General features: G+C 40.7%; 4 protein-coding genes across 8 annotated transcripts in view; 3 read left to right on the top strand and 1 right to left on the bottom strand.

Annotated features, from left to right (window-relative positions):
• Nucleotides 1-856: 856 nt before the first annotated feature.
• On the bottom strand, nt 857-86,465 carry LOC311439871 (uncharacterized protein). 5 transcript variants are annotated; one of them, XM_084526103.1, is made up of 5 exons: nt 32,804-32,933; nt 24,260-24,388; nt 1,803-1,875; nt 987-1,016; nt 857-888 (listed from the first exon to the last, which is right to left on the bottom strand). In XM_084526103.1, exons 1-4 carry the CDS (start codon nt 32,833-32,835, stop codon nt 999-1,001), a joined length of 252 nt encoding a protein of 83 aa, XP_084382229.1. In that variant the 5' UTR covers nt 32,836-32,933; the 3' UTR covers nt 857-888; nt 987-998. The 5 variants fall into 5 exon arrangements, 1 of the variants encoding a protein (XP_084382229.1); XR_014695049.1 differs by lacking the exons at nt 857-888; nt 987-1,016; nt 1,803-1,875; nt 32,804-32,933 and adding exons at nt 10,448-11,064; nt 51,371-51,489; nt 70,702-70,746; nt 86,332-86,465; XR_014695050.1 differs by lacking the exons at nt 857-888; nt 987-1,016; nt 1,803-1,875; nt 32,804-32,933 and adding exons at nt 10,448-11,064; nt 86,332-86,441.
• A 2,867-nt stretch (nt 86,466-89,332) lies between these two features.
• Nucleotides 89,333-103,144, top strand: GDF10 (growth differentiation factor 10). Its single transcript, XM_084526513.1, has 3 exons — nt 89,333-90,183; nt 94,188-95,095; nt 98,671-103,144. Exons 1-3 carry the CDS (start codon nt 89,916-89,918, stop codon nt 98,860-98,862), a joined length of 1,368 nt encoding a protein of 455 aa, XP_084382639.1. The 5' UTR covers nt 89,333-89,915; the 3' UTR covers nt 98,863-103,144.
• Nucleotides 103,145-103,651: 507 nt separating this feature from the next.
• On the top strand, nt 103,652-108,029 carry GDF2 (growth differentiation factor 2). The gene is made up of 2 exons (XM_084526102.1): nt 103,652-105,036; nt 106,773-108,029. Exons 1-2 carry the CDS (start codon nt 104,691-104,693, stop codon nt 107,711-107,713), a joined length of 1,287 nt encoding a protein of 428 aa, XP_084382228.1. The 5' UTR covers nt 103,652-104,690; the 3' UTR covers nt 107,714-108,029.
• Nucleotides 108,030-118,958: 10,929 nt separating this feature from the next.
• Nucleotides 118,959-121,896, top strand: part of RBP3 (retinol binding protein 3) — a gene marked incomplete at its 5' end in the record, with an annotated part of 16,400 nt that continues 13,462 nt past the window's right edge. Inside the window, one exon of the mRNA XM_084526844.1 lies at nt 118,959-121,896. This exon is cut by the window's right edge and continues 110 nt beyond it. Coding sequence (XP_084382970.1) covers nt 118,959-121,896 — 2,938 coding nt within the window.

The following is a 121,896-nucleotide window of genomic DNA, read 5'->3' as shown; positions in this document are numbered from 1 at the left end:
TTTTTCCAGCAAGAAGATTGACATTTTTCTTCTCCTCCCATTCAAAACTTGTTTGCAGGTAGAAGCAGCTCTTTGTTTGAAAGCTAATCTATGTCATAAAATTCAATTTTAAAACATCTTAGAAGATTCTAAAAATAAGTAAATACATAAATACACAAATAAATAAATAAATAATACAGATCTCTCCTCTTACCAGTAATGTCAGGGGGGCAAAATATGTTTTGGTTTATGGAAAAAGAACCCTAAATAAATAATGCACAGACACAAGCAAGTTATTTGATTTGAACAGCTCTCATTTCTTATTGCAAAGTGTCCTACAGTCCGGGTTTCATCCAGGCAAATGGGTTTCTCTAGTATGTGCTGCACAGTGCTAGCTGCTACCATGCATTAATGCTGGCATACCTGAACCTTAACAACTGTATTTTATAAGTGGATCTTTATATTAGATCTTTGTGAAACCACAGAATCTCTTTCCCTTCCAAAGCTCAATAAACAGCTTAGTCAAGGTTTTGACTATCTGTTTCATTTAATTACATATCCCTTGATTTATGGTTCAGGAAAGGCTGTAAATGAGGACATCACATTTGCAATCCAACCTCAAAATGTTTTCAAAATCAGCAACAAAAATCCTCACAAGAAGTCTTATGAAAACAATCCCCCGGGGAGCCAGATGCAGCACAGCCCAGTTGGTTTCTGTGTTTACCGACCAGGAGAGATGAATGGCTGACTTTGATTTTTTCATAGGTGTGCAAATAAGGAGCATTAGACTTGCTTACCCTGAAGTGTTTACCTTCATCTGTCAGTGCTGGGAGCTGAACAGCAGGCACTGTGCCCCAGGGGAGGCATATGCCAGGAGATGTAAGGCTGAGTTAATGTGGCTTGGCAGCACTACATGGCATCAGAAAGGCAGAAGGCAGACTGTCAATTAACAGGGGTGGTAGGCAGCAGAAGTCAAAAAACAGTTTCTAGATGCTCAGTCAACCCACCTTGCTCAGGTGTCAAGAGTGGACAATAAACTGAAAAAAAAAAAAAAAAAAAAGAGAGAAAGGAAGAAAAACAAAAGAAAAAAAGAAATCCACAAATCCACACCAAAATCATGCTCCCAACACAACTGAATGTGGAATCCCGTCTACCCAGATCTGCAGCAAGCTATGCTCTGTCATACCCCCCGGTATACAGCTGACCAAGAAAAACCCCAGATAGGAATACTCTTAAATAATTAAACTCATGAATAGTAATTTCAAAGGAAGCTCTAGGATATGGGATAAACACAGGATATGCCATCGTGCATTATCCAAGATGTATTTTGGTTCACAGATGAACAAACTGCAAAACTGTAGAGAACCATTACAATTATCTATACAAATCCACCCAAAAATTTCTACATCAACATTGTAGCACAAGGCTAAGCTGTCATCTATCTTCTAAAGTTAGCTTAGGTATCCTTCCAAATATCTGCTGGTGGCAAAGAATCCACCACATTTCTGGCAAGTTATTCCACTGATAAATTATGTTATTATATAAACTGTTAAAATATTTTTTTACTAACAGATTAAAACAGAAATCTCTCGTTCTTGTGGATGTTTTCTTTTAACTTAGGTAAGATTAATATTTTGAGCTACATAAGCCTTTTGATTTAAGGCAGGTGTTCAAGACTTCCAGTCATTCTTTTCAAAGTGTAAAGGACTGGGAGACTCAATATCCTTGAAGGAACCAGCATAAGCACTGGTCATACTTTGAGTTGGCCAATACATTTCTATTTTTTTCAGCTAGAAAGGTTCTGTGAGGAGCTACTGATTCACCTTCATGCCATGGAGTGGTTGAGGTGTAGCTTTAAGCAGGGAATTCAGGTCCAGGATGCAATCTCTGACCAACCTGGAAAAGCAGCCATGAACACAGGGTTTCAGCGTAAGGCTTTTTTCTTTTTTCTTTTCTTTTCTTTTCTTTTCTTTTCTTTTCTTTTCTTTTCTTTTCTTTTCTTTTCTTTTCTTTTCTTTTCTTTTCTTTTCTTTTCTTTTCTTTTCTTTTCTTTTCTTTTCTTTTCTTTTCTTTTCTTTTTTCTTTTCTTTTCTTCTTTTCTTTTCTTTTGGATAGGCTATTTTAGAGCATTTCATTTGCATAGCAACACATGACAAAAATAGAATTTGACATATCCTACCTATTTTTAACAAACTGGAATTCTTGTTTGCTGATCAGCCCTGGATATTTCAGTGAAGGTTTCATTAGGGTTATAAACAAAGGCAACAAACTTCCCTTCTCCTTCTAGCCATTTCTGAGACTATATTCTGGCAGCAAGCAGAGCTTTAAAGAAGAAAGTTTTTTTTTAAAAAAAAACACCTCCCTCAACTGCAAAGGTTTTATCATCTCCACACAGGCTCACTCACCCTGTGGTTGGGAGGAAAACTTACACCCTTTCCACGGGGCTGATGAAATGGCTGAAGAGAGGCCAGGGAGCACGATGGCCGGCGCAGACCCGTGTGAAGTGCCAAGCAGCTCCCTGCATTGAGCTGTCGGCAGAGGCACGCTTTGTACGCAGTAGCCTGGAGATGGAGGCACCCTGCTTCTCTTCTCACACGCTCTTTATTAAACAGGCTTTTGTTAGGCTTATAGTTAAGATTAATGCAGCTCAATGAGGTACCAGCTCACTGACTCTTCATTTGATGGGTACATTGCAAAACTGGACAAGTAATTAGAATATCTCCCCCCCACGACTTAATGTATTCCTGAAGTTCAAAGAACGGTTCAATTAAAAGCAGCTGTTGCTGATATTATAGTTATTTCCCACATTGAAATGCTTTTGATGCAGATATACAGGGAAAATTAGGATTTAAGCCACTGGTTATCCTGAGGTAGGAAAAGCTGTGTTTTACCATTCCTTTAGTGCCAGTCCCTGTGGGGCACAGCAGCCTCTTTATGGGACTTGGATTCAGACTGCCTCTCAGCATAGAAAAGTCTGTGTCTGAAATCCAGTCCTCGTCTCTTTTTCCTTCTTCACAAAAGAAACAAGAACCTTCACCGGATCGAGGCTGGCACGCTGTGCTGAGGCTCACCTACCTCACCTCTTCCGCTTGTCACAACAGAGACAGCCAGGAGATGGCATCTGGCTGGCATACCCGTCTAACATTAGGGGCAATTTGGCCTCCAAAAGCCCTCTTTAATTTCAAAATAGCAGTGGCAATAACATGACGGGCCTTTAAAAGAGCACTGCAGTTTCAGGTGAATGCCTCTGATTATAGACGTAAGTCTGAGTGTTAGTTTCTAACTAACTTGCAGGAGGAAAAAAAAACATTGCTTTCAAGAGTGCAAGATGTGAAGAAAGTAAGCTCCAAACCTCTTGCTCTTAAAAGCCCTCAAGTTCTTTTGGTTGTCATGAAAAGACAATTTTTCAAGTTTTTTCAGGGTTTCATTTCTTAGTTTTGAATTTGATAACACTATTTGTATTTTCCTAGCAAGGAATGAAGAACGCGCTCAAGTACCTATCCCTCCTGCCTGCTGAACGTCTGCGTCCTTTAGCCAGGCCATCCTCATTGTCCCCATCATTGCAGGCTCCCTCCTGCACCCGACTGTGCTGCTTGTAACTCTTTGCCTGAACCAGCTGCTAACGAACTTGCAAGGAAACACCAGAATAGGTTGGCCCCCTAGAAATATGCTGGATTCCAGCACACTATTCCAAAATTCCTAACTCAGTCCCTTTCCAAATATGCTTTTCAGCAGCCTGAGGACTCTATTTGGTTCAACAGCCTGCTAGGGTACATGTAGCACAGCCCACCAGATTTTACATACAACTGTAGCATCTCAAACTCAGTCTGTTTTACTGGTAGGTCAGGGCAAAGGGGAAAAAAAGAAAACACTTTAGAAATTTGATAGAATACTTTTCCCCTCACCAAGTTCTGAAACTTTGAAACAGCTTGTTCAAATAACTTTAAACTTGATCAAATTATTAGCTGCCTTCAGCCCACTCATGCCAAATTTGAAACTCAGCAAAGTAAGAATGAAAGTACTTTAGCAGAGATGCCAGTAAAAAATGGATTTATAGAGGAAAGCAAATTTTATCCTCAGCTGAAGTGTCCCTCGTTGGTCTGTAATGGATATCTAATGGTGTGAGTGTAAGATTGTGTGTTAGACTTACAGAATTGTGTTCAATTAATTCTGACTGATCACTATTCTGTACCACATAACAAATAAAAAATCAGATAATGCACCAATTCCCACTGTTACCCTCTGAAGACACGTGAGATTTTCTCTGCTTCCAAGAGCTTGCAGTAGAAATACACAAGATCCATTGAGGGGAGCAGTATTGACTTCATTTTACATCTAGGCACAGAAAGTGAATTATTCATTCTCACTGATGGAATGGAATTAAACTGGGATCTACTGAATCCTATGACTGAGCTTTATCTGCTTTCTAGTCCACTTGCATCCTTTCTCTTACATTTTTCAGTATTTCTAAAGCAATTTTAAATGCCTTGTTGAAAAAATTAGCAAAATAGAATGCATTCTTATTTATGCTACAGGAGCATTTATGACATGAGTAAAAAAGGCTACACACAGACATGCAGATAATTAAGAAATTATAAGTATTTCTCACATTGCTCACTGATTTACTTTTTTTTAGAAGTCACTGAGCCTACTTTTTGTGGGTATTGCAGGCCTTTCATGAGCTGAAACTTTATTAAAGTTTCCAGAGGGATGAATCCACTCCCTTTTTGACCCTAGACATATCTGTATCCTAACAACTACACAAAACAATAGTGAAGTGTGACTAAACGTGAATGGCAATGTGCTGCTGACAAGCTCTGACCATTAACATTTTTCTTTCTGTTTAACTCAGCAGGCGAAAGGCAGCTAACAGAAGCCGTCTGCTGTTAGGAGCACTCACAAGCGTTTCATTGTGAGCATGCAAAAGAAAATGAGAGCAATTCTCTCTGAGAAAGCTACTTTCTAGGTTTTATTATTTCTTTACAGATTAATTGTGGATAAATGCAAACAGCGTATTTAGAAACAGGACACTTTCTTCTGTTGGGATCTTTGAAGCCTGCAACCCAAGCAGGTGAAATAATTGAGACGTACAAGGCCAACATCTGCTGTGCAATTGTACTAATATGATTAGTTTTGCCATGGTGTTACTAAAAGAAGAATATAGTCCTTTTATAGCTTAATTGATCACATTTAGATGTTAGGTGAAGCCTGAATGCAATGGGAAACCTTCTGCCAGGGGTCAAGAGGGACTCCCCCTCACACTAGTCTACAGCCTCGTTATTAACCACCAACCTGAAGCCCCTTCAACTGCAGCAGGGCATGGGCAGGCACAGCACTCAGCTCTCCTCCTTTCTGGGCAAAAGTACTAGCAATGTTAACTGGTGTTACAGAAAAGGTATGTCCAACCTTGCCTGCAGTCATGTTTTGAAGGAAAGCAATGATCCTGGCTCAGTTCTTGGGAAAAATCATTGTAGGTTCCCATGTTCAGGAGGTGATTCATAGCACTGAACCCTGAACGGATGGAAGAACCTGAGTGTTGTTCAGGATATGAACCCCTATTTCAGGTGGGGCTCTGTGCTTAGCATTTCCAACTGGTTTCTCTGCAAGTCTTCCTGCTCACAGCACTGGGTGCTTTGATTCCCGTTCTGTGACACCTGCCTTAGCTCCCCTGTGCCTGGAGCCTTGGAAATTAGCCGTGAATTCTGGATACCACAGAGGAGACCTGGCACTTAGAATCTGGGGATTACAGCACCGCATGCAGAACTGGGGATTCTTTTTGCACCTTGATCCCCCATGATCGATGCAACCAGTGGCTGTTTGGTACTCCCCTCTGCAGTGTTACAGAATCAGTCCACAAAAACTGTTCCAGACAAGTTAATCATCTAACAAAGAGGCATTCCTAAAAACACCATTACACATTTCTCTGTCTACAGATATGACAGGAATCAGATCAGACAAAACCTTTGGCTGCTGTGAATCAATATTACCATTGCAATCAATACATATGTGCTGATTTACAACTGATTAAGATCTAGAGAGTAAGATCAATTAAAAAAATATTTTAGGAGAGAAACAAAGGCTGTACAGCAATGTTCACCTATAAGAGAGCCTCTCCTCATAAATATCATGCTGTAGTCCTTTGGATTGTTACTGGAGGGTTCCATGGCACTTAAATATAAAGGGCCAATTTTGAAGTACAAAAATTTAAGTAAAGAAAAGCAAAGCCCATGCTCAGTGAATTATGGAGAGTCCGTGAAGGCAGTAAGTGTGAGAATCCAATCCCCGCTCACAGAAAGAGCCCTACTGTATGTTCCTACAAATATTGATGTTTGAAATCCAAAGCACATGTGATGCATTAGTGTGAAACAGGGATTACATACATGCTGCTCTCTGCCCTGCAGTTCAGGAAAAGTCCTTATGTAATGAAGAACTGAAAGACTTATGAGGGAATCCAATGGACTGTTATCGTGTAAAAATACCAGTGCTCTCCAAAGTCAACTCACAGTTGCTCAAATGTATGCTGGTATGTGTTTTGTTTTCCAATAGGCCTGAGAGAGAAGGAGCCCCATTCATGTCAGACCCTGTTAATCTCATACCTACAGCTCGGCCTGTGTGAATGAAACAGTGACTTGGGAAAGCCACTGCTTTTCTTTCCAGTCAATTCTCAAACATATAAAACCTACCGCAGGAGATCCAAACACACTCAAACAATAACAGGCAATTTTGCCAATTACAGAAACTACTTGTAGGCAATAAGAATGGAACTTTTCATCTAACTATGGGCTCTGATTTGGGGTGTTTGAAAATAAAGAATGATTTCTTGAAGCTTCCTCTAAGCATCCTCTAAGTTTTAACTGTACATGACACAAATGCCTAGAGCAATTCTTGATATAAGAAGCTAAGAACAAAAAGCCAACCAAAGTTAAGAACAAAAAAGTAAGCAAAAGGTAGCAACAGAACATCAAGGTTGTGGTGTCCCAACATGTTACCTATGAAAATACTATTTAGTGGGCATAGAAATAATAGGATGAAACTCAGAGTTTTTCATAGGCCAAATTCAGTGCTCTTTTGAAACAATTAAGCAAAGCTCCCATTAACTTCAACAGCATAACTCAACAGTGTGTGTAATTGTTCAAGAAATGTTCAATAGTAGCTAAAAAGAAACCTTCATATTCCCTTCAGATATAGTAAATGCTCACATCTGACACTCTGGGATGTTTTGATTTATCAATCACATCTTATCCCACGTACAAAATTTCAATGCTAAATAAAACTATTGCTACAGAAATAAGACCTTTGCTTTCAAGAATTTATCAGAAGCTGCTTGCAAATCCTTGGCTCTATTTGAGATCTCTGTTAAGACATGAATGGAATTGTCATATGTGAAGTTTATCACATTGCGTAACTCTGCGTTGGTATGGCAGGATGTTTTAATCCATTCTTGTTTCTGTAGCCAAGCGAGCAGGACCATCTATGTTTCCAGATCACCTAAGCCTCAGTGATACTGTATTGGTATGGAAAAGTACCATTGGGATAACAGGCCCTCTGAAAAAGTGAAGGAATTATACCTTGAAGGAATGAAGGAATTATATCAGGTTTATATCTTCCTTCATTTATTAGCGTCTAAGTCCTCATAAGACATAGTCCCATAATATGTGCAAATACGGCTAAGTCATTAAAGTCTAGGCCAGGCATCTACATTTCCTCTTGGGCTACGTTTTCTGGCCTCTGAGAAGGCTCTTCTCTTCCTTTCATCACTGCTGACTGTACAACCTAGGCTGTAATCAGCCCACACATTCTCAGACTGATACGTTCTGCCACTAGACAGCCTGAGACGCATAAAATGATCACTCACCATGCTTCTCCCCTTGATTAACAAAGTTGAATCTTATAATTCTAGCAATAAAGATGTACATACAAATATCCATGAGCTTCCTGATCATGCTGAGAAATCACCTAGTAGGGTGCCAGATTCCAGAAACCCCAGGCCTGTATCTTTCCCTGCAAAGGTATGAATGAAGGTTAAGATTTATCCAGACCTTCATTTATACTTTATGAATGATCCCTAGAGCTAGAAATTTGGAGAGTCTGAGCAAGAGTTCTTTATGTTCCATTAAAATATGTAGGGTTTGGTGTGCTGTCGCTGAAGACTCGGAGTAGAAACTATTTTGAGTCTGTCTGCATTTCTAAATGGCTTTTGTGAAGGTCAGTATGTTATTGGTAACTTACCAGGTGTGTTCATGCTCTACTAGGTCACAGTGGCCCTGTAACAACTTGCTGGCACTACAACAGAGGTCTGCTCCCTTAGACAGGGAAGTTTCAAAGGAAATGGGGAGCTGGGGTGCAATTAAATTTGCCACCCAGCTCCAACTAAGTTTTTAATGGAATTTGAATAACTAAATCTCCTAGCAAATTGTGGAAATATCCATCCAACAAAGTAGGCTTAGAGAGATGATTTGGGTTCTGCCCAAATATTTCATGTTTGGGGACTGAAAGCCAATGTTCGCATGGACTGGGAGGAGTACCTCAGTGTTACACTGACTACCAAACTTTTGAGCTGCCTGAGCCTGCTCATATGCTTGTAAGAGGTCCAAGAAAATTGTGGCTAAACCTCAGCTAAAAGATAAGCAGCACAACAGCAAGATGGAAAGAACGAATACACGTTTCTGTAAAGGGTTTTTCTCACTACCAACCCATTGTATGAGTGCAACCCATTGCACCTTTGCAAGTGCAATGACAGGAAGGCATCCTGCAAGTGCAGCAGGTGTTTAATCACATCTTTTTAGGAAAAGAATCTATGTTACTGTTGTTACCAAGAAGTAAACTAAGTGTACCATGTCTGAAGACATCAACACCCACAGATGTAAAAACTTTAAACTTTGTTTGGTCTGAATTGTCCATCAGAACAATAATTAATCTCTCATGTCAGTCTGTGTCCAATGCCTGGATTCACTTGCTGTTAGTGGGTTCACTCCAGACCAGAGCTAGAATGAGAACTAAAACATAGGTCATGTGGGCAACTGGGACAAAGTCTTGCCACAAGCCAACGTGGCATTATAGACAGCCTCAGTCTTTTCAAGCACAGAAGAGACTCCTGCTGTATGAGAATAAATATTTTCAAACAGAAATAACTGACATCTTTAAATAGAGTATGATCCACTGTGGACAAGAGATGAGCAAAAAAGCAAGACATGCTTTCTGAATAGTCTTTTTGCACATCCTTTACTACTCTAGTAGAAGATAAAAGTCCAAAGAACACCTCAGAGGTTGGGAAAGGATAAAGGAGGGCAAGCTCTGGACAAATAATTAAAGACAGAGAAATTTCTAGGACTACCAGGAAAAAAAAAAAAAAACAGTGCCAAGGGGACGTACTTAGAAAGTGCAATAAGCAAGGTAAGGAACAAGAGGGAAGCAACACATAGACCAGACACCAAGGTGAGACACAATATGCTTGGTGAGCCAGAGCACGCAGGCGCAGTGGGACAGTTCTGTTGGACTCCGGACATTTCTCAGGTGTGGAAATGTTACTTGTCCATTCAAAGAATGGGTGCTTCTGACTTGGAATTGGGAAATACTTAGCTTATGAGATACGCCATGTTCTGTCGTCTTTCAAACCCTCTGCAAAGTTCTAGCCGTTCCCTTCTTCCTCTCAGCACCACGATGCCCTCTGCATCACTTGTGGCATCCTCTGCGGACGGGCATGGCTTCAGTGTCCAAACTGACTGACCTGCAATCTTCAGTGCTAGGTGGCTGTTCTCCAACCTACAACAAGGGGATATTCAGCAACTGCCCAATTACCAATTTATTAATAGAAGGCAGGGGTGTTTACTATGGCAGCTGCAATATGGACAGGCTCACTGCCTCTCTCCCATGCTCACCCTAATGTAACAGGAATTGCTCCAGCCTTATTGCTGCCACTGCCACCAGTTACTCTAGCTGGGTGGCCCTAGAACTTCCAGGAACTTGGTGCCTGTAGCTAGCAAAAGCCCAGGTTTCCTAGCTACAGTACTAAAGGCTTTTTCTTCCAGTCTAGCTGGCAGGAGTACTTCCTACTCTGGCTGCTGCAAGATGGGCTGAACATCTTTCTGCCCCTTACATGATGTGGAGACAATTGCAGTGCACTGGGCAGCTCACCAGTCCAAGTGTTTTAAAGCCAGGGCCTGAATGGGAGCTGACAGCAGTAGAAGGAAGTAGAGGTTCGTGTGATTATTAGAGCCCACCTTTTCTGAATCTACAGACGTAGAAGAAAACTGTCATCTGTACTTTAAGCTTGCAGGAGATAAGCAGAGGAAGGAGTGGTTTGTACCACATGTGCTGCAAAGCCTTAGTAAAGAATGAAAACAAATTGCAGTGCTGACTTTGTCTATGAAAACCAGCAAAGCCTCAACCACGCCGACATTTTGTTGAAAAATATTGAATCAATTAGTGACCATAGCTTTTTCACATAGCTTCCAAGCAGCAAAACATATTTTGGCATAAATAAAAATCCGCTCTTTATTGAATCCTTATAGGGCAAGTTTCAGAGCAGAAGGAATTCTCAGCAGCAGAGTCACCGGGCCGGACCTCTGCAGCAGAGGCTCACTCGCACAAGCAAGGGAAGCTTTGATATTAGATGGGAGGCAGAATACAGAACTGTGGCCTCACAGTTTAGGCCTCATTTTAAGGCCAGCTCAAGTTGCTAAATGGGTTGCAGTAGGACTTCATGTGTGTAACAAGGGTGAGTGCCTCCCTTTTGCACAGCAGCTGTATCACTGAGGATTTTGTCCCCCAGCCCTCCCCAAGGTAACTTGGTGGGAAATTGCTGTCATCTGGCTTCAGTCTTCCTTTGTCGGTCAAAAACCAGAAGTGATTTACATGGTACCCTGATCTTCCCGGCTGATCTCCAGCAGGCGTTCTTCCCTCTCAGGATAGCACTCAACGGCCTCTGCAGCATTTATCTGCTCTCTGAGGACTTCTAGGTTTGTCAGTTTTGGGGATTCCTATCAGGGTATTAGATATAAAACAGCAAAAGTCAGTAATTTCTTTCACCCTATTATCCCTCCAGAAGCCAGCTTCCTTTCTGATTCCATTCCTCAGCTGTATCCTCTAAAAAAAAAAAACAACAGCCATTGATCTTCCAGAAGTCCCACTCAGTATATCTTCACTCACTCAAAGCTGTGTTCTCACTTTGATTAGGGGATTTCTATCTCCAACTTTTGCTTTGCAAGGCCTGCAAAAATCCCAGCTAAGGAAATGATTTCTCTCTAAATTAACCCCATAATTCTGGATATAAAAAGTGTAGATACACACAGGAAAAAAAACAACAAAACACCTACACTGAGCACAGCTGGAGCACAAGAGAACTAATTTGCACTTCTAAAGTATTTTGAAGCATCCAAAACAAAGACCATGTTTTTAAATGGTTTTTCACCCTCAGCTGTACAAGGTGACCAAAATCATCTTATACACATTAGGCATAGCAATTGCTTAATTTTTTTTTTAGGATACTTACCAGGCTTTGCCATAATTAGCTGTTAGAAGTGAAATTTCACATGCTAAATGTCTGCCAGAGAATCGTTGTTATTTAATTTTCCATGCTGTGGTAAAAAAGGTTAGCTCTTTCCAACAATTAAATTAGGTGGGCAATCTTATTTTGTGCACATTAAATATATTCTCATATATTCTCTCTCTTTTTTTTTTTTTTTTTTCTTTTCAGAGAGTTCTGTTGAAAAAGAGAGTTGCAATTTAAATGAGTTATTCTCTTGGCAAAAATGAGCTTCTGTCTTCCCCACTAAAAACAATTCAAAGTTGGCCAAACAGTAAGTCATTGGGGAAAAAGAAGTACATTTGCTTATATTCATTAGTATCATAGAACTTGGCAATTAAACTCTACAGTGAGTATATTTCAAATTTTAAGGGGTTATCAGGACTTTTCCCACGATTGATTTTTCAGTCATGGGATGATTTGATGCTGGCTACAGCATCAAATCTGAGATAATAGGAAATGTTCCTCTTTCATCTGCATGTGTCACAGAACAGAAAGCAGCCTGGCACAAATGTAAGGAGAAGACCCTGCATGGAACTAGAAAAGCCCCAGAAGAAAAGGACAAATTGACAAGGTGATCGGGCGCAAGGAGAAGACTGGGCAAAAAGCAGTGGAGGCAACGATGATGCAGAGATCAAAGGGCAAGAGCTGAAGAGGAAGTCAGAGAAAATCTCACAACTTGGAAGGATAAGCAAAAAACAAGTACCTGTAACTAAAGATTTCCACAATTTGTTATTCCTTTGATGTCAGCAAGCATTCTTAAACTGTGCTGGCTGGCTGACATCTTGAAGCTTTGGAGACTACTGGTTTCTTCATTTTGTCATTGTAACTGTTGTTAAATAAAATGCCAGACATTCAGAGAAAGGCTGCATGTAGTACCTATGGCCTGCACAGCCAAGTCTCAGGAGAAAGCCGAGGCTCTGCTTAGACGTCCACATGCCAACCTCTCTGGTACTTTGCTGTATGTGCCTGTGCCTGCTTTCATGAAGAGTATCATCATTTCCCTGAAGAAACTGGAATAATGCACACAAAAATGTAAGTTCTGGTAGACAGTATCCATCTGGCTTCCACTGTGCTGGCATCTAAATTTTGAATATGAGCAATGGTAATTTAGGTCAGTAAAAATATTTTGCTAGTTCCTCTTTGTCCAGCTAAGTGCAAGAGGGATGCAACACACATAAGAGGCTCACAGAATCCAAGAGATTTAAAGAGATCATTCCTAATTGTTCCACTGATGTCTAAAGTAAGAAGCAGTTGCACACTTTGGTGTGACGTCTCTGGGCAGCAGTACACATCCAAGCATTACTACAGAGCAGGCTGTATCATAGCTGGTATTGACTCGCTCCCCTAGGAAACCCTTAACAGTGCAATGCCAATCAAAAATGAAAGGTGTAGAAAAGTGAATGGGCTGAACCACTTTGTGCAGACCTCTCTGTTCCCTACTAACAGCTATACCAGCAATGACAGTTTGGATGCTGTTAATCATTTACAACAGAATAGAAGAATAGAAATAATAGAATAGAAATAATAGAGTAAAAATAATAAATAAATAAATAAAAATAAAAAAGGAAAAGAAAAAAATAAAAAAGAAAGAATTCACTTTCATAGTTCTATGCGGTATATCTTCTCATGGAAGGTGTCCCTGCCCATGGCAGGTGAGTTGGAATTAAGTTGGGCTTTAAGGTCCCTTTCAACCCAAGCCACTCTGTGATTCTATGATAATTCCTTAACTTCTGATTCCTCACTCAATCTGCCTGACATTGCCCTTCACCTACCTGAAACTTTCAGATTATTTCTCAAACTAAACTTTCATTTTCTTTGACATTTTCAAAATTATGGAGTTCTACAAAGGTGGCAGCAGCTGAAAAGGTTTCATCACAGCTAGCAAAATCTCACTGTAGAATCCCACTAAATGTGGGATTCAAAAGCTAGACACATGTATAATGACCCCATGGGATAGTCAGGATATCAGGATGAAGAAAATCTTGATCTCAAAATTATCTGCATGAGCTGATACTGCACCGGAGTCAAAATTGTCTTCACCTATCTTTATTTTGTGACATCTACACTTCTAATTTTTATAGAAGTGTTTATGCATGCCTCTAACTAAAGATCATCTTTTCAGTTGCAGGAAACACCAGTTTAAATACAGGAAAACATTTGGTAAAAAAATTGTGACTGTCAGTGTTAGATCAATATGCAAACCCTCTTGCCTGCTGTTCAGACATAGTCCCTTAACGTTTTCCTTAACTCTATGCTCATCCTTCACCTTCTGTTCCACAAAGCTCAGCTCTAGGCTTCTTGGTCTATTAATTTTACGACACCTTTATGTTCAAATCTTGACTTAACCACTCGCTGTGTCAGTCTCTCAGCACACATACTGCCCTGTGCTCTCATGCAGTAGGCTCAAACCCTGGCTCTGTAGATACCCGATTTGTTTTCTAGAAGCTTGTTACTTGGACAAGATTCTGACAAACCAGAATGTCAGCCCAGGTTTTTTGGCAGTGCGCCTCCACTTTCTGTTTCCGTAAGAGGCCTTTACTTTCCCAAGCTTCTTGTCCCACTGGTAGTTTTATAAAAAAGCTCAGCAGGTCCCTGGAAGTTCACAAAGCCTTCTTCATTCACAAACAAGCTGCTTGCGAGCCCCTGAACAGAATGGCTCTATCCGTGACGTCTGATTGACCTTCAAGAACTGCACACATGACAGAAAAAATAATAATAATAAAAAAGGGGGCAGAAAGTTTAAGGAAATAGACAAATGAAGAACAAGGGGCCCATCAGTGTGTTAGTAATGTGGTGAATGTGAGAATTAAAGATATAAATATCATGATGGGTTATATTTGCATTGCCTCAGTCTGGTTAAAAGAAAGAACCCCAGAGCTAGGAACCGACGCCTCTTGCATCCCTAATGGCTTCTATATAAAAATTGTCATTTTCTTTGTATGATTAAAATAAAGAGCATCGGCAAAATAAACTCTCCCTTCCTACATGTTTCTTTTAGTGAATCCACTGCTGATAGAAGATGCCAATTTAACAAGACTGCAGACAGAGCCCTTCTGTCTGAAGAATAGATACAAGACAAGCAGTGGCAGGGAGAGGGTCTCTGCCACACACACAGCTCCGAGACCAAGGAGACCACCCCAAGAAGGAAAGGAGCATTCGGGCCTTGGCCTCCTTACCAACAGCAGCAGCCGGGGAGCCAGTCGGTGCCATTTCTCAGAGCGACTTGCAGACAGTCTGGAGTCGAATCCCCTGGAAGTAGGCTGAAGCTGACAGGTCATTTAGCACCATTTTCCCCTGGGTACTGCTGACTATTGCTCTTGAGAGTACAAGGCACATCATTAGCCATCTCTGCTGCATGGGTCATTCAAGCTACTGCCACCTCCAGTTAGTCTAGTGGGCACCATCCATGACCTCTCTTTGTTCACCTACCCCACTAATCACCTCTCCATCCTACTTCGAATCACGGTGATCTTTCAAAACAGCCCCAACCCTATTTTATCTTCCCCAGCAAGCTCACTTGCTGTCTCCTTCCTACTGGTACCTTGGAACCTGCTGTTCCTTCCCAGTGGGCATTTTTCTTATCTTCCATTCACTCCAGAGCAATTACAACATGGCAGCAAGGACTTCTTGGGTTTGAGCTGTCAGCAGCTGACCAACACACTCTCACTTTTCAGTGAATCCCATGCCCACACATTTCAAACTCTGCATTTTGAATTTCAGAACTTTTAACTCCTTCCCCACTGCCCCCCACTGACTCCTGCCCCTCTCTGGCAGCACTTCCCACTGGCTCCCTCCCAAGCACCTGCTTTGTGATATCAGGGACAGGAGATGGTAGTGTGTTACCGCTTTTCTCCCACTTGATCTAATTATTCATGACAGTGACAGAAAGGATGCCATGGACTTGTGTTTTATGTCAAATGTCAACACGTTGAGAGCCATAATGGCTTACAAGACTGGCAGTGGAACAGAGCTCAGTCCTGACTAAGGGTGACCACAAGCTAGGAACAGGTCCTGCCTGCAGATGGCCTTATCTTGGATGAACTTCTGCACCAGATACTGTGTTTCCAACTGTCTGAAAAAGCATGATCATTTTAGGTAACATATCTGATAGCTCTCCATTAAGCTGACTGTCAGTGTATTAGTCATGGAAATTGAATTAGTTTGTGTTACTCTAGAAGCAGTCACTCCAGTTTAACACTAAGTCATGCTGGAAAGGCTCTGTTGAGAAAATGATGACATTTCCTATACTGCAAGTGCTTTTTGGGTAAACAAGGATTTTCATCTTTAGGAATGTAAATCCAGAATGCTTCAGCTGTGTCCTAATAACTCAAAAACTATCTTAGAGCCACTGAAGGATATATGCAAAGTCAGGTAGCATGTCCAATGAAAGCAGGCAGTGGCAATCCTGCAATGACTTGGATCACGGACCTCTTTTTTAATGCCTCTTTTCCAGCCTGGTCTCTATCACTGTAAGCACAATATATTTCCCCAGAAGCCATTCATGTAAACAAGCTATCATTTGTTACTATTGAGACTGATTTTTAAGCCAGTATGTGGCTTGTCCAAGATGGTTAACATGTGCCCTGGCATGTTCATCAGTACAAGAAATGTACCCAAGTGTGTCATTTGGCACTAACGCCAACTAGCATGGAACAGTCCTCATCGCTGCTATTAGCTTCACTTACCCTGCAGCAGGGTGGCCATATCCTAACTGCTTACTGCAAACTGCTAACTCCTGAACCATGCCCGGGAATCATGTAAGAGATTTCCAGGTAATGGAAGAGGAACCGTGCCAGGAACTTTTGGAGCAATCTAACAATACAGAGAATGAGTTCCAGTACTGAGGAACACTTCCCGACCCAGTTTACCTTTCTAGTAGACGAAGCCTGTGAGAAACCTTTTTATTGCTAGCTTTGCTGGGCTGAGTCACAGTTAGCAAAAATGGTAATGTATGAAAGTTTTCCCACTGTAGACATAGATCCTAGGTATTTGAACATGTTTTCTCTACTGTTACAGAAAGCTCTGGAAAGTATTGCTTCCTCCTCTGATTCTCAAGAATGTAATAATTTTCAGGCTTAGTCATATGAAACAACCAGCTTTTTATCCCCAACCTTGTTGTGTCTTCAGTTCAGGACTTACCAGTCTCATGCAGATTCTTATAGGTTGTCCTGGTTAAATCAAAGCATAGGGTTATATAAATTCTGTTTACAGATCCTTTATCATTAAAAATGAAACAAGCACCTCTCAAATGATAATTACAGCATGTAATTTTTAAGTGGTCATGTTCTTCCCTGAATCTATACGAACACTGATGAAATTTCTGAATGAAAGTTGAAGGCAGCAGTTTAGAAAAGGAAGCATGAAAACAAACTATTTATGAGGCAAGAAAAATCCCATTTTGAGATCACTTTTGACATTTCACAAACTTTGTGAAATATTTGCACTGGAACAGTGCAATATTCAAAGGTGTACAGCATATGGAAACTCTAAGCCAGCTGCATAAACAAAGAACATTTCTGGAAGCTAGAAAATGGGGAAAGAATAAACTTGCAAAAGACAGCAACAATGGACCAGCAACAATGGAGCATCAATATCTGAATGTATCAAGAAAGGCCCTTGTAGAATAAGACCGTTCTTTCTGCAACTGTTTTAAGCTTGGCCCCTTCTCTAAGAGAGTACTTAATACCACAGTATGCTGCAATGACCAGTTCACTCCCCTCTGTTCTTGCAAATCACATTTTTATCTTCGGAGCTGGTAAAGCCCAGAATTCATGAAGACCTCTGCCAGGGGGGAGCGCTCGATATTTATTCTGTAAACCCAGCTGCAGCAAGTGTTGCTTTGATAACCAAGGGGGGAGCTCACAGAAATCCCTCTGCTAAGCTGCTGGCCTCTCCAATGTCAACAAAAAACTACCTGAACATCACCTCCATGGTTTACAGAAGGTGTCCTGATACCAGCTCTCCCCAGAAAGCTCAGCACCAAGTGATACCCCAAGCAAAATCCCTGCCATCATGAATACTTACAAAAACTAAAACTTTTTTCCATTATATTTTTCCTTTTCTTAGCATCCAATCATACCAAACTTCAATTAGTCTGGTAAACATTCACAGTAGGCATATTTGGTGTGATTCTCATGTCTTCTAATAACCCAGTAGAATTAATATCTTATTATTGATGTACACAAAACTGAAGTGATTTTCACTAATATGCCTACCATGTCACCCAGCAGAAAGGAAAATGAAGCCTGCCCTAATTGCCTGACTCCCCAGAGGCGGTGACATGGTCCCATCCAGATATAAACTGGAATCCCCAAGAATTCAGTTTCCTTTCTCCATCAATACGTGACTACATTGAGCTCCTTGACACACAGTCATCAGCTTGGATATCAGAAGGTACAAAGTCTTGGAAACAGACCTCTAAGCTCTTGTGTGTGTGTGTGTGAAATGCCTGAGGATATCACACATGGAGCCTGAGAAGCCCTTTAAATTGTGGAGCATCTTGACTGCACATAGAACAAGCTGTTAGGTGAACAGCTACTCACAGCAGAACATCAGCATCTTAACAAGTCTTTCCACTTATCACTTCACATGCTCATTTTCTGCTAATTGCAGTTGTCCCTAGAGATTTTTTATTGTCCCTACAATTCAGTTCCTACAATTTCCAGAGCTGGCTATAAAACCAAGTATAAACTTGGCTGAGGACTGCTTTGTAGCTTCTTAGGATATTTTACCAAAACAGGAAGGATATGGTAGTGGCTCAGAGCATAATGCAGGTGACAATATAATGAGCAGTGTTACAGGGATCACCCTTGCAGGCAGTGTAACAACTTTCTGTAACTACTGCCCCACTCCAAGACTTGTCATTCCTTCCATCCTCCTAGGAAACCATCAGAGGTTTTACAGAGTCATCATTCCGTCAAGCATCTTTCAGTTGCAGTGATCCATCACCTGCAGCCTCAGTGCTGCTGAGTTTTACAGTTTTATTTCAAGACTGGAATATTAAGAAACGCTATGTAGTTCCACATGTAATGAAATAGGGCAAAGATTGAGCTTGAATTTTGTAACAGGCATTTTTACCCTCTCAGCTCGTGGTAACACACTAAAACTGTTCCCCAAGGCACTGGAAAAAAAGATTCTATCTTCTTCAGGAATGTGAGCAAACTGAAATGTTTGAGACCTCAGCAAGCCTGGACAAAATTAACCAGCACTCTGACCTGGTCACAGCTTTCCATTTGCATATGTGTGGACAAAGACATGTTCTTAATGGCTCAAGACAAAATACAGAGAGAAGTGGTGAAGAATGCAACTACCTTGATGAGAATTTGAAGACCCTCACTAAGGCTAGTACCTGCCAGCTTTTATAAACATTCAAAATGACTGTATTTGGTAAGAACTTCTGTTTTACTGATTTCTAAGTCTATTGTTTTGTTTTTAAATATTTTCTGTTTTGTTTTCTAATAACCAGATACGTTTCATGTCTTTTCTGAGGTTCAGATCTCCTTTAAAGCCCAGGCTTTGGCCTTTACCTGTTGGAATTACTGCAGCTGCCTAGGAACAGACCAGACACACCTCTGATTTCCCCAGACGTTCAGCACTAAAAACCTTACAATTTTCAGCAGCTTCAACGTAGCTTGCATAGCACTCTGATGTTTTCTAGCAGGGGTTATGCACACATCTGCTCTAATGTTAACTTCCTATCTGCCTTCTCTACCCCCTTCCTCCCTCTCCTGGACAATTAGAAAAAATACAAAGGTCACGAACCTAACTGCAAGCATCTCTTCCTGCTTCTTGTGTGGTTTTCACCCTGACCTTGATACTCTTTTCTGCCTCCCTAGTGGTACCTCACGCTCAGGCCACCCCCTCGTGCTTTCTTAAGAAAAGGAACAGCAGAAAGAGGGAAAGAAGTTAGGACAATTAGAAACATTCCTTGAGATTTCCTGCCTCTAATGCCTAATGCAAAGGGGCTGCTGTTTCTCAGTTAACAGAGAGTAAAACAAGAGCAAATTAATGAGCTTAGCAAATTGAGGACAAATTGAATAAAATGGGACCAAATTCATCCCTGATGTCTTGTCTTTGAAGGCAACAGAGGGATAAATTTATCTTGATATTTTTAACTGCTTCTTAAGGACACGTGTGAGGACTGGGGAGAGGGGGTGGCTTTTTGGCTGCTCAATATTGTTTTGTCATTTGGTACTTGCCACCTACTTCATTAATGCTCTATAACTAGTAATTGCTCTCAGATTCCTGTAGCCAATATAACAGAACAACGTGATTACAGGTTGGAGTTACCCTCACTAGGGACTGAGCCAGAAAATATCACTTTAGCTCCCTGTGCCTTTGAGCTCTATGGTTGCTGGCCTAGATCACCCACTTTCATCAAGCTCTTGAAGACAGATGCTCTCTCTTCACTATACTTCAGTACTTACAAGACTTACATGTATCTACTTACTGACTAGGTCCAAGTGAATGGCCGTTACAACAAAATATTCTTATGGCTGGTTTACCACAGAACTACAAGAAGGACACTTCTAAAGTATTCAGATGCAATGAAGCGCTGTGCGATACATTCAGTGCTAAGAGGCAACAGTGTCACCTAACAGACTTACTTGGCCTTAGGAAAGAAACACTTTTGCCTTGGAATTTTTTTTTGCCTTGGAATTGTTACAGAGCTTAAACATGCAAATAATTAGCAAGTCCAACAAGACTTTCCAGTGAACAAAATGCTAATTTTAATTAACCACATCTGAAAAGTAAATTCACTATTACGCAAGTCACATGTAAATGAAAAGCCTTAAATCAGGTGGGGAGCATACTTGCAGACAAACACTTCTTAGCAAGAAATTCAAATGAAGCAGCGATTACCCTGTTGTGGCCTAGGTGGAGCATTTGCAAGTGGTGCACAAAGAACTGGCTATTCACATGGTTCTGGCACTCCTTCCTAGCTTCCTGCTGCTAAATTACATTAAGAGACTCTAAACATACTTTCTTAATATCCCTGCCCCCTGCAGGGAATTATTGTGGTTGCCACAAGAACATTACTGGATCATGATGGGGCAGGAAAAGGGCTTGGTACAATCCTGAACAAGCTATCCGTGTAAGCATCTCTGGGGTCCTAATTCAGCCTGCTGTCTCTACTCAGCAAAATATGTAACCCCTCTGTTTAACTTACATACAGGGTTAGGTAAGATGGACTGCAATGAGAATGAACACATTTTTAATTTTCCCAGTGATGTCAGAGTAGCGTTGAAGGTTACCACAGGTTGCACAACTGGGATTATAGACAGCAAGCTCTGCAAAGCATGGACTGAATTTTTATTTTTCTTTTCCTAAAATAACTCCAAGAATTAGGGTCAGAGTTTTATCTGTGGCTGACAGCACTACCGTTAAATAGCATTGCATCTGCATACAAATAATGGCATCCTAAGAGACACAAACAGAAAGCCACACTACTGGAACAGTTTGATCACTATACTACTCTGATGCCAGGCAGTGAACTGCCATCAAGTTCAAATTAAATCATTTTCCTGTTCCTGGGTCCCAATTTGCCCTCAGCGTGTTTTTTAGAGTCACCATTCTTAAAATTTGTTTACTAATTCAGGGCAGTACATGCAGCAGAATTAACTCACACAGTGCTTACATCAGAGAAAAATGTGGCTATATCCCTGTTTCTGAGTTTGCTTATGATATGTTTACCTGTAACATGCACATTGTTCAAAGAATACCCTTTAATAATTGAGTAAAAAATACCCTCACCTCTATTCATGTTAGGTTTTCCAACTAAGTGTGCTTGCCAAATTGTTATACTTAAAATACAAACAATCAACCTTCAATTCCAAAATCCATATCACATGCAAGACATTCAACTTAGTGATGTTTGCAGTAATTCCCAAATCTGTGATTCAGCTACACCAGTTGTGAGCCATGGCCCATCTTCATGCAACTACCCTGGGGTGGGATCAGGTTCCTCTTTATATCCTTTTTGAATCCAGCTTAATTCAGAGCCTTACTTGCTATAAATTGATCAATGGAACTAGATCAATTTGCATTTAATGAGGACTTTATCCAGAAAAATGTCATCTTCAGGAACTGCAGGAGTGTACATGTATGTGTTGGTATAAAAATACACATACATGTATCTTGCAATAAAAATGGGAAATCCCAGCACAAGGCAATGATATTTCTAAGGACTCTCTTCAGAAAACATGGAGCACCCTCAATCTGCGCAGTTTCCATCTATCAGCTTGTAATTATAGCAACTAGAGAAAAGGATAGTGCTCTGTAAGTAACAACAGTGCAGGATTACAAACAGCAAAAATATGGGTTTTCAGCCTTTGGCCTGTGCTCTCTCAGATCATCTTTGCCCTGGCTTTTTACTTTGATCTCAGTTGGTAAAAGTTTCTGAGAGATTTTTTTGTACATCTGCAAACAGAACTGTGCACAGATCCTCCTTCGCACTGAATCCCAAATCAGACATGAACAAGGCAAAGCAATTACATTTGTTTTGCTTATGGTCAGAACTGCTCCTTGCAGCTTTCTTTCCCTTTCAGGGCTCTTCCAGTTACCAACTTGGGTAAAACTGACCAAGCTTTGCACATAGTTATCTGTATTCTGGGACTCACGCTGTCAGACTTGAGCATGCTTTTCCTGTTCAGGGTGTCTTATTGATTTTTCCTATGTCCCTTACCAGGTACTAACTTGTCTGACAGAGCTGAGTAACAGGAAGGAGGACAAAAAGTCCATTTTAATTTCCTCTTAGAGGGATGAGGACTGACACTTCCATTGGGGGCTTATTGCTCAGGGAACAGTGTTGCTCCAGGGAGCATCTGGAGTGAACTGAACAACGCCTGGAAAATACTTGCACAGTTCAGGTGCTGCGTGTGAACTGGGCAGTTCTAGGGGTGTACAATTTAAGATTTGTTATTTTAAAGGGGGCCTAAGAAGTTTGAACAGCCAGTTATTATTCAAATTAACAGGAACAGTGTGTCTAAATCTTCCAGGTGACTTTAGAAATTTCAGCTTAAGATCTGTTCTTTAGCTCAGTAGATTCTCCTGAAATAGAGAGACTGCACCTTGAAGCCATCACTACTTGAGCTAAGGATGAGGGGGACCTAGAAAAGCACAGCTAGCAAGAAAATGTGACAGCTTCTGTAAAGTACTAGTAGGAAGACCTGACTACCCGATTCCTTCTCCCACTGTTCCAGTACCCTGAAAGGAGCACTTTCAAGCCACGTGAGGCTGCATGGTTTTGCTCCACAGGGCTATCTAGCTTTAGTGACTCCACCAGTTTCTTATACCAGCCATTTCTTCACCCCTTCTAGGCAAGACAGGCAAGCACAGCAGCTTTGTCAGATCTCAGAAAAGACAAGCGAGGTTCTAAAGCTTGTTTGTTCAAAAAAAAAAAAAAAAAAAAAAAAGAGTAAATTATCAGAGTTAATACTTCAGTTTCCTCAAGACTGCAGACAGTAAACCTGGCGTATGACTGGCTCTCATCATCACCATGAATGGTTCAGATTAGACAGTGAACTACAGATTCACAAACTGAAGGAACTGAGATATGTTTATGCAATGTTCTGTCATCCTTCATGTTTATTTTTTAAATGTTCAAAGATGTTCACGACAGAACTCTGTGTCTGGTGTGTTAGTTGTGTATATTCAGGTATTTCATTCACTTGCTTAATAACCTGTAAAGCCCAGTTTTGAAAAAGTATTCTGACATCCCAGTAGTAGCTAGATACCTGATATCTTTAAACATGTAAGTCCACATTTTTGTTTTATAAGTCTGCCTTGTAGGCAAGCCTCTCTTCCCCAGTGCCTGGACTACTATTGTGGGTTGCTAGTCAACATGGACCTCACTAAAGCAGTCAAGGTCAACAGTACCATCTAGAAACAGATCAGAACTTCTTGACTACACTGAAGAGATTGGAGCTCCCCTTCCTCATAATTCCTTACAATTTGGAACTCTCTGAGCAGTCATGAGAATCTCCTGGCACTCTAATCCCATGACCATGGAATTTTTATTTTTATCTGATGCAGACAACAGACACTTTTCTTTCACAGATGCATCATGACAAAAATTAAAAAGTTACTTCAGGCTGGCTCAGAGATCAAGGGAAAACCTCTCATATTGCTACTGTTGGATTCTGTAAAGGCTTCAAAACAGCCAGTGCCTCCAGCACTTTGTCACAGTTCCTCAGGTCCCTTCTCAGCTCTGATGATGCCTGGTTCTAGGCTTGCAAAGTAGTTTAAGGGAACTCAAATCTGTCTTTTTGTAAGATACATCTACTAATATTTACTTACATCACAGATAAGCATGGCATATGGAATAAAGCTTAACTTACTAATATTTGGAGAATTATTTGAGGTCCTTGATTTCTATGTAGATCTGTTTATTCATACACTACACGGAGTACAGACTTGATCTAATGCTCACTCAAGTTAGTTACTGTGACCGACATCAGATGGGTAGATGAAAATGGCTCAGGCCAGGAATGCCATGCACTATTGGTTTCCCATAGGATCTACGCTAAATGATGTTTAATCTTTGTAGTGTTGTTCTGCAAATGGTTGAATTTCACTCTGAATCTTGCTTTAGAATTAATAATGTCACTTATCTCTTGCAAGTGCAATATGAGGAAAGAACTGGGGAAGTGAGGACGAGGTCCCTGGTAGTGACTGACACAGACAAAAAAAAAAAAAACAACAAAACAAACAAGCACAGTACCCTTGCCCAGCCAGAAACATCATTTTGCTTACCATACACACCCACAGAGCTGAAAAACAATCTGAGTCTCCACAGCACATTCCAGCTTTGCTGCTTTTGCAGTAGGAACTTTCTTTTTCCACTCCAGTTTCTGCTTCCCTATATAACATAGGCATTGTGCCCTGCAAACAGAGAACAAAACAAACTTTGAGGTTCCTTTAAACTAACACAACCATTTCATCCCTCTAGCACATGCCTGTGCATAGATTCCCATTCTGCAACTGATATTTATTGATCTAGATTCATATGATCCAAGAAAAGCTTGACTGCATTGCCTTGTGGTAAAATTATAAGGGGAAAAATTGGAATGTGAGGGAGAAGGGAGGAGGAAAGCCAAGCTTTTATAACTCTTTGTAAACCTGGTTTATGTGAGCTTGGCCAACCCAGGGTCTAAATGATCTGTTACGCTTAAGAAGTGGATGTGAAAGGCAGCACTGTTGCTGAGCTGCTGGTGCCCCACAGAATCAAAACATTTCTGCTGAGCTACAATTTAAACAGTCATACTCCAACTAATTATGGGAAGCAGCCCCTGTGAGGAAGTATGCTTTCCTTCTCAAAGCACTTTACCTTCAGCAAGTAAACAGTCCTAAGTGTAATATTAAAAGCACTAAAGTTTATATGCGTTTTTTATTTTGTGCTAATAGAGCAATTAAAAATGCACACCATCTCAAATTTGCATTTTCATTCTACAGAGGTTTCAATGCTTTCCTGCAGATTCAGGGCCGATCTGCAAATCACTACCTGTCAGGAGAATACAGACTTCTCCTGCCCCTTTGTGCTTCCATTAACATAAAAAAAATCAACTATTATGGGTTCTCTGTTGTGCCCAGTTTCTGCTTAAATTACCAGGTTGCACATTCCCTGATGATGTGCCTTGCTCTGCCACAGGACTCCAAGGCACCACCTACCAGCTGCATGCATCCAGGTCTCCTCCTCCCTGTCACCTGTTCCTCTGCTGGCCATTAACAAATCTGCTGTATTTTACTCATCCTTACAGACTACAGAAACAACCTACGTAAAATGAGATTCCCTAAAAACATGAAACCATATCTAGATTCAGATCTGCTTTTAAAATCTCCATCTCCTTCCTCCTCCATTCCCACAGAATGCACATCCCTGTACACCTGGCAGATAAAACCATGTTGTTAGAAATGTGTAGACTTTCTGACAGTGCTGAAGTGACTGTGGGAGATTAAAGGGACTTGTGCTGGCAATCAGGTAAAGAGTCCAAAGAAATGTTGGTGATCGTAAGAAACCTGTATGGTGGTGGACAGAAAGGGGGAACACTTATTCCTTTCTAGTGAGTCCATACAAAGAATTGCCAAGCTAATTCATGTGTCTATTAGCCCCATTTTCCAAAAGATACATCCACATAAAGCAAGAAGATTTAGCAAGAAGATTTTTCAAGGTGTTCAGCTCCTATTCAGCATCCTTTACATTTATTCATATTCTTGGTAAAACTCAACAGGATCTTTTATCTTACGCATATACCTACAAAGGTGCCTGACCCCTGAAAATGTGCAATCATTTCTGGATGTATAAGCTCTACTGATCTGAGATGAATTCTTTCAATAATGTGCTCAAAAGCTGAAAACAAATTTTAAATTACATAGGGCTTTCACACAGCTTTTCTGCAGAGAATTTATCCATCATAGAAAATAACATCTAAAGGTCTGCTGAAAAAAAAAAAAAAGTTAACAGGAATTAATTCATGATTTTATTTTTTTTTTTCTCTAAACTTTATGTAGGTTAGAATCTGAAAAGAAATGGTCTGAGGCTCAAAACTAAGGTGATGCTCTCCTCACAGGACCATCTCCTGTGTCCAAAGAAGTAATACAGGATACCGTAGAAGATGACATGCTGTGAGGATGGTTAACAACTAGAGCAAACTTCTGAGGCCACAAGTGTATTTTTCATGTCTCAAGGTCTTCACCTGAGCACTTGCAAATATGCAGACTGGAAGACAGGCTTTAGTAAAGCAAAAAGGTTCTTGGGATTAATGCTTAAATAACCAGATGAGATTCTCTAGCCTGCTGCACCGACAGTCAGGCTTGATCTAAGGGTCCCTCCTGGCCTTAAAATCTGTAGATCTAGAATTACACACCACTATAAAACTTATGTAAGGGAGGAGAGAATAGAGGCCAAAGAATTACAAAGAGTATTTATAAGCCTGCTACAGTCATCACTAATGTACATATAATTGGCAAAGTATTTACATCAGAGGCCAGTTGTAACACATACGTTTATTGAAGGCTTGCACGTTTCATTATAAGTGAATTACTGAACATATCTAAGCCATTTATAGTGAACTGTGGCAAACCCTAAAATAAAGTAAACACATGTGCACAAGTTATTGATGTGGTATGGCTGTTCTGATATTTAAAGGCATTATAAATGATTTGCAAGGCATTTAATAAAAATGACCTACATGTATATAACACCTTTTATCCTGAGGTATCCCAAAAATTCTGTGCAAACCATACAGCCTGTCACTGCACTCCTCCAGCCTGACACCAGCATGACTCTTGCGAAGCCAGCCGGGTTACAGCGCCTTCCTGCTCGGGTGAAGTGGGACCCGTCCTGTCCTGCACAAGGGGGATGGCGAGCTGAAGGGCAAGCAGCAGCTGTTCCCTAAGGCTCACAGGATCTCAGTACTTAAGCAGCCATTGGATCATCTGACCTTTTGTATTACTCAGGACATCAAATTTCACCTGCATATGTCTGAAATGAACTGAAATGGCTTTATTTACTTTGACTAAAAGTATCCTTGTTGAGCAGTGTTGCAGTGGTCAGTAAGCCTGCATCAATTCAACTGTATCAATTCAACCACGTTCTGTTGTATACTTCATCAGGTATCACTCAACTTTTACCTAGTTTTGCTGGGTGTAATACCAAGGCACCGTGCTTATAGAAACAAGACTCCTGAAGAGTCAAACACTGTTCATAATTCCATTAGTGTCACTCATTTGCCCACCTTTTGTGAGCGGGTCCTTTGGCACCAAGTAAAGGGAAAACAGTGCATGTAGGAAGTGATCCCATGCATGCCACTCACACGTCTGCAGCTACAGCTTCCTGACAAAAGCTGGTTTGCAGCTAAACAGCCTGTAAAAGAGGCAGAGAATCTGGCATCTTTCTTTACATGTCTAAGCATAAATACCCTCAGCTGCAACTCTCAAAACTCACTTCATAAGCTTCCCATTGGTAATCCCTCTCATGCATTTTTCCTGGTAATAGGAATATCCAAACAAATCTCATCAATTCCATGTACATATGCAAGACGAATTCTCTATGACTGGTTGATATTTCCATTTTGGTCCCTTTTTACCTTCTAAAAAGATCGCATTGGCCCTCTTTCTTTCAGCATTGCACTGACAGCTCTTGCTGGGTTATGGTTGTTTAGAACAACATCTAACTCCTCTGAATTTCCACAACAGTGTCTCATGGCATACAGAAATACCTGACCTTCATAGCTTGCAGTCTTAAAACTCAGTTTGCTGGAAGAGCACTTGCCTAGACGATTTTATCTCTTTGTGACAGAAACTTGCCTTCTTCTTCATTTACCATTACATTATTCTTTATTAAAAAAAACACCTGTTATTTGAGACTATTTTATTAAGAAGTTTGTTGAAGGAAATATGAAATGTTATTGGATCAAAAAATAGTCTGTGGGGACCCCTCCTAGTACGTCTTTAAAAAATAGATGAGATTTGGTTTTGATGCACCTTTTAATTCACTAACAACCAGTGCAATAGGACCCTTCAGCCCTGGTCTCCAGCTGCGGCTTGCAAAAGACAGGCAAGCAGGGAGGGAACTCCCACAGCTCCATTAGGTGCTCCCATTTGCTGCTTGGAGGACTAGGGCTGGATGGGGGCAGGTGGAGGGACACTGTAACAAAACCTACCCCAGAATGCAGGCAAAGCTATTAGTAGTAAATCGAAAACTTTGGAGGAAGCCAAGTATGCTGTCTTAGAACACTCCTCATATCAAACATCAACAACCTTATTAGCTAGGGATAATGGGTTGACTTAACAAGGCATGCTTTCCAGGAAGCCATACTACTGGCAAGGATTCCATTTCTCAGTTCTTTGCTGGTGCAGTTCCAAATTAACCATGCCATTATGTTAAGTACAACTGACATTAGGCTACACGCTTTTGTAATTTTCTAGCTTTCCTCTTAATCACTTTTAAACAGTGGAACTACACTGGCAATCCTCCAGTCCTGTGGAATTCCTCAGTTTTCCAAGATTTATTAAATACCCGTCCAACACCACTGTATAGCCTGGATACATTCTTATTCAGCACCAGCAAAGATACAGCACTTTCAGAGAGGCAAAAAAAGGAATAATTCTTTTGCACAAAGCTACGACACCTTAAGTCACGGTGGAACTGAACCAAAAAAAAAATGCTCTAACACTCCTGAGAAGGGCATCATGGCGTCTTCAATTGACACTAAAAGGAGGTAGTTTTCAAGCTTTTCTGAAACCATTACCTGGAGCAGCCCAAAGCCCATAAAGCTCTGGCCTCCGAAACATCAATATTTTTTTCCTAGCATGAGAGAGACTTTTCTAATAAGACTTCCAACCAAGTACTAGCACTCCTTTGAGAGACTGTCTTGTGATAACAAAACATGACTGCTGGTGTACAGAGAGCTCAAAATGAAAACAGAAAACCAAACCTCTCCATGTTTTTCAGATCTCTTATGCTACTCCCATCTCGTTCACATCAAAGCAAATCCTAGCAGAGCCAACATACCTGGAGTGATAGGAGGTGCTGTTACCGAATTTTAAGGGGAACAGATTAGAGATGTCTGTGTCGTGCGTTTTTCAAACACAAAATGCAGGTCATTTCTTAGAGCTTTTTGGATCACAGCTACATAAACAACTTTGCTGCTATGCCCAGAAGGGCTCAGATGTCTAGCAGGTAGTAAGAACAAGCAGCTGACAGATGCAGGCAGGCTTAGAAGGGACAGGAACAGGAACTCCTTATGCTCAGCTGTAAAAGGAATTGCAAAACGGAACTGCAACCTCAGAAACCTGCTAAATGCTAACAGCAAATCATTGAGGGACTCAGAATGTTCCCAGATAAACATTTTCTCCAGTGCCAATGACGACTAAGAAGTTCTTGCCCTTCTCTGCCCCCAGCTCTTCTCAATTGGATCACTGAAATGGATTGAAAGGTTTTATTTTAATACAACACTACTTTGATTCTGATTTATAGAGTAGCTCAGCAAACCACTGTGATGTAACTGAAGGTTTGGAGCATGACAGCAGGCGAAGAGAAAGATGGGCTAGAATGAAGGTGGGGTACCAAACCTATATAATTACACCCATGGCACATATGCATCTCCTGAGCTTTGGCACACTGCTTAATACCATATTTCAGTGGTGTCTTCTGGACCTATGTTTGCTGGGCACTCATAGGAGAACTCCCCCTGCATTCAGTGGCCTTTAAGTCAAGCCCCAGCAGCAGGTATTGCATGACAAAGATTGTACACCTTTCTCACTAAATGATGTTTTTTATAGAAACAAAACACCATTTGGAAAACAAACATTTAAACTCTCCAGAATGTAGATCTGCCTAATCATTGCTATTGTCGCATATTGTGACATTTCTACCTTTATATTTCAATTTTTACCTTTATCTCTCAATTTTACACTATCCATAGATATATTATGCAGCTTCATATGGTTTTACAGCTGCCTCAGACAGACTATGAAATCTCAAACACTTGTTTAGACTACGAGCTTGTTTATTCTGGACTATGATGACCAAACACACTCTCTGAAGCTAATGTGATTAGCTTGGCCAAGCAGATTAGGAAAGAAGAATGTCAAGAATTCCTCTTCCAGATGTAGCCTGCACCGCTCACAACTTTCTCCAGTGGGAGCACGGTTCCCAAGCTCCACCTAACTTCATGTAGGTGGAGAAACTTCCAAGATATAAAATCAAGGAAGCAGAAGGAGAGGTGGGAGAAGGCACAGATTGCCGTAGACTTGTTCACACTTAACAGAATTAATGTTTACTGATACAATGGAACCTAAAGAGGCAGCCACATCATTTAATGTGTTAGACTTGCAGACCTTTGACTCTTTTATGGTTAATTAGCCTTTAGCTTAAGAAAGCCCCCAGGTCATAGAACTTCCATCAGCTCTGAATTCAAAGCTTTGCCCTCTCTCACCCTGGCAGTTTACAATGTAATGATGATTGATAGCCAGATGAAAGCATTAGCTGGGGCCTGTCTTTTTGCATTGTGCTGGGAGAGAAGTGTAATGATCTATAGCTGCAATGGTTTCAGAAGCCATTTTGGTTGATTGTGACCTTAATTACCCACTTAAGCAGGCTTTGGCCAAATTGATTTTATACTGCTTTATACTGCAGCAGGTTAAAAATTAACCCTGCAGTCTTAGATGCATTTTACAAGGTCTCTACCCCCTTGGTACCTAAGAAGCCCCTAGTCAATATGATCTCAAGCTGACATCCACGAACATAAGTAAAAAGGAATGATACCTTTCAACAGAGACAGATTTCTACTCTAAGACAACACTGAGTCAAATACTTATCAGTTATACTCAAATGACCAAAGACCTTCTTATATTTGGCTAGTGAACAGGATGTGAGCTGGACTCCCAAACAAACTTTTTTTGCTTAGTCCTAGGAATCAGAGGCATCTCTGAAGTGCCCCCAGACAAGCAGCAGTAGATACTGTTGACATGGGCAAGTGGTGGCTTTGTTGGCCAAAGTGGCATAGAGACCGACTGGCAAAGTATTTGGAGCAGGCAGCACCACAGTTCTGCTTAAGAAGTCTAGCCTTCCCCATATCATTTAAAGAACATCTTGTATGAAATCTTTCTAGAAAGAAAAAAGGAAGAAAGGATCATAAAGACACACTATCCAACCAGACAAATAGAGCCCTCCGAAACATGCCAGGGCACAGGGGTGAGAAACATGGGAATTTCTCACTCTGCACTCTTTGTTTTCAGTGTAACACTCAGAATTTGCTAAGACTGCTATAGCAGGACTGAAACTATGGTCAAGCCCATACTTGTCGTACATCCCATGTGAGGACAAACTTTTTCTGACAGAGAGAACTCTGGTATATACTGCCTCGTCACGCAACCTTCCCTTTGCATCTGGACAAGGCATGGTGACCCATTCCAGATTTGTTCTTAAAGTTCAGCCCATGGGAGCAGACAAGATTTTGTAGAACTCTCCCTACAGTGCCTTAAAACCCTCTTTCATAGGAGGAGATCAGCATCTGCACACAGTCTGTGCTCCCATGGGAATGCTGAGGAAATCCACAGAGCCACAGGCACTCACAGAAGGGTTTGGGTTGGAAGGGACCTTAAAGCCCATCCAGTTCCAACCCCCTGCCGTGGGCCAGGACACCTCCCACCAGGCCAGGTTGCTCAAACCCCATTCAACCTGGCCTTGAACACTTGGGGCATCCACAGCTTTTCTAGGTAACCTGTTCCATTGCCTCACCACCCTCATAAGTAAAGAATTTCTTCCTAAAATTGAATCTAAACCTACCCTCTTTTAGTTTAAAGCCATTTCTCCTTGTCCTATCGCTATATGTCCTGTATTGCTATCAGGTGTCTATTGAGCTCTGGTCCTAGTCCAGCTGACTACGATGTACTGCAGATGTAGCCTAGCTCCCAGGCAGGAGGTACATATCTTATGTACCATGTAAGTCCACAGTAGTTGCCATTCCTTAGCTTTAGCGTAATCTATTACTCAAATTTTTGCTGTAAAACACCCTAAACTGTTCTTACAATTCTGACATTTTCCAACTGGGATAGCTGGCTCCCCCCAGGTTAGAGGCTAGGGATCAGACATCATGCTCACTCTCAACTGTAACCCTTCACAGAAAGTTATCTGAAGGTCTCATACTTGCCCATGTAAGGCCAAAAGGAGAAATACATCAGGCAGAAAGAATCACACAATGCTCAGCTTACTGACATACCAAAAACAGCAAGACACGTTCCCAGACAACTTACTGGAGCAACAGGGAGTACAGAAGCAAGAGAACACGTGCAGAAGGAAGGACCAGTTTTGTAGGTATGGCTTTGTGAAGTGGCTGTTGCTCACTGCTAGGGACATGATGAGGTGCTGGTCATCCAAACTCACTCCGTAGCAATGACACTCCAGTCAGGGCAAGTGTCTGCACATGCATTTTCATTAAGGCCTTGATCAGAGTTAATATCTGCTCCACAGAACAAAGTATGCTTTTGGCTTGCACTCAGCAAGCTCTGGATGATGCTTTTGCCACCTGTGCTTTAAGGAAAGCACTTTCTGCTCTGCTTTATTCCACCAGCTCCCTGAGACAGAACAGCCGCCCGATGTCAGGAGGAGGCCTTCCCCAGCCGTTACTGCACTGCAGCTGCATGCCAGCCCCTGCAGCTGATGCTACTTCCAACTCCCACCTTAACTTTCAATCAATTCATTTTATTCCCACCATCTTCTACTGTATTTTTTTTTTTAACTTAACAAGGAATATCTCTAAAGCTAAGGACCTGAAGCAAAATTTGTGAACTTACCTTAGAACTGAAAATGATTCTAAATCTATCATTTGAAATACTGGTGATGAGGTTTGCACAGACAGCTATGAGATTAAGAATTGTGAGCGCTCTTAGCTGTGGACTCTTGATTTTGCATGGTGCAGTGTCTTTGAAGCCTAATGTCTTTGTTCATCTAGCTTGCAATAGTTAAATTTGCTATAATTTAGCTCAGCTGTATATCTAGTTTCTTTTGGCCCTCTATAGCAACCACCTGAATTTGATGGCACTTCCCTCTAGCTCTTAGTCAGAGATGTTTAAACCTTAGACAATTGTCTCTGTCATGGCTGCCTTGAAGTAATGAAAGATACTTGTGAAGCTGATCTAAACAATCTACCCAGACTAAGAAAGCTTTTGTTAACATTATCGCGGGCAGAGACACAAAAGGTATTTTGATGGCGTTCTCTTGGGCTTTTTTAGGCAACTCAATACAGGACCACCTGACCTCCACTGGAAAATGACTCCACTCAATTAAAAGACAAGTCCCTTTGCATCTTGCTGGTGGAACCCCATTAATGTAATGTGCATCTCTAGCCCTCTCTAGTGATCAGGCCACACGGAACAGCTCTTGAATGCCATTTCTTCAAAACAAATTAAAGTAGTCCTCACCTAAAGGAAGAGATATATACGTAACACACATATAGGTCCTCATTTTAATTCCTTGAAATAGCCATTCGTTTCTTTTTAGATCTGCCAGAGGACACTGACATCATCTTGCTCTTCTGTTTCTAAGTTAAAAGTGATCCACTTAGCACGCTTATTTCCTGGAGTCAGTATGGGACCCTGCAGCAGACACATGCAGATTAATCTGCCTTTATATTGGAAATGTTTTTATTTAAAATGCAGTTTTTAGTTAGAGTGTTCTCACATGTGCTATTGCTTCCTCCACATAAAAGAGGGCGCTTTGATATTCCCATTCTTGAAACACATCACCATGCATTTTAATAATCCCAGCACAAAACTGCTAAAGTTAAACCAGCCCCCTGGCCTCTATATTGTTTGATTATTGACACATGCAGTGATTCTGAAATCTGCTTGTGACTTTAGCTGGATGCGATGAAGAACAGATTTGCTTAAATTCTTGGTGACAGAAGTATAAGAAGGATAAAGGAGAGGTTATTTTCCATCACAACTGTTACTTGCTTAAAAGAAAATCTCCCCCAAAGCAAAGTTATAATATGATATCTTGGAAGAACACTACTCCATTCTTCATTCAAACACCCTTTAACTCCACACCAGCAAGATAGAATCATATTAGCTAGCTAAGGACTCTGAAGATACCGATCTGATCGTTTTAAGTTTCACTGAGGCTAGAGCTGGGAAAGGTTAAGATGCACTTCCCCGCAAGAGAAGTAGAACAAGTTAGCTGCCAGGGCAGCCAAAAAAGCTATCCATAGCGTTGATAACGCCTTATTGATTCAAACTCCTACTTTGATGAAGCCACTTTTTTTTTTTTTTTTTTTTTCCTGCAATCCTTCTGCTGCGGGCTGGAAAGGTAATGCCAAAGGAACACATTTGGCAGTTGGAAAAATATTCCATGAACATAGGAACATTCAGCAGAGAGAGAGAAACGGCTGATTGAAACCAGATGAAGCCAGCTCATGATCACAGCTTCCACTGCTGAATAACTAAGTCCATGTAAAACTGCCAGGCATTCCCTCTGCCATGTGAGAAACCCCAGGGAAGAGCAGGCCTTTGTCTTCTTCCGACACATGCAGCAGTGAGGATATTATCAACTGACAGAAGGTCCATAATATCCATCACTCCCTTTGGCTCTGGCGAATATTAGTATGCCCTGCCACTTCCAGTCATGGGCCAATTATCAGGAAATCATTATGCTAGAAGCCAGCCCTGTTGATTGCAGATCAACACCCCCCGAGGCACCCCCCAGTGCTAATGGTGTCTACATACTGGGATCTTCTGTTCTTTGGATGCCACACAGGGGAAATACCCTTGTCAAAAGCTGTAGTGAAAATCAAATGCAGCTGGGTTTAAGTTTTTATCACTGAAGAATCTGATCCTAGTAGAATTAGCAGACAGTATGTATGTAGCTTGGTAGGCAGAGCACTAGAGAGAAGCTCAGCAGTTTGGTTACACCCCCCACCCTAGATTATGGGTCTTTAAATGATCTCGCAGATGTCACCTCCTCTCTCTATGCTTCAGCTGCTGCATGAAGAGCTATGCTGGTACCAAACTACCTAGCTTTCAGCTCAGGTACTGATGTTCACACAAATTGCAGCCACACCTTTGACTATAGGCAGGCACACTCTAAGATTTGGGAGCTGAAATCTTGTTCTGTAGAGTACTGTGTAATGGTTCATGAGGAACAGTTCTAAATGCTACTGCAGCACAAATGATAATGACAACAGCAAACACCTGCTGGCAGTTATACAGAGAAAACCAAGCAGCTAGTGCTTCCAAACACCTGTGAGGGTCAGAGTCAGGCAGTGAGACTTTGAAACTTTCTCCTACAATTAATCGGATAGCCTGGTCAAAGCTAGAAAATCAGGCATCTAGCTGATTCAGAAGATTACAGGATCATACCCTTTAAAAATCACTGTTCTAAACATCTTTCACTAACAGCATGAATATTTGGGACAGAAGAAATATGTCTCCCAAATCTGGCCCCTTAAAATGGTGTTAGCAATAACATGAAAAGGAGAGCGAGAATGTGATACTTGTCAGAGATGTCCAAGGGCCATACTCACGACATTTCCATCAGTCATACATATGACATTTCCATCAGGGAACAGCACTCCACAAAGATTTAGTACCAAACACAAAGCACTTTGAAAAAGAAAATCGTAACGGCTGGAACATTCCTCTGTGTCTTCCCCTGTAAGTGTCAGCCAAGAACATTCCCAAACCTTGTTGATGTACTTCCCACTGCAGTTTTAAAGAAGCAGAGAGGGTATCCTCACAGATGTCATACCGATAATTTGGTAAACAAAATATGAACACAGGAATTCAGAGTTTTACGTAGAACTGGCACCAACCTCTAATACAGAGATATGTTCAAGTGAAAGAGTTACATGAATTATGTCACTGCTAAGCCACATTGATTAGGAAGAACCACATAAGTTGATCCGTGGGTGACACATGGTCAAGACAGCAACTCCATGGACAGGGAAACAAGGCGGCAACCCTTCCTATTCCTGCTGTTTCTACCCAGCAAGTTCTCAGCTAAAGACAACTCCAACATTCACAATTTCACAGTAAAACTTTGCTGTTTTAGGCAGTATTGAGGTGCTTCAAAATACCAGCTAAATTATATCCAGACAAACCAAACAGCCCTGTTGAGTAAATGTAATTCATAACATAGGCCACTCGAGGGAGTGTATGAGTGGCAGATGAAAAGGTCAAGATGATAACTTACTTGTGAACTATAAACAACAATTTCCTTATTGAAAAATAATAAAACACTAGTACAATTACCAGAGTACTATGTTCTGTGAAGGTCAGACAACATCAGGCTTCATCAAATGATCCCATAAGAGATGCCTCTAATAATTAGAAATCATTTGAAAAATGGTTACGCAGCCTGAGCCACTGGGCTGAAGCCCACCTTCCCCTTGGCCTGCAATCACATCGCCTCTGTTGGATGACTGCTGAAAAGGAGAATGTGCTGAAAAGGCTGTTTGACACTTTTGGCTTCAAAGTTTTACTGATGGAAAATGACTTTTCAATTGAATACATTTTCTCTGTGGAACTTCAGCTGCAGCCAACAATTTTTATTTATTACTTTCTGCTTTTCCTTCATTTGTTTATGCATTTCCCACATTGAAAGAAAGGAAGTTAATGTAAAAAGACAAATCAATTCTGTCTAACCTGTTCTTTTTCAGATTAAAAAACAAAACAAAACAAAGCAAAAAAAAAAAAAAACAAAAAAAAAACAAGCTATTTGGAAGTGAAACAAGCATTTTTCACACATTCAGACTCTCACACAAAATACATGTACACTTGCCTGTTTCATCTGACTCTGCTAGAAACAGAAGTTACTGTGGGAACATGTCTTGGAAGGTAAAGAGGCTTACACTGCAGGTGCACCTGGAAACACCGGCACGTGGGAAGGGCCCAGAAGATGATGAAGGTACAAGCAAGGGGACAGCAAGAGAGGTAAGGGGATACATTAGGGACAGTCCCTAATCCTGCCTTATGAACCCCTTAACCCAGCCTTCTGGCTACAAGAGGGGAACAAGCTGTGCTATGCAAGGAAGCAATAGCTCACGTTCTTATTTGGTCAACTGCCACCACCAGTTGCATGTACAAGTGATCGCATGCTGTTGCAGAAGAAGGGACAACTAGCAAGACAGCAGATGAAGCAAAGGAACAAACTCAGGAGGTGTTCAAGAGAAAGCTGCTGAAAGTTACAGGGCTAAAAATGCCCAGTCTTTTGCACTCTGGTGATGTTTATTTGTCCTTACTCACCACAGTGGGGGAAGGACAGGAGTCACATGCTCAAACTCCACTACAGATCTCCTCTCCAGTCTCAGAAACATCTGGTTTGTATGTTGCAAAACTTATTTTAAAATAGACAGGATATTGAACCAGCATGAGTGGGGAAAAGAGATGCAACCAAGCACTTCAAGCTAAATCTCATGAGAGGAACATATTGAACTGTTGCAAACTGGACAAAGCCCAGTTTTTATCATTCACCTCTTCAGTTTCCAACAGGAAAGACAGGATGGTAAACCAATGGTGCGAGGCAGAAGAGAGAAAATCATACTTTGTGAACAGATGTTGCATCTTCTGTATAAACTGCAATTTACTGTCTTTTAATTAGTCTCAGGTATGTCACACAAAAAAACAGAGAAACACAAAGATGGTATCTTCTTCGTATTCCTTCCTGAAACCCAAGAACAGAGTACAGAATGGGCTCAAATAAGAGGGACATCTTCCAGCACTTTTACAGAATTTCTGGGAACAAAAAATATAAATCGAAGATGGGAAAAGTTACTGAGTTATCTAGCTCATCTCCATATTAATACAGAAATACACAGAAGTCTAATATAGTCTCCAAGGTGAACTTCCTTGATTGGGATGTGTATGGCATTTTTCTATACTTGTATTACCGCTGTACAAGAATTTACTACAAAGTGAACAAAAGGGAATAAAATCCATTATCTACGTTCTTAGAGTTTATTCCATTTGGGTTAGACAGAACCCTCAATCTCCTCAGCTCCACTGAAAATAAGACACGGTTTGCATACATACAAAAAGATGTCCCAAAGACCTCTTCTGAAAGCCACCCTCTTCGTTTCTCTGAGGGAACCAGTGCAGATTGATCATTACGTTCACAAAGTTTCAGTTGTAGGGAGTATTCAATAGACAGGCTCCATTTCTGGGACACAGGGTGCTGCCACCAGGTCAGGTCACACATGGCACATACTCACACTCCTCCTGTGACAACAAATACTAGCACCTGAGGTGCAGTGATGATGGAGTCTGCTTTGTTCTATGTCATTGCTAAAACAGGAAAGAGGAAATCCCTGCCCCATTCCCTTTTTCCACTTCCCTTATTTTCCTCTCTCTGTTTGGAAAACAGTCTAACTTGCAGAAAATCTGTAAAAACTAATTTCTTCCTGCTGGTGACATACACTAGAATAATTTCTGTTAGCATAACAAATGGATAAAGCAGATAGTGAGGAGAATGCACTTACTTGTTTACAATCAGGTGCCACTGACGTTAGTAGCAACATTCCCCTCACATTTCAGTGGCAGCAACGCACATCTCAGCTGCTGAGACAAACATCTGCTTTCTGCTCTCTACAGACAGTAAGCTCCAGAGGAAGAGCAACATCGTTCAAAAGTGGGAAGGCTAATGAAAATGTATTTTTCCAAATGTGACCGATGTTTCAGAAAGACAGTGATGGATTTCAAGTCAAAAGTAGTACTACTAAGTAGACCAAACCAGAAGTACTCCAACAAAGTGGTCTTTCTCATAACTTGCTGATTTAGTCAAATTCAAATATTCTGTATAAACAGCTTTATTTCCAATCTCTGAAGGTTTCCCTGGAACAACATTTTCTGAAGACTCAATTATTTCACAGAATTAAAACGCATTTTCAAAGGCTGCTCTATGGCTGGCAAATCAAGCCTGCTAAAATCATGAGTCAGGAACTTGTAAACCTAACACTGAACTTTGAGAGTCCTAAAAATTAGATTAAATGCAAAATAAATAAATAAATAAATAAATAAAAATAAAAATGTTCTTTAGCTTTGAGCTACTTGGGTTCAGTGGTGTCAAACTGTTATATACTTCTCTGCTTCCAGAAAAGCAGGATATTTTAAATAGCTTGAAATGAAATTTCATATAACTGAGATTGAAAGAGACACCTTGACATACATGAAAAAGATGAGGCTATTCAATTCCACAGAAATACGATGCATCCAGAGAGCTGTGCAAGATCACTCAGTATAACCTGTATTTTATATTAATTTAACAAAAAAACCTATAAAGAACAAAAATAATGCCTCCTAGAAATAAGCTGGGCAACCTTTCCTCTTAGTAGAAAGCACTTTCATTGATTTCACCAAGTGATTAAAGAAAATATGATCCATCTGGATGCCCATCTCTTACGAATTATGGCAACTAAACATGCAGCCATATCAGCACATGGAAAGAGAATTTCATTCGTGCAAGATCTGGCCTTGTCCTGGCTCACTAATGCTTTCATGGAAGGACCATTTCATCAAGATTATGAGGTAACATTTTGAGGTAACATTTAAAGTAAGCCTTGCTATTGATCCGTGTCATGCTTTGACACAGAATTTAATCTAGGTTACCTCAGTTAAAGTGGAGTTTCAACCAGCAGGTAAGCCAGCAAACACATATGGAGATCTGCTGGCAAAACCCAAGGCTGATTTTAGAGGACATTGGTGCTAGGCTGTGAAATGGGCGCATGGGACCTGGGCCGGCCCTGCCCCATGCTGCACCAGCAGGCCACAGGCAAGGGCGCCAGAGCTTAGGCCTCAGGGCTAGGCCAGCCACAGCTCATCTGCCACAGCCCCTCCCCAGAAGGGCCAGAACTGGCATTATTTTGGAGACAGAGTTATCCTGAAAAGAACAGACTGAGTCTTAGGCATTTCAGAATTTCTTCTTGAACTTATCCATCAAAATCTAGTTGTTTTTTGTTTGTTTGTTTGTTTGTTTTAGTTTTAATTTTCAGCTGAAACCAGCTGAACCTCCTCAGCATGAGGAGGTAAGAGGGAAGGAAAAACCCTCATTACCTTGAATCTCAGCTCAAGCACAAACCACGAAAAATAATCAGCCATTGGGTTTAAAGGCAACATATCCTGATGTAAATATTGATATTTAGCAGTACAAGCAGCTACTGAGAGACGAATAGCAAAGGGAATAAATTCAGAGGCCAAGCAAGTTAGCAGATATCGAAGGAGCCCAATTTAACCCTCCCTTATATTATTACAAGCTCCCTTAATTTTGTGGGACTAATTCCTAATTCATACCAGATACAGCAGAATCAGAACAGTGTTCTGTGCCTGAACTAATACCCGAGATGTGTCCCAGGCTGTCTCTCAGCAGGTGTATGACACTACAACCCCACCGAGGCAACAGGTAGCTACACCAGCTGGTGTAAATCAGCACAGCAGCGCTGACATCACTGCTGATTTACACTGAAACAGAGGACCTGTGTGCACATATTTCAAATTCCTGATGCTTTCCTTTTGCTACAATGGAACCTGTTTGGTCGAAGGACCTTGGAAGACAGAGCTGGACGAAAGCATTTTAAGCTCTCCCTTTTGTTCTGATGCATTGCACAGAAGTGTCTTTACTCGTTTCATTGGTCTCTAAGGACTTTTTTTCTTTTTCCTTTTTTTCTTTTCCTTCTCAGAACAGCAGGCAAGTGTTGGGAGAAGGGATATGTAATTAAACTAAAACATTTAAACGTCACGTAGTAATTAAAAAATAAAGAGCCGCTGTGCTGTTTGACGGTGTTTTTCCACATATGCAAGCCAGACAATCATTGGCATATCCAAGTCCAACCTTTGGAAAAACAGAATCCCCTTCGTCTCCTGTGCTGCCTGCAGCGCTGCTAAAAAAAACTACAAAAAAAATGAAAACAAAATAAAACAAAGAACATGCGACCACCTGCATATGTAAGTAGAGATATTGATCATTTTGAATGCAAAGGCATGCATCTTTTTGTTGTGACAAATTTTGAGGGAAGGAAGAAAAATATTTGATTAACTTAGTAATGAGGAGTTTCCACTGCTAAGGTAGTACATGATAATATGGCATGAACAGCAGCCCATTGTTTGGGAGCAGAATGGAGCCCTGTATGGGGTCACTGCTGGATTCTGCACACCACAGAGGGAAGGGAGGAATTACACCCCGGACTTGCCGGGGGGAAGCGAGGGCGCATTTCTTTTACGGTTTTATTGGCCTGGTGTACAGGTCAGTAAGTCACACACTCAAACACACACTAACACATGCTCACGCATATAAACGCCGCAGCGCAGAATCTGTCAGAGCTGGGAGGCACCTTGTGTAAGCTGGAAGTTTAATGAGTGCCCAACACTAAGCTAACAAGGTTTTCAAACAGTGGCTAACAAAAAACAGGGATCAGGGAGACTGTGTTTGGTGCCAAGATATTTGTTTTAATATTAACAAGGGCTGAATTCAGGCAATAAAAGACAAGGAGAAAAATAATATCTTCTAAAAGTGCTGAAAGCCAAGCAGTTCAATATTTTAAAGACATTTGTGTTTAAATGAGAGATTTTTTTGAGAATAAGACAGAAAATCTTTGGATGTGAAGCAGAAGCAGGTGGTTAGTAACACAATTTCTGCAAATACGCATTAGCTAAAACCATTTTCTATCTTACATATTTTTAAAACCTGACATAAAATCACCCCACAGCTAATATTAAGTAGAACAACCCAGATCCCCCCGGGAGAGTCATGCCGCATTCCCACAAAGGTCAGAGTAAGATAGTTTAATAAAATTCCCCATTTTACTATTGCTGAGGATCTAGATGTGTGACACTAATCCACTGTCTAGTTAGGTAAGAAACATCATTAAGTACTTAACAACATATCCTAGGATGTTTGTTTGTTTGTTTGTGTTTGTTTGTTTGTTTTTTTCTTCTGAGGATTTTAAGATCCAGGTTTAGAGCTTGAAGCCAAGCCAGTGGTAGCTTTCCTATGAAGGGATATAGTGTACTCTATGTATCCTATGATCCAGTACCAGAGTATCCTATGAAAGATTCAAGTACATCCCAAAACAGGTACCAACAGCCTTACAAGGATGGTGAGAGCTATTGTGCAACTTCCACTACAGAAGATAAGAGAATAAACAGACCAGGACTTTTCAGGATGGAAAAAATATGACTGAGGAGACACATGCTAGAAGTCTATAAAATCACAAATAATGTGGAGGAGGCAAACATGGAATTAGCATTGTATTTTAGAGCACAAAAAAAAAAAAAAAAAAAAAAAAAAAAAAAAAAAAAGAGCCCTTCCCCCTAAATTTTAAGTCTGTAGAGGACTAAACCAATGTCTACCAAGGACATAGTTCTATATAGTACATAATTCAGTAGTGAAACAAACTGCTGCAGGATCTGTAGAGGCCAGAAGCACTACTGAGTCTAAAAAAAAAAATAATACACATTCAATACACATTCAAAATAGATCCTACCAATAGGATTTGTGAAATGACTTACATTTAAGTTCAGCTAATAAACACAATGGCCTAGATGCAATCTGTCACTCAAAGTCATTAAAATCCTGAATTTAGGCATTTGGAATGATCTAAGATAATAATGTTTACCTCATTCTTTCTCTATGCTTTCTTGTATTCCAGAAAGCAAAGGTATTGCTCCTGCACCCATTAATGCAGGAAGAGTAGAAGCAGCTATTCTTCCCATTACACTCCCAACCCCAACACATGATTAACAGCAGAATGCGAAAAGCAACTTCATGTTTGTCATTTTGTTTTCTCATGCTGTAAGGCAAGTTCTCCTAAGCATATTTTTCACAGATGAAGCCTTCAGAAATGCACCAAATGAACTAGGATCTCTCGTTTGAAGACTTACCAAGCAAAGCACAAAGAATGGTTCTCATCTTGCCCACAAATGGTTATATATGAACTTTGAAAAGCCCCATTACCAGAACCTAGATGAAAATCCAAGAAATTTTCAGGCAGGCAAAGGCGGAAGCACACAGCCTTCTCATTCCAAGACTGCTCTGTTGCTTTTGTGCATACTGCAATACCACAAATTATGGAAACCGCAGGAAAACTTGGAAGTCACAAATTTAATGCATTATTCCATATTTTGCTTTAATTTAGCCAGATTTTTCAGCAAGCTGAAAAGCAGCTCAAACTGAAATTTGAACCAGTGTGACCTGTAGCCCTAAACTCATCTGAAGTTCAGTGTTGTACTCTGCATACACTCAAAATGTACCCATTTTACTTTGCCATCTGATCTGCAATACACAGTTTCATATTCTCAAATGATTCAAATGTTCATAGTCACACAACTTATAGTAGTTAAGGATCTTCCTTCCTTTCCTGCTCCTCCTTTCAAAGATGGATAAGCAGTTAAGAAGATGGATACTTGGAAAGGCACCACCAGTCTTCTTACTGGTTTAATGCTTTGCAAAATAGCGCATCATCCCGTAAGATTTTTTTTCAGATTGCCTAGGCTTACTCATTTAAAGGCACAGCTAGTAAGTACCAGCCCCACAAAAACTATAAGAAATTGCAATTCAGCACAAGCTGTAGAACACTAACATATGTTGGCTGAAAAAGTATTCTTTCACGTAACTTACATGTTTACTCAGATATATAGAGCATGTTCAACATGAAATATTGTTTTTATTGTTTTCCTACAGTCTTCTGAGAAGTTTTCAATTTACTTCTGTGGAGTAAAAGATGAATGTATATGCTCCGGTATCTTTTGCTCTGAAGGTGTTCAAAGGTAACAACAGACCTAGCAACAGTTACCTGCTGCTGTCATCATAATGAATGGCAGGTTTGGCATTGAAAAACATTTGCAAAAAAACTGTACCAGTGAAAAGGCAGGTATCTACGTACTGATCCTCTACTAGGACTTGCAATACTATCACAGTTTCATCTATCCAAATCTCTTGACTAGTTGATCTTTGAAGGTCCCTTCCGGCTGAACTATTCTACTCTACGTTGAAAATGAGACCATGCTTAATTTCAGAAACTACATGGGACTGCAATGCTTTATGAAAGAAAACGAGACCTCCAGGTATATCTGGGATTCAAACCATGACTCTTTCCCTTCTCATCCTACTTAGTACTATCATCCTACTGCTAGGGATGCTGCGCATCAGAAGAAATGGCAAACTGTGGCCAAAAGCCACTGACCCAGTTCTTAGAATGGTCAAATTATTAATGCAGATATTCAATTTAAATATTTTCACATACCCGACATAATCAGGAAAACTAAGCTTATTCCAAATCTAGAAAATTTAATCGGCTAATGCGATTAATATATGTTTCCACACCCAACGGTGCACAAAGAAGTGATGGAGTTCATCTTCGAAACATTAGCCTGCATGTCCTGCTTACAGTTGGGTCATCTGGAGATGCACGTAAGAATCTCTGTGAAAGCTAGCCCATTGGTATACCAAGCATGTTGTCTAAATTATCGACCAATATTGTCTCATTGATTCCCTATGATTCAGCACTTCAGCACAAAGCAGCCAAACCTCATATTTTTTTTTTGGTAATTGTCTTCAACTAAGTTCTTCAGCTTACCTAAAACCAAATAATGGCAGGAATACATGCTAGCTCTTGTGACTGTGCAGAGAATCAGAAATCTTTGGGGAATTTTGACAAGCACTTTTTTTTAGAATACTTATGGAGTTTTCTGTGGGTACAGCCATTTCAAATAATTTTTAGAGACAGGCTCCCTGGGTTCTTTAGTGAAGAAAAGCGGTAACAAAGAAGAAAAAAAGAAGACTCGGTTAACATGCATTGACAGTAGCACTCAAGTCAAGAAATGCCTCTAAAAGACTAAAGTCAAAGCTGACAAGGCAGCAACTTTATCCATAGTTTAAACAAAATTTGGTAATCCCAAATCTATAATTAAATTACAAAACCATGCAATTTCTATCTTCTTATATGGATGTGACAGCTGGAAACTAGCAAAAATACTGGCAGATATCTAAATGCCTTTGAAAATAAATGCCCTAGGAAAGTACCAGGGATTAAATGGAATGAATTTAAATCAAATTCTTAGATCAGTTTGAGTTCAGCAACCTTTTATTTCTAAAGTTCTTCTGGAAAAAAAAAAAAAAAAAAAAGAAAAAGAAATATCTAGGACATGTTATAAGTGAAGCCAAAGCATTTGCAACAGCTGACATGCCATTAGGACGCTGAAAAAAAATATATATATGTAAAAGGAGATGACTGAGAATCACTCCAAACAAGTGAAGAGAAAACTCTGGGGATCCACAAACATGTGAGCAGCGACCTAGAGAAAAGAAAAATCACAGGGACTTTTTCCTGCCCTTCTGATTACACAGCAAGAATAAAATTTACATAAACTCTCAGAAAAATATATGGATTCAGAAAAAGGAATTCCCCGTGGATTTTTTTCTGCAATACCTACTGAACTTTACATTTACAATTTATTCAGAAATGATTCCATGTAGACAAATTTTAAACAGTAATTTTTAAGAAAAAGACCCTGTCCTTTTTCATGGCCCTACTCCTCTTGGCACAAGGTAGTCCCTGTCTATGATGAAAATAAATACCAATGGAATGATTAATCATTAATTCAGTGCATTTCCTTTTTTTAATGAAAAAAAAACTTTGTTCATTTTCTGGTTTAAGCTGTTGTACAGGGTCATTTTGTTGCTGCACTCATGATAAGTCAGAAGTGGCTTCCAATTTTAGAAAGTTTTGAAGACTACCAGTGTAAGCTTTTCCTTTTATCTGCCATGCTTAAACAGGATCTAGCAGTAAAATACAGATACAGTAAAATAAGCAGTCTAATTTTATTTTTATAGGGCCTACAAACTTCAAATGCTTGGGAACTTGGTGGCAAATGGCAACAAGGGAGTAACTTACAGCAGACAATAGACCACAGGGATAAATTCTCCTGCAGGGACTTTCCAAGAGACATCCATGAGCACGGATTTCCCTCCTTCCTTCCCATGCACAAACCTATGCAAAGCTCTAGGGGAATAATACCCACGCCAATTTTTCTGTGCTGGTTTCCAGTGTAGACAAGGCCAGCTAAGGTGTGGAAAGTTACGCTATCCAACAGGATGCTTTTCATGTTTGACGGAAAACATGGCTGCAGTGGTGTATGTGCTCTGTCCCCTCAGTGCCTATTAGACCACCCATACAAGCTGATGAAGATTCAAAAAAATAAAATAAAATAAAATAAAATAAAATAAAAAATCAAAGGCTTTCAGCTCAGCAAAGCTGAATGGAATTTTCTAGTACTAAAATTTTGACAGCAATCAGCTAGCACCAGAGTTGTAGCATTACATGCTCTCAGGCAAGGTAAAGCCATTTTGCCTGAGCTTACAGACTATGCAGTTTGGACAGTCTTGCCACAGTAACAGCCTTCTTACTCACCCCTTCTCTTTCTAGGAAGAGGTGCAGTGAACACATTAGGTAACTCATTTGTATCTCTGAAAATAGCTACTATCTCCATTCCCCTCCTGGTATTAATGAACATGTTGACTAAGTTGCAGGAGAATGTCCTTAAGATATGTTTTTATCTTTTTCCCCTCCGAATACAAGAAAGAAATACGTATTTTTTCTGTGAAATTTTCCTTCAGATTAAACCACTACGGAAAGATACAGTCTTTCAGAATACAGCACATTACCCTCAAAACATGCCCTTTGAATAAAGTGGCAGTCCTATAAACTTAAACGTGCAACACCTAGAAAGCAGGTAGCAAAATAGGTCCATAGCTCTATGGACAGTTTTGTTAGAGCCAAGCAGCATCTTGCTTTATTATCAAATAATGCAGTCATGCTCCGTACCTTCAGCAACACTGAGAAGTGGCAGTTGCACTCCTCTAAACATCAGTGGTTCACATTTTGAAACCCATTTCTTCCCAGTACACTGATCGCTCCATCCTCCCTGTTGATCCCAAACATGGAAACAGTTGCTGACACTAAAGGGCAGGAAATTTTAGAAGCCAGAAATGGAAAAGTTTCTGAACAGCATGAAGCTGACCTGTTAAAACTCACCACCCCAAAAGGTCACAGAGTGAGATTAACTGTGGCTGAGTGCTAATGAAAGGCTTGGATCATTTTATGACCGTTCACATCTTTAGCCATGCTAGGCAGAGATAATGACTGCAGTAATCAGACCAAGCTTCAGGGCATAAACTGTCTGTGGGATGTATCTGCCACAGAATTACTTGCCAAAATAGGATTCTCTTTTTCCCCTCTTCAACCTCAAAGTTTTGAGTAATTAGCCCTCTACATTAAGTGTCATCCAGTTCTTTCTCCAATGGTGGGCAATCAGTGCCAGAAATGCAGAACCCCATTTCTTCAGAACGTGTGGTTCCTGCAGCTGAGGCTTCCCAGCGTGACCCCAACAAGGGCAATGCACCAGCCAGACCTGCAGAGGTTGGAGGACAACTCAGCCCAGAACACACTTGAATCCTAAACACGGCTTTGCAATGCACAAAACCTTCAAAACAAACTATACACCAGTCTTGTAAAAGGTCACGTATTTTCTAGTACAGTGGTCTCCTGAAGTTTTTGTCACCATCAACCCTAAGAATTTCTCTCAACCTCACCCTTCCCATTTAAATTTTTGCTGGAAACACAACAAAGGTGATGTAGTTTCAGAAACCAGCTACACAGCCATTTCTCATTGTCTTATGGACCACCAGTGAGTGGTCCAGAACCACATTTAGGAACTGCTGGCATAAAGCATCACAGAAAAGCTAGGAAATAGCAACTAAACTATCTGCGGATTTAAACTATGAGAGTAATAGTTTTGGCAAATGCGTCTCTTCTTTTTTGTCCATAAATTACCTACTAAATTGTTATTTAGTTTATTATTCACAATTGCTGGACAAATAGAATCCACATGTCTTTAGTCTCTGCTAGTGTAAAACATCTTGATGCCAATTTCCCTGCTAACACGAATTGGAACAGTCACGGTGTCCTTGCAAGCAGGTAAAGACTGTGTTTAAATCAGGGCTCTGTGCTGCTGGTCAGTCTGACAGTTTTACAAGAAAATCCTTGTCAGTGATTATTTTCTGTCTTTTGTTGGAGGGAAATGGGCAAAATGATTTGATGACTGCCTACTGAACTGACGAATTTGTTCACTAGATAACTTGCCTACTGGGAATCAATGTCAGACAAGAAGTTACTGTACATAAGATCTTCTTGGTTTTCAATTCCATACTTGCACGCCTAGTTACCTTGCACAGTTTCAGTACCTTGCAATTGTTTATTTTTAAAATTGAATTTATGGTCCCAGTTCCATGTTCCACAGGCAGCTAAGAAACGTCACACCAGCTCAAAAAAAGCTTTTCTGCTTAAGATAACTGCTATAATGCTGAAACGTTCTGTGATTATTTAGATGGTGCCAAACAACATGCTGTCATAATTTTGCCTGGTTTTGCTTTGATAGTCATAATACATTTCACCTAATGCCCACTGTCACTGCAGCTTCTCAGCATATTCTGGGAGAGACTGAATGCTTACCTATATCTTCGTTGTAATGGAAACCTGACTGCCAGCCACTTGTGTGTTCTCATGTGCCAGACTTCTGCTATTCTGCATAGGAGCATTATGGTGAAATCACTGCCTGCCTGCACCTGTGACATAACTCAGTGCCTTCCGCAGGGCTAGCGTATGTCCTTAGCAAGGAACAGGAAGCAAGGGTCAGAAAGCAGAGGAAAGATTTTGGAAAATGGAAGAACTATTTGGTAAGATAGATCCTGTTCCTGTTCTTTCTGTGTCTATGATAAGATGCTGCAGTTTGGGTTCGTATTGCTTTACATTACAATACTCCCGTCCTATCCTAGTTCGGTACCAGCAAACAGCACAGCAAATGGAAAATAACAGACTCCTTAATCATAAAAGATATTCCTAACATCCCATAATATTTGACCACAAAAAATTGTTGACCATAGCAGTAAATGGTCCTGTAAATTTTCCACACATTTGCTATGGCACCAGATGAAAAACACATTTTGATATTGCTGTAGTTTTTTTGTTTTGTTTTGTTTTGAATACAATTCTGTAGTTTCCTTTCTGGCAGAGAACTGAAATGTCAGCCCAGAAGTTTTTTGGTATTTTTTTTAAGTGACTAAATTATTGTTATAATAAACTGTGGTGATATAGGATAGCAACAATACTGTTATGTTACTTGAATTTTGATTAAAGGATAAACATTTTCATGAGATCTTGGAAGTTGTTCTTGGAGCTACATCATCCCTTTTTGGTTTAAGTTTTATTCTCTAATTTTCTGGCTGAACAACTACAACAAAAAGAGTTGGGAATTGGCCTGAGAAGAGCCAGGTTGAAATCAAAATGTATTATTTCACGGTATTGTCAAGTGATATGGAAGCCCTGTAATGCTAAGAGTTGTACGCACATAAGAATCCTCGTAACAAAGAAGTTTGTTCGAGGTCAGGAGAAGGTGAAGAGCAGAGCTGGGAATAGAAGCACTATCTCCTGACATCCGGCCCAGTGTCCTTCCGCCGGACTATCTCAAAAGATCCCTTTCTCCCACGATCACATTTCCTTCTCTGTTTTTTCCCCAAGAGCACTGGCACTGACACAGTGGAGCAGCCTGGGGTCAAACTAGTCCAGTAGGCTCTCTCCAACAGCAGTCAATGCCATCTGTTTCCAAAAGACGCTTTGATCCCAAATCTGTTCTTAAAAAAATAATCAAGTATGAGGAATGGACTGCCTTCTGCCAGGCATTCCATGTGCCTTTTTACTGCCTCTGTTGTTTTCTTCCTTCTCATTTCAGTCCCTAAGCAAGCTGCGAGAATGTGAGCCGGTCTGTGATGACTGACACGGAGAGGCACTGCAATACCAGAGGACAGCACCCTCTAAGCATTTCCTAACGTGTCTGTCTCTTTCTACCTGTACACATGGAGTTGCTGCTGCAGACAGTGCTCGGCACAGAACCTGAACACTCCTGTTTGCGTGCCTGCTGCCATCCCCACACAAAGGGACAGTTTAGATGAAAGACTTAGGACAAACCCAAGTTTCTGCTTTCTGAGCTATTTTCCAGCTCATCTCCATACACAAGCTGTTTAGAAGAAATGAGATTTCAGCAGGATTGAAGAGCAAAAAGTTACTGTGAGATTTATGACAATCAAAAGACATTGAGATTTGTCTGGTTTGTCAAGCTGCATTGAACCCCATTTGAAAAAGAAAAGAAAAATAGACAAAGACAAACCATCTACAGATGGTATCAGCTTTCAGATAATTCTAGCTTTGGACTAGTATCAGTAACTCAGCTTAAAGACATTCACTGCAAAATGGCAAAACTAGGCTATGAGAGTTGATTTCTGCAGTCTGAGCCCTTCTGAACCAGACGGCTGCTTGGTCACACAGCTCTTATCAGCTGTGGCCACACAGCACATCGCTCCACTTCACACTTCAAAATAACCCCTACTCTGTGCATGAACTCCAGGATCAGGACATATGCATTTAAAAGAAATTCAGCATTAATTCAGCTAGAAACAACATGCAATCAAGTGCTAGGAAATGTTTCTGCAATTCTTTGCTTTGCTGCACGCAAAGACATGCACACATTTCCTTTACATGCGCTTGTTTCCCCAGTAATGAAATTGAGATAACAGTACTGTTCTGCCCTCCAGGGCTGCTGGGGATGAAAACAGTACAGTCTCAACAATACTGGTCAGAAAGCACAGCTACTAGGATCAGCTAATTCAAAAGAATTTCTTTTCGCAAAAGGGTAACTGAGGTAAAACCATACAATCCAGGATTTGGGATTGGCCGGGGATCTGAGCCTCATCCCAGTTCCAGGGTTAGGGCTGCGCCTGCAGCAGCAGCAGTTGGGCCAAGACACTGTGCTCCAAGCTCACTGCTGAGGTTGTGCCTCATTGGTTTGGGTTTGGGTTCTTCTCTACTGGACCTGGACCAATATAAGGAAGTGATGAGAGAAACACAGATGGCCATAAAAGCAGACAGCGTGGTTGCAAGAGGAGAAGATAAAACCCGATTGCTCCAGCTCAAACCTCACAAAATCTCCTTTAGTTTATACAGCCTAAAGAGCCTGAATGTGGCAGATGGCTCATCTGTACAAGGAGTGCAGTGGAATACACCTGCAAACACCAGTTTCCTGATGTTCTCTATCAGCAAACTCCCAGTCTGGGCAGGCGTGTTTTTTTCCCTCTTATCCTGCCACTCCACTTTGAATGCTGCTGCTCTTCTCTGTCAGTACTGTGCAATCAATACACAGCTCAGGGTACAGAGCACAGACCTCTGTGTGGCCTTCTCCTCCCTCTAGGAATTGTGCAAACCCATCCCAGGCTTGTTCAGATGCAGCTAAAGCTCTCCTCAGTATAAACAACTAACAACAACAAAAAACCTGCACTCCCAGAACTTTGCCGATTCTTTATGCTGCGTTAGGGTGCGCGTGGCTCCAGCATCCTTTGAAAGCCTGATGCATGGATTAGCTACATCAGCACACAGTGCCCTTTATACACACTGAAAAAAAAAAAAAAAAAGGGAATGAGGTTGTTATTTTGTAAAAGACCTGCACTGTCACTGTCTAGACTTAGCAGGCACCCATTCCATTTGAGTGCATCACAACAAGTTTAACTTAATGCACCTTAACAAACGAAAGCTCCCTAAACAATATACCATCACCAGGGCACCAGAAGTTCAGGCACAATGCTTCTGAGAGAATTTGATGTTCCTGTTAAGCTCATATCCCTAGACATAGTGCTGTGAAGGACCGCTTGCTGCAGCCAAAACGAAGGTAGATGGACCATGGCGTTATTTTTTTTTTATTTTTTGTTTGTTTTATGTTCAGTGCCTTCTGGGAGGTTCTGGCAGGGAAGAGAATGACATGGAGAGAAATAAAATGTGGAAGGACCCTCCCTTGAAATGTTTATTAAAACAAAACAATAACAAAACACTACAGATTTTAAATGAAGTACAAACAAACAGCAAATTCTTTCCAGTTTGGGGGAAAATATGCATAATTGTTTACAGTTAAGATTTCCCAGATGGCATTTCAAGGCTTGCTATTCTTTTAGCACTTGCTGTCACAGGGCAGGAAAAAGAAAACTGATTGTTATAGGTCCTCGAAAACTAAGTGGCATGACACAGATAACGTCCATGCACACCTGCATTTCATCACTTAATTCCCTGAAACACAGCAAAGTAAGGCCCAATCATTTCAGTAAAAGAGACTCTGAAACCAGGATTTCTATCACTTAACCAGACTGTCACTGGCTGGAATCACTCCATAAATGTTATCAGGTGGACTAGGACCTCTTTTCCCCAGCGTAAACATATCACTGAATACTTCAAGCAAGCTCTGAAATATTTTTCAAAAGGTAAGGTACTCATTTCTTGAGAAGCCAACTCTCAGTGCAGTTACACTTTATCATGGAAGTATACTTTTAGACACAGATCTGCTCAGAGACTTGAGAAGGTGTGACAGGAAAGACAGGGGCTGTAGCGAGAGTCAATATCCAAAGCAACATTTTGTTACTCCCTAATTCATAATACTTTGGAAATAGGGAAGAGGAAAACACAAATAAAGGACTGTTTTCTACAGCTCAGGCTCAATGATGAACTTCTACCATGCTCAAATGACGTGCTGCCTGACTAGCATTTCCCAGCAACTCAGCACAACTTCCACAGTGTAAGTTGTCCATTGCTATAAAAGTTCATGAAACCAGCTAAAAAATTTACATGTTTTTTCCAAGACTGAAATCTATAGGCTAGTGCTCCTGCTCCAGGAACCTGTAAGAAGTACTTTTTCCACTGTTGATACTAACACCCTGGTTTTGCAAGCTTTTTTGCTGGAATTTTAAGTCACCCATAATAATAAATCTACACCTAAGCTCAGAGTCAGACTTCTTCTGTTGCTTCTGAGCGCACACACTTGAAAATGAATGGTTTTAGGGCCTTCTGATCTGGGTGTATATCCATGCTGTTAGATTTCCGAGACTCCACGTTGGCAGGATTTATCAACATTTACAAAATGGCAAAGTGGGCGAGTTTGATCTGAGGGGGGTCTTCAAAGCAAACCTGTTTACTGCTGCTGGTGCCAACTGAGTGACCTTGTGAACTCAGATAGACCTACATTTTCAGAAGTACTGATCCTTCAGTTCTGTGGAAAGGTAGCTACCACTGAAGCTTAGGAAATCAGTCCCTTAACAGACACCTCTAACCAGAACTACCCAGGAAGGCAGTTTAAATCCCAGTTACTTTCAAAAAAGTTATTCCTCTGTGTTCCTGCTTCCCAACATCTGTAAAATTAAGAAAGATCTAAATCATAGGCATCTTGAAAACCACGTAAATCAGTTACAGGCAACTGGAGTCACGTAAGCACTTGCAAAGACAATTAAGCCACAAGGACACTCAGTTCTACACCCAAGTTATGCTAAGTGGAGCAGAAATGCAAACTGTCTATCTACAGTTTGCTCGGCTTCTAATTCTGTTTTCCTTGTTGAATTATGGTCTTTCCGCCACCGTAGGGTAAAAAGAAATGTGTTCTGGCCTTTCCCTTCAGCTGTAGGGAGTGCTGAATAAAGATGACAGCGGTTCTGGCTTCACTTAATTGAATTTGGTGTTCAGCTATCTGCTCTAAAAGCACCATGGAAAAAAAAAAAAAAAAAAAAACACACACAAAAGAACATTAGCTCCTTCAAAGTCAAGTCTAACTTTTAGGAATTTACTCAAACTAGAAGCATCTTGTCTGCACTGTTTTCAACGTTGAAGATGTACTGAGATGCAAAAAGCACACTTTTTAAAAGCATTTATTGTCTCTAAAGTGTGAAACAGTGAAACCCCCTCTAGTTTGGGTTGATCTGGCAAAACATTTTCCAAAACAAATAAGGCAAATATGAAATTAATTTGTGTTTCTTTGTGTTGTGCCATTTTAATTTGGCAATTCTATTTTTATTGCTCTTCCAAGGAACAAAATAATCAGTTACAGCATCAAGCACACTGGGGCTATTAGTACCACAATCTATAGAGTCAGCCACTGTAAAGAACCCAGTCCTGAGGCTAACGTCCAGACCAAAACCTGACCAGGGAACTCCTTGGGTTAAAAACCAAGAGTCCCTTGGCTGCAATGGGAGTTGAGGCCCCTGGAATTCAGTGGCCATTCCCCACACAGCAAGTATATTTTTTATAGTCAGGCAGTCATTTCTGTGTTTTTGTGGGAGTCACTTTGATTGGGCTGCACCAAACCAGCCTGAATTACTCTCTCCTGATAGTCCTGAGACTGGGACCTTACTAGACACTCAAGTTGCTTATACCATTGAAGTCTGCAAGGGCAGAATACTTTAACATCACGGTCCTTCATGAATAGAGCACAGGTTCTCAGGTAGCTGTACACTTTTCTGCTATCAACTGACAAGACTAAGACCAGACTGAGGCAACACATTACACATGATAAATATTCACTTGGCGAATGATATTTCCCTTTGCTATCATTTAAAAAAGATTTTCTTTCACAGCTGCATAGCTACTCTAACAGGATTCCCTGAAAAGAGGTATCTACCTTAAATTTCACAAAAAGCTCGGAGATGTGTGAAATGTTCCCTTATTCACAGTGGAAAATTCCAGTACATTTTGCAGATGCTTTCCTGTTCAGATTGCAGCTAAAGTCACGATGCAGTGAATTCACAGAATCTCTCCCATGGACTTTAACGGAAACAATATTGTCCTTAATGATTGGAATAGAATTGCAGATGGACATATTCTAAACCATGTAAAGTGAGAGGTCAACAATGAAGCACCTCTGTACTTACTACATTTAGGGAACTTCACAGATTTAAAGCAACAGCACTTATACCACATAAACTTAGTATTCGCATAAAAATGATACCTATAAGTGATTTTAGGACTAGAATCGAAATCACCCAAATTTGGTAAAGCAAGCCATTAGACCTGAACATCTTATACCACAAAATAATTGAAAAATAATAGTACTGCTATAGAACATTTGGACACTTCCTTTCGCCACTGCAGTATCTCATTTCTCTCTTTGAATACTGGCAATTCTGTCTTGTGGTTACTTTAATTTCTGCTTTGAATGCTTCCCTCCAAGCTAAACTGGCTGGCTTTTGATTTTGCTGTTTTGCTCTTGTTTAAATGGTGGGTTGGAAACCTCCAGATGTCAATATTCTAGTAAAATTTAACCTTAGAACAGCCCTTCCTAACAGTCATTTCAAAACCTCACACACCCTGACCTGGTTTCTTCCAGCACCGATTACCTTGCAGCCCCCTGCCTGGGGAGATGGCCCAATCAGAAGGGCCACGTACTGGCTGATAGCCTGCTCCTTGCCATCACTGCCATATCTTTTGTAAGCAGCAGTTAGCTGCAGTGAAAGAGGTCACTGGTCCATTGGGCACAGAATTCCACATTCAGCTGTGACCTATATCAAATGCTTCAGAGGATGGCAAAAAGTCTTGATCATAGCCACCTGTACAAGACTGTGTAAGACTGGAGATGGGGGAAGGGAAAATTGAACTCCACCTGTCTTGTAGAGGACCTGACCCCACCCCTAAGAGATGATATTCCCCAAAGCTTCAATTTAACCTAGCTAACAGAACTCAAAATGTTAATGTCCAACTGAATTGCCAACTCTATTCCCAAATCTTGCTCAGCTCTATGTTTAGATCCATAGGGTAATTAGACCATGCTGCCAAAATGCTGTTAAAGCCTAAGCTGCAGCTACGCATCCTGAGTGCTGATGGTCTGAGTTTGTGCCTCAGCACAGGAATTAAATTGTCCTATTTCCAATGCCCTGCTTTCCTCAGCTTTGTGCCCCAGCACCTATGGTCTTCATAGACAAGCAATGATGAATCGCTTACGTGGATGCTAAATTTAACAAGAACAGAGGTTAAAACTGTTAACTGTGAGCTAAGTGTGTGAATGGGGAGCCAAAACAGTGATTCTGGGATTGGTAGAAGTGAAGGTGGACAGAAAAAGCAGACTACATGTGTTGAAAAAAAGCTCATCTTCTCAATGCCTGGCTGCACAGAGCCCCCCTACAGTATCACATACTTTACCACCAATTCCACATTGGAAGATCTGGCTCTGTTTTTAAATGTTTTTATGTGCAAGATTAGGATCACAGAGCAGCTTTACATTGGTAAAAAGAACATTTTTTAAATCAGATCAGCTGGTAAAAATCAATGTAATGCCATTGTCATTGAAAAAAGACAAATGTATACAAATCAAGGATATATTCCACTGACTTCATTGGAAAGATCATGAAGGTAATGAAGTCAGTGCATCCAGTTAACAATCACATCAGACTGGAATGAGACCATGCTACAAACCTCTTAGCTGGGATGAGATGCCATAGGTATTCTGGAAGAGTAGGGGGGGAAAGTTCCATAGCATAGGAGGTGCATGTCATCAAAAATGAGTTTCCAAATTTAAGAGGATGTTGAAGAGTTTGCAACAGAATTTCAATAAAACTTCAAGGTCAAAGATGATGCTAAAATGATTTTTTTTAAGGCAATAGTTTATATTATTTGCAGCCTTCTTTTGCCTAACATAAAAATAACCAATTGAAAATTCTAAAATGGTTTAAATGAATTCTGATCAAAAGACTGAAAGAATAAAAATGGAACTGACCAGAGGGAAGTTGACTGCCAGTTAGGCTGAGCCACAACATAAATCAGTTTATAATCATATTTCTCATTATATTTCAAAATAAGTCATGCAGAAATCACAAATTTGTAAGGAGTAAATTATAGCTATGAGAAAATAATTAATGCAATGAACTCCATAAAGGCCATTTCCATGCAAAAGATGACATGTAATATTTAGGTGGTTAGCTACATAAGCAGTATGAAATTCCTTATGTACTACAAGCAATATATTTGTCCATTCTCCCAGATTTAAAAAATAAAAATAAAAAAAAAAAAAAGAAAAGGAAAAAATAAGTAGGCTCTGAATTTTAAAAAATGGGGAAAAGAGACGAATGTGGCTCATGCTAGTTTTGTAGTTGTAGCTTTGAGTCTGCTCCCAGCTTTGTCATTTTTAGGAGTCATCTTTGACTTACATGTAAGCTGTATCAACGCAGCCAGTGTAACCTGTACCTGTTGTGACAGTGAGCCAGGCCCAGGGAAAGAATACTAATGGGGCAGCCCAAAACAGATGGTTTGTGGCAAATAAGCCATGACAACTTCTGCTCAGGAATCAGTTATTCCCAGCTCACACTTTGCTCAAGTCTGTACCCGCTAACAAGGTCACTAGGAATCAGAACCCTGTAAAAATAGTGTTTCTTGTGTGGAACGCCTTAAAGGAAAAAACAAACAGACAAACAACAACAAAAACAACACAACACAGTTCTTTGGGTGCTCCATTACCCATATGGGTTTCATAGCAGCATAACATTACCTACAGTAAAGGAATGGGGCTTCTGGTGCTTGTATGAACCCAGTACCTACACGTTCAGAGACCAGAGCTCCAGCAGTCAAAGCATGGTCCACATACTAAGCAGATCTTCTGTACCCATGGTGCTACTGTCTAACACGTGGCAGATAAGAAACTTCATCAGATAGAAATAAGCTCAAATTAAAACAGGAAGAGGTAATCTGATTACAGTCACATACAAGGCTTTACCACAAACCCAGGAATATAAACCCAGCCATCAGCCAGGCCCCACCCATCCACAGGTCAGCACTTTTAAGGGACACTGATGCTGACCTGTGGGGTTTTCTATGTAAGGTCAGGCTGACCGGCAGTATCCTAATTTTAGCTGTTTAAAACCTATATTTTCAAAGAAAGCTGAAGCTTTCGATGAAGTATTACACTGTATGCACCTGCTGTATACAAGTGCAAAAGGATTAAGCAGTCAGTGGCATCAAGTTACGTGCAGTACAGCAACCAAGCCTCATTTCTGATGGATACTGGGAGTGGAGAGCACACATATAGTGGTGTGTTTTCTGGGCTTGTATTCCCTCCAAACATCTGAAATGCCAGCTATTCCAAAGGAGCTTATTCAGACAGGCTCTTCTTCCCTTGCATCAAAAACTGACTGGTTTTCATCAAAAAACAACTGGTTTTGTGCCTAAAGAATATGGATCTGAAAATATAATTAACCTCTGGTTTCTCTGCGGCCTAGCAGGTAGGGCTGATTGTGAATGTAATACTTCCTTCTCAAAAATGATGTAGCAGGAGGTTTTACGGAGTCCCAGCCTTGAGAATCAGGCTGCTAGGAAGAGATTTTTGTCTGCAAAATTAACACACATGCCTTTTTTCATTGCCTGCTTACTCAGTACGTATTATGTCCCTGGGTATATTTTTTATTGCAGTCTATTATTCAGTTTTTCTATGATTTAGAAGACTTGATGGAAGAAATAAATCATTGCCATGCAAATGTCTGAGATGAAAGCCTCATCATTGTGCTATGCTGACACAACTTAGCCTTCAAAAGTAGTCAGTTCCCATTGCAATCAAAGGGAGTTATGTGGTGAAAAGCCCACTGCAATCCATTGAAATTGTGTCCCTTAACACTTTACAAATGCCTGCAGCCGCAAATGACTCTCAGCACAGTTCATATCTTCATCCAGCAGGCAGCTGTTTCTTTTGCAACTCCAATCAGTGATCACAGAGGCAAAGTACACTGCAGGCATTTGCAGCAGCTAACACTAGTTAGCACTTTACAAGCCTCTCAGTGGCAAAATTTAAAATGGTTTGCCAATCTCATCAGCCCTGCTTTACCAACTGAGAGGTCCACGGTTAGCTTGTGAGCTGGGTACGGAAACTCAGAATCCTGTTGGACTGGGAGCTTACCCAGCCGTTAGAATATACTGATACCTTTGAGTTATTACATTACAAATTCAAGTTAATATCTCAACACTGGCAATGCAGCACACTTTCCTTGGGCCTTCTGCTGTGCTTCTAATACAGCTTCCAAATATTTATTCCACTGCCTTCACAATCTTACCAAAGCAATTTGCTTCTGCCTTATAGCCAGATGAACATATAGCTTTAGAGACGAGTAAAAATGAAGAGAGTTATTTTTGACACCCTCACCATATTGTTAGAACATATTTACCTGGTTAACTCATGGGCATAATGAAACCACCTCTGTGCTAGCAAACCAAGCATGGCTAGGGCACAAGCTGAAGCACTGGCATGCAACCATTCCTCCTATTGGAATATCAGGGTGCTCCCTGGCACGATTTTGGCTCATGCTAACTGGTCACTGTCTCCAGCAATGCCTGGACGCGGTATGGGAATTCTACAGCCAGGGGCTGCTTCCTGCTCACACTTCAAGGCAGGATGTACGGCTGTGGGAGGAAGAGAGCAAAGGGGTGCAGGCATGAGCTGTACCATTCCTTCTGCCACAGCACCCAGAGGATGGCCCTTTGCCACTTTGTTTGCATGAAACATTCTGAAAGCTCAGTATTAGAAACAACAGGTTTTGGCAGAGGGTGATTCCAGTGCTTCCCACACCATAAACATCAGCCTAACTACATGGTTTTCTATTGAACCTCACTCCTGCTACTAGCTGCCAACATCTTGGTGACTATGCATGAGTGGTTTTCGTTCTGGAGGCGTACAACCCAATCCTCCTTACCCACTTTATTTTCACAGGTGATGACTGTTTTGAGCTTTCAATGACTGCAGTGGGACTGATGTTGTTCTATATCTGTAAAGGTCTGCTACAATATACAGTTGGCTTGATTTTTTGGTGTCTGGCTTCAAAACCCACTGTAATGCAGAGATGCTTCATATAGATTTTAAACTAGCTTGAACTCCTGTGCAGCACAGTTTACTAAATCTCCCCTGATGCTTCCTTGTACTAAGACATATAATTTGCAGTTTTTTCCTCGCTCACAGTTTGACAGGCACCATTTTAGCTAAAGCCACAAAACCATTATCACTTTACCCAAGTATGGAGTCTCAGGCTAGCAGATCACAAAAGGGCCCAACATAATACTTTCCTCACCTAGAACAACTATGCTCTTACAAAGCAGTGAAAGATCATTAGTCACTTGATAACCACCTGGTGAACATAAAACAGGGGCTGATAATTATCTCAGAGCAATCAGACTGCATTATTGAGAATGAACAGAACGCACTATGGGAAGCTACCTCTTCTACAGAAGATCTATGGCCAGGTCATATTTTAATGATAATTCATTTACATGGTAATACAGATTTATCTGATTTACGTATTGGGTGATTAGAGTTTCTAGATACAGATGTGGTGCTTGTTGGCCAGATGCAGAGAAACAGCTCGTAATCTGTCCTGGGTACTCACTACATGCAGATCACTTCTCTTTTCACCATCCTCCAATGTGGCTGAGTACACAGAATCCTTGAGTAATGCAGTTTTCCATCTCACTTACTGAGGTACACGTGTTAAGCTGCATATATATCCATAAGCTACCTACCATATAACTTAGCCTAGATTTTCCATGATGGCTGGTTCCTGGTTCCCGTGGCCCCAAGTCTCTGTACCAGCTGACAGCTTACCAACTGAAACGCATGGGCTTTTAACAACTACCTCAACTGTGTATTCTGTTAAGTCTTCTGGAGGAAAACTTCTTTTTTTTTTTTTTGTATTTGTTTGACTCAAAGTGATTATTGGCATCACCTATACTCCTTTTGAAGAATCTGTTTTGTTTAAGCAGTGCCCCTGCAAGGCATTTATGATGGTTTCCATTTCCTAAGTAAAAATTTGTCCACCAAGATAAATCTGTCAACTGTTAACTGCAGGTTTGGGAGCCAACCTCATTTGTTTAAATCATGGAAAATAAATCCTCTGCTATTATCACTAGGTACCAAGTTTCACATCAAGAAAAGCACAGTTTTCTGTTTTGATCACTTAACTGTAATGGCTGAGGAAGAGGAAATTGGTGTTTTTGTCAGACAGTTCTGATTACACAATTTGGCAGCTACATACAGTACTCCTGTATTTTGTACACAAAAGTATCAATTGCTGTGCTTCTATGCTTTAACCACTTTATTTGTAATGGAAGTCTCCTAACTAAAAATGTTTTTGTTTTTCCTTTTTCTTTTTAGAAAAGCTTTTAACATAAGGTGGTACAATTCAAAAAGCTGCTGTTTTCTGTAGAAAAATACTAGCACTTTCATGGGATAAAAATAATTAGGTCAAAATGGCAGTTACTTGTTTTGGACACAGTACTGTGCAGAAATGCAGCTGCTCTAGTGCAATTGCCTCATTTTGGACAGGGCCCTGTTTCCTTCTCTGGATCAAGTCCCTAAGTGTTCCTCTTCACAATTACTTCCTCGCATCCTGAGGAATCTTCCTGTCCCACCTTGGTACACTCAGGAAGATCTGATACAACCTCTGAGAAGTGATCCATAGTGCTATGGGAGAAGGATTTGGAGTCAGAGCATTTGGTGGACTCTGGAAAAATGATGCCAGGCAGCCTGCTACTTACAAAGGTTTTGAACTAATTGTAATACTTTGTCACCCTAGCTGAATCTGTTGTGTTTGTTCTGCAATACTGTGTAACCTACACATCAAATTATATGCTGCAAGCATCCATGGAAGGATTTCTCCACATGCTTTCTTCAGAGTCAGTGAGCGTGGGTATGCTTTGAGGGGAGTTATTTGGAAGCACGTCCCATAAGAAACATCTCCATTCCCTCTATAAAGTTACTAGAGCTGCTGCTGAGATGAAACATTTCTTATGCAAATATAATTAAGTTGGAAAGTTTCTTAAGTTCCTTTCTAGCCCACAGAGTTTCAGTTTGCATCCTATAAATCAAGTTATTGTAACATCCCCAAAAAGTAGCTAGTATTTGATAATACTGTAAAATAAACATTCAAAGATTCACTCTCTACTTGTTTACTTTTGAATGTCTGGGTTAAACTACGTTTTTTGGAAGAGAGACTGTTCTGTACATCTGTAGAGCACCAATCACTACAAACAGGCGCTGGGTTCTCAGAAGCGCCAAGAACCGCATTAACTCTACTGACCCCCTGCTAACTCAACTGTCCATGCAGTTACACCACTGACTGCCACTGCTGGCCAGCATTTCAGGACAAACGAGACTGTCCCTTTCAGAACAGCATCCAGTGTTTACTCACGTTCCTTTCCCTAGAATCCCATTTAAATATTTCCCTTCAGGAACTATTTCCACTTTTAAGAAGCGTGCACCTTAGTTCTGTGTGCTCTGGTTCAGCTGCCTTTGACTGCTAACATAAGAAGCCCTTTACTAACATAAAATATCCTCTCCTGCCTACAATCCCAGCATCTAGATCTTATCCTTGCTAGCTACTTATTTTGTGTATTTTAACATCTCATAAGAAATAAAAGGCAACTATACTTCTTCCTAAAATATGGTGATAAGTAAGAAGCTCAACTACAGGCTACTTTTATCGACAAGGATACAGGAAGAGAACAACATCACAGGAATTTGTTTATTCAAAAAAGCTGAAGTGAAATTTGTTGATTTCAAGTACACGACAACAAAGGCAAGATGTATGACGGATGCTCTGCAGGCAAAGTGCTGTCCAGAGAGCACAGAAAGTGATATGCCTAGTACTATAAAGTCCATGGGCAGGAGTGCCAGGAATGCACTCCTTTTTTTTCTAATATAGTAAATGTAATTTCAAAACACTTTTTGAAATGACTTTGAGGGTACAAAGCATGCAGAAAACTACTAAATGACAAGGTGAGCCACAGCATGGTTGGGAATTGTCCAAATTCTGTCACTAGCCTTAACTCTTAATTTCTCAGACCCCATCCTTAGCACTGCAGCACTTTGGTTCATGAGCTGCTCCAGCAGGTAAGATCTTTGATTGACTGCATCTAAACACACTATCGAGTAAGGGCTAAGGTTGTTTCAGACACCTTCATGTTTACACATTATTAATAATAAGCAAAAGAACTATTTTGAGACCCCACACTTCTGACCATTAGGCACAGGCAGTGAATTTTACTCAGTTTGTGTTTACACCTATTCAGCCCAGTAACCTATCCAGATAAAAGGAAAATAAAAATTTAAATAAGCAACAAAATCCATCTCAGGACAGAATCTGAATCTCAGCCTAGTAATCATTAGTTAGACTTCATTCCTTTGAGTAGTTGCAGTTGGATCCTTTGCTCACCAGTCTTTCATTATTTCCCCTCACAAGCATTCATTCCAGAGAAAGGAAGAAATAATAGCTTGAAATTGAAGTGATATTTATTTGTGACAAATACATTGTGACATTTGATCCTCCTTGTCTTTTTGATGCCACTTCTAAATAAATATTGATGGCCTGTCATTACTTGGCTACAGCCAGGAATGCTTCCATCCAAAAATTCTGTTTTTTAAACAAAACATAATGGGCAATAGAAAGATTTTCCCCATGGCTTTTAGTTTTCCACAGATGCTTATATCTTTTGATTCTAGAATTGTTAAGGATGGGACAAACTGGAGCTAAGGACAGAAAGTGGGCACGCTTTTATTTTCTATTAAGAACATTAATAGAAATAATAATGGAAAACACAGAAGTTGACTGTTTCTTTGCACATCAGTGGAAACAAGATCAGATCTTACTGACTGAACACATGCTCAAATTTTGGGGAAGCTCCAATCCTTCGACCAAGTCTGAACTCTGTGGCTTTCTGTTAAAGCTTGGATTTTTATAGTAGCCTGAGGTTGAATCGCACTGATTCAGTCCAAAACCAACTGAAATAAATTCATTGGACTTTGTTGGAATGAAAGTCAAATTAGATGGTTCCTCCAGGCCTTGAAATGTGTCAGGCTGTAACTTTGTGGATCTTTTGAAATCTGCCTTGATTTTCTCCATACCAATTCCAGACAATGATATTTTTTAAAAAAATATATTTTAAAGAGATTTAAATTTAATCCTGCATTTTGTATCCACCTCTGCAGCCTGAAGATAACACTTATGTTCATCTTTTAAAAACATCGAATTTATACAGGAAAGAATAGTAATTATGGGAGATAACTATATATGGAGAAAAGTGAGAAACGTTCAGAAGAGGAAATATTGCTTTGCACGTAAGAATATTGTGTTGTGGAGGCTCTTGCTCCCATGCTATATCCTCAGTGCAGAACTTACACAAGCTATCCCAGAGAAAACATGCAATGCAGAACCAATCTAATTAACCGATGTTGGAGAGAGCATCATCATTCAGACAGTCTGGGAGTATCTGCATAGCACTTTATTAAGCCATGAAAACAGACTCTCTTGTCCAGCTCCAGCATCTAAGACAATGAGGCCTGGATTGCAACTGAAACCTATAGGACATACCACACAGACAGTAATTTGTCAAATCCTGCTTGCCAGGCAGTATCGGTACTTTTTGCCTTTTCACTGAGCATGTCTTCACCATCCTGTTTAATTGGCAAAATCTCAAACCAGAATGACCAAACGAGTACTGTTTCACAGCTCCAAGTGACACCATTTTTAGTTTGTGATATATCTGGGTGAGATCTGCCCAAGCAGTCACCCATGGCTGCAGGACGGAGGCCATGGAAGCTATCCCAGCTGAGTAGCTGTGAAGTGACAACTGCAAAGAATGGCGTACATTCATTCACAAGTGAAATTCCAGGCTTGACAGTGTGTGGTCATTGACCATTTATGTTGTAACAGACAAAAGGATATCGGGGCTGAGTTGAGTTCTACAGGATAATGGAACTCCAGCAGGGTACGAACAGATGTCAAGAGGATTCTTATTCTTTACAGCAAAGGAGAGAAAGTACTGAAATAACTATTTTTGTATTTGTGGGTTAGTGTGTTTTTTTTTTGTTGTTTTGTTTTTTGTCAGTGTGGCCCTGTCTCGAACAATGGACTGGGGCCACAGTGATGTCCTCTGAGAAGCCAGCTGCCTGTACGCTGACCATAGACAATTTTTGTCAATGTTTTCTGCCTTAGCTTCCCCTTCAATAATTTAGGGATAAAATGACTCTCATCCCTTGAAAAACACTTCAAGAGTAATGGATACACATTTTGGTATAAAAGCTATGTGTTACATTTGTCTACTATGGTGTACAGTCAGTGTGGAAAGGATTGAGATCTGTTACTCTAAGGGAAGTCAAGTTATTTTATCTAACTTTTTTCCCCATCTTTAATTCTTTTCCTTCTTTCTCATACAGCACGAATCCTATGGGTTTGTTGGTAAAACAACCAATAGCCTGCCCAGCCTGCATTTACAAAATAGTCCTTGCCTAATCCCATGCTCCACATTTAGCTATTGAAATTTAATGGCAGCCTTCATAACTTCCCATACAATAGGTTTTAATGAACTTTTTAAAATATGCAACTTTTAAACCCATGCCAAGTAATTTCACAATGTAATCCATTTATGAGACCCCTGATAAGTGTCCAGACAATTTAGTTCTTACAGCACCAAATGTGCACATGCATTCCTGCTATCTCGAGCCTCTGTTTTCCCACATAGCTCGCAATCTGTTTTCTTCTTGCCTGAAGCCACCTCTCTACCAGCCTTTACCACAACATATTCATAAGAAAATTAGCCCAGTAGTATTAGGAAAAGTTTTCTTCTCTATAGCGATTTCAGTTGTATTTTTTCCTGTATTAATTTACACCCTGAGTGTATGTTACTGTAAGTCTAATAGACCAAACCATTAACTCAGCCATTGTATAAAAATACATTCTTAATTCCATGTAGATGGCATGCTCCCCTTTGCCCAAATCAGAATTTTTCTTGTAACATTGAAAAACAGCACAACACTTGATATCTATGAAGCACATTGTCAAAAAAAGAACCCAACTGCACACCAGTAGGATTTTGCTGTGTGACTGCTATCTGGGAAGAAACGCTCGTAATACATGCCAACACCAAAGCAATACGTACAATGCACTCATAGCTGCTTAGCAGGCAAGTGTAACGCGGCCTAATCAAACTTTGTACTGGTAAACTGGTGTTAATGAAACAGCCTTTCTTGAAGCTAGAGTTCTTCACTAGTTTTTTTGTTTGTTTGTTTTTGTTTTTTTTTTTTTAATATGTAAACAAAAAATATGAAGTTTATTGCACTAGTGAAATTTTATTAAAGTTAATAGGTATCTTTTTCAGAAACATGGGCCCTTGCATTTTCTTACTGCAATGCAAACAATTCACAATTCAATCCTTATAAGTAAGAGTGGTCTCAGTGATTTTCATTTACAAGTCCAAGCACTCTTTAGTTAGGAGTAGCTTGAGTTGAAGTATTCTCTAACAGTGCTTAAGTGAAGATATACCCCTGTTCTACTCTGGAAAGAGCCTGCTGTATAGGTGTTTAAATGCACACTACAGTATCTGTATCGAGACAGTCCCATATTCTGTCTGAAACTACATCCTTTCTGGAGTTCAGTCTTCATTACTCAAACAAATTTCAAGCTAACAAAGTGACGAGTCTCTGCAGAAATGTATTCAGATCACCTCTGAAAAAAAAAAAGGAGTTTCCTCCCTTTACATACTGGATTGGCAGTGTCACTTAAGTTCACCAGCATGAGTAACAGCCTTTAGTTGTTCATAATTTACTTATCCAAGTCCTGAATTGATCTCAATAATTTACACTTGAAAAACTATTTAAAGTATGTCATCACCTGTCCAGTACATACAATCCAAGTGCCTAGGCTTGATTTCCAGAGCAGAAGGCGGAGCAAAGACAGGGAAGTAACCACTGGCATACGGTGAGTAGATGCAAGCTTAATACAGAACAAGAAATAAGTCCTCCAGAAACACAGATCTTTGGAAAAACTATTCTGCAAAATGACTATTTCCACCATTCACCAACCACTTAAGCTGAGGTAATACAAGCAAATGAAGTTGATCTAAGTGTGGGCTGCCACTAAGAGGGATGCTTGTGTGGTTGCACGGTAATTTGGGTCAGGGAACTAATCCAGCTGGAAAACCAACCCCCTCCTTCTGCAAAAGGAAATTTTCATCCAGTTCCCTGATTCAGCTCCCTGTGCAGCCACATAAGCACAAGTGTCAGCACAAAGGCAAGTACAGCAATTCAGGTGCCAACTGCTTTATGTTTGAGAGTTCTTTCCCTCTAGTGCATTGTTCTATTACTAAACAAGCTGTTTTGCACAGGCTTGCTTTGCCCACTGATTCAGATCCTACAGGAAAGAAGGACAGGTAATGAACTACACAGATCAAACCCTAATTGGTGTTCTGGCTGATACTGAGGGCAAAAGTAGCTTATGTGCAAGAAGGAAAACTACAAGTTGCATCTACAAAAGGTATGAATTTGTGAATTAATAGTTGAAAGATGCACACAGAAACATAGGAATGGAGGGAACAGGGGCAGCCAACTATGTAATTCTTAGGAGGCCTTTTAACATTAACCATACAGCATTGATGATATTAAGACCTTAGGAATTTAATGGTTCTATATACCATCAACAAGGCCACTAACCAGGCATTAAGTGGCCAGCCTAATTACTTGGAAACTGGACAGCAGGGCACAAGACTAGTGACATTTCAAAATACCATACTTTCTTTGTCAAAATATTTGCAGTTTTTTTTTTTTTTTTTTTATCAAACTGTGAAACTCTTCAAAAATTATTTCTGAAAAGTGTTTCTTTTTAGCAGACAATACCAGTTTTCTCAAGTATCTGTGATACTGAATGAGCCAGGAACAAGCTCGCTGGAAGAGCAGTCCAGCAGTGGAAGGGTTTGTGACATTAACACACTAGGTGTCCTCTCTCCTCAAAGGAAGATTTATTAATTGTCACTTATGGAAATTCACCAGTGGCAGGAATTTATCAGTAAAACATGTGACCAAGTTTGGTATTGTGCAGGGAAGCAGAGGACAGATGAATCCTACCACTTCACCATCAGATGACAAAGCTATATTGACTTCAGGGAGGTCAGCACTCTCCTTTGGATTATGACTTCTCAGTTCTGCAACTGCCTCCCTTATGACAGGGTTTTTATGCTCATCACCCTCCTAGTTTACTTGTCTAGCCTGCTTGTATTTCAGCTTGAGGGCTGAGGTTGTTTCTTGTAATGAACTGAAGTTACTGCAATATGGGGTAGTGAGTTCAGACGAGTGCTCTAAACACTTGAGCAACATAAACAGAAGTGACCATATATCACTCCTTGATAACAAGTTTTTTCTAAGCTTGAGTAGTTTCTTGTATAACTGGGCTTGCTTGCGTGCCCTTCGTGCTTTCACCACACACCATGCTCCTCACAAGTTTGTCATGCTTTTTCTGGAAAAAAGTTTTATTGCTGTCATGGACACTAGGCCACTAGGTGAATGTTTGCATTGGCAGCAATGGACATCACTTCCTAAGAGGGTTTTCTTTAGAGCAAAATAGTTTTTCAAAAGCTTAATCCTTTTAGTGTGCCATCAGTTTGCTGCTGCATAGTCTCCAGTATGGCAGTAGGAAAATTTCCAGGATCTGAGCAAAAAGAAAAGTTCTCAAAAGACATAATTCAGAATCAAATTCTTAATCAGCAGCCTTGAAATCCGACATTTCTAAGCACCTTTCACATTCCATGCTACATGTTCTCTTTATGCTCCCGGAAAAGATGTTTTTTTAATTGAGGACTATTGTGAAACCTGATGAACAGCAGAGAGCTTTCCATTTGAAATACAAGAGGAAAAGCATGAGTTAAGTGTGTACAGGAGAAGACAAGAGGTCAGAACTAAGGTTGCATCAATTTTTTTGTTGATGACATTTCTAAGACATCAAGAAAAATTAGTCTCAGTCACAAGCCAACATTTCTGGCCATTGAAAAACTGAAAGGAAGCACCACTTGCAGCCAAAGAGCATTATCTTTAACATTTTGCTTTGGATTAAATTTGAGAAATAATTGTTTTCCCCATTAAAAATAAAAATTAAGGGGCAACTCAAAGTTTAAAGAACTATATTCTGGAAAATGGAAACTTGTTTTAGGGGGAATAAAAAAACGAACGTGCTTTTTGAAAGATGGACTGCAGCTTCCCAAGTGAGTACAGAGACGAATTTAAGGCACATATTTTTCCAAACACAAATGTGCTTGATATTCAGCTGGAAAAGTTCAGAAAATTAAGAAAAACCCAAGCTTGTGTGACCAGTGAAAGAGCTGATAGTTATGTGCCCTGGTTCTATGTCCAACTTGCAGGATACCATTAGGGAGAGTCAGTCTTGAGCTTTCACTCTTTTGGGTTTCCTTCATGCATTTTGTGCCTGTAGGAACTCTCAACTGATAGATGCTCTGGTCTCTATACATTCCTTAGAATTGGTCTCAGAAAATCCGTTGGCAAAAAGCTTTCATCATGGGAATGAAATGCATACATAAAGTGGTCAGCCATAGTAATTAGAAAACACTTGATTTGGAATCATTTAAGATGACATAACCCCCTTAGTTTGCTGACATTAACAGCCATTTGCAGCTAGCTTTGTTCTATGCATGTTCCATGTCTCTACATGATATGCTTGAAACAGGGACCTACTTGTCACTAGGGACAGAAGGACCCACCTTTGTTCAACCCTTAGTTCACCTCAGCTTGCACGAACTTCTCATGATAGGTGGATGGGTCATAGTGCTACTGCTTTGCTGTCAAGACATGTTCCTTTAACTCCTGTGTTGTCCAGCATCACAGATATCCTAAACATGTTAGGGACCCTGTCTTTATTCATGGTTTGACATGCTATCCTGTGCTAAGATTCAACATCTAGAAGATAAGTGACAGTTCTTCCACACACTAGTTGCAAAACAAAGACCAGCACCAATGCCATGCTCCCAAATCCCTGTACCAACGCACAGAGCACAGACAGCACTGCTTCCAAGCTTGTTAAGAACATAACTGTGCTGAAGGTTGAGTATGTGGAAGGGGCTTTTGGGCTTTTATTTTTATGATCTTGGAGCCAGCTACAATAGAGGGTTGGATTCACAGTGTTACAACAGCTGTAGGGTTTGCAGTCTGTTTCCAAGATAGTTATAGCATCCCACTTTTTGAGTACTGGCATGTGACAAGCAAGACAGTAAATTAAAAGACATGTCATTTCTGGTGGCTTCCACTGCACTTCTTGGATTTGAGATCCATGGATCCTCCTTAGAAAAGGACATTTCTCTGCTTTGTGCCTTTTAGATGCTTCTAGGACTGAAATAAAGACACCAACACAAATCTGAGCAGCCACAAGAACCAAAACTACATGAGTTAGAGATTTTTCTTAGCTGAAGCAAACTGGAGGGGTATTGTAGCCTACTACCTGGATACCTGGTATTCTTTTGCTAGAAATGTGTGGTTTTGGCAGCTGCAGAAGTTAAAAAGGCTATCATCACTAATTACCAGGTATTAAACAAGATTATGCTTGTAAAATAATACCAGCAAAGTTTAGGGTGAAAAAATGATGTTTTGTCTGTTTGTTTTAAAGAACCCATGGTAAGTGTGTGGTGCAGTATTAGAAAGACTACAGCAAGCTTAAATTCAACCACTCACCTTGAAAATTCAAATAGAGGCAGGTGCTCATTCATCACATGAAATAAGCTTAGCACCTTCCTTATGCTCATTTTTGCAAATCTTTGCAAAACCAAGTAGAAGATTTTGTAGAGCAGGCTTTTCAGAATTCAAGCTATGGGAGTTATGAACAAAGCCAAACTTCAGAGTAAGTTAGTCAACTCATTCTCCAAAGGGAGTCTAAGATCTGCTCCTTTAAGTGTGATTTATGGCAGAGCTTTATTCACAAGAAAAGTGTTTTGATGTCAAGCAGACAAACCATGATTCTAGGCTCAGTACAAAAGTGTAAAAGATCTCTTAACAGATCGTCTTACCTGGCTTTCTTGAAAAACTGATGAAGGTACTGAGAGGCTCATAACCTAAAACAGAAGCAAATCATTCATAAATCATACCAAGACCAGAAATTTAACCAGCATGCTTTCTCCCAGCCTTCTTAAAATTCATACAGAAGCTTTAGGACTTAAGTAATTTAAAACATTTAACCTCAATCCAATTTTACGAACTCTCTGCATTGGGATACCCATATCATAAACAGATTGAGACAAAAGTTGTAAATTCACAGTAAACTACAACTCATCCAAGCATTTTCTAGTAATTTAGTGACCAAGTTTTGACTAGCAATGATTTAAAGGATCTTTTCTTTAGACTATTGTCTTTACTGAAAACACAAGTAGGAAGCTTTTTGAAAAGTTATACTTCTTTTGAAATAAAGGAAACTGGAGATCCAAACTTCTCTAGAAAGGCATGGCTCCTCAATTCTTTTCCAAACCAACATTATTTCATGACTATTCCCAAGTAGATGTAAAGCCAGTTTTTATTCTGAGAATGTAGTAATCTTGAGCAGCTATAGTTATTTATTTGTACAGTGCTTTAGGTATATTAATGACAGGCATAAGACGAATGCTAGAAAAATGAAGATACTATGTAAACACAGGATGTAACCTGCTAATATACAAGTCAGAAAAGAAACTAAAAATGGTGAAGCAAGTTTACTAAGCAGTGAATTACAACTTGTTACTTCAACCACATGTTGGGTATGTCCAGATGAATAGGTGTAGACAGTTGGGATTTTACTCTACCACACTTCACACAAGCCAGATGTCAGCCAGCTCTATCCAAAAGCCATGTAACCATATGAACATGGCACTGAGCCTGCGCTAATATATCTTGCTTTTCAGCACATGGCTTCTGAATTGGACTTCTCATATCTGCCAGGCTCAAAACACGGGCAAAGCAGATGCACAACTGCCTCTACTCACCCAGTAAAGCATGGGATGTACTATGGTGAAAAAAGTAAAGTAAATGAAATATTATTTGAAGACAAAAAAAATCAAGACCAAATGCATTTTCATACAAATCTAGTTACACCAGCCATCCCCACTAAAATGCCTCGTCTTCTATTTTCTTGATGCATAAAATCAACAGCCTGCATATAGTTACAGTTTTTGAATGACACTCATTGACAAGAAAACAACCCAATGAGAAATTCTAATTAGTTATATATTTAGTCCATGATGAGAATTTCAGTGGTAAGAAAGTTTAGTATATTGCTGGCCTGGAACTTTATGGAGTGCATGTTTCATTAAAAATACCTGAATATCTTGGTAAAAAATTACTGTACTTACCATTTTAACAGAAATTTATCTGCATTCTTATATCTTGGATTGAATTTCTGGCCAAAACCACACTCAGCTGGGTGGGTGTCTGGATTGATGTGATCTTATTTCAAATCCTGCCTATGCTTGGTCTGAATCCCTGACAAAGCACCAAGTCTTATGACAGATGAGAAGCCAACACATGTAACCTGGCATAGCTAAAAGAATTCCCAGCACGGTGGTTGGTAACAGTTCTTTACAAACCTAAGAGTTGTGAGTGAAGGCAACACAGCATTAAATCAAGTTAATTCAAAAACTCCTACTACCTTATGTAAGAATAGATGAGCTCCTCATTTACAGGGTACCTCCTATAGGGGGACACATAAGCAGTTAACTTACTGATCATTTTTCATCAGGATTCAGGCTGAAAGAAAGCTGTTCAGAAAGCAACAGGTAAGAACAATAGGGCAAAAATAGTTATTGGCCATACAGAGTGAAATATGAAAATGCTGAAATTATAGGGGTCAAGTTTGCTTTTTTTCCAATTACTTGGTTTTAGAAGTTTAGGTATGGAGATGCCATACAGTAATCGTTAAGACACAAGAACAAAGTACTGTATCATACCAAAAGCTATTAACACAGGAGATACTGATGTGAAATCACCATGGAAATGAAATTTGACTGCCATGAAATGCTTTTGTCACCCAAATCTACATTATGTCACTGACTGACAGACTTCAGGAATTTCATTTACAAGTCAGCTTTCTTCTGCTTGGCATCTTTCACAAGTCTTGAGTTTTATATCCATTCTTTTGATCTTCCTGTACCTTCGAGAGGCCGAAATGCATCATTGTCCTTATTTTACACATGGCAGGCAAAGAACACAAACAAGTCACCTAAGACCACAGAGCACTTCAGAGAGCCTAGTATACCAGTGGGAAGACTGAACATCCTATTCTCAGCACTGGACTAGATTTTTTCATATTATATGAATTGAAAGGATGGAAGCCAATTAGCCACCTGTTGCATTGTTCAGCCTTTTCAAGACCTCTGATGTGTGCTAAGTGGAGAAATGTGCTGCACACATACAGGACCTCCTGCAACTCAAGAAGGCTGAAGTTTCACACATGACCAGGATCTTTCACTGTAAAACAAACTGTACACTTTCCAGACTTCTGTTTGTATTAAGCAAATGTTTTGACTAGGAGCACTGATTCCATTTCACCTCTGTTGTTTCTGATTTCCTATTGCTGTTTCCTTTCTTTCCACTCCTCTTCCAACACTGGCACCAACACACTGGCCACACACACACACAGGTCATGGTTGCTAGTAGCCAGTTGGCAGGTGGTGGATATTTTTCTTGCAGCATATGGATGTGTGGATGACTGCTCTTGCTGTGTGACTGACTGAGTTGCTGGCAGTGCTTTTGGCTGGGGTATACTCTGGCATTATTTTAGTTCCAGCCATTTGATGGGTTGACTCTCCTGTTTTGTTCTCCCAGACAGTATTTTGCAGTATTCATTGTTTTCTTCCCCAGCTTGAGATGGCCACAGCTGTGTGGGTGCCTTTTAATGATGTTTGCACAGCTCCAGGCCTTTCTGTCACCTTATATAGCCAAGAAGGAGATTGTAGCGCACAAGTACCTATGTACTCATGCAATGCTGTTTCCCAGTTATGCACCTTCCACTTGTACATGTATGTGAATTCATACCTGTATGTGCATATGTGCACACATGGTCCTATGCCCTCCTGATTCTGTGTGTATTCCTCCATTGCTGTGTCCATTTCTATAGTCTGCATATACCTGAACAAGCATCTTAGGATATACATCCTTTTGTACAAAAGTTTTTGGTATATACAGAAAAATTAATACTTTTGAACTAAAATCAAACAGCAGATATTTGAAAGTACTGTAGTTCAGTTTGCATGCCCATCCTAGACTTTGACTCTGTTCATGTACATCTGAGAATCTAAAGCCACATCTGAAACACTGTTTATCTATAAATTCTTGGTTAATTCAGGGCTCTAGACAAACTTGCTCCAGGAAAGTTGCACGGCAAAGGATCTTCCTGCCTCATTTACTGCAAAAGCTGGTAGATTTGAAGAGAGTGAGGCAGATGATTACAAGAATCACCTCTGGATCCTTGATCTAGTGCATCTATTTCCTTTTACAATCTTCCCTTTGCAATCTATATATCCTGGACCCAGTCTGCTTACCTAGTTTTTTTCCCAGCTAGCTGCAGACTCAGCACCAGACCTCCTAAAACAACTTTCCGTCTACCCTTGGTGTTCTTCGATCACAGACTCACACCGTCTATTTCCTTCTTTTTTGCAGAATACTTAAATGTCCAATTCATGTCCTGCCTGCCTTGATTGTTAATGCTTGAAGCATGGATGCATACTTTCAACACACAGTGTGTGATAACTTTAACAATACAACATTCTCACGAACAGAAGAATGAAAGATCTGTTATTATAAGGAGTTCAAAATTCCTATAACACTCAAACCATGGACATAACTTTTGTTTTAGAAGCTCAGAATTAAAAATTACTCCATATGTGAAAAGCAATGGCCTAACTACTTAATTCAAACAGTAATGGATGTTTATGTAGTAGAATAGGACACACAACAGCAAGGAATGTTCCTGAAATAGTATTACAAAAATAAGTATCGTTTTTCTTTCACTTAACTCTCAAATTATTTCTGGCAACATTTCTGGTGAATGATGGGAACTATATACACACATAGGTATGTATACACACACCCTGCTGGTAAAATACTGGTATCAGTCAGCAAGTGACATGCACGGACACCCACTGTGTACTATCTGATGAGAGGAAGATGGAAAAGTAATTCTTGCTTCTCTAACCACAGCCAGAGGGGTCAGGAAAACATCCCAGCAAGATCACCACATCTTCACCTCACACAGCAAACACACAGAAACCAGGCTAGGTAAGAGCAAAGTATCCCATGAATCTTATCTGCAGAAAGAAAATCAAATGCTCAAGTGAGATCTCAGAAATACAGTCCCACAGCACACCACAGACACACGGGCAATTACCTGCAAGTGCTGTCAGGGACCACAAGCACATTGTCCAGCCCACCACCTTTTAAGAAATAAATGGACAGACTCCCAGAGTCTTGATGGCATTGGATAAGCACCGTAACACTTCTTTACAGAGTATACTTCAATGCTCTAGTCTGATAGTTCAGTCCTATTTGAGTAACCAGGAATATCTCACAGGCCATGTCAGTTTAACCACGCCAGCCCCAGGCTCTCATGCTCCAAGTACCCATGTGTAGTCACCCACTACCAGCACGCCGCCTTCTCCACAAGTCTTCCACTCGGCCTCGCTGAAAGAACAGGGCCGTATGCAATCCATTAGGGCTCAAAACAATTATAGCCAGCCTGGACAGTTACACTGGCAAGAGACTTTCAGTGCTAAGTATGTGGTTCAATGGAGAAAGTGTTACCAGCTATGCTGCACCACTGACATTTAAAGAAACATTCAGGCTATTCTACTAAGGGTGTTTCAAAAAGGAAATTACTTACGTTTACTCTGGAACAGTTTATAGAAATTTTTCCTGCTCACACACTACTATTAAACTGTACAAGTTTTCCTACTACTACACAGCCATTTTTCTTCATCCATGAAAGTATACTGGAAATAGAATTGTTCAGAGTGGAATAGAAATGTGTTTGCATTACTAACAATGGATTTCACTCTCTACTGAAGATGTGTTATTGCAATCCATGCTGCACTAATTGTATCCCACTTGCCTAAACATACATATTTTGGGAATCAGAAACATGACTGAACTTCCCCAATGAGAACACTGCCCATTCACAGTTAATTTCTTATTTTTTCTATCCAGATTAGACGGCTAGAGCTAGAATTTTCAGTCCACAAAATACACTCAACTACATCAGTTTCTTTAGCTCGAATTCTCCCAGCGTATCACCTGCTGTTTCCCACCCATACCCCTAATGCCAGGAGGCAAGCATTCAGCCTCCTTCAACCACTTTGTTTTTTCTAATGCCTGTGTTAATTTTTTATCATTATTTGTACTGAAGTAGTACCTTAGAGGACGCCCTGTACATACAGTCCCTGCCCAAAGGGCTTTGCACTTGAATTCTGAAATAACTGCACTGTTCCATTATGGCTTTGTTTGAAATCTATCGCTCCTCAGGCATTCCAGCTTAGCTTCACTCAGCAAGGCAATACTTGTTTCAGCAGCTTACTAAAAGATATACACATCTAACCATCCCGAGCTATTTGTTCGCTTACTCTGGGTTATCAATTCATCTTGAAGTCTGACACAGCCTGCCTCTAAGTAGCTACCTAGGAATGATTTCCAATGCTTCCTTTTTTCATTGGGAATTACTTTCAAAATAAAATTTAATTTATAAAACATGCACAATTTTAGAAGACCAACACAAACATGGCAATTATTTCAAGGTAATATTATAAAGCTGCTTTCATTTACAACACCTTGAAATTAAAACTCAGCTCTGCATCGCTCTTTGAGTAACTCTAAAAACTACAGGAGATTTGGTGCAAAAATTAAACACTTGATTGAGGAACCTTGTAATCTAAAGCTAGCCAAAGTCATCCATAGGCTTCATCTAAATGATACTGAAATACATCTTGCAAAGCCAAGTGCAGGCAGAGAACAGAAGGATGTATATAGTACTTACTGCAGGATATGTACAGATGCTGAAGATAGAAAATAAAAAGTGAACTATAAAGCTTATTGCACACCCTACAATATTTCATATAGAATATTTTTTAAAGAATGGTGAAAAGTCAAAATGACACGCTGGATAAAAAGATACTTTGTCCCAAGGGCAAGTACTGTAGCAATCAATTCCATCTTAAATTGCAGGAACAAAATTAACTACCTTGATGGAAAGCACCACATTGCAGTAAAAGATATCATATACAGATGAACAGGAATTGAGAATGCTATTTATTTGACACAGCAGGTATAATATACTGTACCTCTATACCTCCTGATGGAATATTTCGAAATGGGCTACCCATATTTTGCAGCATGACTGCAGTTTGATTTATGGAGCCAAAGTAAATGATATGCTTCGCCAATAAAAATTCCTTGCAAAGGCAGCTTTTTCCATTTCATTTTAAAGTGAATATGAAAAGAAACACAGACTTTTTAACAAACATTGCTACATGAAATGTATGATACAGGTATGAAAGTATGTTTGTATATGTATACAGAGGCATTTTCTGTACTGAGACTATTTTTGATACAGGAAAGATGGCAAATCATTTTGTCTCTATCCAGACAGCACCAACAGAACTTCCTGTCTGAGGGGTGGAAACAGTCAACGAATAATTCACTGGATTGTCTCACAAGTAAATGAAGTCTCCTTAGTAATTGTGTTATGCTTTGTGTTAGCAGAGGGCGCAGTTAGATGGAGGTACCGATGTGCTAGCTGCTTGGCAAATGATAGGAGAGCGTAGGCAGCTGATGGATGTAATACACAACAAACCACACATTACATATTATGGGAAGACTACAGTACCCAACGCATTGGTGGTACTGGCTTTGTTAGTATACAAATTTCATCATGTTTAGCCTCTGTTTCACTTTCAGTGCTGCCATTCATCTGATGAAGACAGAAGTGGAACAGTCACTAACCCATTAAGTGCAGGCAGCTAAACTCCCCCACCCCACAGGGTGATTCACAGGATCCAGTTTTATTCACCTCTCCCTGTACTGCACTTATCTTATTGCATCATTCTATTGTCTTTCAGTCCCGTAGCACTCTGTCCACTTGTTCCTACCTCTCTTATTGTTCATGGAACATACCTGCACTGACAAATCCACTTCTGGTGACATTAGAAAGGCCAAAATCACATTTTTCCTATTCACACCTCACCTACTGCCACATAAAGGCTCCCCATATAAAGAAACAGTCAAATTGGAATTACTTTCTACATTTCTTAATAAAACAGTTGATATTGACAGCAGCCAACAACACTTTCTATCTACAAAGGGGAGAAAAGACTGTACTATTCAGGTACAATGAATGAGCTAAGCGAACAGACAATGTTTACATAAGATTTTCCTTTATCTTGTGTTACGTATTCAGTTTCGCCACTTGACCTACAGGCAGAATTAAGCATACCATAACTCCTACAATGGATAATAAAGTATTACAGTTGCTCTGGCGTGAGATCTCAGAATCAATCTTTAATTTGCTGTCAAAAGAATGAGCAACTTTCTACTCCTTCCCATCAAACAGGGACACCTTTCTTTAAGAAAACCATTTTCTAGCAAACTGTTTCACAATAGGTCCCTCTTCTGCTTTCCCATGCTAGAAGCTTCTTAAAATCTGTCAGCTGGGATCCCTGTCACCTGTGCTTATTTGTCTTCCCCAAGAAGTCTAGCTACCATTCCAGAACCCTAAAAAGGCATATGCCCTGCTATTAGGAGGATTTTCTTCCCTGTTCATCATTCTACTGTTGAATCACTTCACTGTAATAAAGCAGGGATTATTTTACAGTGATCTGTAATATGTTTTCAGTGACATTTGTTATAACTACCTTCTGCTATAAAAGATCCTGTAACATGTGGGTCATGATGCAGAATCCCTAAGTTTAGCAGTTCCCTTTCAAGTAGCTTGCTAGAATCCTGATTTCTTGGAAATAAGAAATCAGAAAAAAAAGACTGAGTGAAGTCTTTTTGGCAATAGCAAATAACCCCATGATGAACTTGTGTTCTGAGTCATGAGCGGGACTGGTATTAAATGCAGACTGCTAGCAGGAAGATGAATGTAGTAACAAACCATCTTTGGGGATCAAGCACTACTGACAAGCACTGGAATGCACTGTGGTAAATACATCCCTTCTGAATGCATCATCCATGGGTTTATTCCATGTCTGGATCATGTTGCCATAACTCCGCAATGGCTTTCAAGAGCTTATAAAACATATGAGCAAATTAAGTAAAGGCAGTAAATAATAATAAAATACTTTACATTTCCAAAGGACTTTGATCCCAAAGCTCACAGGGAACCCAATTATAATCATATTTAGGCATGAAACAATGTCAATTAGCACCTAGTAACATTTTCTAAAATTCCCAATATAAATACCAGCTTTCTTCTGAAAATGTCATTAGGTGCATGTACATCTGCATCTTTAGACACCTAGATAACTTCTTAAAAAAATGAATACAAGTACATAAGTGCTCCACTACATTTAAGTTGCCTTATAGGCTTCAGTTTAACAGTAACTTTAAGATTTTATTTTGCAAAGATCCTATTGAAATAGCAAACCAAAAAATCAAACAAAGCTTTAAGTACTCTGTTCATTCATTTCATGAAACTGCTGGTTGGAATTAAGACTTAAAGTTCTCCCTTGTACAAGATTTTTCAGTGATTTATCATACTTTCTACACTGCAAATGCAGAAAAAGACAAAGAAATCTAACCCCAAGGCACTTGTTACATTCACAAGCATCAGAAGGTTAATGCTCTCTCACCCACTCTAAAGAACTGCTCCTCATTCTGCATCATTCCCCATCCTTGTTTCCCTGTGGAGCTCCAGTAACGGAGTACCTGGCAGTCAGAGTACCTCAGTGCCTGCCCACGTTCTCTGCAACACTGACATCCATGGGAGCAGTGTCCAGTCTCAATTTAATAGCATTTAGCATCTACAGATCTCTCTTCTGCTAGAGTGAATTCTGAATTGCTGCTACACCGCTTGCCTTGGATTACAACCTGGCTCTACGTCTGTGTTCCTGTAGCTGAAGATGACAGCATCATTGTTGAAAACACATCCTTCTCCGTTCTGTCAAACTTCCAGGTGTTGGCAATTAGTCGTAGTTCTTTTCTTTACTTCTTTATGGAAGCTCATCACCCTATTTGTCAATTCAGGGCTCTTTAGTTTCTAAGGAAGTGTCTCTTAAAACACATTTCTAGTTATCTCCAGCTCATCTGGGGTCTTTATGCAAACTACCGTTGCTTTAGAAACAAGTCAACTGATAGGTGTGAATTCCAGACCAGCCACTGTGCAGAGCACTTTGAAGCTGAGTAAAACACATCCCAAATCAACACCATTTTTAAATAGAAAGGGACCAAAATGATTAAAGTGGGTAAGGAAGATGTGAAAAGCACTGTATTAAGCTGGCCTTTGTTATTTAGTATTTCCTAGGGACCCTCACTGCACGTAGCAAGGAGTTGCTACTGAGTGCGGAAATGAGCCATGGCAAGTTTTTAATGTGCTTTGTTATGTTTTAATAGTCAAAGCCATTAAACTATAAAAACATAACGATGCTCATAAAAACTTGACACTCCTCACTAAAGACAGGGCCATTGGAAGCTGCCTCTGCTCCAGCACAGCCCTGCTGAGCCACTTTACTAGCTGTCTGACTCCCAGCTCTGGGACTCGGCGGCACCGCGGCTGCTTTCAGCTCCTATGGAAGGAGTCTGACCCACCAAAAACAAAGTAGAGGCTTAGAGCTTTGTTTGGCTACAAACTTTTACTGCCTGCTGCAGCCCTTTCCAGTTTCAGAACACATTGCTTCATGACTTCACAGCTGCCTCACTGAGCAGAACCAAGGAGGTTAGACCTTGGTGGAGCCAGTAGTCTCCTAAGTGACCTTTGCTCACCTGACTTGGACCACTTCATTGGAGCACACCTACTTCTCTACCTGGGTTCTGGGAGACACTAAGATGCTGGCAATAAAAGTTAGCATGTTTGTCCTAACACATACAAGTTGTTCTACATCCGAGCATCAGAATGCCATCCAAAGATTTCTGAGTGTGGAAGTTTCTTATTTGCCTGTAGCTTATAAACAAACACAACAAGCCAATACCTGTGGTCTTTTATGAAAAAAATACACTATGTCTTGGAAATGCACCTTGAACGTAGAGGAAAACCAGGTACGGGTTTCAGTAGCCCTTAGTTACTCAGAAAGGGTTTCTACTGTTTCAAAGAGAGTCTTCAAGAAGCTTCCATCTCCTGAAATCCCCAGAAGATTATGTGCTACCAAAGAACTGCAGCAGCTGAATACTTCATTAACCAGGCAAGTCAGATAACCACCTGCTGGGAAGGTGTGAAGGACATGTCTGTAAGACTATCACTAACAATCAGCAATTACCAATTTACTTGGGAATTCACTTAAGTTACCATTACTTCTCCAATATGTGAAGCAAATTACTAATTTACCTTACAGTTTTGAGATCCCTCCTTTCCACGCAAGCCACAGCCGACTTGTTCTGCACCCCAGAACCTTTCTAAGGAAGGTCATGATGACAGATAAAGCTAGTTGAGGAACTGCAATCAGATTTAACATTTTTATTGGATCTGCACAGATGCTGAGATATTTCTTAAACTAAGATGCTGCTAACTCTTCAATTCAAAGTAGAGATCTTCCTGAAGATGTGGATTTCACAAAGAATTTAATGCAGCTCTTTAGGAGATCTGTAGGACAAAACTACATCACACATTTAGGGTCTCCACTTGCTACTGCAACCATCTTATATTAAGAAATGATGAAATAAGAATTGAGTTTGCAAATTTACAACTTTTGTGCACAGCTTTTTCAAGTTCACTACCCAGATTGCTCTATTCCTTTATAAATGCAGGCTGAATTAGACTCATTTTTTCCATCTGCAAAACGATGCATAGGAAATCAGGCTGGGAAGAACATCAGAAGGTCACTCATTCCATTCTCCTGTCCCATGGCAGGTTCAATTCCACCTAACCATTCATCACAGATGTTTGTCTTTCACATCTATAAAAAGCTCCAGCCTCTAAGAGTTCACATTTATTCTAGTGCTTCAGGGTCTTTCAGTAAAAAAAGTTCTGTTAGCCTTCTCAATGACAGGAAATCTAGCAAATTTAACACAGCCCTTCCTTGCTGCTTCTGCAAATGGTATATTTATGAAATCACACGTGCATTCTTTTGAACATAAGACTTTTAATATTGGACAAGAAGAAATAAAAATAATGCTGATTATTAATGCATGCAAGTAGTCTCAACCTAGCTTTCCATTCCAAGAAGCAGAGATTTAAAGTAATATCATTTGTTCCCTGCATTTCTGCTTTTCTTATGTTAGGGATGAAGAAATGTTTTCATGTCTGCATGCCATTGGAATGTAAATTTTACACCTGATGGTCAGTGTGATAATTTACTGCATTCTAATTACAAGTTGATTACCCATATTTCTGAACTTCCATGTCCTACCCATCCCCACCAGAAATGTGAAACAGCTGGGCCAAGGGAGTCAAGTTGGCTTGCAGACCCTTACCAGTGCTGTGCAAAAAGGGGAGACAGCTATTTGCAGAAATCACTAGTATATAAAAATACAAATGTACAATGCCATGATTAGTGCATAAACAGACTGCCATGACATTAGATCAATGGTCCTTTTAATACAATACCAACTAATCCATGAGTTAATGATAGATTTTTTTTAGTATCTGTTCCTTTTGTCCACTGACTTATTGATAGTCTGAAAAATTACATTGGAAGAACAGACTTTCAGAATAGAACTTTAAGACGCATGCAATTCTGCCTCTAACTATTGGAAAAAACTAGTGTTAACTCCAGAATTCATAATATTTATCTACCATCTTTTTTTCATTCATTTGCTATAAAGCAATTCCAAGTAAACCTTATGGAATTTCTAGGGGGTTTTGTTGTGGAAAAAAGTTCCTCTGCAGAGAGTTTGGGAAGAAGAGCTGGAAAAGCATTGGTTATGCATCATTCCTACACATGAAAGATGTTTTTGAATTCATAGCATATCCATGAACAGGCCTTATTTTACTTAAGTGTACATCTGATTAATGGGGACAGGGCAACCTGAAATTTATAACTGAAAATATCAGAGATAAGATACCAAGACCTAGTGTCATATCTCACTTGGAATCATGTTTCCCTTTCTCCGCTCACACTTCAACCCATTCCGTGCTGCAGCTGAAATACCTACATTCCAACTGGAATCCCCCTAACAGCCTCAGTTATATAACATTAATGAAAAGGTAATGCAAGATTGCAAAATAAAGCATTCTATTTCAAAGCTTAATTTTTAATATACACGGAATGAGAACTTCGGTGGCGTTTCAGCTGATGATTTCTGTGGTTGCTGTTCTGGCACAAGCCCTTTCTGAGATCATAGCAAGAATTTCATAATGACAAGACCAAATTCATCTTGGGTGCAACTCTGAAGTTGATGTAGTGACATTACATTTTGGCCTACAACTCAGTGTGACAGAAAAACAGAATATCCCCTTTTATGCTTTCTTTTACAAGAAGCAAAACACCCACATGAAGCCAAGCTACACACCAGTGATCCGTAAAGTCAGTTCATACATGTGTGAATCCTGCTTACTACCTGGAATTCTGTTTATAGAAATCAGAAACAAACTCCACTTTGATATTTCATTGCTTCTTTTTTAAAAAAAGAAATCAGTATTGAATTTGCAATAGGAATGATAACCTGAATGACTTTCAAATGGACTAGCTGAATGGTGAATGCCTCAAATTTCCTCAGAGAGGAGAGATAGGTTGGCACCTCCCTGCAGGAGTGTTGGATCTGAGAAGATGAAAAACATATGGATCGAGGAAATATGGAAAAAAGAATAGCTAGATAAATAAAGTCTGCCTAATCATTTAAATGCCTGAACAGAATTCCTCCTCTAGGGGAGGAAATGCCCTAGTATATCTGCCATACCTGGTATGGATAAGTCATAAGGCAGGCTTTAGTACATCCCTAACTGCCTGCATTCGTTTCTGCAATTCTGCCCCTGCTGGAAGGGCACAAGAACCACTCATTCTTGCACTGACTCGATACTGCAGCTCTGAATCTCTAGAGGAAAAAACACCCAGGAAGTCTGAAATATAAACATGTAAATTTCAAACGTTAATGACAATATAATTCTTGTTGCAAGTTCTCTACCACTTGCAATAAAGATTGCATGGATCCTTAACACAGCTGTTACAGCTCAAGGGAGATCCAGGAGCACCAGGCGTACCTCACTGAGCCAGGGTCACCCAAAAGCTGAGATCAGCCAAAGCTATTACAATGGCCCTCTCTGGTCTTAGAAAGCAATGAACAGGCAGGCTGGAAACACTGAGGCTACCTGACACAGTGCTACTCACTAGAAAAATGCTACAGGATCTTAAGTCATCTTAACTGTCATCCTAAGGACACAGCCGTGTCCCATACACAGGAGAGCAATGGGTGAGCCTTGACTTAGGGGCACGCTTGCCATCTACTGGTCAGGAGCCGCTCCTCGTACTTCTAAGATACTTCCCCAGAATTTGTGATCTACCATGTGCAGAAACCCTTCTGCACTATCAGCTCAGTACATCTTCTCATCTGCAGCATTACCCAGACTAAGAACATCCTGCAGAGATCCCAACCCAATTTGCAAGATCTGTGCAAAAACAGCTGTGGCCACAGGTTGTTCCCAATCACTGCTGCCTCTTCCCACCCCTACCTCCCCACTCCCCCCAGCATTTCCACAGATTTCTTCAAGTTGCACTCACAAACAGGAGCCTGGAGATGCGCATTACCGCTGGCCACATGAGCACTGAAGCAGTGTGTAAGGGCACGCCGCAGCCTCACCAAGCCTACCCAGCCCATCTCCCGTTCCCCTAGCTCTGCTGGAAAGCCCTGCTGTTTACTCTGGCAGCTGCAGCCCAGCAGGTATCGATCTTGCCTGTTAAGCACACCAGGCTGAGCTCTGAACTTGGACTGAACACTGACCTCAGCGAGAGTCTTTGCTGCCTAGGAAACAATCTGAGTAAAAGGACAGGGAATTCAGAGCCCTATAGGTTGCTGGCTGGAACATGAAGACTGCTGCCTTGGGCTGCTTGAAATATTTCCTTAAAATTGCTTTTTGAACAGGAAATTGGATTTAAGCCCCCCCCCCCTTCCCTCCCTAAAGCTGTATTTTTGCTACAGCCACAGTCTGAGTGTTTGGATTGCCTTGTGCTCTCCTCCTGCTTGGTCTGTGGCTTTCCATCCCACAGAAGGAGAGGGTACATACCCCAGAAAGTACAGGAGCCAACACAGCATCTCACAATAAGATGCCTCTCAGACAATGACAGGAGCTACTGCAGTTTGCACAAGTCCCAAGGCAGCATTACCAACCTGCTCTGCAACTCATATGAGTTACCACTGGAATTTCCACTGGGAAAGTTCATTTCCCTTTCTTAATGGAAAGAAACATCTATCCTTTTTCTCCCTAAATGACTCTATGTGGCGGTGAATGGGTCACTGAAAAGTTGAAAGTGCCTGCCATAAAATAAAATAAAACATCACCTATATTTCAGGCCAGCGCCTACTAACATCACAGAATTTCTACTTTTGCTGATACCTGCTGACATCTCTGCTAGATTAAACTGCCAAGATGAAAGGATTGCATTTAGTAACCTAAAAATGGAGAAAATTCTCCAACAGAGCCTGGCAGATTGGGGATAGCAACAAAATGAGAGGTGTTTGTCTAATGATTGCCTAGGCTATCCTAATTAGGGGCACAAACAGCAAACCTCAAGGCAGAAACACAACTCTGTGACTCCAGATAGACAGCCTCATTGTAAACAAAGCAGTTTCTGAAATCCTTCAAATATGGAAAAACATATCCCAACCTCCCAGTGGGACAGCGCTGGAAAAGAGAAACCTGGGACACCTTCATTACTCATGGGGTAAGACATGAGTATGCCAATACCCGTTAAATGCAAATTACATGATGAGAAACTGCAGTTAAATCCAGTTGTACAAAATGTTAATCCTGAGGCTAAGGTGCCACTTGCTATCATACTCTAGTGAAACTAATGAAAGAGGAAGGTGCTCTCCACCTCACGCAGCCAGTCCTGTACAGTGAAATTCATGTCCCATACATCTTAGCTAGATGACTTCTTTTATAACCAAGGAGGAGCTACAGGCACTCCAAGAGAACAGACCTTATGTACATACACCTTTGGACACCTACTATAGGATGCAACAAATTACACTGAATCCATCATTGTTTCTCCCCCACTGACTACAAAGGCAGCCCAATACAAGCAGTTCAGATATGCTGCCTGGAACATAGACATTGTAATGAAAAATATATGAATGCTGCTTCTTGTGACTAAGTATAAGCTCCCTGGTATATGGACTTTTCCAGGTTTCTCTCAGTTTACAGGGCCTGCAAGTAGCACTGTTAGTGTTTTAGGACAATATAGGGATTGTTAGGAGCACAGTGGGGTTGCAGAGGTACAGGTTAACTACTCAGGGACTAGAGAAAGCCCCCCTTCCCCAAGAAAAAGCAAGCCTAGAGGAGGCAGGCAGGAACCTCCCCACCAAACACAGCCCCACAGTACCTGAGCTGGGTACTGATGAGACAGTAAAAGCAGTAAGTCCACAGATTACCCAAGAAATCCAAACCCAAACAGCATCTCACGAGCAAGACTAGAAATAGACACACTCAGGAACACCTCATAAACAGGGGGTAAAGCCTTCAGTCTGGGCTTAAATAGTGCTCCAGGGCCATAAGCTCAGGTGAGGCTGCTCAGGACAGTTAGGGCTTATTGGTGCTCTCCAGGCCTGATAAAACTAACTACAGAGCTGATCATTACTGCTGTTAATGATCATTCATCTTGTTTAGTGTATGTATGAACATCTAGCATTTATGAAAACACTCAGAAACTACACTACGATGACAATCCTTAGGTATATACCTGACTAGAGCCATCAGTACCTCTTACACTTGCATGCATCTGTCCTCACATCACATATCTGAGATAAAGTTTACCATTTCACAGATGTGAAGGAACAGCATATTTCTTTCATTTCCCAAAGGGACCACTGTAAAACCTGTTCTGATGTCCTAGCAGCAATTAAAGAGTGTCAGCAAATGATGGGAACTGAGTCTATGCCTCTTGGTTCCTAGTTCCTTACTTTTTGTAGTTATACACTGTAGACAGTGTGGTAGCAGCTGAAGAGAGGCAATTCTCGTTTCTCAACAAGACAAACAAAATAAACTGTTGTCACTAAGATGAAGGATGGAAAGCCTAGCAGGGGTTGTGCTTGCAACAGTTTGGAAGATGAAAGTGTAGATCCAGAGTGGAAATCCAAGGTGGGAGCTTGTTCTTGAGCTGATGGGATGGACTGTGACAGTGAGTGCTGCTCCTTGAGAGGCAAAGCTTTCCCTGCCCACAATGGGCACTGCCTGATATGTCCAAACTTCTCCTCTCAACATTGGGAGCCTTCCAGGGCTTTGGATCAGCTCTGACCATTCCACCTGCTGGAACACCTAAACAGCACTGTGCTGCTTTGTTTCTGTTTTGGGCATGAAGAGAATTTCACTACTGTTCAGAAAAACTGAACACACGGAAGCGTTTTTTTTACTGACCATATATCATTCTTGCCACACCGTGTGATTTTGGAAGGTATGTGATGAGATTTTTAGAATTCTGCCACCAGTTTCCAGGAGAACCTGCAGCCCACTGCATTCCATCCAGTTTATTTCCAATTAACATGTAATATATTTAAGGAACGGTCCTGTACGGTCCTAGCAAATTGCACAGCATTATACGTAGCATGGTATTTTTGTGAGTGAAAACTGAATGAGACGTCCTACCATAAGTAATAACCAGAAATTTGGACTGAAGCCCAAATTCGGTAATAATTTGTTTCATCAACTTCCCTGGAGTTTTAACCATCATTATCCCTGCCACTGACTTTACTATTAAAAGGGTCAGGCAAAACTATTTTAATACAGATTTGAAAGTTTTAACATTAAAGGGAGTTAGTAAGCAATTTTACCATAGAAGAAAGGGAATAGATTCTCTTCCTAGTGATGTATCTCCCCTCCTATATATTTTGTATATATTTCCTACATCTGTGTTCTACAACAAAAGAGGCACGGATCGCAACAATTCCTTTGGATAGATGTCTCTAATTCTAATGAAAGAAAATGTTATTTGGGTTGTTTTTGTTTTTGTATATAAGATGTTATTAACTGTGTGTAATGCTATTTATATCTTGATGGTTTTAGCAGGAAGCTTAGATCTGCAATTTAAAATCTTGAATGCATTGCTCTAACTACAGGGAAACTTTCTCCAAGTCCTGGCTTGCAAAGCTTTGACTTGAGCTATTTAAGAAGAAAAAAAAAAAAAAAAAAGAAAGAAAGAAAAAAAGAAAAAAAGAAAAAGACTCTACTTGGCAAGAGCTTTAATTAGCAGAAATTTCCATGCTAGGAATATTATTCTGCATGAGCAGAAATTGCATAGCTCTTGCCTCTAGATGCCTTAGAGATGCCATTGATTGGCCATATTCAGAACAGGGGAATTATGTGACCCAGTGCTAATTTGAATTCCTTTACCAAACACATTTTTATTTCATCATCCCAGCTGCATAAAAGAGTCAAAGTACCAGAGCTTTAAAGACTTAGAATTCCTGCTGTTCTGCAATAAAATAAGGCAAGAAATATTAGCCATCCCTGGTTGATTCTTTAATTCTTTCCCAACAATGTCAAAGTATCAGTGTCCTACAGGTTTTAGTGCAGGTTAAAGACTGATACAAAGTGTATGCCTGAATAGGAGTTTGGAGTGAGTTAAGGAGAGAGAGAACGTTTTAATGGGACATTGGTCCAAAATAGCCCAGCTTGTTCCTACCTCCTGCTGCCTCTTCCTCCTTTTCACAGGACCTTGATTGTATAGAAACAGTACAGACAAAAACTACAAACAACAAAAGGTTCGCTCACACCCCCAGTGGAGGTCATGAGCATGCTACCATGGAGAAAAAAAAGAAAAAAAAAAAAAAAAAAAAAAAAAAGCATCAAAGGATGGTTTGGCTTATTTATAAGCAAAGAGTAATTAATGGGAAGTTTGATATTTTAGCAACGTACATTTGGACAAATTTGTATTTGCAAATTGGTCATTTCAGACGTTCAAGGGGCACAGAGAGATGTGGCCTGGTGCTAATTTTAAAAATGAATCGAACCTTTCTTTGCAATGATCCAAAAGCTACAAACTTGTGGTTCAGAGGCTTTCAATAGTATCTGCTCAGATTTGACACTCCAAGGTTAAAAAAAAAATCACAAAAGAGTTGTGTTATACACAGCAACAGTAGCTTTTTCCAACAATTTTTCAATTATTGCATTGTATACTCTCCAAGAAAAGTAACTGTCTTGGCTACCGGAGGACAAGACTTAAAAAGAGGCGGAATGAACGAACTCCCTAGGAATACAGCCCTCTCCCTCGGAGGCTGCCTGCCCGAGGACGGCTGCTGCGCCCGCTGGGTGACTCTACGCCTGGCTCCGAGCTGCTGTCACCTGATGGATGAGCACACCGCGCACCATCCACTCCTGAATCGCCGCCCTCCGACCTAAGCCGTGGCAGCCCTGCAGAACTTCGCCCGGGTGCTCTCCTCCTTCACATCCCCCGTGGAAACGGCCCAGCGAGGAAAGTTTGCCCAGGCACAGCCCCCTGCGCCCAACTGCGTGAGCGCCCGCCCGGAGCGAGCAGTGCCCCGCTGCGCTCCGGCTGCTTCGCGCTGGCTCTTGCCGGGGATTTGCCTTTTTCCCCGGCCCCCGGGAAGCGATCGCGGTTCCAGCGGGGCCCTTCCTCCCTTCTCCTCTTCTCCCTTCCTCCTTTCCACCCACCGCCGCCCGCTCTCCGCCTCGGGGCGCGATTTCCCCGCCGCTCGCCGTGCCCCCGGCGGGCCGCGCGTCTCCAATCAGCGCCCGGCCGCTAATTGCGGGGGGCCTCGCCCCGCTCCGCTTAAAAGAGCGGGGCCGAGCCGCTCGCCAGGATCGCGGCGGCCCCTCCCGAGGGCTCCCCGGCCCCCCCCCAGCCCCAAGCCCCGGGGATTGGCCCGGCAGCGGCTTTAACAGCGGGGGGCCGCCCCCCCCGCCCCGGGACACAGCGGCTCGGTCCCCGCCGGCCCGCAGCAGCAGCCCCCGATGGCCGGCCGCCTGACCTGCTGCTGCCTCCTGCTCTGGGCCCTGCGCCTTCCCCCCGTCGCCGGGGGAAGCGCCGCCGGCCGGCCCCCCGCCTGCCCCGCCGGCAGAGCCCCCCGCGGGGGCTCCCCGCCGCCGCCGCCCCCCGCGCTGGGCGGCCTCGCCCAGGACATGGTCGCTGTCCACATGCTTAAACTCTACGAGAAGTACAACCGGCACAGGAGCCGGCCCGGGGACGGCAACACGGTGCGCAGCTTCAAAGCCAAGCCAGGTAAGAGGGGCTTGGTGGGAGCCTGCCCGGGGGCTGCCGGGGGCTTCACGGTGCCGCCTGCACGAGTCCCGGGGTCCCTCGGTGCCCCCCAGCCGGGTGTCGCCGCTCCCTGCCCTCCACCGAAAGCATCTGCCCCGAGGGGGTCGCCCCGGCGAGCCCCCGCTGCTAGGGGCGAGCACACCGCTGGTGCCCGGGGCACCGCGGGGAGGACCTGCGCTAACCCCGGGGGGGACAAAACCTCTCCCGGGGCCCAAAACCTTCCCCGCGGCTCCTGTGCAGGAGCGGTGCCGCCCGCGGGACCTCTGGCAGCTGGGGCACTGAGCTCGCTGCGCTGCCGGGCCCTGAGAAACCGAGGGGCTCTCTCCCGGTCTGCCTCCTGCTCCCCAGCTCTGCTCGGCTTCGTTACGAGGGCGCAGCAGCGCGTACCGGGGCGGAACTATGCTTACGGTGTCACTGTCTCTCTTTAAAATCAGTTGTTTGCTCAGTTAATGCTCTTTACGTTTGTTATCCTTTGCCAAGGATACTTAAAATAACGTTTCTGGAAAATGTCTCTTCCTTCTTTGGTTAGCTCTTACAGGTTATAGCTAGCATTGTACTTCTGAAACAAGAATTAGACCAGCTTCCAGAACAGCACTTGTTACACTTAAGTGCTGATTTTATAGGCACCTCTGAATTATTAGTGAGCAATTACTAGAATATCGCACAGTAACTCTTATCTGTAATGCACAAATTAAATCTTTCCTATGTCAGATGCAACATTACAAGTCCTCCTGCTAGGAAGAGATCCCACAGAGGGCTGTGGCTGTTAAAACACACAGCCCCCTAGGAGTTAGGATGTAAGCAACTGCAGCCATTTGGGAGGGAAATCTCTGTGCACTAGACCAGTAGGCAGCCACTAACTAATGGGGTTAGGAAGGAGCTGCCTTGTGGATGGTTGCTCTGTGACTGCCTACTACTGCTCTTCCTTCTCAGTGAACTGAGCATCTGATGCTGCCTGCTACCCAAATAAGGCCCTGGGCCACAAGCCCCATTTGGTGGCACAACTCTTGCACTTCCATGTTCTTCTTATTTAGCTATTCTGCTCAACAAGCAAGTTGCATCCAAGTGGTTAAATTCAGTTTTAAAACACCAGAATAACGTCCTACTTACATATACTGCACACTAGTATTTTGCTCATCTGTCAGATCACAAAACTAAGGCAGAGAGAGATGCTTGCATGGTAACTTGCCCAGGGTCATGCACAACTGTATCCAAACCTCCCGTCTCCTGTAGTCCATCCGTATCCCTTCTCTGTGGGATCTCCTCTCTCCCCAGTAATGTGCCATGAAAGCCAAAGCTCCCCTGCAATGCTTTTCATGACAATAAATGTTATTTCTTTGTGATTCATCAACCTAGTGATGAGCAGTCTGAAATCAACCATGGAATGACACAAGACCAAGGGTGGGGAGAAGCTCACTTTGCAGAGTGTTTTCTTTATCTCCTCAAAGAAATTCTAGTATTCTTCTGAGAGAAGAAATCAGCAGTCTTCTAATGTGATATGGGGGACATCTGTTCTCTATGAAATACAGATGACACTTCTGATCTTATCTAGACAAGCAAAAGACTACACCTACAATAACTTTCCTCTTGTTATCCCAAGCAATAGATTTACTTCATTTGAAAAAGGAACCCTTCAGAAAACCTGTAACCCTCTATTCCTGCACTGCAGCTTAAAGCTTGTTGGGCACATTCTAGCATCAGTGTTCAAGATAGGGTTGTCAAGACAGCTCTCACTGGATTTTGGGTTGACATTGCTCCTTTATCAGATGTGCTACTGCAGTCTCCTCAATTACACAGTTGTATTACCACAGCCCTGAGAAACCACACATCTCTTACAGGGTATGGGTGATGTTGACTGGGGTTGCTGAATATGGAAAAGCATTAGATATTAATGTGAAGTAATTGCTATATAGCATACGAATTTTGCATGTGTTCCAAATATAACTTAATGTTTCTCTAGCAGTACCAATAACTCCAGGAAGAATGCTTCCCAAACATCTGATTGCCTCTCACCTCCACCTGTGTTCCAAGGAGCTGGTTATTCCTCTGGGAAGGAGCTGAGAGATGGGCACACAGTTCAAGTTTTCCCTTAGTTCAATGCAAATTAGTTCATAGACTTTTTCTTGTTTTCAGGGAACTTTGTAGCTTTAGAAAATGGCAGCAATTGACCAAAGCTAGCTGCACAGTCAAGTCATAAGTGGTTTTGGAGTGCAGTTTGTGACCAAATGTGAAATAACAAGTTATTGTCCAACTTCATCTAGATACCTGAGATAAGGGAATTGGTCTTCATGGCAGCAAGCAGCTTTCTAAGCCATGAAACCCTCCTGCAAAAACTGCCTCTTACAGCTCAGGCTCTTTCACTGAATGCCACCCATCCTCCAAATGAAGCCCAGGCCTCAGTGAAGAGTGGAAAATAGCAGCGGTTTAATTAAGACAGTATCATAATGCTTATGGGCAAGAAAAGCGAATTAAGATTTCTCAGGAACTGTAATTCTGGCCTCTAGAGGCTTTCAGTTGTTTTAACATAATTTCATAGCTTAAAATATTTTAAACTAGGTTTTTTGCATATTGGTATTCACACAAGTGTGTTATCAGTAAATCTGCATTGCTAATCTTCACTTACTGCAATCAATATTCTCCTAGTAGGTGGCTTGCCTACTAACAGCAAATGTTCTTTCTTTGGCCACTTGTCTGTTTTTTCTATACCCATCTCTTGCATGCACCCTCCATACATCTTGCCTGTACTCTGAACTTGAAGCTGCCTAGAGTGATCAGAGGTAGATACAGTCAGTAAAATATTCATAGCTTTAATGCATGCAGCTAGTACAGCTCAATTCAGAGTAGGCCTGGAAAACATAACAATTCTTGGCTGACAGGTTGGTAAAAGCATGAGCAATCTGTTGAATTAAAATAAATATGGCTGCGCTCCATCCAAAACTCAAGCTTCCTCAAATCCTAAAAAGCCCACACTTCCAGGGTTCTGGATCTTCAGTAGCTATTGGTTCACTCTTTCTACAAAGAATGTTGACTTTGAAGGATTTCTTTCACTTTGGAATGCAAAAATTAGCAATTCAGAAAAACTAAAATTCCCTTTCTTTGAGGTCTCATTCCAAATTCGCTTCTCATCAGAAACCCTGGGACCTCTGGTGTTTGAAACACTTCTATCCAAGTGATGCATACATTCAAGTTCTCAGTATAGAACTGATAGTGCTGGCAGTGTACTACTCCAAAGATTTTAGTAGAATTTGAACTCAACTTTTTTTGTAGTCTGAGCACCTGTGAATCCAACTACCATTGACTGAAAAGTTTACTGATAGGAATCCTGTCCTGAACTGACTGAAACAAACAGGCTGTCATCACAGAACATTGTCAGCTGCTCTGCCACCTATGGAAATGTTACAGGGGTATCAATACAGACTTCTCCACTCCTCTGCGTGAGGAGAAGAAATACAGATGGTGTGGATGGAAGTTGCCTATTTGAATATCAGTACTTCAGACTATATCTGTGGTCCTGGTATTGATGAACATCCTAACATGCTGTGGTTTCATCCAAATGATGGCTCTAGCTAGCATACCTCTGAACTGGAAGGCAGCAAGCAGCAATGTAGTGGTTACCCATTCTAGTCCCTTAAAGCATTGTTAGTACCAGTCTGAGCTTAAAGAGAGCAATATGTTCTTCAGACGGTTGTATTTTTTTTCCTTGAGATCTTATTGTTCAGTGAATAATGGTATAAATAGTGCTTCTCTTCACCTCTGAAATCTAATACTGCTGTTAAATATTGCTAGGGTTTTTTCCTCTTCTCATTCACTACAGTTTTAAGCTGAAGTGATTCCAACAAGCTCCCTATACTACCTGGTTTGAAATGAGTAACCAAAAAACAAACTTTGGTAATCTGCTTTCAGAAATAAGTGGTTTGACTACCATTTTTCTCATATTTATCCATGTTTTCCTTGTTCTCTTGCAGAATTCTTGGCCCAGAAGCCACTGTATTGCTTCAACCTGACATCCATGCAGGATTCGGAGATGATCCTTGCTGCCACATTTCACTTCTATGCTGACAAACGCCCTCGGCACCGGGAATTGTTTTGTAAGCGGTCCAAGAACTCATCCTGCCGACTCCTTCACCTGCCTCCCATCCTGCGTCTCAACCTCATTTTCCAAACCATCCCCCAGAATTCTGCCTATAGACTAGTGAAAGGGAACATCACCGTGTTTATTCAAAGGCGAGGTGCTTGGCATGCAAAGGACATTTCACACATCATAAAAGAATCGAAACAGGCTGCGGAGCTCATCCTCTGCGCTGAGCTTGATTCTGGGGAGAAGCATCAAGGCTTCCCCGAACAGGTCACCAGCCATTTGCCTTATATTCTGGTTTATGCCAATGACCTTGCAATCTCTGAACCCAACAGCGTGGCAGTCACCCTACAGCGTTATGACCCATTCCCCTCCAGTGATGGGGACCAAAATCTTTCACCTAATGCTTCTACTGATACCCGAGTGAGAAGGGACACATACCTCTCTAGCTCTATTCAGAACAATGAGTTGCCAGAGGTAGAGTATAACAACAACAAATACAACAAACATGACATATGGGAGAATGCCTACAAGTCCTTGAAACCAAAAGGCTCACGCAAAGACCGAAGGAGAAAAGGGCAAGAAAACACAGAAACACTTGCAAAGTCTCAGGTGCTAAATTTTGATGAGAAAACAATGAAAAAGGCAAGGCGAAAACAATGGAATGAGCCACGGATTTGTTCAAGAAGATATATGAAAGTTGACTTTGCTGACATTGGCTGGAATGAATGGATCATATCTCCCAAATCATTTGATGCCTACTACTGTGCAGGGACATGTGAATTTCCAATGCCTAAGGTAGTACACCTTTTCACTCTTGTTAGCTTGCAAATAGTACTACTCTGCCTTTCCAACTACTTCATTAGCTAGATTTTTACCTTTAGACTTCTACCATCTCACCATACTTTGTTTAGATGGGAAAAATAAGCAGTATTGTTTTTAACAACTTTATAAGAAAAATGTCTCAGGTAAAATAACTTCTAGAAATTCTTATTTTATATCTTGAAACCACAACAGACTTGCACAGTTTATTAAAATACGGTTATCCACCCTAAAGAATCAAACTACTCCTGTGTGGCAGCAGAAGTAGTCAGTATTTAAACTAATAAAACAAGTTACTCTATCAGAGTATTTCTGAATTCTACTGGTAATACCTTAGGAAAAAAATGCAGACTAGTGACACATACTTTAAGAAACTGCCTGTCGCCTTGAGAATAGGAATGCTATTTACACTTACATTTGTCTCAAAGTTCTCTGGTGCTTCTTTAATTTGTCAAAGTCTTAAAATTGAGAAAACTCTGCTCAAACTAGAAAAAAGTTTCTTTTCCATATGTGGCTGAAAATGCCAAATAGCTGTCTGTAACACTCTGACTTTGGTGTTTTGAATTCCTCCTCAAGAAGCAGTGTGAAATTTCCTAATAAAGAGGCAAAGAGTTCTTGAATTCTAGTGGAATTCTGATTTGGCCTACTCCCAACTCACTTGCCCTTTGGCAAAAAGTAGAGATTTTGGCAATTCTATAAAACACAAAAGTTCTCTCATTTTACAGGGCTTTCAGATAAAGGGGGAAGGAGGTTCAAAGCACTGCATAATGTGCATGTTCAAAAACTAATAATTTTACGTTTCTACCTACAAATGGTCTGATTATTCATTTAACTGCCAATTTTGCACATGGTCAATCTGCCCATGAATAATTGACAGTGGTTTACAACAAAGAATATCAAAGATCTGAGACAGGAATCTGCCCTACAGGGAGTCTGGTGTGTTTGTGTTGAAATCAGTAGTATGACTGCAGGAAGAGAGAATATGCAGGCTAGTTTAAGTCCAGGAACAGCAGAAATGTGGATTTCGGGGTGGGGTGCGGAAATCTGCCCAGACCCTATGTTCTTGTGTTGCTGGCCAATGCTGAACCAGGTACACAAACTCATACATGATCTGGTAAAAATTAAAGCTTGCAGAGGCTCACATACAATTTCACTTCTCTGTTGTAGTATAGGATATTATGCAGCACCATGACCATTTAACTTACCCAATGCAAAACCCAGCCTGGGAATATGGGTCCTCAGCCATAATCTGATGCATGGTTCATATGTATTAAATAAATAAATAAATAAAAAACACACCATACTAGAGCAAACTAGTATGACAGAAGATGAAACAGAACCAAAACACAATGGATATGTTTCTAGCTGGAACAGTGTAATAAGTTTACTTTGGTGACATTTAATATCAGAAACCAGTGTTTGTCCAAACCTTCTCCCTGATCTACAGTAATCAGAATACTCTATTTTTAATCCTTGTAAGAGAATCAATTTATGAGTTTCACGTTTGAATTCCATTCTTGAAATGAAAACAAAGCTTTCCTGAAGCTAAGAAGTACTGCTTATTAAGATGTCACAGGGTGTTTTCTAATGGGCAAATTCATGATAAAGCAGACTTTAGAAGGGGTACAAACCAGGAAGAAGGTGAGCTGAAGTATTTCAGACTTGTTTTTCAACTACATCACCATCCTCCTGTTTTCTGAGGTTCAGAATTTCCCCCAGCTAGGACTGTCCTAGAGGTTAAGAAAGAGCAGAACCTAGCCTGCTTTATTTAACTTGTAGCCAGCATTTAAGTCATCAAGTGCTTGCCCAGTACCATCACTACCGGGCATTCATCTTGGTCTTTCAAGCTTTCCACTCTAGCACATCGGTACAAAAGCCAATGTGAAGCCTAACCCAAGATCACTAAGCACTTGGGCCAGATTTCCAGAAGGGCTGGAACATTTGGAGCTTGGCTGGATGTGGGATGGGTGTGCTGCTTGGCTCCACTGTAGATGTAGGGCTCAGGCAGCCAGATTTTCTACCAAGTAATAGTCCATAATAAGCAGCTTTCTCTTTAAGCATTGTTGCTCATAATGTGTACGCTTGCAGGCATTAGAAACCTAATTAGTGCTGTCGTCTTGGTAGCTTGATTTACTCAAGCTGAATTGTTCCTAACTGGTTTCAGGGGTGACAGCTGCTCTCACTAGACTTGGTCCGCATCTGTTTGTTCCCTGCAGATCCTAGAGACTGTATGGCTGGAGAAGGTCCTCGTAGGATCTTCTGCAGGTTCATTAAAAGGAGTTCTACAAGACAGCTACTTGCACTGAGGGCAGTGGTGGTTATTTGTTGCGTGCGGTCAACAAATTCTTTCACTAGCCCATTAAGATCTGTGACTTTCAAGTAACACTATAATAAAGGAGCTAGGGCTCCTTGAGGAGCTTTTTGTAAAGGTTAATGCAAGAGTTAGATTCTAGAAGCTCCAGTTCTTTGAATTTCTAAACTCTGCAGTTGTTTATATACATGAAGGCTACTTCTGTCTCTCTTGCTGTCCAGATTGGCAGCCATGGCCAATGTGGATAGAAGCTTATTTCTACTTCATGCCACAGCTGCAAGGCTAATTCGCTGCTGTTTGGTTTGGGACAGCTTTGAAATCTAAGAGAGCAAACTGTTGCTAATTATGTAAACACATGCTAATTACAGAAAGGCTCTTTCCAAGACCAGTTACTTCTTGGGACTGTCTTGATATGGATGCTGTCTTGAAACAACAAAGCAGAAAGGTGATTTCACAGTCCATCCTTGTAATGACTCAAATGATGTCACTTAAATTAAAGCTTTCAACTGCTCCTTAACTTAATCTAATTCTTTTCACTTAAAGTATCTGCTTCCATGTTGAGATTTGCAAAGTCCTTGTTTGTTGTCCCCCAGATGCCATGTACACCAAATCTGTTGAAAACTACCAAAACTGTAGGTAACAGTACTAGTTTGCAAGGGTTTATGATCTGAAAAGGCTCTGTGAGCTTGTTTGTTTATTCTAGAGCAACTTCCCTTTGTTGAGGCTGTTTCTGGAGCACTCTTTTAAACCAGAGTAATTAGTATAGGGAAAAAGTAACTAGTTCCAGGTTAGTGTATGTGAAGAGCAACAGTACTGGAACGTATTTACTTTGGAAATACAGGAGCCAATTTTCTCAGTCAGATAAGAGGTTAAGAACACAAGAGAACATCTTGCAACTGAAAAGTCTGCCCCACCTTAGCCCTTTTCCCTGCATGCCTGTCTCCAGCACTTAATAGGTGCAGCCATGGACATTTCTCTTTTTCTAAGCTATTGACTGTTGGCTGTGCCACCAGTGCCCTCCTCTGGTATTTATGAAGGCAGCATACGGAGTACAAACTCGGATACATCCTCTGCAGAAAAGCTGAAAATGTGAGCACATGGCTATGTTGCGTGGCCCTGTGACTCAATCGCATATATTAAATTATTCAAGACAAATAACAGAATTGTATCAGGTTCCAAGCTGCTTTGGAAAAGCAGCTTCTCATCAGTGAAGCAATAACCATTTCCTTCTCTGTTCCAGGTTGTCCGACCATCAAACCATGCTACAATCCAGAGCATCGTAAAAGCAGTGGGAATCATTCCCGGCATCCCAGAGCCCTGCTGTGTTCCTGACAAAATGAGCTCCCTCAGTGTCCTGTTCTTAGATGAGAACAAAAACGTTGTTTTGAAGGTATATCCCAATATGTCGGTGGAAACCTGTGCCTGCCGATAAGTTCATACAAACACATCTCTAACAAGACCTACCTACCCGTCCTGCCTGACCACACTGGGAAAGTTGTGAATGGGAGATGAATCCACTTGTGTTGATGCCTACAATTCCTCTACGATCCCTGCAATTCCTCCACAAAAAGCATGCGGAGAGGTTAAAACGATACCCGTGCTCACCTGGAAGGATATGTCTTACGATTGTCATCTGTCTAGTATATTTACCTTCCAGGAGTTCAGTACTTTTGCAAGTATCTTCCTAACCCACCTAGCCAAGAAACATGGTATTTAGTGAGAAATTTAAATGTAAAGTTTTCCATAATCAATGGACTAAAATATGTTTTTATACACTATTCTTACTGAATATTTTATCTCTTCAGTTAACCAAGGAGATGGGAAGTGAATTTGCAAAGGCAGGCTTGTTTTAGAATATCACTTTTGTAAACAGATCGAAACTTTTTGCCTAAAACACTCATTCTCTTAATCTGCATATTTATAATGAAAAATGCTGTAATAAAGGGCTTAATATGTATATTTTCTACAGGATGCAAGTATAGCGCACTGTATAAGCTTTCATATATACAGTATGATAATACAGCCATTTTTGGTTACCCTTCCCTAATATATAATTTGTTCTACAAAAGACATACATAGTATCCCACAATTTTGGTTTGCTGGATATAATTTCAGGTTGTTAAACATATGCTCTGAGTAACACCTTCTTTATAGTAATATGTTGAAATACTAAAAATAAAATAACCAAGATTTATATTTTTGTAAATTATACTTTATATCCTCTAGATTGTTACATGCTTTTAACAAAAGCTAATAAATTAAAGGTACAGTAGTATCTAAAAATAGTTGAATTGTCTTTCTATAAATCCACTCAGCTACATTCTGGTAATTAGATGGAAACACGTAAATGCACGTTAAGCTTGTCATAATGTGCTTCAACAGATTATAGCATGAATGGAATACCCTGATCATCTGCACTGACCTCCTGCACAGCACAGTTCAAAGAGTTTTGCTCAGTAGTTTCTGTATCATGTATTATGGATCTTCTGTTTTGAGCTTGGAAATACCTTTGAAAAAACTGCATAAATTTGGCTTTAACAATTTCAAGTAATGGACTATCTCTACTGGACTATGAGTAGTTGTTCCAAAAGTTAGTGCTCTTTGTTCAAATGCAGTGGCTTAATCCTAGTCTGAATTTATTAAGCTTTAGCTTCAATTCACTGGATTTTACTGTAACCTATTTTTATTAGATCCCTTTTGTCTATTATCCAAAATACTTTCACTGTGTATTTTTAGTATATAGAGCAGGGTCGAATTACATTTTGGCTAAGATTTAAATAGGTACTTTGATTTCTTATTATTCCAAGTCTCAAAACAATTTCTCATGGCTCTTTTCTGAAGTCTTTCCAGAACTTTCATTAAATTCTCTTTCCAACAGAGAACTTCAAAATGGAACACAATCTTTGGCAGTTGTTCCATTAAAAGTCTTAACAGAAATAACTCTGCTTCCCTCTAACTCCTGCATAATCCTCTGCTGATGCATCTGTCGTAGCCCCTATAACTGCAGCACTCCTCTAAGAGCTGCTGTTCCATTACTGAGCCAGTCAATTCTCTTCCTCTACATCCCTGAGTGCCAGGATACACTGATGATGTGCTCCACTTTCACCCACCTGCTGTACGACCACCTGAGCGGAGCAGGAGCAGAACAACCTTCTGAGGTCTGTGAGGTAGTACAGAGAGCGAGCTGTGGAGTCTTTCTCACTCAAGGGATAGTCCAGCCTTCTGTACCAGCTTATCTTATTAGAGCTGTATTGCTCACAGAAAGGACAAAACACACACTACCCTCAGATGAATGACCTGACCTGGAAGGCTCCTCTCCTGCTAAGGCACTAGGTAATTTCTACCATAAATATTCCATATTCATAGGGTGCAGATTCCCAGACAACAGGGGTTGTGTAAATGTGGCCCTTCCTGCTAACCTACACCAAACCAAGATTCTGCGTACATGGGAGTGTCTGCAAGGTTACTCTATCAACAGTTCTTCCCAGTTCCTCCCAACAGTTCTCATTAAGAAGTAGTTATCTCTAAGACCTTGTAGCAATTGCCCAAAGGTCATGGATCCTGCTAGGCATTTCTTCTCTAAAAGCATTACAGGGATTTACATGGGTACTACCAGGACAAACCTTTGCATACTATTGCTGTTAAAGACCTCCCTTAAAAATGTAGGGTCTTGTGTTTTTATAAATCAAGAGACACTCAACTCATGTTGACAGAGTAATGCTGATGCATAAAGAAAAATGAGAAACTTCTCAGAAATCCATCATTTGTTCCAACAGAACAGCCGTTAAGCGTAACGCTTTCCAAAGTACGTTAAGCCATTGCCATTTCTGTTCTTCATGAAGATTTATCCTTTTTTGTAGGTCATCTTGATCCCATTTAGCATCAACTGTGAACAGAATGACGTATTAGTGTAGTGTATTTATGATATGGTCTTTTGCATTTTGTTCTCTGGGAATCTTTTCTGTATCTTGAGTTAGTCACTGAGTACAAATTTGCTTTCCAAGACGTGCCATGCAAGCAATTACAAAAGAGAGATACCATCCTACAATCTATTGTAAGGTCTATAGGATATAAGGTAAAACACTACTCCTACTACTCTTTAGGATACCTAGAAAACCTTGAAAGATCAAGTATGCATTTAAAAGTTTGTTGGCATAACTATGCAATTTACCACAGGCAAACCAAAATTACTATACAAACAAAACAATTCTCATATTAGTAAAATTTGTTTCATTTAGGGGAATAGTGTAACTTCGAGTAGAAACCCATGTTTTCACAAGGCATTTTCTGGTTTAGCTGTATTGGTCAATTCTCAAATGTGCCCAAGGCCTTAACCACTATTTGTATAGAAGTGGCTATTACTTTCTGTGTCTTTGGTATTAGACATCTAAACTTCCTTCAGAAAAGGAAGCTTTGCATTAAACACTTTAAATTATTTTTAAAATGGCACAAATGCAGTCAGCTGCTGTTGGAAAACACCACCATCACTGCTGTCTTGGTTCTTCTCTTCCAACAGCCCTTTTGGTCTCTATGACCATCCTATAAACCATTCCACTCAGTGTTAAAATTTCTTGAGAAAGTTTTATTGACAAACACTTAAAATAGCAGGTCAAGATAATCCCACAATTAATCCTGACAGAATTGAGGATATAGTAATATTGCATGATTAAAGACAGATAAGCCAGGAAAACAGCTGATACTAGTCAGCGAAGTTTAAAGGACATTTTTTTCTAAGCCAAAATTCATTTCATTCTTTGAGATCACAATTTAATTGTCAGAGGTAAAAGCAACAGATAGAATGCACTTAGGTTTTTGTGGACTGTTTCACTTCACTTTCACAAGGCAGCACAGTTAGAAGAAACCACTGGACAATATAAATGTATTTGTTTATCAAATGAATTAACAACTGACTCACTGCCAAACCTCAAAGAGAAGCTTTCAAAAGCAATTGTCACTGAATGAAACTGTTCATTGTAAAGTTTCTGCAAAGATGACACTTGGCCTGACACTATGTGACATCTTCGTATATGAACTGGAAGTCTTTATATGACAACATCCACAGCATCTGCATACGAGTGTTTAGGAGAAGAGTATTTGTATAGACATCTTGATTTAGCCGCACTCTATGTAATCAAAAATCATTTCAAGGTAGACAAATGCAGAACTTTGTACCTAGGCACAAGAAATGGAGGTTGTTCCTACTGAGCAGATTGCACCCTTGAAAATCATGACTTTTCAAACAGTTTTGCTGGTTGTCATGGTCTTATAGCATTATATGAGCATCCACAGTGATGCTACTACATAAAAAGAGCTACATGAAAGCCTTAAAAGATGCACAGTGGAGCAAACCCCAGAAGAAAATGAGATTTTATTTTTGCTTGTGGTACTGGTGGACTAGAAAAACCATGTGTAGCCTCACATGGTTCACCTTTTCAAAAAGGCACTGAAATTCTGACACAGGGAAAACAAGAAGAGTCGGTGCATTTTTAGACACGTTCTGGAAAATATATTCTGTAACGGTTTATTTTATAAGACAGCAAACTGAGAAGTAACTTGATTACACTGTGCAAGTACTTTGATGGGGGGGAAATGCCTGCACTGTGGGGCTCCTTAAGCCAGCAGGAAAGAACGAGTGTCTAGAAGGTGAGGGCAGACACAATGAAACAATAAATGAAGTACCAGGAATTTTTTTAAGTGTGAGTGATGGTCTTCTGGAAAAAGTGCTACAAAAACAAACAAACAAACAAACAAACAAACAAAAAAACTCCAGTTCTTGATATCTTCAGATATTCTGGAGACCCTTGAAAAGTTATGCTTTAGCCAAACACAAGCCATCAGGCTCTTGCACACAGGTAGAAGATACCTGATACATAACAATCTTGCTAATTCAGGAGAACAGGATCAGTGCAAAGCAATCCTTTCTCACTTTACAGGTTAGGAACATAGTTTACCAGACTGTCGGATCCCAGTTGTCAACTGAACAGATACAAAAGTGAGCATTTGAGAAGTCTGGGCTCACTTTAAACACTGTGTATGCCCTGCTACAAATCTAGAGAAGAAAGGACAAAATCTTGTCTGTATCTTTGTGATTTTTTTTTTAATGTAAGAGCTCCTAGTGCTATTCAGACTTTGTGGCACCTGTGCAGTGTGGATTAAGCTGTGCTTATTAAAAATGATGCATTAATAATATTGACAGAACATGATTAGATAATGAGATTCATTCAGATAAATAACAAGTGCCATTTTTGCTTATAAATACACTTTTTATTTTCCTCTGTATCATGAGAAATGATATCATCAAACTTGTATTTTTCTCTTGGCCACTTCTTTTCATGGGTAATATTATCTGCATAGATAATCTTCACAGAGACCTCTTACTTTCCACCTAGCCTTGAAGGCCTAGTTCTGTCTTTATTCTGAGGTCACCAAAATAATGACTGGTTGCTCTGGGACTGGAATGACCATCAAGAATCTAAGAAATATATTACGTAAGATACTATAAAAACAATAATTAATTCCCATCTACCAAAGGAATCAAACTGCAAATGGACAAGCCTGCAAACAGCACGAAGCAAACTTGACACAAAACAGATATTTCACTGTGTACAAATAATAGCTCTTGGCTGATAAACGAATTAAGTTTTAAGGTTGTTTGCACTGCCATGAGATCATGTCTTGCAGAATCGCAGGTCTCCATCAAATTACTGGAGATTTTCTGATGGCAGGTTAAGGGACCATGACAGAGATTTGTGAGATGTTGTTTACTAACAGCCAATAGAGTAATTTTGTTCTAGATCTCTGTTTTCTAGTCTTGATGAAAACTGTGTAATCCTCCACGTCCCTAAGAAAGCTTCTGTCTGTGTTGGAAAGGAAATGATAAAAAGAGTGTAATTAAGCAATGATGACCTTTAAGTGAAATGTGGATTCTTTACAATATACAATGTCCTTCCCAACAGCCATATGTGTTTGTCAGATGTTTACAGAATCTTCATTAACTAAGAGCTTTGCTAGATAACAGAAGCTGAAGCATGGCATCAATGACTCAGATAAGGGCAAGTGTACAACCAATCTGCTTGACAACTGACAAGAGGCTGGGGTTTGAAGCAGACTGCGAAAAGAACACAAGAAAGTTATTTGCAAAGGGCATTCCAGTTGTTTGCCTTCCATCTCCTTTCCTCTGTCTGTAATAGTACAACATTTTTAATCAGCTAAAATACCCCTGTCCTCTCGTCTCTCCATCAGAAAGTAAATATATAAGAAATGCATTACTTTGGAGTATTAGCTGCACTGTCTGTTTTCAATATCATTGCCTGTCTGACAAGAGGCAAGCCTTTGGAAAACTGGGACAAGTTATCAGCTATGGGAAAGTCTGATGCACCCTTTCACGATCCTGGGGAAGTGGAAGAGGAGACCCATTTTGACTTTAAATCTTTCCTGGAGAATATGAAGATGGATTTACTAAGGAGTTTGAATTTATCAAGGGTCCCCTCACAAGTGAAGACCAAGGAAGAACCACCACAATTCATGATTGATTTATACAACAGATATACTGCGGACAAGTCCTCCATCCCCGCATCCAACATTGTGAGGAGCTTCAGTACTGAAGGTAGGAGAAGTCCTGCATATGTGGACTAGAATTTTTGAAGAATTATATGGACAGCAGTTACTCAGATTATTTTGAATTTCTGAGGAAACTGAGTGTCCACAGATTATTTAGAAATTAAGCAGGTTAAAATTTTGGACTGTAGTCTTGCTCCATCATTTCATTCATCTTTAAAAAATACCATTACCTTAAGTTTTCTTCTTTGATGTACAATATTCTCTTCTCAAATGCATCAACTGAGTCAATGCCCTGAATACAGCATTTACATGAACCATGTTTCTCCGAGCTAGAGATTTGTCACTGAGCTTCTGTGTTAGAATACTTTTGATCATCTATAACTGAGATATCCATGCAATAAAGCTCCTCTTTCTGGTAGGCTCCTGTCATCCTTAAAAACACAGTAGCCAGCTGAGAAATTTGCTATGGATCCAAGCAAGGAACAGCACTGCTCCCCACAGATTCTGGGTTAGGCAGGCAGATTTACAGGGAAAATGGAAGTCAAGCTTGTCTCAACAACAACAAAAGATCAAGATCTGTGTAAAAATAAATAGATTTTTGAAAGCTCTACATAAAGAAGTAGTAAAAAATAGTTATAAGTAAATGCAATTCTTGGGATAGAAATGAGACAGGGAGAATCTGTTTATATACAAAATAGACATATGCAGGTAACAGCACTCTAGGGATCTCCAAATCCTCAAATCAGTGACCCTAGTCCTGAAATGGAAAGAAACCTTAACAGTATGACAGCTAGATTACAGCTAGACAGTATAACAGCTAGATTACAGTTCCCACATCTCACTCTCCTCTCAGAATTCTTTAGAGGGTGAACACTGAAAAAGTGTAAAAAGTAGCCAAGTATCAAAAGTAGCCAATTAAAATTGCCCTAAAACTCAATGACGCTTGAGTAATTATCTTACATTGACCATTAAACAGACATCAGTCAGTGATCACTTTAAAACATTACCAGTATGATCTTCCAGCCAAATATCTGCCCCTCCCAAGGCAGACTGCTGGTACTGCACATACATTTGCAGGAATAAATAAATAAATAAATAAATAAATAAATAAATAAATAAATATATCACACAAGCTCAGTGAGTCTGGAACAGACCCAGACATGAAAGGCTGTTTATCACCAAGTGCCAAATTAGACAGACCCTCAAGCTTCGATTCAGGTTTTTCAAATGCTTTTCTATTTCCCCTAACTCTCAGTAACCCAAGCTGCTTTCAAAGCTATCTGAAGACAGCTGAGGCAAAAGCCTCAGCACAATTAATTCTTAGAAAGAGACAAGTACATACTATACTTCTCCATACTAGGGGAGCAGTTCATCCCATTGCATGATGATCAGTGGTAAATTCCCACTGTTTTTTTGAGAATCCTTTCTGTAAAAATCTCTTCAGGAAAATGCTAAATCGGGACGCTTTAGATGCTTTATTTACTCACCTACTATTGACCAGCATCACCCACACCTTCTTCTAGGCAGACTCTTGATACTATCCCTCCACTCCTCCCCGTACTCACCTGACCAATCTTAGTGAAAATACCACCACCATCAGGGACCTCCATTTTGGCTTTTCGCTCCCTGCTCCTGAAACCTGGCCAGAAGACAGGATTATTTTTTTATTACTAGGTAACCATGTTCTTATTTCACTCCCAAAATATATCCTGCATCTTTGAAAAGCAAGTTATTTGGACAGTCAGAAGCACTGTAACCACGTGTTTTAATTTCCTATTGCAGATGTTGTTTCTTTAGCTTCAGCAGAAGAAAATCCATTTCAGAAACACATCTTGCTCTTCAACATCTCTATTCCACGATATGAGGAAATCACCAGAGCTGAACTGAGAATTTTTATCTCCTGTCACAGGGAAGTTGGGTCTCTGTCTAGACTGGAAGGCAACATGGTCATTTATGATGTTCTAGATGGAGACCACTGGGAAAACCCAGAAAGCACAAAATCTTTCCTCGTTTCCCACAATATCCAGGACTGTGGCTGGGAGATGTTTGAAGTATCCAGCGCTGTGAAAAGATGGGTCAGGGCAGACAAACTGAAGACTAAAAACAAGCTAGAGGTTGTTATTGAGAGTAAGGCTCTGGGTGGTTTCACTTGTGGGAAGCTGGATATCAGTGTTACTCCTGACAATAAAAATCTGCCCCTGTTAATAGTGTTCTCCAATGACCGCAGCAATGGGACAAAAGAGACCAGAGTGGAGCTCCGGGAAATGATTGTTCATGAACAAGAAAGTGTACTAAATAAATTAGGAAAGAACAACACTTCGTCTGAAGAAGAAGAACCGCGAGAGGGAAAGGCTGTCACTGGACCCCGCCGGCATTCCTCCAGAAGCAAGAGAAGCATCGGAGCCAACCACTGCCGGAGAACTTCCCTCCATGTGAACTTCGAGGAGATTGGCTGGGATTCCTGGATCATCGCTCCCAAAGACTACGAGGCTTTTGAGTGCAAAGGAGGTTGCTTCTTCCCTCTGACAGATAACGTTACCCCAACAAAACACGCTATTGTCCAAACTCTGGTGCACCTCCAAAACCCGAAGAAAGCTTCTAAGGCCTGCTGTGTTCCAACCAAATTGGATTCCATCTCCATTCTCTATAAGGATGATGCTGGGGTGCCCACGTTGATATATAACTATGAAGGGATGAAAGTGGCGGAATGTGGCTGCAGGTAGTATACAAGGCAGGAGCGCTGAGAATAAGAATACACCTCCTTCTGCTCTCTGTAAATCTGTACATTAGTAATGCAAATGAAAATCCTTGCAAACAAGGTTTGGAGCACAGCATTGGGCTGGCTGTTTGGTGCCGCTTCTTTTGAAGGAAAGCTGGCATTTAAAAAATCGCAATCGCTGTAAATAGTCTGCATTATGTATCATGGATTAAAGTTTTGTGAGATTGAAAGAACCATGCATTATTTCTAACAGTGATGTAATCTGAATACCTTATTTGAACTTTTCTCTTAAATCAGTTCAGGTCACAAACCAAAGCATCTTCAAAGCAGCCTATGGGATTGAAGATGTCCTGTACATGTTTAATAGATAGAGAAATACAATTCTTTCATCCAACTCTGATATTTTCAACTTTTGTAAAACTCAGTGAACTGAATTTGGTCTGCATGGTAAAGTCAGGAGTCTGAATTCTGCAAGCCTTTTCTCATGTCATTATTCTCAGCGGCTTTTACAGATCATTTTAAGACAAATTATTTACTCCTCTAAGTGAAGTTTTGCAATTTCCAAAGCAGACGAGACTCTCCATCTTGTTTCATTCCCAAGTTTCCTTCTGTGGGTAGCAGGTGCCTCGGTTTCATCTTTCTTATCCTCAATGTCCCTATTTTTACCCCTTTATGGCACATACTTGAATGATAAGAAGCACAGCCTTCCGCTTCTAAGACACTGTTTCCTAGGAGGAACAGCAGCCCTTATCTCTGGACAAAGATAAAGAGCCACTTTGACCTACTGCATATTCTTAGTATTTCTTTGCAAGAACATGCAGTCAAACAATGCCCAGTCTTAGAAGCTGTATCCCAACAACAGTGGGGGTTGGCAGGGCTCAGCACTTGTGAAAAGAACTCATTTTTAGGGGTCTAAATAATTTTTTTGGAGTCTGCCACCAGGGTGTTTTTCTTTTTCTTTATTTTTTCTTGGGAGAAACTCTATTTTACACACAAAATTCTTTCATGCCTTAGAAATGGGATTAATTGAAAATTTCTGTCTATGTTTTGGGACACATGCTATTGCATGAGATAAATACACTATCAAACAATGATCCTCCTGACTTCACTTGTATTTTCACTAAACAAGAATCCCACATTTCCTGCAATTAAAGAAAACTTTCTTTGATTTTAGTGAAGGTTTTGCCCATGCAAGAAAATACAGTGTCTTGTGTTGTTTTCAGGTGCTAGTTTTAAGTGCTGTACAAAGCTCTCATGGTCCACCTCATTTCTACCACTCCACCTTCCACAAAAAAAAATAAAAAAATAAAAAAATAAATTAAAAAATCTATCAGACAAAACTTTTGATTCAAACTCATACCAAACTATATGTCTGTACAAAATATTGAATATTGTCTGAACAGAAGCTTAATGTATGGAAGCAACATGATTTAAATGAATACATATGTTTTAAATTAAGGCAGCCTGTGGGCAAGACGAATTCATTCGGCACGAACAGCTCAGCTTGAAATCTAATATGCAGTTTATTTACTATTGTTAACTTAATACAGAGAAAATAGCAGGTGAGTGTGAGCAGGATGGTTGTAATTCCATCGAGAACTGATGGTTATATCACAGACCATGAGCACAAAGCACGATTCATCAGAATCCTGGGACTGATTTATAGCCTTTTTCATTAGAACTGGGCTGCAATTGGATCAGATCTGAGGTCTGGGTCCATGCAAACTCCATCCATCCATAGATGCATGTCATTAAACTCTTAGGTTTCCTGTGACATCCTCTCATTTTACCACTCCCCACTGGCTTCTGTCATCTTACAGTTGTTATGTCTTATTCCTTTCAGACCCCCCCGTATTCTCTCCTTGTTTTTTTGATGTCTCCTAAGCTCATGAAAGTTTGTACAACTTGTCCTCTTAAAGTAAAACAAACCACCAAACAAGTATGTGGTGTGAACACATTAGAAAACTTATTCACCCATGTGTTAAGGTAATTGCAACTGTGTGCTGCTCTTAAGTCATCTAAACACAAGGTCCTTGTTATAATTCCAAGTTCACCGAACACAGGACTTCATCCATAATCAAATGAAAAAATGAAATAGTAGGGAAGAAGAAAGACCAGTCCCCACAGAGAGAAATTCTCTACAGTCAGTTTTTCTTTTTGTCACACTCAGAAGTCAAATATTAATCTTTGTTTTCCAAACTTACTTGAATAAAAAATAAACATAAAAATATCTAACGCCATTTTTTTTGGCTCAAAATTTCAGATCCTAGCTATGCTATCAGAATTCCAGTGAAGCTCTATAGACTTTTTCCCAAAAACTGTAGTACAAGTCTCTTTTGTATTTCAACAACAACAACAACAAAAATTCCTCCTCCAGCCAGCTCTAATGATCACGTTCCCAAAGGCTTAACATTTTGGTTGGTATAGCAGTAAATTGAAACATGAATCTTTCCACAGGGTGATGATCAGGGTCAAGAAGGAATGAGAACCCAGTCGTGACTACAGATGCTACCTACAGCATGGCTGAAGTATGTGTCAAATTGGTGTTTGGTTTTACATTGTAAATTTAGCAGCCCAATTTATGTAGTTTTGAACATTTGATTTTAAACAATTGCCCAAGTTCACTTTTCAGTTTCCTTGGGGTGCAAAGAATCAGTCAGGTGGCCAAAAAGCACTAGAAAATATACAGGTTGCATGAGCAGAAAAAGCACCCAGCCACCTGCATCAAGCCAGGCCCCATCAGACACTGAGAAAAGCCCCCCTCGCCACCAAACAGTGGATACTGACCAGCAGCTTGCTGCTACTGAGGAGCAGGTTGGGGCTTGTGCAATGTCCAGCACACGAACAGTTAAAAACAAATCATACTTGCTTAACATAAACACGTGGCTGAAGTACCTCCTCTTATTCAGACCCATTAGCTGTGTAACAACAGCCATTTTAACATCAGAATCACCAGCTGACGGCCACAGACAATTTTAAGGCTGCACAGCAGCACTCCATTCTTAATAGATACAATGATGAGCTGGTGGAAGCTGTTCAGGAGATAAAACTGTTGCTATTTTTACACATCTTCCCACATTTTCTGTGTACGCAGTAGGCAAAATATCCTCTGTGTCATGTCTCAACACGAAAGAACAGCAGATGCAATTTATCACGTAACAACAACACAGCACCAGTGATCACTAAAAGCCAAAAAGATCTCCATTTTCATGATTACCGATTAAGAGACAATAGCCTCATAGGAATCTGGAGGTGGTCAGCTCGCATCTGCTCAGATACCTTTATGCTGGAAATATCCTTGACCATACAGAAATGTTAACCCAGAACTGGCAACTCCTGAAATTCAGATTAACAGGTTTTAGACTTTCTCTCAAGGAGGCTTATAATTTCAGACACAATTGTGCTCTAACACATCTCCCAGACCACAGCTGAGTCTCCTCCAGCCTCCCTCTGTGCCTGGTCACAGTAATCACGCACACGCAGGTCCACATAGCGCACTCTAGGAGGTATTAACACCTCACTGTAGCTGCCCATATGCAGCACTGAATTGATGTTTGTTACTGCAGGGAAGACTGGAAAGGTACAGAAGGGCATACAGAACAATCTGGCAAAGACAACATGTAGTAAATGAGCAATCTGTGTGAGGAAGGTCCCGTCCTCAAACACTAACAGAAGCTCTGCTTCCCCTCTAGCTGCCATCTTGGAGCTAACCACCTCCTTCTACCCATTTGAACTCCCCAACTTACCATTTGTCGTGTTTAGCACAGGGCAGGTCCTTCTTCAGTCTCTGGCGAGCAAGGTGGTGAAAGAGCTCTTCTTGCTTATCTGCAGGGCAGGAGAGTGGAGCTGGATGTGCTTGAGACGCAAATCTCCTCTGCGGCCCCGGCACTGATTGAGGCCTACAAAATGCCTTGAGCCATTTTTGTGCCCTCTTCAGCATTCCTCACGTTTTCTAATTTCTGTCCCATCCCCACATAGTCTCAGTGCCAGAGCTGTGAAGGGCCCATGTGCTGTCTCAGTGCCATCTCTGGGCTGTGAGGGGCCCACATGTTGTCTCAGTGCCATGTTTAGGCTGTGAGAGGTCCACACACTGCCTCAGCACCAGCTCTGGGCTGCCACGGCCTTTCATTATTCCCCATGTTGTGGTGCATTAAAATCTAATGTCTTTGTGGAAGTCTGTCTCCCTTTGGGCTGGACACAGCCTTTTCTGCTATTTTCACATCTCTCAACTGCCCTGCTGCCGTTTGTGCACTGACTGTTGCCACCAGGCTGCCTCAGCACCGTATCATCCTGCAAACCTGCCTCAGAGCCGTTGTGTGGCCTGTTGATGCCAAGCTGGCCCTGTTTCTCTTTTGTACCTGATCACAAACTTTATGCTGGATAGTCAGTCATAAGTCAGCTGAAAGCCTCGCAGGAGAAGGGCCTCAGTGTAGCCCTGGAAAATGGGACGCCATGAGTCTGTCCCCTCATCAGGACATAAGCTTTGGCCAGAGCCGTGCCGTGCTGCTGGTAGCACTCACACGTCCTGACACAGGCCCAGTGTACCAGAAGAGCTGAGCAAGCAATGACCTGGCGGTCTGGGGCTTGGGAACCAAAACTTCTGGTGGAGTTCTGGTGGAGTGGTGGAGAAAATACTTCTTTATGGCAAACGCTATGGCTTAAGACAGCAATGGCTCATCTGCCTGGACATACCGAGCACATTCATTTTAGGCCAGTGAAGTAGACACCTGCAGCAGGGTGGCTTTCATCTGGCCTCAGAGCTGGAGAGGCATCAGCAGCACAATCTCTAGGAATGAGTTTGGTGGAAGCTGTTTGCAGTACCTGGTAGTTAAATAAAGGCCTTACTGGAGTTCTCGCTTTTTCAAATATTAAGGATAGGAGGGCTCCTGATGATATATTTAATATTTACTACTTAGTATCAGTTAACTCTGTTTTGGTTCATCATGCTGGACAAACAAATCCATTAGAAGTGTAGGATCTACAGGATACAGATAGTATAGTGCAAACACACAATACACCAGTTCTCCAAGGACTGCACATCTATTTCCTATTTTTGTTGACAAATTACTTCTCAAAAATGCAAAACTGTGTGCTTAAATTAGCTCAGGCTGGATAGCTGCAATACATTTATCTGAAACCCTCCTGAATTTTCTGCTTATCTAGAATACGGCAGTTCAGCAGAGTTGTCAATGTGAGCTTATTACAACTGTGCCATGACTCTCCACCTGTTCCTGATCATACAATGAATCCTGGCTGAAATTAGGGATGTTTCAAAATGGGAATATACATTCTCTACCCTTCCCCAATCTTTTAGTAAAAAATATAAGTTGTCTTCTCATTCTTTTATTCCTTTGCTTTTCTCTTTCTTGGACATTAAAGAAGGGAAGGGAAGGGAAGGGAAGGGAAGGGAAGGGAAGGGAAGGGAAGGGAAGGGAAGGGAAGGGAAGGGAAGGGAAGGGAAGGGAAGGGAAGGGAAGGGAAGGGAAGGGAAGGGAAGGGAAGGGAAGGGAAGGGAAGGGAAGGGAAGGGAAGGGAAGGGAAGGGAAGGGAAGGGAAGGGAAGGGAAGGGAAGGGAAGGGAAGGGAATGGGTTGGCAGAAGAATAATATCCAACATAATTTGGATTTAAGGTATTATTGTTACAAATGTAATCATTATTAATTTTAAGAGTTATTTTCATAAAATGGAAAGTTTTCAACATTAAGAAAGAAAGAAAGAAAAGCCTTCCACCAGCTTCAATTTTAATCTCTACAGGTTTGTACAGCATAAAAGCTGCAAGACTTAGGAACAAAAACCTAACATTACTTTTTTTTAGCTTAGAAGTTATAAAAGAATCTTAGGGTGATATTATTTGTTATTTGTACTACCAAGCAACTTAGAAAGCCTTCTCAGGTACAAGGTTCTCTTTGTACCAGACATTGCAAGAACAGAACAGAAAAGAAAGCCATAGACCATACCTATGCAATTCAGTTATGCCCGACACAGACAGCCATGAAGTAGTACTGACCCAGACTTGTACATCTATAAAAGACAGGGGAGGTTTGTCTAGAAAGACTTACCAAAGTCCTGGAAACATTAACATTCTCATTACCATAGTCCCATGATTGAGCTAATAAACCGTACCTCTCAGTATTTAGGAGCCCAATATCACCTTTAAATTAATTCTAATTCTTACATATAATTTAAAATATGTCTATATTAGGAGGCTCTATTAAAATGAAAAGTAGTTTGTGTCCAAATTTCACCATTACCCTATTGGCATAGCTTCTAGGTTCAAAAATTTATTTCTCCCAGAGAGAAAGCAGCTCTTGCTGCCACCTTCAGATGAGCTTCCTGCTACTGCAGCTTGTCAGTGACCAAATGATCTATAGTGGTCCTGTAAAGGAATGGTGAGCTGCAGATGACAAACAGGGAGTATCGGACAAGTACCAAAATATTTACTCTGTCCAGGCAGACTAATCTAAAAAAAAAAAAAAAAAAAAGACTTTTTTCTGAGCATGTGGGAAGTTCATAGCTACAGGAAGTCAGAAAATGAAATACTCATGGACAGATTTTAAAGGGTCATGAAAGTTTATGAGATATAAAAGCAAGAACTAGGCCTGAGCTGTTGAGTTCAGATCAAAACTAAGATCAAAATAGGAATTCGATTTGCTTTCGGTTATATTATAAATTAGACTTCATGATAGAATTACATGCTAGATACTGAGAATTCAATGAACAGAATAACATTGCACAACATATTTGATAAAAATTTAAGTTCTATGAAGGAAGAAAGGAATAAGTAAATTGTTCTTCTCCAAAGCCTGAAGTATCCACACCACATAAGGAAGGATTCTTACCTTCTAACACTATTTATGAAAAATTACAAAGGTAGAAATGAGTGATACATATCACATTGAATTCAGGGCACAAGAAATCAGAGATCACTGAAAAGATCCAGTGTGAAACTTTTCCACTGTCCTAGCTTTTAATTCATACATGTTGAGAAAGCATTTATTTTACATTTATAATGTGAAACGAGGTTTGTTTCAGTGTGCTAGAGATAAAGGGCAATAGCAAAAAACATGAGGAAGAACATGTATCTGAACTTGAGGAATATATTGCAGTATGGAGTGTTTCCATATCTTGGATTTTACTGGGTGAAACTAATCATAATCTTATGCATATTTCTCAAAATCCTAGCTTTGTATAAACCTCAGCTACCTTTTCCAGTCTTCCTGATATGAAAATCTTTAGAACACAATAAAATGCACAATATATATGTGAAAAACAGAAAAGAGTTCCTGTTTTAATCTTATGATTCCACAAAAATCACAGGGAGGAAATGGTTATTTCAAGATTTTTAGCCTCTTAATATGCCTAAAGTAGAGAAGAATATTGTAAATCTGTGAAACTAATTCCTTAAATGCTAAGTAAAAAATCATATAATGAATTTAATGTAGGATATATAGAACCTATTTAGCTATGGAAGATAACTATCTGGCACGTATCTTGATCAAAAATGATCAGTGTTTATTGCTATCTTCTTTCTGAGTATGGTTCTTACGGCTATTCATCTATGTCTGTTATATTCAGATTAAGATGAGGTGACTATTAACACCTCATATAAAACACTCATAACATTCTATGCTACCCTTTGCACAGAAGGTTGAAAATGAGATAATTTGAGTAAACCTTTGTCCTTTCAAGTTATGTCTATTCTAAAAGTAGAAAGTCACAGAGAAGAATACAGTGTAAAAGAAGGCCCTTCTAGAAAAAAAAAAAAAAAAAAATAAGGTTTTTGAAGATTTACTGTGATTTACTTAGCAGAATGAAGTTACATGAAATCCAGAAACTTTGAGTTTCTCCAGTTTTGATAGCAAATACTTTAAATTTTTGCACCATTAATTCATACTTGGTAAATATTTTCATATAATTATAGGTGGCCATTATGTACTATGTACTGAAGGATTGAAAAGGAAAGTACTATGTACACTCTCTAAACATGCAATGTCATTCTCTTTTTTTTGTGGGATAGAAAGTTGTATGCTCAGAGCTACTGCACAGACAGACAGAAATAGAGATCCATCTTGACATATTCTTAGGGACATGGATTATTGTACTTTTTTTCCCAATTCCTGTCACAATGGATCCATTTTGCAACCCTGCTCCTTGGCTTCTGGGCATGCCCTCCTCCAGCACCCAGTGGGAGTAAAGGAAGAAAGAAGAAAGAAGAAAAGGGGACCCACAAAACAACCCAACCCCCTAGCCCAGCAGGCAAAATCTCTCTTTCATGTTTACACATTTTTATGTCATTGTTTTAGATCTCACTTCTTTTTTTCTTCTTAATTGTTATGCTTTGTTCTCCATCAAAACAAAATTAGTTAATCTATATCTTCACTTTCAAGTTAATTGAAAGATGGTGGAATGCAGAAAAAAATGCTAATAGTGAATTACGGTTAAAGAGTTAAGCACTCCAACGTGAAGTGTCAGAATTAAGATCACATGTGATACAACTATGTACCACAGCTCCTAGTGGTTTTATTTTGAAAGTCCCCTGCTTTAGACAGTGTACAGAGTGCATGGTGCTTAAGAATTAAGTTGGGGATTTATGAAGTACAATATCTTGCCTGTTGAACTAATTGTCTTAGCATACGCTGCAGTGTGCACAATTATTCCTGTGTTAACAGCCTTTAGAGGCACAGTCTGACATTGGAAGTAAGTGCAGCGTATGTGGTAGACATTAGTGTAGCAAGAGAGATCCCTTGCCCCCCAGACTTTACAAACTAAACAGACAGAAGAGTCTTGGATTAGAAAAGCAATAGAAATCAATTTGCCCGAAGTCGTTTCAGTAGGGTAGTGGCAGAGCTAGAAACAGAAGCCCATTTTTTGAAGCCCTGTCCACTGTATTGTCCACATGAGAAATTAATTCAGCTCTGGCAATAAATCCTTGAGCTCAAATGTCAATTTCTGGACAAAGTGTGGTTTTGCTGGAGCATTTTTATCCCAGCTACTTTTGCCCTGGAATACTGGATTATCCTTTGCGAGAAGAAAGCAAGAAGAGCAATTCAAGCTGGTGATAATGTCCTGGAGTCAGCTCTGTGGTGGGTATCACACATTGTCACAACACAGAGCAGCCAACACACACACGTATGCACACACCAGACTACAAAGATGCGACAAGTCTGAATCTCACTGTTTCACTACCAATCAGGCACGCAAAATGTTGTGGCAAACTTGGAGCTTAATTACTTATTTCTACATTACCAGCAAAAATTCCAGCTATATCCCAGTCCTCTCCTTTGACAAAGTAATTGGCTACATTTTTTAAACTAGGATTTAATTTTTGAAAATGAGAGCACAGCCTGGTTATCGCAGATACCTGTGATTATAGCATCATGTTTTATAGCTTTTGCCATAGAGCAGTCCTATCTTTAATGGACTCTTAGAACAATTTAATTGTTCCTTTTGTTGGATATATATATTTTTTTAATCTTTAGTATAATGCCAACAAAGGCAGTGCACACAGATAAGGAAATCTTCATAACATTTAAATGTCATACTTTCTTATTCCTCATATATGAATATAGAATTTCCAGTCAGTTTTGACAAACACCACAGGCCTTGAAATTTTAAGTAGACTCAAAGAGGCACAACAGGCTAAACTGCTTAAACTGTTTCTCAGGTCTCCAACACTTTTATTCACCACTTTACAGATCATCTATGGTTAAGGTTTTAAATAAATAAATAAATATTTTTCATACCCACAAAGTTTATATAGTGCTTGACATTTTCTGAAAACTCATTATATGGGTAGAAAAAGGTCACACGAATATGTTTAACTTTCCATCATTTGTACACTTACATACACACAGGCACAAATCAAGCATGGGATGAAATAGAACCTGCGTATATAGACTAGGCTATCCCTATACAAACATGTTAAAGGAAGGAGCTTCCCAAAATTCTTTCATTCCTACTACTAAATGACCCAGAAAGAGGACTGCACTAAACTTTGTTCATGTGAGTGGCTGATTTTTGTTTCAGGCAGGCATTGCTCAAGACACCAACAAAGTGTGCCCAGCTGGGGCAGGCCATCTCTAAACTGTCCCCTCCACATGTATTCATATGTAGCAGCAAGTGACATTTTGAAAGCAATGCAAAACCGTGCCCTTCCCACATGCCCTTGTCTATTCCTACAGCCACCTCCAGCAACCAGAATGGCTGGGGTAGCAGCTCTTTTGAGACTTAAAGCCAAGAATCTGTTCTTGTATGCCTTTGGCATGTAATACTGGAGCTCAGAGTGTTGACAATTCACATGGGTACAGCCTGCAGCTGCATCCCGCGTATTCTGATCCTCTTTCAAACTCTTAGTACAATAGGGTCTCAAATACATTGTGAGCAGAAGAAAACAACCCCCCACGTTCTATTTTAGTATGTTGAGCCTAAAGTCCATTGGCTGGGAGCTGTCATCAGACATGACCATATGTTACTCAATGGTATTACAAGTAAATCCTAATTGAGTGCAAATTATGAAGATTAAAGTCACCTCACATTTAGCTGCATTATGTTGAAGCAAATGTATTTCAAAGTCCTGTTTAAAATGCTGGCAATTCTCAGCACAGAAATTAACAGGCTGTCATTACCTTGGATTTTATGAGCTGTTCCAAATGTCTGGAGTTCCTTATTTGGAGACTTTAGTGAGAATGAAAAAACAGTTCTTTGCAGCACAGACTGGAAAACACCAAAGACAATGTATTGTCAACAACTTTTGAAAAATATTAAATATTGATACAACTAAGTCACTGAAAAAATCTTCTGGTATAAGCTTTTCATAAATAATTCTAAAAGACTGGATGACTGCTGTTCTAATTGTGGTTAAAATCAAAGTTTTGGATTTAAGCAATTCACTGTCAGGATAAGCCAGGTCCAGTTTATAACAGGCAATGCATTATTTTTTGAAAACAATTAACTGCCAGAAAAATGTTCCTTGATGACTGAAGTTTGTTGCTGTTTCATAAGAGGTCTGTAAAGTAGCAAGAAGCTGAACTTCATCTATTGGTGCACTTTGGATGATGCACTCCATTTTAATGAGATTAAAGGTTTAATGCAGATAAAAGATTTTTATCTGTTCAGTGCACCTGGAATCATCACAGGGAATTCAGTGTGATTCACAGAGGGTCAGCGGAGAGCTATGCTCATCCTGACAGATAAGAGCTTCTGACTTCTTTCCTAAATACAATTTTATTTTTTATTCCATACAAGTACAAAATGTTCAGAACACATTTTTTCCTATTTTATTCTCTGATTATGTGCAGCATATCAGCTGAGGAAATTTTTCAGCCAACTCTAGTGCTGGACATGGCTAAAGTTCTACTAGATAACTACTGCTATCCTGAAAACCTAGTGGGAATGCAAGAAGCCATCGAACAAGCCATCAAGAGTGGGGAGATCCTGGACATCTCAGATCCAAAACTGCTGGCCAGCGTCTTGACAGCTGGAGTGCAAGGTGCTCTGAATGACCCAAGACTGGTGATTTCCTACGAGCCATCACCACATGCCTCTCCTGAAAAAGAAACTGAGGCTTCCCCCACTCGTGAACAACTCCTGAGTCTTATTGAGCATGTGATTGTATATGACAAGCTGGAGGGCAATGTTGGCTACCTGAGGATTGATTATATCATAGGACAGGATGTTGTGCAGAAAGTTGGAGCTTTTCTTGTGGACAAGGTGTGGAAGACGCTAATAAATACATCTGCCCTGGTGATAGATCTTCGTCACAGTACTGGAGGACAGATCTCCGGACTTCCTTTCATCATCTCATACTTGCATGAAGCAGACAAGATGCTGCATGTTGAGACTGTATACAATCGGCCCTCCAACACCACCACAGAGATATGGACATTGCCAAAAGTGTTGGGAGAGAGGTACAGCAAAGAAAAGGATGTCATTGTTTTGATCAGCCGCCACACCACAGGAGTGGCTGAAGATGTGGCTTACATCCTCAAGCACATGAACAGAGCTATCACTGTTGGGGAGAAGACAGCTGGGGGATCACTGGACATCCAGAAACTGCGTATTGGCCTATCTAATTTTTATCTAATGGTTCCTGTGTCACGGTCTGTGAGCCCCTTGAGTGGGGGTGGGCAGAGCTGGGAGGTTAATGGGGTGATGCCATGTGTGGCTACTGAGGCAGAGCAAGCCTTGCAGAAATCCTTGGACATCCTGGCAGTGCGCAGAGCAGTGCCTGGCACCCTAACCCGCCTCATAGACATATTAAAGGACTATTACAGCTTAGTGGAGCGGGTGCCAGTGCTTCTGCGGCACCTCACCACTTCTGACTTCTCTTCTGTGCAGTCAGCAGAGGACCTGGCCACCAAGCTCAACACTGAGATGCAGACCTTATCCGAGGACCCTCGCCTGTTGGTCCGAGTCATGATGCCAGGTGAAACTGCTGCCCCCCCTGCTGAGACACCAATTGCAGTGGCAGCCAACTTGCCTGACAATGAGCAACTGCTGCATGCTTTGGTGGATACTGTCTTCAAGGTGTCAGTGTTGCCAGGCAATGTGGGCTACATGCGCTTCGATGAGTTTGCTGATGCCTCTGTGCTTGCTAAACTGGGACCTTACATCGTAAAAAAAGTGTGGGAGCCCCTCCAAAATACAGAGAACCTGATCGTGGACCTACGCTACAACCCTGGAGGCCCTTCCTCCTCTGCTGTGCCTGTGCTACTTTCCTATTTCCAAGACCCTGCTGTAGGCCCTGTCCATCTCTTCACAACCTATGACAGGCGCACCAACCACACGCAGGAGCACAACAGCCGGGCAGAACTGCTGGCCCAGCCCTACGGAGCTCGGCGTGGTGTCTACCTGCTCACCAGCCACCACACTGCTACAGCTGCTGAGGAGTTTGCTTACCTCATGCAGTCCCTGGGCCGCGCCACACTGATTGGGGAGATCACAGCAGGCAGCCTCTCACACACCTCTACGTTCCCTCTGCTGCAGCCTGAGCAGGGAATAACCCGTGGCCTAACTATCACAGTACCAGTTATCACCTTCATTGACAACCATGGAGAAAGCTGGATGGGCGGAGGAGTTGTGCCTGATGCCATAGTGCTGGCTGAGGACGCGCTGGAGAAGGCTGAAGAGGTGCTAGTTTTTCACAGGAAGATGGGGGTGCTTTTGGAAAGTACTGGGCAACTCCTAGAAGCTCATTATGCCATCCCAGAAGTGGCTGGGAAGGCCAGTGCTATGCTCAGCACCAAACGGGCCCAAGGAGGTTATCGATCAGCTGTAGACTTTGAGACATTGGCTTCCCAGCTTACCAGTGACTTGCAGGAGGCCTCAGGAGACCATCGGCTTCATGTTTTCCACAGCCATGTGGAACCAACACCAGAAGAACAGCTTCCCAACATGATTCCCAGCCCTGAGGAGCTCAGCTATATCATTGAGGCGCTATTCAAAATTGAGGTACTGCCAGGCAACCTGGGCTACCTTCGCTTTGATATGATGGCTGAGGCAGAAACAGTGAAGGCCATTGGGCCTCAGCTCGTGCAGATGGTGTGGAACAAACTGGTTGACACAGATGCCATGATTATTGACATGAGGTACAACACAGGTGGCTACTCCACTGCTGTCCCAATACTTTGTTCCTACTTCTTTGAGCCTGAGCCTCGGCAACACCTCTACACTGTCTTCGATCGTAGTACCTCCCGCAGCACTGAGGTATGGACTCTCCCTCAGGTGACTGGCAAGAGATACGGCTCCCTCAAGGATGTCTACATCCTCACAAGCCATATGAGTGGCTCAGCAGCTGAAGCCTTCACTCGCTCTATGAAGGATCTACACCGGGCCACAGTTATCGGTGAGCCCACAGTAGGAGGTTCCCTCTCAGTGGGCATTTATCGTGTTGGTAATAGCTCCCTGTATGCCTCCATCCCCAGCCAAGTGGTGCTCAGCCCAGTCACTGGCAAAGTGTGGAGTGTGTCTGGGGTGGAGCCACACATCACCATCCAAGCCAGTGAAGCCATGGCTGTAGCCCAGCACATTGCCAACCTGCGTGCCCAGGTGCCACAAACACTTCAAACTGTAGGTAAACTTGTGGCAGAAAATTATGCTTTTGTGGACATTGGGGCCATTATAGCATCCAATCTCACCAAGAATATCAACAAAGGAAATTATAAAAGGATTAATTCAGAAGAGGAGTTGG

Source organism: Aythya ferina, assembly GCF_964211825.1.
Source record: "Aythya ferina genome assembly, chromosome: 7".
Classification (NCBI taxonomy): Eukaryota; Metazoa; Chordata; class Aves; order Anseriformes; family Anatidae; genus Aythya; species Aythya ferina.
The sequence above is the reverse complement of the archived record's forward strand: the minus strand, read 5'-3'. Positions and strand labels throughout refer to the sequence as shown.

Excerpts from the sequence above, each read along its gene's own strand:
- GDF2 (XM_084526102.1), top strand. The coding sequence starts at position 104,691 with ATGCATTACTTTGGAGTATTAGCTGCACTGTCTGTTTTCAATATCATT. Across the intron at positions 105,037-106,772 it reads GAGGAGCTTCAGTACTGAAG|ATGTTGTTTCTTTAGCTTCA; the intron begins GTAGGAGAAGTC and ends TTCCTATTGCAG.
- LOC311439871 (XM_084526103.1), bottom strand. The coding sequence starts at position 32,835 with ATGATAGATTTAGAATCATTTTCAGTTCTAAG. Across the intron at positions 24,389-32,803 it reads GAATCATTTTCAGTTCTAAG|GGCACAATGCCTATGTTATA; the intron begins GTAAGTTCACAA and ends CTCTGTTTGCAG. Across the intron at positions 1,876-24,259 it reads CAGCTCTGTGGGTGTGTATG|GTTGGTCAGAGATTGCATCC; the intron begins GTAAGCAAAATG and ends CTGCTTTTCCAG.
- GDF10 (XM_084526513.1), top strand. The coding sequence starts at position 89,916 with ATGGCCGGCCGCCTGACCTGCTGCTGCCTCCTGCTCTGGGCCCTGCGC. Across the intron at positions 90,184-94,187 it reads CAGCTTCAAAGCCAAGCCAG|AATTCTTGGCCCAGAAGCCA; the intron begins GTAAGAGGGGCT and ends GTTCTCTTGCAG. Across the intron at positions 95,096-98,670 it reads GTGAATTTCCAATGCCTAAG|GTTGTCCGACCATCAAACCA; the intron begins GTAGTACACCTT and ends TCTCTGTTCCAG.